Raw genomic sequence first — 143,508 nt, 5'->3', positions numbered from 1 at the left:
CTGATTTCCTTAAGAATGGATAGGTTTGATCTTCTTGCAGTCCATGGGACTCTCAAGAGTCTCCTCCAGCACCAGAATTCAAAAGCATCCATTCTTCGGCGATCAGCCTTCTTTATTGTCCAGCTCTCACTTCCATACATCACTACTGGGAAAACCATGCCTCTTTCACATAGGCCCAGAACCCTTGGAAATGGTTGCACTGGTGCCACTGGTCCTGTTGACCTGAATTACCAGGACAGACCAGTCAAGACAGTGTGTGCCCCAACCTCCTTCCCCTTTACAACCCACCCATGCCCTCACCTGTCCCCCAAATCTTGCCCCACCCTGTCCCCCCACAGCCCACCCCTCCTCTCCCAGCCCAAGACCTTCTCCTTTTTAAAGCCGGAGGCACCTCCCTCCACCCCCGTTAAACCTCACTGCAGGTGCATTTCACAGAGGGTGCACGTGTTCCCTGCAGCAGTTTGCTAAATCTTTGCAGCATCTCCCCTCCCTCCATTAACAGCTCTGCGGTTGCAGAGGGTGACAACAGCTTACATTTCTATGTATATAGGAAGATAGAGACACATGCATTCTTCTTCCACAGATGTAATGCTGGGAATGAATTTTAGCCACAGTGAGGAACCTCTGGCCCGCAGACCTCTTTAGCCCCACCAGACATCCCTATTTAGCTCACAAGGTCATTTTGGCCATGGTATGTCCTGCACCTGATCGCTTCTGGCCCGAAATGGGTCACTCACGAATGTTGTGAATGGAGAATAAGCAGTGGCGGAGAGAACCTTTTTGAAAACTGAAGGTTCATCTCTGTTCCTGCAAGTTCTCAGGGACATTTGTAACGTCTAAGGCAGGAGCTGAACATGGCTCCCCCTGAAGAGTATTTCCTGAAGGGAGATGGCAAGCTTCTGATTCCATTACTCCTGCCTGCCAACACAAGACCTTCTCAGTCACCTTGCAGTGTAATCAAGCACAAAATCCAACAGGCAGGCTCACCATACAATTTTTCTGTATCTGTCACCTCCTGCAAATAGACAGAAGGATTAAACAGGATTAAGGAAGGAGAAGGAGTTTCTTGTATTTAGATAGATATCTTTGCTTGGAGGCTGATTAAAAGTTTTTGTTTTCCTCCCGTGATTAATTCTGGAGATTGACCTTGGTTGAGATAATGCTGTAAATAACACGAGTCTGCCCAAGCTTAGAGGAAGCTGGCTTCGGGTTTTGCATATTTGTCTGTCTTCCGCAGCATCTCTTCTAGCTTAAGAACAAAAAGAAGAGGGAGGGGAATATGCAATTAAATGTTGGTGATATCTTGGGGCTCTGTTATGCCAGGAGAAGGTGCAGTCTCTCATTTATGGGAACCAGATGGGCAGTGACCAAGGGTGTCTCTGCACCACCCACTAAAACCAGTTATCCTGGGAATTGTAATTCTCTGAAAGGAAGAGAATGAAAAGAGGAGACAATGGAAGAGTGTGCCTTTGAGGGTGAAGTCAAACTCTTGGAAGATTTCGATGTCTGCTGTGGCCATAGAAACCAATAGGGGAGAGATGTGTTTTGTTGCAACAGGGCAGATGAAGTCATCTGGTTGTGCTGATGCAGATTCACCAGGGCTTTTCTTCTCTCTGTGCTTCTCCCAGTGGTCTTTCCTCCTCTGGTCACTGTTGTGGATGCACAACCTGACTGTCTGTCCCCAGGTACTGTTCTAGATTCAGGTTCTAGATTTCCCAAGCTCTGGGAGGAAGACTTTTCATTGCCTACAGATAGCCACCCAATCTTAAACAACTCCTCACCCACAATAATACAGCAAGCAGACTTAACACGGACACCAGAGCCTGTAATAAACCCAGATGCCAACTTTGCTGCCACATGCACCCAGACAACACCATCACTGGACCTAACAACATCAAACATACCATCTCAGGACTATTTAATGGCTCATCTTCTAACATTGTGTATGCTATCAAATGCCAACAGTGCCCTTCAGCTCTCTATATTGGACAAACAGGCCAAACCCTACGCCAAAGGATAAATGGACATAAATCTGACATCAGGAATCACAAGACAGAGAAACCAGTAGGAGAACACTTCAGTCTCCCAGGACATTCTATACAAGATCTCAAAGTAGCTGTCATGTTACAAAAGAATTTCAGAAATAGACTGGAAAGAGAAGTTGCTGAATTACAAATTATTACCAAACTTAAAACCATGGAGAGACCTGGTCTGAATAGAGACACTGGATTCTTATCTCATTATACATGATAAAGCTATTTTTGGCCATCTCATCCCTTGCTTTTTCCTGTAAGACCAATTGCAGCTGTTAACAGTTGCCAACAGGTTTACCACACTTATCAGCCAATCACCCATTCCCACCACTCTTCTGAGTAATACTCCTCCTCACCCTCTCCCTATATATAAGGGTCTGGTGACTTCTGTTTCAGTGTATCTGAAGAAGTGTGCATGCACACGAAAGCTTATACCCAGAACAAACTTAGTTGGTCTATAAGGTGCTACTGGACAATTTTTTTTTTATTTACATTTCCCAGGCACTGTGATTGTCTTCAGGGGATTCCCACAAAGCAGGGCTGATGTTGCCATTCCTTCATGTCACGTTGGCAGACATTTTTGTAACACAGAGTTGGCCTGAATTTATTCCTGCATTCTGGGACAGGAGAGGACAGGTATGTTCAGTCTTGGTTGGGTGCCAGAGCCCACAGGGCAAGGCAGGTCAGAAATTTCAGAACCACGGATAGCTCCAGGTGAGCAGCTTTCTCCAGTAAAGGTCAATATTTAATGGTTAAGAAAGGCCAAGGAAAGGCCCTATTACTGCCACCTGCCTGCAAGAGTGTGATCACACTTCGTTGGTCTCTAAGGTGCTAGGGACACAGGTCTAAACCACAGAGCCTAGGGCTTGCCGATCGTTCAAATCCCCGCGACGGGGTGAGCTCCCATTCCTCGGTCCCAGCTCCTGCCAACCTAGCCAAAAGCATGCCAAAAAGTGCAAGTAGATAAAGAAGTACCGCTCCAGTGGGAAGGTAAACAGCATTTCCATGCTCTGCTCTGGTTTTGCCAGAAGCGGCTTAGTCATGCTGGCCACATGACCCGGAAAAACTGTCTGCGGACAAATGTCGGGTCCCTCGGCCAGTAAAAGCAAGATGAGCGCCGCAACCCCAGAGTCGTTCGCGACTGGACCTGTCAGAGGTCCCTTTACCTTTTTTTTTTAAGGTGCTACTGGACAATTTTTAATTTTTTTTATTTATGGTCATACCTCATGTTATGTTTGCTTCAGGTTGCATGTTTTCAGGTTGCGTCCCACGGCAACCTGGAAGTACCGGAAAAGGGTTACTTCTGGGTTTCGCCGCTCGCGCATGCGCAGGCATGCAAAATGACATAACGTGCATGCGCAGAAGCGGCGAATCGCGACCCACAGACGCGAGTTGCGTTCTGCTCATGTTGTGAACGGGGCTCCGGAACGGATCCCGTTCGCAACCACTGTATTTTGACTGCGTCAGACCAACACGGCTACCTACCTGAACTTAGAATCATAGAATTGTAGAGATGGAAATGACCCTGAGGATCATCTAGTCCAACCCCCTGCAATGCAAGGATATGCAGCTGTCCCTCGTATCATTCACAAACACATATGAAACCCCCAGCATTGAGCCCCAGAGACTCTTGTCCTGAAGGGCAGGCCCCACAGACAAATTTGCATGACCCAAATCACTTAATCCAGTGAACAAAGGGAAACAAAGCCTTTTTAAGCCTCTGCTCCCTGGACACAGACACCCTCTCCTAGGCTCCACCCGCTTAAAGGACCAACTCTGTGGCTAGAACATAAGAATGCAGGCCGGATCAGGGCCCATCTAGTCCAGCATCTTGTTCTCACTGTGGGGGAACAGTTGCTTGTGGGAAACCAAGGAGCAGAACTGAGCGAGTGGAGGAGGCTGCTTTGCTGAAATGCCACAGCAACTGAACTCTTTTTGCTCCCAAATGAGGCATAGCCTTTTTTTTTCTTTTCTGGCTTACAGGTAACACCTTTTTAATTCAACAAACAAACAAGCCCTGATTGAGAATCTGGCGCAGCTCAAGTCAATGATCAGATATTGCCTCCTGGTCTGCAAGAAAAAAATCTATGTTTCCGTGGCAAGCTCTTATACATTTTACATGACACACTGCCTCTCTGTGCTTGTAGGTCGTGCCTCAGTTCAAGCAAAGTGCAACAGGGTCATGTTTAAGGTGCTGGTTTTGATCTTTAAAGCCCTATGTGGCCTAGGACCCTCGTACCTACGGGACCGCCTCTCCTGGTATGCCCCGCGGAGGACCTTAAGGTCCACAAATGACAACACCTTGGTGGTCCCAAGTCGCAAGGTGGTTAGACTGGTCTCAACTAGGACCAGGGCCTTTTCAGTACTGGCCCCAACTTGGTGGAACGCTCTGTCACAAGAGACCAGGGCCCTGCGGGACTTGACATCTTTCTGCAGGGCCTGCAAGACAGAGCTGTTCTGCCTGGCCTTTGATTTGGACTCAGTCTGACCCTTATGTTTCCCTCCCCTTATGGTTTTGATCTATGGGCTACTTTTAAAACGAGGCTGCATTTTAAATTTCATTTTAACCTGTATTTTAAATTGGATTCCCCCCCCCCTATTATGTTTCTATTGTAATTTTACTGGTGTTAGCTGCCCTCAGCCCAGCTCTGGCTGGGGAGGGCGGGGTATAAATAAAAATTATTATTATTATTATTATTATTATTATTATTATTATTATTATTATTAGTGGACTTCACGTTGCCTTTGATGGCGCCAACAGAAAGAAGAATTCCCAGGGGACAATTCTGCTTGCAGGCTTATAGGAGGAACAGAGGCCGCAGCAAATTGGCCGATCACCTGCTTTGCATGCCCAGAGCTGCAGTATTTCCAGATCAAAAGGATTTTGGGTTGAAAGGCTAGGAAAGACCTCTCCCTTAGCCCTAGAAGAACTCCAAGCCAGGCAGAGGAGATAGTGCATTAGCTCAGAATAAAGCACGTGTTTGGATTCTTCTTTGCTAAATGAATATGCTTCTTTGATTTTAGAAGTGGCTTTTGCCTGGGTCAGAACAGTTTCCACTTTATAGAGGCTTCGTGCAGCATTGATCAGAAAGCGGGCAGGAGGAATTTGCTTTGAAGAAAAGCAGGATGTGCAAAGGGCAGAGAAGAACAAGAACCATTTCTCATGTGGGAGATTTAGGCAAGGACCACACTTCGTCGAAGCTGCACGCAAGGGGCTAAACAGATGGCATGGATCCGAGACACCCTTGAACCAAACAAGGGTGTGATACGTGATTAAAAGGTAAAGGGACCCCTGACCATTAGGTCCAGTCATAACCGACTCTGGGGTTGCGGCGCTCATCTCGCTTTACTGGCCGAGGGAGCCGGCGTACAGCTTCCGGGTCATGTGGCCAGCAGGACTAAGCCGCTTCTGGCGAACCAGAGCAGCGCACAGAAACGCCATTTACCTTCCCGCTGGAGTGGTACCTATTTATCTACTTGCACTTTGACGTGCTTTCGAACTGCTAGGTTGGCAGGAGCAGGGACCGAGCAACGGGAGCTCACCCCGTCGCAGGGATTCGAACCACTGACCTTCTGATCGGCAAGTCCTAGGCTCTGTGGTTTAACCCACAGCGCCACCCGCCTCCATTTTAAAAAGAAATTAGTGGGCATCCGGTTGGGAGCAGGGAATTGGATTGCAGTACAAAACTGAGGACGGGTGGACTATGTTGTCTTACCTTTTTTTGTAAACCGCTTTGAGGGCATTGGGTTTTTTTTACAGGCAAGCGGTATGTAAATGTTAAGAACTAAATAAGGATGAGAGGGGCAGTTAGGACTGTCCTGGGCAGCAACTGCTGAGTCACTGCCTCCTGAAATTATGTTGGTGGTGGTAGTGGGAGCTTAGCTGTGTTTTTTTCCACTGGTACTGGGTGACTCAGGGCTCTTCTTCATTCTTGCCAAGCTGAGATCCAAACCACAGCAAACAAGCTGACCTCAGTTTTGGCAAAGCAGGCTTAACTGGATTCAAAAAAAGCACCGGGTAGGACACAGTGAGGGATGGGCGAGACACAGTGATTTGTTGTTGTTTAGTCGTTTAGCTGTGTCTGACTCTTCGTGACCCCATGGACCAGAGCATGCAAGGCACTCCTGTCTTCCACTGCCTCCTGCAGTTTGGTCAAACTCATGCTGGTAGCTTCGCGAACACTGTCCAACCATCTCGTCCTCTGTCGTCCCCTTCTCCTTCTGCCCTCCATCTTTCCCAACATCAGGGTCTTTTCCAGGGAGTCTTCTCTTCTCATGAGGTGGCCAAAGTCTTGGAGCCTCAGCTTCAGGATCTGTCCTTCCAGTGAGCACTCAGGGCTGATTTCTGTCAGAATGGGTAGGTTTGATCTTCTTGCCGTCCATGGGACTCTCAAGAGTCTCCTCCAGCACCGTAATTCAAAAGCATCAATTCTTCGGCGATCAGCCTTCATGATGGTCCAGCTCTCACTTCCATACATCATTACTGGGAAAACCATAACTTTAACTATACAGACCTTTGTTGGCAAGGTGATGTCTCTGCACAGTCATTACAGTTGGGTATACTGAGGTGGGGGGACAACGACAAATTTGCTCGCCAATCTGTGAGGAACTATTTGTGGCCGACCTAAGGACGTCAGTGAAACCCTGCTGGAATAAGTGGCTATGAGGGACACGGCCTCAGAAGCTTTCGTGGTTTTCAATTCAAGATCCAGGCATGCTTCAACAGTCATGAACTACAGTGGTGCCTCGCAAGATGAAATTAATCCGTTCCGCGAGTCTCTTCGTCTTGCGGTTTTTTCGTCTTGCGAAGCACGGCTATTAGCGGCTTAGCGGCTATTAACGGCTTAGCAGCTTAGCGGCTTTAAGAAAAAGGAAACAAACTTGCAAGAACTCGCAAGACGTTTCGTCTTGCGAAGCAAGCCCATAGGGAAATTCGTCTTGCGGAACGACTCAAAAAACGGAGAACCCTTTCGTCTAGCGAGTTTTTCGTCTTGCGAGGCATTCGTCTTGCGGGGCACCACTGTATTGTTTGCTTCATTTTAGCAAATCACCTGGGTGCTCTCAGCACCTAACTCACAGCCCATTCCTCTGCTGTCTCCTCCACTATTAGCATTCAGATTGTAAATGCCTTGAGTGCAGTGTGTGTGTTTGTGTGTGTGCGCGCACACACACACACAAAGTGCCACTCACTTTGTGTCCGGTTTCAGGGAATCCGATCCCTCCCACGGTGGGCAGCCAAGGAACAAGAAGCGTTCTTACCAAGTCCTTTATTCAATATTCACAGAGGGAGGCTTTGAAAAGTGCCTCTACAATGCAGCGATGGCGTTGCTCCAAATAATCTCCTCCCTGCCTTTTACTCTCAGTCGTCAGCAGCTTATAAGGTGGCTGCGTAAGGCCCTTTGTCTGTTCCCTCTCTGCTCTCCCATTTTCACAGCCCTCCTGGTTCTAGGATAGGGTTACCAGACGTCCCCGTTTCCCGGGGACAGTCCCCGGATTTGCGAATAAGTCCCCGGACAAATTCCATCCCCGGAATGTCCCCGGATTTCATCTGATGTCCCCGGGAAACGCAGCAGCGGCAGTCTCAGCAGCCCGGAGCAGTTGGCTCTGGCTGGCTTCAGGAGCTGCTTGGAAGTCCCCACATGATGGTGGCGCAGGGGCTCTCAGACGCAGCTTCCGGGCTGCCTCCACCTTCCCTGACCCCAGCAGCTAAGCTGCGAAGGGAGGCTTCATGCTGCCTATCGGAGCAGCCTCACAACTCCTATTCGCGAGCAAGCAGGAAGGGGCAGGGATCTCTTGGTTAGGCAACGGGAAGCCTCCCTGCCCAGCTGAGGGTTCCCCACCCCCTCCTGCTTGCACGCAAGTAGGAATGGGATTGGGGCTGCTCCAATGGGAAAGGAGGCATCGCGCTGCCCGAGCCTCACTGCCGCTGCCACTCTCGGCCCTCCTTCTCCGCCTTCCATGCCTGACCCACCGCGCATCGCTTCCCCACCACCACCGAAGAACCCACAACTCAGGGGCTGCCAAGGCTCATGGAGAAAGGAGATAGAAGCCTCGGAGTAAGGGGAAACGTGGCGGTTGAGGTCAAGGCGGTGGCCACTCCTCTGCCACCGCCATCGCTGCAGCATCAACATCCCGAACGCGATTTATTTATTTATTTAAATTGTCTCCAGATTCATTGGAAAAAATCTGGTAACCTTATTCTAGGAGAAGTGGGTTTGGGAATGCTTTCTAATGATAACGTGTCAGGCAGCTGTTCTGGCTCTGCTGCTTCCCCTTCCGTTACCTCCCAGCTCTGTCTTTCTTCTGTCTCAGAGTCATGACCTTCTGCAAACCACCGTTGTGAATCTATACTGTCCTCCTCTTCTCAGGAAGGTCCAGGAGGAGGGAGGGTGGTCTCCAAGCACAATTCAGTAGTGTTGGTGCTGACCTTTAAAGCTCTAAACGGCCTTGGTCCAGTATATCTGAAGGAGCGTCTCCACCCCCATCGTTCTGCCCGGACACTGAGGTCCAGCTCCGAGGGCCTTCTGGCAGTTCCCTCGCTGCGAGAAGCAAAGCTACAGGGAACCAGACGGAGGGCCTTCTTAGTAGTGGCACCCACCCTGTGGAACTCCCTCCCACCAGATGTCAAAGAGAAGAACAACGACCAGACTATTAGAAGACATCTGAAGGCAGCTCTGTTTAGGGAAGCTTTTAATGTTTGATGCATTACGGTATTTTAATATTTTGTTGGAAGCTGCCCAGAGTGGCTGGGGAAGCCCAGCCAGATGGGCGGGGTATAAATAATAAATTGTTGTTGCTGTTCTTATTCCCAGTCCAGTCTCTGGCACTTTGAGACGTTCTGTATCCTAATTCTCCCTCTCCCATCCTTTCCACCAGCTGCATCTCCTCTCCAAAGAGTCTCACCATCAGAGACGGATTTAAGGGAGTGCAATCAGGTCAGCCGCACTGGGCGCGAAGCCTCAGAGGTGCCACAACGATGATCACAGAATCACAGCCTTGTAGAGTCGGAAGGGACCCCTGAGGGTCCTCTAGTCTGACCCCTGTGATGCAGGAATCTTTTGCCCGACAGGGGGCTCAAAATCACGACCCTGATATTCAGAGTCTCATGCTGTACCAGCTGAGCTGATGCAGAGTGAAACATGAGTGGCAGGGAGACCACCAGGTGCCGCTGCAGTTTGAGACCCCCCCAGGTCCACCGCTGCCGCCATCCAATCGATTAAGCTCAAAAAGCCTTTTGGAGCAATGAACTTGCCCTTTCACGACTTTGCAAAAATCCTAGGCATATCTCACTAAATAAATAAATAAATGGCCATAGCCTGATGGGTGCACAGAAACAGCTCAGCCCAGGTAACTGCCAGAAAACCAGAGATATCTGTTCTCTTGGGACCTGAAAGCCAATGCTGGAGACATTTTTTGGTACTAGGAGTGAGGAATAAGTCTGAAAACCCCCTTCCTTCAGAACAGTTGAGGGAGGGGTGTGGTGCTGCTTTGTGCTTGTGGGTGTGTATGTTTTGCAGGTATACCGGCAGGAGAGTGGGTGGTTACACCCAACATTGGCATTCGGCCCCCGGAAGGTTGGCCAAGGTTGAATGTGGCCCTCAGGCCCAGAAAAGCCACCCCTGCTGTAGGTTGCCAGAGATAAAAAAGAAAAGAAAAAGTAGGAGAATGGATCTTTGGGGTTTTTAGTATGATTTTAAAATGACTTGGGAATGAGCACATGTGAAAATTGCATTCAAAATACATGATGAAAGTAAGTGCTGATGCCTTGGCTGTTTGTGCAGAAGACCAGGAAATGTTCTGGTTCAGATCTCGCCCCTCCTATGAACTTGTCTGGTGACCTTAGCTCTCATCCTCCCTCTCTTAAATAACATGGGGCTAATACTCACCTCATCTTGCAGGGTAATTACAAAGATTGCAAGGCAACGTCAAGGAGGTGCTTTGAATGCTTTCTATAAATGCTTAGTGTCATCTATGACCAGAAAAACTGAACCAGAGTTTTTCTGGTCGTAGATGACACTAAGCATTTATAGAAAACATTACAGAGTAATGGTTAAAAGGTGTGGAAACTATGAGAAGAGAGTTGATTTAAAGCAGGGGTAAGCAGCCTAAGGCCCAGGGGCCGAATCCGGCCCAATCGCCTTCTAAATCCAACCCGCGGACGGTCTGGGAATCAGCGTGTTTTTACATGAGTAGAATGTGTGCTTTTATTTAAATTGCATCTCTGGGTTATTTGTGGGGCAAAGGAATTCGTACATTATTATTTTTCAAAATCTAGTCCGGCTGCCCACAAGGTCTGAGGCCCCCTGCTGAAAAAGTTTGCTGACCCATTCTCTTGGGGGTCTGGATCTAGCCACTTGAGGCATTTCTGCCCTAACAAATGAAGCCAGAGGTTGACTTGCAAAGAACAACTCGCTTGAGTACATCCTCCCTCTGTGATTTCATGTGGCAATTTACGAAGGTTAAATGTACTTGGAGTTCCATGGCTCTCGTTCTTGCATGTTTCTTTTGCTGTAATGTTCCTTTTAAGTGTTTTCTTCTCTTGCCCCTTTGTTATTGATTAATTCCTCCTCCCACATAGCCCCCTCCCCGAAAACCTTGTATCAGCATGATCTGAGTCCCAGCCCACCCACCCCCAAAATAAAAGCAGGCGATTCTTCATCTTGGCTTGGAACTGCCACATTTTTCAGTCGTCCTTGAAAACTGGTTGGGGAAGCAGAGCGGAAGCTTTTTTATATATACATCTGCCGGTACTGAATTATTAAAATCTTTATGAATACCAGCCGTGCATTTATCCGTCCACTTGCCCCGGGGCGTTTTCTGTTCCTCTTGCGTTCTGCAAGCAATTAATCGGCATGATTTCTCTTCCAAGAGATGGCTTTGCACAAGTCGAAAGGCAGGATGGGTTGAGAAGGACAACAAAAGCCCCAGCCGTGTGTGATGAGGCCAGCCAGTCTATCCCAGCTCCTGCAAGAACATCCTCAAAAAGTCGTTGAAAGGAGCCCTGTCCAGTCCATGTTGCAAAGTTCAAGGAAAAGCTTCCGTTCTGCAACTCCGCAGGAGCCCAACTAACAGCAGGAAAGTCATTGACACGCACCATCCCAATCTCCAAGCAATGAAATAACCCAGGGCACTTATTCAGGGTTCGTTTTCCTTGGAATGAAGGTCAGCGGAGACTGTGGTGTGTTGAGGATATAGGCTTTTAGTTACACATATCTACGACCCGAGCATAAGCTGGAGGGGTTCACAGCCTTAACACCCCAAGAGATCTTGCTTCTCTATTAGTCACAGGTCCGTATAGTCAAAGCTATGGTTTTCCCAGTACAGTGGTACCTTGGGTTACATATGCTTCAGGTTACATATGCTTCAGGTTACAGACTCTGCTGACCCAGAAACAGTACCTCGGGTTAAGAACTTTGCTTCAGGATGAGAACAGAAATCGTGCTCTGGTGGCGCGGCGGCAGCAGGAGGGCCCATTAGCTAAAGTGGTGCTTCAGGTTAAGAACAGTTTCAGGTTAAGAACGGACCTCCGGAACGAATTAAGTACTTAACCCGAGGTACGACTGTAGTGATGTATGGAAGTGAGAGCTGGACCATAAAGAAGGCTGATCTCTGAAGAACTGATTGATGCTTTTGAATTATGGTGCTGGAGGAGACTCTTGAGAGTCCCATGGACTGCCACAAGATCGAACCTACCCATTCTTAAGGAAATCAGCCCTGAGTGCTCACTGGAAGGACAGATCCTGAAGCTAAGGCTTCAATACTTTGGCCACCTCATGAGAAAAGAAGACTCTCTGGAAAAGACCCTGATGTTGGGAAAGATGGAGGGCACAAGGAGAAGGGGACGACAGAGGACGAGATGATTGGACAGTGTTCTCGAAGCTACCAGCATGAGTTTGACCAAACTGAGGGAGGCAGTGGAAGACAGGAGTGCCTGGCGTGCTCTGGTCCATGGGGTGACAGAGAGTCGGACACTACTAAACGACTAAACAACAACATTAGTCACAGCTTTGAATCCAGCCAGGGCCGTCTTTACCCAGGATTGCAAGGGTTGCGGGGCACCCGGGCACCGAATTCTGGGGGGCACCTGTGCCATGCATAATTTTATAAATTTATATCATGTCGCCCTTTCCTCTAAACTAAAATCCCCAAATACCAGAATCTTTCATCATGGCGAAATCACGGCATCCTCTTGATTGTTTTGGTTGCCAAAAGACATGCTTTGTTTTTGTCCAAGGTGTCCAAAGAGCTATAAGGCCGGGGAAGGCTGGTCTAGGCAACCAAATATCTACTGTTTCTGGAGTGGCCACTAGACCCATTGGGCAGGGAGAGCCATCAAGGGCTTCCTATTTGAGGCTGGTACATTCCAAGCCCTGGTACATTCCTAGTGCTCTTTGGTCCTGATACCCGATGCAAACATTTCTTTATAATATCTCTTCCCTGCCTCTCTCCACAAATCACCCTCGGTAATAAATACACAGCGATAAATTCTATTCCAAACAATAAAATTACAGTAAATCAGCAGACACAGTATGATAACGTACAACAAAGACCTCTGAGGTTATTAAGAGCCTGAGATAACATGGTGGACTTTGCCTGGTACCTAAAAGATAACAGAGCTGGCACCGCCCAGGTGAGCATTCTTGGAAACAGTACATGTTCTTAAGAAGGCACAGGAGATCTGTTTTCTGTTACCCCATGTCACTTTGTTTCTGGAAACACTAGTTGTGGAACAACCCTGCACACACTTCCAATCCAACGCACACGTGTAGACATGGAGGTAATAAACAGATGTTCTAGTTACAGGTGGGTAGCCGTGTTGGTCTGCCGTAGTCGAAACAAAATAAAAAAATTCCTTCCAGTAGCACCTTAAAAGTAAAGGTAAAGGGACCCCTGACCAGTCCAGTCGTGGCCGACTCTGGGGTTGCGGCGCTCATCTCGCTTTATTGGCCGAGGGAGCCAGCGTACAGCTTCCAGGTCATGTGGCCAGCATGACTAAGCCGCTTCTGGCGAACCAGAGCAGCGCACAGAAACGCCGTTTACCTTCCCGCTGGAGCGGTACCTATTTATCTACTTGCACTTTGACGTGCTTTCGAACTGCTAGGTTGGCAGGAGCAGGGACCGAACAATGGGAGCTCACCCTGTCGTGGGGATTCGAACCGCCAACCTTCTGATCGGCAAGTCCTAGGCTCTGTGGTTTAACCCACAGTGCCACCCGTGTCCCTAAGTAGCACCTTAGAGAGCAAATAAGTTTGTTATTGGTATGAGTTATTGGTATCTGAAGAAGTGTGCATGCACACAAAAGCTCATACCAATAACAAACTTAGTTGGTCTCTAAGGTGCTACTGGAAGGATTTTATTTTATTTTAATTTTTTTGTAATAAACAGACAAGCTATACGTAGGCTTAGACTAATGAGAAGATCTCACCAGTGCTTGGAGATCAGTGAACTCAGGGTCCCTTCCCCACTCTCCACCCACTGGAACTGGGCATTGTGTTGTAGGCAGTTGAATGCTCCAAGCTTAGACCACATGGGTTCAGCAAGCCATCTTTGTGTTTCTATACAAGTAATTTAGAAACATTTACCATTTTGGAACCCAAGTTATACTGCCTTTCTCTTCTTGCTGCTGTAAAAAGGACATGAATCTGACCGAAGAGATTGCAAGTAAACCAATTTTAACTTACAAAACACGTGGCCTCTTTCTACGCTAAGAGAAGTGGGGAATTCTGGAAGCAATTTAGAAGGGGACGTTTTAAAAGGACTAACAGCCCATATTTCCATGCTCTGCTTTGCTGCATGTTTTGTGATTTTAAATCTCTGCTGGGGCTCTATCAACAAAGAGTACTTATCCCAAACCTGGATCTAGACTTCCAGGGAATTCTCATTTTATTATGCTATAGCTTTTATTCTTTTCCTTTTACCAAACCGACCAACAGGGGATACACAAGTCTGATATACCTGAAGGAGTGTCTCTACCCCCATTGTTCTGCCCAGATGCTGAGGTCCAGTGCTGAGGGCCTTCTGGTGGTTCCCTCACTGCGGGAAGCAAAGCTACAGGGAACCTGGCAGAGGGCCTTCTCGGTAGTGGCACCCACCCTGTGGAACGCCTTCCTGCCAGATGTCAAAGAGAACAACAACTACCTGACATTTAGAAGACATCTGAAGGCAGCCCTCTTTAGGGAAGCTTTTAATGTTTGATGCATTACTGTATTTTAATATTTTGTTGGAAGCCCAGCCAGATTGGTGGGGTATAAATAAATTATTATTATTATTATTATTATTATTATTATTATTACAGTGCTGCATCCCAATTCTTAGCCCCACCCACACTGGAAGGGGCTGCATTCATGAAAGTGGGCCAGGCCTCTCCAGTAATCTCCTATTGCGATGCAGCCTCTGGCATCACTGGGCTTCCAGAAATGGAGTCCTCCAAGTCCAAGAACAGCCACATACTTGGGTCAGAAGGGAACCCACAGGCACATCTGGTGGAAGAGCTTGCACCAGATCCTCAGTTACATCCCTTGAAGAAGCAGGATCGGAAGGTGACAGACTCTCCTTCCTTGGAGGTTTTCAAGCAGAGGTTGGATGGCCACCTGTCATGGATGCTTGAGCTGTGTTCCTGAATTGCAGAAGGTTAGACCAGATGACCTTGGGGTCCCTTCCAACTCTAGGATTCTATAATTCTACACTCCTACCCTATAACTCATAATTTGGTTCATACTATGTTATAAGACATATAACATATAGGGACGCAGGTGGCGCTGTGGGTTAAACCACAGAGCCTAATACTTGCCGATCAGAAGGTTTGCGGTTCGAATCCCCGTGACAAGATGAGCTCCCGTTGCTCGGTCCCTGCTCCTGCCAACCTAGCAGTTCGAAAGCACATCAAAGTGCAAGTAGATAAATAGGTACTGCTCTGGCGGGAAGGTAAACAGTGTTTCCGTGCGCTGCTCTGGTTTCGCCAGTAGCGGCTTAGTCATGCTGGCCACATGATCCGGAAGCTGTACGCTGGCTCCCTTGGCCAGTAAAGCGAGATGAGCGCCGCAACCCCAGAGTCTGTCACGACTGAACCTACTAGTCAGGGGTCCCTTTACCTTTATGTTATAAGAAAAAATGCTCCCTTTCCCTTATGGGGTATTCCGGAGCCTGTATAGAGTCCTTAAGTGGGTTCCCTATCGGTAGGAGAAAATAACAGAGGCCAACCAGGGTATATTGAGAAGCAAAGTGGCTAGTAAGCCTGATCTTTATTAAAGGAAATAAACTGTTGCAACAGGATCCCCACTCCCCACACGCAGGAGGGAGGAGAGGAACCCTGAACAATGGTGTGCAAGCCCTTATATAGACTTTTGAAATTGCCCACCCTATAGCCCAAGACCACCCCCCAAAACACCATAGATACATCACAGAAGGAGGTGGTCTACAGCAGAAATCCTGACTACCAGGATACCTGATAATGGTCACTGATTGCTCTACCTGGGCGGCCATTCTTTTGTGATGGTTTATATTTTAGTTCCTGAATCCAGGTCACAGGCTCACCCTATTCATACACAAATACGCCCGTAAGACAGGACTTGCAAGCGAAAAGACAATGGGAAGGCTTAAGCAGAGGTTGGACGGCCATCTGTCAGGGATTCTTCAGCTGAGGTTCCTGAATGGCAGGGGGTTGGATGAGATAACCCTCGGGTATTCCCTTCCAACTTCCAGTTCTATGATTGTGTGACTCTATATGGCTCCTGTCCCCTGACGCCGAGGTAGTGAAATATATTGCAGTTCAGAATCCACCCGGACCACAAAAACTGCAGCTGCATTGGAATTTCCACCGCTGCCAACTGTGTTTCAGTCACACAGGTGACTTGCCTTCCAGCTTTAATTAGAAAGCGCTCCAATAAGTCAAAGACAGATTGCCTAATTAAAAATACCAGCGAGGTCAACAGGACCAGGGTAGCACTCCATCACTCAAAAGCCTTGGGGGGATTTTCCAGGAGAGAAGCTTTTTCGGAACCTCAGCAAAGGACCAGCCGAGGCGGCTCGGATGCCTCTGATGGGAGCCCAAGAAAAGCAGGACGTGTAACAAAGGGGCATACAATGAAATTAAACATGGCTCACCCATCAGATCGGGGGGGGGGAATCTGTGACTCCTCCAGAGGTTGATGGACTCCCAGCAGTCCCGGTCAGCAGGGGCAATGGCCAGCTACAGACCAACTGATGAGAGTTGGCATCAGTCTGAATTTAACTGAATTTAATTATGCACTGTGTGAAGTAGATAGATAGATAGAACTTTATTCGCATTAGCCAATGGCCATAGCAACAGTAAAACATTACAGTATATGCAGAAAAGGAAGTTTGATATAAGAGCACAATTTAAAGTCCTGAATCAGCCGTCGGTTAGTGGCCCTTATTCTGATTGCCCCTGCTATGAACCTAGCCACCTTTGCTGTTATCTGCTCATTTTGATCTGATAGAAGAAAGGACATTGTGGCAGTGGTTGAGCGCCCTGGGATGGTTAGTACGCGTGGGGTGATGATCTCGTTCCTCAGGTCTTTGTAGAGAGTGCAAGACAGGAGGACGTGTGCCGCTGTTTCAGTGCTACCATCTCCACAGGGGCAAAGACATTTCTCAGGCGGGATCTTTTGAATCAACCCTCAAGTACGGCAGCACGTCTGTATTTTGGGATAATAAGTTTGTGCAGATATGGGGCCAGAGAATCAAAATGGAGAGGCGGAAAATGAACATACCAAGGGCAGAATTTCCTTATAGTGGCCAGGTTGTTCCCTATACGACTCACAATACCCTATGAGCGAGCGAAAGGACATTTTGTCTACAGAAGAAAATGCTCTAATAAGCCGATTTTGGTCATTGCCATCCCCAGCCCAAGCTGAAATCCCGGCATCAGTCTGGTTTGAGAGTCGTAGGGTGGGCCTCTGGGGATGAAGTCAAAGCTCTGCATTAGCAGCACCGAAGTGACCTCCTTGGGGCGTGTCAGGATGCTGTCAGCGGCTCCCAGCTGGTTGCCCAGGAAAGCATAAGGGCAAGGAAAAGAAGAAGAGTTTGGATTTGATATCCCGCTTTATCACTGCCCGAAGGAGTCTCAAAGCGGCTAACATTCTCCTTTCCCTTCCTCCCCCACAACAAACACTCTGTGAGGGCCGACTCTGGGGTTGCAGTGCTCATCTCGCTTTATTGGCCAAGGGAGCCGGCATACAGCTTCCAGGACATGTGGCCAGCATGACAAAGCCGCTTCTGGCGAAGCAGAGCAGCGCATGGAAACGCCATTTACCTTCCCGCCAGAGCGGTACCTATTTGTCTACTTGCACTTTTACGTGCTTTTGAACTGCTAGGTTGGCAGGAACAGGGACCGAGCAACGGGAGCTCACCCCGTTGTGGGGATTTGAACCACCGACCTTCTGATCGGCAAGTCCTAGGCTCTGCGGTTTAACCCACAGTGCCACCCGGACGGACCTACTATTTCTCTCTTCCACTCAATTTGCCAGAGCCTGTCTTTGCATGCAGTGAAAGTCCCTAACTCACCAAAGGTTTGAGACCCATCGGCTAGCCTCACCTGCTTTAGCCAGGCAGTCGAAGTCATTTCCAGGGTGTGGCTACGGTCACATGCTAGCAACTTCTAGAAGCCACAGGTCCTTAATGAAGTGACAACACACACCTGGGTTTTAACTTAGCTTTTCATTAATATCAACAGGGACTTTCAAAAAATATCTGCCTTTCCAATTAAGACTGTCCATTAGATATCGAAGAAGAAAGAAATATGCCTATCGTAGTTCAGGTTTTATTTTTTTCTCCCAGTGGGTGGGTGTGGGAGTTGAAATTGTCCGCTGAATTTTTCTTTCTCTTTCTCCTTAATGGTTAATTGGATAATAGTATCTGTATATTTGAAATAATTTTTTTCCTATGATATATCTCTCAACTCATATGTTTTTAATAAATAAAAAAAAACTGGTTTTCCTGGCAAAAAAAAAACTCTGCAAGATACTCTTCAGAGCCTGTTGTATTCAGGAGGTACAAGCAGGACGGCCAGTCAGGTGCTAATCAATTTACAAGAGCATTTCCTGGAGGTAGTTACTAACTTCCAAGCTATTCTGGAAATTTAATTTTATTTAAAAGTATCAATGATATGCCATCTTTTTTTCAGAGGGGAACCAGGAGAGCAGGTGTCCCCCCCCTACACATATAATTTGCTTTCCTGACATGTTGGTGAAGATGATCATAGGATCATAGAACTGCAGATGGGACACCAGGGATCATCTACTACAACCCCCTGCAATGCAGAAAGCACAACAAAAGTTAAAGAACACCGAAACTTTTCGTTAGCTCATGTTAGTGAAGCCTTTCCTATCACCACACCTGCAGGCCAAGGAATCATCTGCTTCTCGTGAACCTTTGAAAGAACAGTTCTGGATTATAGCTGTCAACGTTTCCCTTTTTTAAAGGGAAATTCCCTTATTCCGAATAGGATTCCTCGCAAGAAAAGGGAAAAGTTGACAGCTATGTTCTGGATGTTTGTATAAATGCACATCCACCATCCCCTCAGCCAAACACAGAGAGAGAAGATTATGTTCTCAGCTGCAGCAGATAAGTTTTTTTTTAATTAATTAAAAAATGCCAGTCGTAGAAATGGAAATTTGACTCTCATTATTTTGAATTCGGGGAGGACAGAGCATCCATAGTGCACAGCAAGGAAACAGCGCGTGAGACAGAGGCTGGCAAGCACTGCCCTTCATTTCTTTTACTCTTCTTTCAACAAGGCGGCTTGGCAAAGATGCCGTCGGAGGCCAGAAGTATTCAAACAAGCCGTTCCTTTTTGTGGGAAATGAGAAGCTGGGAGGTTGCACGTTTCAAGACAGACGATGACTGGGCACTCTTGCATTCTGCTAGACCAGCACCTCCTTTCTGAGCAGTGGCTCCCTGGGTCAATAACGCTGGCTGGCGATGACTGACAACCCTTTTAAAACCTCGCTTCCCCCCCCCCATTACAACCCGATACCTGTGACGGTTTCAGCACCTGTCTGTTCCTGGGGAGAAGAAGGACGGCACTTTGTCTCTGCTGCTGTTTATTGACCTCCGTCTCTCCAACGCCGCGCAGGAGCCCATTGATTCCTCTAAATCCTTTTGTAAAAGAGTCTAAAAATCTAACAAGCCATGATTCAACTCGGCACCACTTTAGCCTTGATATGTATTGGTTGTGCTGACGCAGAGAGTCGGAAGAAATTGCTGGAAAAAAGCTTGCAGCCCCTGCTTACTTGGAAGTACATTCCCCTGGGTTCAAGTGGGCTTCCTTACAAGTAAATGAGCATAGGATTGCAGCCTTAATTTGTATCGCCCTAGCCAATAATTTTGTTTTGGTAGTATTCAGTTTAAAACCAGCAACTTCACCAAAATTCTGAATCAAGTCCAATATTCTCATTAAGCTTTCTTTGGGGTTCTCGGTCATTATTAACAGGTCATCAGCAAAGGCCTTAAGTTTATAAGATTTATTTCCCAGTGTTATCCCTTTGACCAACTGGTCCTCTCGCATCCAGATATTTAGGACTTCCATTATCAGAATAAATATCAGGGGAGACAGTGGGCAGCCCTGCTGGGTCCCCTTACTTATTTTGCATTCATCTGTGATTTTACCATTGATGATTAATTTAGCTGATTGTTCTGAATATATGCCATTTATTCCTTTACAGAGATTTTCGCCGATTCCAATTTATTGGATTAATTTTTTTCATAAACTTCCAGGAAACCTGGTCAAATGCTTTTTCAGCACCACCAGGGAAGGACTTAATGGCAGCTGTGCAATTTTTATTATTACATTTTTGCTCTTATTTAGCCTAGCTCAGTTAGTAGCGCATGAGAATCTGAATCCCAGGGTTGAGGGTTTGGAGCCCCGCGTTGGGCAAAGTATTCCTGCATTGCACAGGGTTGGACTAGATGATTCTCCTGGTCCCTTCCAAAGCTACAATTCGATGGTCCTATGATTTATTATTGTATTATTGATTCTCGCAGGGCCTCCGGACAGACAGGTCTTGTTCCCACAGCAATGACCAGAGAACGACTGACTGCTGTGAGGAGTGCAGGGAAAAGAAATGTCACGGTGAAATGTCACAGTTGTGCAGCAGCACAACTGGACGCCTTCATCTGCCCCAGCTGCAACAAAACATGTTTCTCCTATATCGGCCTCTACAGCCACAGTAGGCGCTGCCTGCAACCTTTCAACAGTTTGACTTCACCCGCAAAGGCACCCTCCTCCGTTATCTCTCGAGACAGAACAACAATTTTTGCTCTGGTTCTAAAATAGCTTTCAGGTACCTTTTTGTAGCGGGAAGCAATATAGAAACTAAATACCGGTAGACCTAAGCAGATCTAATTTTCACCTCTAATTCCAGGTACTGGTAAATTCTCCTAGGCCTCCTCCAGGCAACCTGTTTATTGAGCATTCAACCTCCTTTGTTTGCACAGAGCTCATGGGCAGAATAGATATTTTTTTACCAGTTCCCCTTTATTACGTCCAGCTTCACAACACATACTCCAGGACTCAATAAAAGGAAGTGGTAATTTCAAATAAGTAATATTTTAACGTCTGATTCCAGGCAATTGTTGTTCAATCAAATAGCATTAACAATAACCCCACAAGAAGCTCATCAATAATGTTACACTTTGTCCAGGCCAAGTTCCTCTAGAGTTGAGATTCCCAACTCATTCAATGTTGGTCTAAGTTCCTGGATAACATATGGATATATTTCTTTGTGAGGCCCTGCTTTGTCCTGCTAGAACCGCCAAACAAGCTCAAGGGCAGGATAGATTATATCCCCTCTTTCCTGAACATTTGTTCTGATTTGTTTATGCAGCGGTTAAACAGCAGTAAGTGTTTGTCCTGGAACCATCATCATTTCCTTGCGTGGGGCTTATATATCTCCCTGGCAATCCTTCCACACCTTCCAGGGCATTTCTCTCTCGCTTTCCAAACCACAAAAAGTTTAATTCTATCTAAAAGCAGATTTGTTAAATCATTCGAAGACAGAGGTCCTTTGGCTGGGTTGGGACGATATGGGATTGTGGGGGGGCAACTCCCTTCTCTTGCGGGGGCGCAATTAGTGCCAGCACCGTCCGTTAAGAGTTTGGGTGTAATCTTCGACACCTCCCTTTCCATGGAGGTGCAGATTGCAGCTATAACAAAGGCAGCATTTTTTCATCTCCGCCAAGCTAAGCAGTTGGCTCCTTGCCTCTCTCGCCCTGACCTCGCCACTGTGATCCACGCGACTGTCACCTCCAGACTTGATTGTTGTAACTCACTCTACGTGGGGCTGTGTGATGGCCTGGGAATCAGATTCAGAGGCTGAACCTGAGGAATCCCAGCCTGCACAGGAGTCCCCGCCTCCAGGGCCGGCTGAGCCGGGGCTGGGGCTTGAACTTGAAGGGCCCTCACCTGTGCTGGATCCTCAGGAGCAGACACCAGTTGAATTTGCTCTGGCTCCGGAGGTGATGGAGGACCCATTGCCTGCAGGTGCTCCACTCTCAGCCCCGTCAGGGGAAGCTGAGGTTGTCTCTGGGTCCAGTAACCCTTCAGTCTCTCCTGAGCTGCAGAGGCTCAGGGCAGAAAGGTGGAGGGAACTAAGTTCTTGCAGGAGGAGTGCTCGCCTCCAGGCCAGGAAAGGCGAGTCACCTGTGGACCGGGACCACCTTATGCCTCGGGGCAGATAAAAGCCAGCCCGCCCAGTCCCAGGTTGCAGGAGCAACATTGGTGGTAACCTATTCCTGCCTGCACCCTGTCCTGCTCTTCTGCCAGATTTCCTGACCTCACCTGACTCCTTGCCTTGGACCCCGCTTCAGCCTTGACGGACAACCTCCATACCACACTCTTGACCTTGGACTGGACTTGGACCATGCCGCACGGTAACCCCCCGGGGCCAGCACAGGCTGCCTTTGAGACTGACCCAGAAACTCCAGCGGGTGCAGAATGCCGCGGCGAGACTCCTTACGGGGTCCTTGCCACGGGATCACATTCACCCGGTGCTATACCAGCCGCACTGGCTCCCGGTGGGGTACAGGATCAGGTTTAAGGTGCTGGTTTTAACCTTTAAAGCCCTATACGGCCCAGGACCCTCATACCTATGGAACCGCCTCTCCTGGTATGTCCCACAGAGGACCTGAGGGTCTTCAAACAAAAACATCTTGGAGGTCCCAGGCCACAGGGAGGTTAGGCTGGCCTCGACCAGAGCCAGGGCTTTTTCGGCTGTGGCCCCGATCTGGTGGAACGCTCTGTCCCAAGAGACTAGGGCCCTGCGGGACTTGAATCTCCACATTTCCACCATGCATTTCGTCCTCCACACTTCATCAGCATCTCATTGCAAATTTCTCATAATATACACATATTTGTGTGCAGTTTAGACCCATGTACACATTTTTGTAAGCAACCCCTCCCAACTTAGAACATTTTGTATGTCATTTTTCACTTTCTCCTAAAACATTAACTTTTCAGGGCCTTCTTGGTAGTGGCGCCCTTCCTGTGGAACACCCTCCTTTCAGATGTGAAGGAGATAAAGAACTGCATAACTTTTAGAAGAAATCTGAAGGCAGCCCTGTTTAGGGAAGTTTTTAATGTCTGATGTTTTGCTGTGTTTTTATACATGTAGTAAAACGGCCAGAGTGAATGGGGAGGCCGAGCCGGATGGGTGGGGTATAAATAATGAAATTATTTATGAAAGAATTATAATTATTTGTACACAACGGGCTTGAGAACTGCATTGCAAAATTTGGAGATGGGCAAATTTTGAAAGATAGCTGTGTTTTGGTTGGTGCATTAGCTCAAACAGGGCAAATTAAGTAGTTTCTCATTAAACCCTATTTTTAATAATAATAATAATAATAATAATAATAATAATAATAATTAATAATAAATAATAATAATTTATTTTTTGTATCCTGCCCTCCCCAGCAGAGGCCGGGCTCAGAGTGGCTAACATCATAAAAAACAACAATATGCATAAAAACAGTCATCAGTTAATTAATTAAAATACATCTTAAACTTAATTCAGAATAATTTTTTTATTATTATTTTTACTCTCTCCTGCTACTTGTGGAAAGGGAGAAGGAGGCACACAAGACATCACTCTCGCTCCCCCCCTCCACTCCTGCTTGACCACTAAGATGACTCTCTTCCCATCCCCTCCCTGTCCAGCTCCGGACTTCTAAGAGTTCTCCAAGAATTGCTCACATTTTGGCACATTTTTCTCCTTGGCCAAAAAAGCACGGAGCCAGAAAAAGCAGCTGGCTGGCCTTCCCTTCACCTCCCGCCTGGACCCGAAAGAGGCTTCTCAGACAGGGCAGACAGTTTCTGCTTTTTTGGCCGGGACGTTCTCAGCAGTGGGGAAAAGTTGTGTGCTGTTGTCATCTCCCGCAGCTCTGCCTTGTTCTTGGGCATTTGCTGCCTCCTTGTGCCGGCAGAGTAATTGGCATCTGATCAAGCTCAGCTTCTGCACTCAGTAGAGGCGCCTCCTGCACAATTGATTATTCATTATGATTAGGCTTTGTTTTAAAATTTTAATAATAATAATAATAATGCAATGTTTATAAACCCCTGGGCACCTAAAATCTCAGTGCAGTCTACAAAAGGTTAGGAAGCGCATGGGTGCCAACAATCACACTTCGTAGCAGCCAGCAAGATATACAGTGGTACCTCGGTTCTTAAACCGAAACCGTTCTTAAACTGAGGCGCGCTTTCCCTTCCACCATTCAGCTTCTGTTCTTAGACCGAGGTAAAGTTTGCAAACTGGGACACTACTTCCGGTTTTGAGGAGTTCATATACCGAATACAGTGGACGCTCGGGTTGCGAACGTGATCCGTGCAGGATGCACGTTCACAACCCGCAGCGTCGCGCCTGCGCACACGCGGGTTGTGATTCGGCGCTTCTAGGCATGCGCAAAGCACAATTTAGTGCTTCTGCGCATGCGTGAGCGCTGAAACCCGAAAGTAACTTGTTCAGGTACTTCCGGGTTCAGCGCGGTGCGCAACCCAAAAACTCATGATCCGAAGCATACCACTGTAGTCAAATGGACAACCAACATACTCCAGGAAGGCTTAGAGGGCAAAGAAAAGGATTTTGCATGAGGCAGAAACACGAGGTCACCAGCGCAAAGCTAGTTTCCTTCCAAGGAGCTCAAGGTAGCATGTATTGTTCATCCCCCTGCCTCATTCAATCCCCACAACAGCCCTGTGAGGTAGTTTAGGCTGGGAGGCAGGGATTGGCCCAAGATAGGTAAAGGAAAATGACCCCTGGACTGTTAAGTCCAGTCAAAGGCAACTATGGGGTTGCAGCGCTCATCTCGCTTTCAGGCCAAGGGAGCCGGCGTTTGTCCACAGACAGCTTTCTGGGTCATATGGCCAGCAGGACTAAACTGCTTCTGGCGCATTGGAACACCGTGATGTAAACCAGAGTGCACGAAAACGCCGTTTACCTTCCCGCTGCAGTGGTACCTATTTATCTACTTGCGCTGGAGTGCTTTTGAACTGCTAGGTTGGCAGGAGCTGGGACAGAGCAACGGGAGCTCACCCCATTGCAGGGATTTGAACCGCCGACCTCCTGATTGGCCAACCCAAGAAGCTCAGTGGTTTAGACCACAGCGCCACCCGTGCCGGGCCCAAGGACGCCCATTGAGCTTCAAGGGGATTTGAACCATGGACTCCCTTTCTAACAACTGCATACTGTCTCCTATCGCCACAGAGCTTTGGGGCTGCAAAATTCAGAGGAATACAAGTGTTTTTGCCCATAGCTCTGCCCGAATCACACCGGTTATCAGAATTCACAAATAACTAAGCATTTGCAACCCCCTTTCTTTTGCATCTGATCCTTCCATGTTTCCAAGATCTATGTATCATTTTCCATATTTCCTGCCTTGTCCAGCTGGTCTGAAAAGGCCTGTTTATAATTCTCCTCTGTCCTAGACCTTTCCCATGAATTCCCCCAGCAGATCCCCTGCGAGTGACAAATGATATATTATTTCTCCCCTTAGGCACAATATTTCTTATTTCTGCTGAACAACACAGCTATATTTAATACGTTATCTTTGCTCATTTCCCGGCTAAACCTCTGCTGGAAGGAAAGATATCCTTTTGTCTACTGTTCTATTTCTAACTGCTCTGCTTTGCACAGGAAAACAGATTTCTGGGCCCATTTATTAAAAAAATAAATAAATTCAAGTGTTGTCTCTTGCAAAACAATGCATGCTGAATGCGTTATTTAAATAACAAGGACCATCCTCCACCTTGGAACAAATAGCATTCATCCCATCTGGGACTCTCCGAGGAAAGATTGTCTCCAGATGTCTGATGGTAGCCTGATTAAAAAAAGGAAGCGACTGTTATCTGGGATTCGCTGAATAGCCCAGCTGAAGGAATTATCTTGTCATTGATAACAAAGACAAAATTAGCTGCTTAAAAATGGAGACGGGATAAAGGGCTGGTATTTAAATATAACTTGTGTTGTATTTGTGTGAGAGTGAGCGCTGAAACAAACAGTTCCTTAAATTGGGAGTCTGGGAGATTTCATTCTCTCTCTCAAATGAGCTAAAACTCCATACAAAGCTCATTGCAAAAGAGATCACCGTGGATCTTATTTTTTTATATTTTCAAGATGTGCATTTCCCACAGGTGCATTTTATTGGCCATGGCTGCCAAGGCAATCGACGGATCAGAGGGATTTGCAGTTAGGTGGATCGCTAGGTGTGGTCCTGGACAGCTGTTAACGGAAAAATCCGAGGGCTCCCTTGGACAAAAACAAAGACACCAACCAGGATAACTTGGAGCAAAACAGCAGCCTGTAGGCTTGGCCTTTATTGAATATTGTCACGACAGGACTCCCACCCGCAACAAGATGAAGCAAAATGGAAGTCCAGAACAAAAGAAGACCCCAACTTTTATTAGTTACTAATCCCCCAAACTACACCCCTAAGACTACATCACAACTACATCACAAAAAGGAGGGGTTGAGGGAGGGGTTGTGGAGGTAAACCTGAGTATCTTGTCACCTGACTGGTCCCTCCTTTCCCCCTCCCCATGAGTCATTTCCAGAGGACAAAAGGGAGTTGACAGTTTCCTGCCCCCAGAGGGAAGATCAGATCATTGTCCTTTGTTCCAGTCCATGTTGAATCCACTCCCATATGCAAGTCTGTTGTGACCTGGATGGTCTTCTGTCTGGGACCATCAAGGTTGGCATGCCACCTGGGTAGGGCTCCTGTGTATGTGCTGGTATGGTTAAGGGATTATGACCGTCCTGTATCAAACCTTCCCCCTTTGATACTCCTTCCTTCATGGAGTAAAATAAAAGTGGACCGGTGTAAATCCGAAGTATGGTTAATTTGCTATGAATTTATAACAGAAACGTTGTGTATGCTGTGTGTGTGTGTGTGTGTGTGTGTGTGTGTGTGTGTCGTGTTTGTACAAACTGAATTATTGGGGGGGGGGGCGTTCCTGACTGTTACGGAAAGGGGGGGCATGTCTTCTTCACCTTCTTCTTCGCTACAATATATCCATTTATTCCCAATTGTCAATGTCAAAAGGGACTAAAATCTATAAAATCCATAGAAAATCAACGTGCCAATTTGCTCAATTTCTCTAGGACTCTATGACACCTCCCCTGTCCTCCATAATCCCTCAAGTAAGGTGCTCTGCCAAGCCTTTCCTCCGGGCAATGCCAGGTGGCAGACTATGCATACATGGACCATTGTCTTCCCATCACCGGCACTCAGGAAGCGCTTATCTGCGCATATCTCCAGCTCTGCATATTCCCCCCTCCCTCCTCCATATGTTAATCCGGTGTAACCCAACCTCTCCTTAATGTATTCATGATGTAACTGGGATGTATTTTGCACTGTATTCTGGGACATGGGGGGAGTTTCAAAAGTTCATGTCACCCCTTTCTCGCTGTTCAATCTCGCCTTGAACCTGTTGCGCAATAAACCTTGGATCTCCGCATCTTGCTCCTGTCTCCGGCTGAGCTCATTTTCTTCCGCAGGGACCCACGGACTTAGTCCGATGAGCTGGGTGGCAGAGTAGCCCCGAACCCAGATTTTAGCCGTAACATGCAACACAGCATTTTCCAAAATCCTCCTGCATGGAGAAATGTTGCCATGCTTGAAGCAAGCCTTATATTTCCCCAAAACAATGGGGCTTAATCCCCGGCGTGTGTCAGAACGATGTCAAATAATGAGGCAAGTTTCTGTGCAAGATCGATCGGCCCCTAGTGACTTGGTGAGCTGTGGCGGGATTTGAACCCTGCTCTCCCAGCTCCTGGCGCAGCGCTCTAACCACTACGCCACACTGGCTTTTCCTCCTCTCCCTTCCAGATGGCAACAGCCGCAGACCCACTCCCCTCCCGCCCAGTTCAGGACTTCCAGCAATCCCTGCAAAAGCTGTTTGCAGAAAACATTCAGATGGCTAAAGCAGCTGCTGCCTGGAGCTCTGAGAGTGTCGAGCTCTCGCCCCAATCTCAGGAATAAACAAAGCGATCAGTTCTCGGGTGAGACTTGGCAAGACAAGAACATTTCTTTCTTTGCTTTCTTTCTTCCCCACTGAGGTTGTGTCATTTTTCTCCCCAGGATTTTTTTATTTTTATTTTTTGGGACTAATGATGAAAATTGGCTGCAATTGCTTCCTCTTTGATATATGTCCACACACATACGGACAAGAGCTGTGTGTGTTTGTTAGTCCAACCACGTAGATTACAGTTGTAATAAACGAAAATCTGCCCTTATTCCCTTATGGGGGACACAAGAGCCCTTATAGAGTCCTTTGCAGGTTCTCCATCGGTCGGAGAAAATAGCAGAGGCCAACCAGAGAATATTGAGAAGCAAAGCAGCTCGTAAGCCTGATCTTTACTGAACTGCTGCAACAGGGTGCCCCCTTCACACGCAGTAAAGGAGGAGGACCCAGAACAAAGGTGTGCCTGCCCTTATATAGACATTTTAAATTGCCCGCCCTGGAATCCAACACCACCCCCAGAAACATCATACATACATCACAGAAAGGGAGGTCTACAACAGAAATCTGAGTGCGTTGTTTATCTTCTGTTCGGCAGACCTGCTAACGGTCATTTGATTGGCTACCCTGGGGAGCCTGGCCAGTCTTTTATAATGACGAATACTTATTTCCGGAGCCAGGTCACAGGCTCACCCTATTCATTCATTGACATACCCTTAAGACAGGATTTGTGAATGAAAAGACAATGGGGAGGCTTTTCCATTTCCTTTGACCTTGCAGAGAAATATTTGAGGTCAATTTGGGAGGGACAAAACGGTTTCAGGACTTTTTCTGAACATTTATTATATATATAAGACCTTAATTTTTTTTATTTCACAGTGCTCTGTATATACAAAGGACAGCCCTAGTGTTCTGACCTCTGCTCATAGCTAACATGTTATTGGTCTACCTACATACAAACTACAGGTTAAGGTCTTTGACGGAGGGTAAGCTTGTTATTATAGGATTGGGAGAAGAGATTTGTAGGTTTGGATGCCCTCGCTGGGTCCCCTCCAAGCCCATCATTTTACAATTTTCTGAAGTTGCCTGGCATATCTCCTGAAAGTCTCCTCTGTCCTGTCTATCTTCCCACCCACCTGCCTACCTAACAGTTGAATTAAACAATAAAAGTAAAACAATATAATGACAAATAAAAACGTAACAGTGCATCAACAGCAGAATAAAACAAAACAAAACTGGAGAGTAAAAGCAGCTGCTAATCCCAATTTCATTTCATTCGAAGAGCTAAAACGTTTACTTCTCAAAGGTTTTCAGGGGCAAGTTTGGGGGCAATTTTAATCAGGAAGGGGGAATCAGACTGTTATGTACTGAAGTTCTCACCCTGGGCCAGCAGGGGGATACTGTAGATAGTTTTCACTCAGGTCCGCATATGCAAATAAGGAATTGAAAGTGACGTTCAGTGATTGGATAGTTACAGAAAGTTGTTACTGTTGCCTTGTAGTTGAGCTCTATATAAGCAGGTTGGCTGAACCCTTCAGCTCAGTTCTGTTCTGGCCTGTGAATAAACGAGCTGTCTGAAGAATCGCGGATGTCAGAGGCTCAGGAGCAGAAGCGCAGGGGAGAGAGCAAATAGAGAGCGGAGGAGAGGAATCAGAAGGGAGCGTAGGGGAATATGACAGTGGCCCGAGAGATTCCATGAGCTTCTCCAGCAAATCAGAAGATTCCCAGAAGGGGGCGCCTTTGGTAAGGGCAAGGGGGGTCCCAGGGGGGACGCTCCAGAAACAAGGGACCAGCGGGGACTCCCAAGGGAGCAGCGGAGGATCAGGACCAGTTCCCCCACCAGAGCACAGTGGGGGGGAAGGGTCACGAGTCAGGACCAGCCTCTCCTCCAGCGGGGAGAGAAGATGAGTCAGGGGTAACCACGCCCCCATCGGGAAGTGGGGGAACGGAGGGAAGGCCAGGTCCAGCTAGCCTCCCCGAAAGAGGGAGCAGTGACACAAGTGTAACGGTCAGAAGGAAAGTGGGAGGCTGCGCGCGCGCGCCAAGTTCAAATGTGCAGGAGCGCGGGACAGCAGAAAACCCGGATTGGGAGCCAGGTCCAAAGGCCCGAAGGAGGGAGGGAGAAGAGTCAGGGGACTCAGCGTCAGAGGAGTCTAGGAGGGCTGAGACTCCGACTAGCAGGCGGACCCAGAGAAGGAAGGAACAGAGGAAGAGGTGGAGTAAGGCTAGAATCTTAAACTGGTGTCAGGGGGGAGGAGATTCAGATGGAGCTTCGACGGTCTAAGGTATAGACGTAGCGTTGTGCGCTGCGCGTCTGGAAGTGAAACTGAACTTCAATAAAGACTTTTATACTAGAGAAAGAAGCAGCGTTGGTCTTGTGTAAGCTGGGACCTTGGGCAGCGCTGACAGCTGTGTCGTCTGATATGTTCACCCACAACTTAACACAGACCCCTTCTCCTGAGTCTTATTGTTCCAGTGTTGACTAAGGGATCGGTGGATGAGAGGACAGCTCCAATTTCTTGGGGGGGGGGAATCTCAGCATCTGCTCCTAGACTCATACACATTAAGCGGCTGCTTAAAAACACAAGAGCAGTCCAGGCTGAAATTTTTGCGGTGAGTTGGCAACCTTATAAAGGTAAAGGTAAAGGTACCCCTGCCCGTACGGGCCAGTCTTGACAGACTCTAGGGTTGTGCGCTCATCTCACTCTATAGGCCGGGAGCCAGCGCTGTCCGAAGACACTTCCGGGTCACATGGCCAGCGTGACGAAGCTGCATCTGGCGAGCCAGCGCAGCACACGGAACGCCGTTTACCTTCCCGCTGGTAAGCGGTCCCTATTTATCTACTTGCACCCAAGGGTGCTTTCGAACTGCTAGGTTGGCAGGCGCTGGGACCGAACGACGGGAGCGCACCCCGCCGCGGGGATTCGAACCGCCGACCATGCGATCGGCAAGTCCTAGGCGCTGAGGTTTTACCCACAGCGCCACCCGCGTCCACGGCAACCTTATATGTTGGGTTTAAAAAAAAAAAGCAGTCCTAATTAAGCAGCAGTTCGGAGTGCCAGTGTTTTTACTGGCCCTATGGCTTACGCGATAAAATATTTCAGGGCTGTAAGCATACACACCTAAAAGATACCATCTGCTGGGAAGGCTCCAAATAAGGTTGGCGTAGATGAATTTAGATTACAAGACACTGCGTCAACAACAGCCATGTTTGTCCCCGCCGTTTTATTTGCAGGCGCAACTGAGATTTTTACTAAACAAAGAATCAATTTCCTTTTTGTTTTGTTTTTCCAATGGGGGAAAACCAAATTGCTCAGCTCCCGAGTGCTCAAGGTCCTTTGCAGCCTTCGCTGCTTGAGGTCAGGCATTCCCCAAGGATGTGTACTTAACCTAGATTCTGCGGCTGCATGTCGGAGGAGAACTAGGTCAGGAAGCAGCGGGAAGAACCGGTAATCAGCATCTAGCTCCTTTCTTGTCTTGCTCCCCTTCTCTTTGGGGGGAAAAAGCAGCTCTTAATGGAACACCTGCTCAAGATTCTGCGATTCTAGGGTCGTCCCCCCCGATATTTTTACTGGTGTAATAAATGGAAATCTGGCCTTATTCCCTTATGGGGGACACAAGAGCCCTTATAGAGTCCTTTGCAGGTTCTCCATGGGTTGGAGAAAATAACAGAGGCCAACCAGAAAATATTGAGGAGCAAAGCAGCTCGTAAGCCTGATCTTTATTGAACTGTTGCAACAGGGTGCCCCCTTCACACGCAGGAAAGGAGGAGGACCCAGAACAAAGGTGTGCCTGCCCTTATATAGACATTTTAAATTGCCCGACCTGGAGTCCAAGACACACCCCCAGAAACATCATACATACATCACAGAAAGGGCGGTCTACAACAGAAATATGAGTGCGTTGTTTACCTCCTGTCTGGCAGGTTACCTGTTAATGCTTACTTCATTGGATACCCTGGGGAGCCTGGCCAGTCTTTTGTAATGATAAATACTTACTTCCTGAGCCAGGCCACAGGCTCACCCTATTCATACACAGACATACCCTTAAGACAGGATTTGTGAATGAAAAGACAATGGGGAGGCTTTTCCATTTTCCTTGACCATACAGAGAAATCATTTGGTCAGTTTGGGAGTCAAAATGGTTTCCGGGCTGTTTTCCTGTGCTGCTTCAGACATGTGGTTTATATATTTATGTATGTGTTTGCCTGGTACTGCCTCTTCTCCTCCTCATCCACTGTCCGGCAACCACTTTGAGCTGCCCAGAGGCAGAGGTTTGCAGCTGCAGCCATGGAGAAGCCACGGAGAGGCAATGGGACGCTCTCTCGCTGGTATTTCTGTAACTGTCTTTGCTTGAGACAAATATTGGCTCATCCTCCTCCCCAAGTTCAGTGGCGGCAGCAGCAAGGAAAATAGGGGCATTCCGGGATCAAATCAGAAGCTGGGATAGCTTTCATAATTACAGGACTGCCCCTGGAAAATTGGACACCTGGAGGATATGGTTAATATCAGCTGGACACACCAAAACTAACCAGAAGCCTTTTTCCTGTTATGGGGTACTGCCAGACCCTCCAAGTGACTCTACTTTCTAGGGACAGTCCCAGATTTACAGAAGCCATTCCAGTTTCTGAATCAATCCTAGATCTTTTATTTCCCTTCTCTTCCCTCCCCCTCACCTTTTGTGAAGATCACCTGCTCTGAGACCCCACAGCTAATTCTCCCCTGACCTCCTCGCTGGCCCAAGTAGGACCAATTCAGCCAGCTAGCCCTGGGGATTATCTAATTGATTTTTGAATTTTTGAATTTTATTGTTATTCATGTTTTTATACTGTATTTTATGCTGCTTTTATAATTAAGTGTTTTAAATTTGTTGTTAGCCACCCTGAGCCGAGTATTTGAACCGGGAAGGGCGGGGTATAAATAAAAATTTATTATTTATTATTACTATTATTATAGAATGTCCCACTTTTCTTTAGGAAGTCCCTATTTTCATCAGAGAAATGTTGGAGGGTATGGAGTTATATAACCCCCAAACCAAGGAGATAAGTAACTACACAACGTTCAGAAGACATCTAGAAACAGCCCTGTATAGGGAAGGTGTTTTTTTTTAATGTTTAATGTTTTGTTATGTTTTTATATGTGTTGGAAGCTGCCCAGAGTGGCTGGGGCAACCATGTCAGATGGGTGCGGTATAAATCATGAAGTGATGATGATGATGGAATAGGACATCCCTATTTTCACTGGAGAAATGTTGGAGGGTATGCCCTGCTTATAAGCCAGTGTTCTTCTGTAGTGTCTGGACCAGCTATAAGGGATGCCTCACTTAGGACACATTACAGTGGTCTAAAAGTAAGGTTACCCATAGATAACTCACAGTAGCCAAGCTATCCTCATCCAGGAAAGGATGTGCTGTAGTTGATGCACCAATGAAAGCTGTTGAGATCGCCACTTACCTAGGAGTAAGCCCCCTTGAATTCATTAGGACGCTGCTGAGTAGATTTGGGCAGGATTGCAGCCTGAAGACATTTACTGGGTGACACAGAGGCCTCTTTGTGAACCGAACATTCGCTCTGCAAATGCTAGGGTGATGCCAGGGCAAAACGCCTTTGTCCCTCGGCTGGTATAATGACAAGATCTGCAAGCTCACAGATTCAGCTCCGTTGAATAATTGGACAGAAAAGGAAGCACGGGTCTTTCAGCGGTTAGTAGGTCAGAGGCTGGGCCTGAGGTTACGAAGCGGGGTCTTTGGTAAAGGTAATGGCTCAGCCGACCTCGGCAGCTTAGTCAGCATCAAGGGAGATGGACGTGTCATGGTATGGCAAATCTTGCACATTGCAGCAGCATTTATTCTTCCCTGACTTGATGGAATGGCCTCTCCAAGGTAAATTTCTTTTGGAACAGGGAGCATAAATAAACCGTGTGTGTGTGTGTGTGTGTGTGTGTGTGTAGAACTGCCTTCTTAATAAAACATAACACTCTCCTGTGCAGGTCAGCCAACACACACTGCTTATTGCTAGAATAACACTTGCATAAACTGAAAGGAACTGTAAAGAAAAGTCTAACCTGGTGGTGATGGTGTTTAGATCCAGCCCATGATAACAGGACGTTCTAAATTTAACTCTGCAGTGGTTCAGATTAGGATGATCTTAATAACCGCCTGTGGATCTGATGCATGCTTACAGGAGCTTATGCCTCCAATAATTTAATTTCTTAGGAATTACATCTTATACACAGAGCTCTCTATTGCCAGGTTATTTAATGCATTGGCGACAGGTTAGCTAGCAGCAATATTGTATTAGCAAAGTCATAGCTAAGAGGGATGTTATCATGCTTTCACACTCTGTGTTATCAATTTAGCAGAAATTATTAAAAATAGAAAACCCGAAACTCTAAAGGTGGCCTATTTCAGACTGTCATCCTCTGGACGTATAATGGGTGATGCTTTTTTTCCTGAGTTAAAACCACAAAGAGTCCCATGGTGCTCTGCAAACTAACACAAACTTATTGTGGATTAAGCCTCTCTCTCTCTCTGTATATATACACAGTAAGATAATGATGGTAGGGATGTAATAAAAATATGACATATTCAAGGGAGTGCCATGAGGGGTGTACACTTTTATATGAGTACATAGTGACACAGTCCTCAGTACAACTACTCAGAAGTAAGTCAGAACCCCAGCACATTAAGGACTGCCTCTCCCAATATGAACTACCCTAGACCCCATGATCACGATCTGAGGCCCTTCTTCGTGTGCCCCCTCCACAAAAGTACCGGGGGGTCAAGGGCAGACTTTCATAATCTTTTGTAATATGGCATCCCGTGCGAGGCTAACATTTGGCGTCTCCAATTGGATCTTCTCAGTTATGGGTCTTCTCAGTTTTGTGCCCTTTGGGCTTGGTGCCCTGTGCGGGGGAACTGTCTCGACTGCATTAAATCCAGTGCTAGGAGAGCAGCAACAAGAAAACAGGGCCTTTTCAGTGGTGGCTCCGTTTGCGGAACAATCATATTTTTACAACGTATCTTCAGGTGCCTTGCCTTCAAAGCTGGCAGAATGTTTTAATGTATTCCGCCAAACACACACCCCGCCAGGTTTTAATGTACGTGTGCACATTTTTGTTTCTTTGTTAAGCCTTTTTGGAGAAAAGACAAAAAAGTGAATAATAAAATCAATGGATGAAGCGTGTAAGTGGTTGATGGGGCTTCCTCCTCATCTGGGGCTCGCCCTGCAGGTATAGGTATACAAATTTAATAGCTAATAATAATAATAATAATAATAACAACAGCAATAAGGAAAGCGAGGCAGGGCTGGGCGCCCCCTTTCCGCTGAGGGAGGCCTAGCGCCAGCCTCGCAACCCCCGTTGCTAAGGCGACGTCCTGACGACGAGGGCCGTTGCTAAGGGGAGGCCCAACTTCCGCGTCCGCGTTAAGGAGAGTGCGCGTTGCCAGGGGGCGGGGCTAGGCGGCGCGTTGCCCGGCAACGATTGCCGCGGGGCGGGGCCGTTCCGCGCCTCCTTCCTCCTCCCTTGGAACAGCTGGCCCTGTCGGGACGTACCATTGCGAGCGAGCGAGGGGGGGGCGCAGCGAGAAGAGCCGGCGGGCGGGGGGCGTCGTGGGCGGGGCGGAAGGGCAACGGCTCGCCTCTTTCTCCCTCCAGCTGAGGCGCAGTTGGTGCGTTCCTCGCTCCTTCCCCCCCCCCCCCCGCCGCTCGGTGCTGCAGGGAAGGCGAAGCGGAGGCGGCGGCGGGTGCTGGGCTGACAGGACAATGGCGCTGCTCCCCTCGGCACGGAACCCCCTGCTGCTTCCCCCGGCCCGAAGGGGGCGCCCCAAGGCCCGAGGAGGGGCCCAGCCCAGCGTCAGGTGAGGAGGGGTGGGGGCGAGGGAGGGGGGAGGTGACAGGGGGGCTGCCCTGGGTGGGGTCTGGAGGGGGGAATGAGAGGGGTGGGGGACAGGGGGGTAAGGGGGGAGGGGTGGGAGTGAGGGGTCGGTGGAGGGAGACGAGGAGGGGGACGCGGGGGGGAGGGGAGGCGAGCAGGGGGTGGGGTGGGGCTGCCCTATAGAGGGAGAGGAGGAGACGGTTGTGCAAAGGTGGGGGGGGTGAGCATGCATCATTTTATACGTGTGTGTGTGTGTGTATATATATATTTACACACACACACACATATATATACGTGTGTATATATATATTTTCTTCTCCACCGTAAGGTCCCAGGGCAGGTTGCCACCGCACAAAACCAAAAATCCCATGAAACAAAGCCAGAACATGTGGCCTTAAGCAACAAAGGAGGTGGCCTTGCAAAAAAATCGCATCTGCCTGAACAACTGTCAAAGGATCAGGGTCCTGTGGGGTGTAAGGGGTGGGGAATGCCATGATGCAGATATTCGGGGGGGGGGTTGCTTTGGTGCAGGTGTGGGGTGCCTGGGGAAGGGGTGCTTTGGTACAGAAGCGGGATGCATTCTGGTGCAGAATATCTAGGGGTGTCAATAAGGGCAGGGATTGCTGGGAGGTTGGGAATAGGGGAGTTGTTGTGCAGGCAAGAGCTGAGGTTGGGAAGGTTTAGGGGGCGCTGGCAGTAGGTGCTGCTTGAGGGAGGCAGGGCAGGGAGTGGGGAAGGGCTACCGGAAGATGGTGGGGGGATGGACATGAGCTTTGGGTTGAGCTGAGGTGGGTTCTGTTGGAGGGTCTGCCTTGCTGCAGAAATATGCAGAGGGTCAATGAAGGAGAGGGGCTGTTGGGTCTAGGTGGAGGTTGGTATGGCCAACATGGGGTCACCTTAGCGCAGAATATGCGGGGGGGGGGGGGGAGAACAGTTGTAAGGAGCCTGGATTGGGTGGTGGGTCCAGGAAGCATAAGGCTTTGTTGTAGATGTTTACAGAATACAGGAAATTGGTGTGGGGTAGGAACCATAGAGGGACACGGGTGGCGCTGTGGTTTAAACCACAGAGCCTAGGACTTGCTGATTAGAAGGTCGGCGGTTCAAATCCCCGCGACAGGGTGAGCTCCTGTTGCTCGGTCCCTGCTCCTACCAACCTAGCAGTTCAAAAGCCTGTCAAAGTGCGAGTAGATAAATAGGTACCGCTCTGGCGGGAAGGTAAATGGCATTTCTGTGCGCTGCTCTGATTCGCCAGAAGCAGCTTAGTCATGCTGGCCACATGACCCGGAAGCTGTACGCCGGCTCCCTCGGCCAATAAAGCGAGATGAGCACCACAACCCCAGAGTCGGCCACAACTGGACCTAATGGTCAGGGGTCCCTTTACCTTTAGGAAGCATAGGGGGCACCCAGAGGCAGGAAGGGTGTGGATGCAAGACTGGGGAGCTGGCTTACCAGTTTGCATTTGGCCCTCTCCGTAAGGACTCACATTGGTTTCATGGCACCCTTTTTCAGGAACCAAATAATTCAAAAAAATTCACCTGAGCATACCCTTGGGAGCAGATCCTGTTGATTTGGGTTCCAGGCAAGTTTAGGGTAGTAGATCAAATTCCTAGTTATTCTTCCACCCCCCCCCCCGCCAAAGTGTATTCAGAGGGCTAAGAGTTTGCCCAGGGCCCAACCCCTATGTGGATGAGTAGTTAAGTTGATAACAGAGGTTGGAGATAAATGTGCATTGAGATAACAGTTACTGAGATACCAGTTACTGAAGGCAGCTAAGAGGATGAGTTGTGCGAGTGTTGCAGTGTCTGGGCCAGTAAGCAGTGCCCTGTGGATGCATTTAAGCTCTTCTGGCACCTTTTCGGGTTGTAGGCTATCTAGCAGGCAAGAATCATAGAATCATGGGTTGAGGAGAGAAGAGTCTTGGCTGGATGCCTTGAGTCCAGTACAGTTTGAAGACGGAAGGTCTTCAAGGGAGTCAAAGAGTGTGATGGAAAATGGCTGATGTTGGTGTGGGACTGAAAATAAGACTTGGGAACACGTAGTCTCTTGGATTATTTCCCCATTCTTCATGCACGATAGGCTGATGGAGGAAGGTGGAGAAAGCTGTGGTGGTGGGTTCACAATGTTTGGGGTATGTCAGATCGGTGGAGGCTCTATTAAGGAGGTGGCTTGTGGTGGTTATGGGACTGTAGGATGGGGCAGTTTGGGAGGGTGCATGTTTGAAGTGGTTACTTTGGGGGAAAGGATATAGAGAGGATATGCTTTAGGGGAGAGATTGTAAGGACAGCATGCAATGAAAGCAGGTGTCCTTCGGAACTGCTGCTTCTCCTCTGTCATTTGGATGAACGTTGAGTATGTTGGGCAACAATATTATGAACTGGAATATTGAACACAATGACATTTAAATATGCTTGCAGAGAGCTGGATGAAGTCCTGTACCACTGCAAAGGCAGGGCAATGCATCCTTTAAAGCAGGCTAAAATAAAAGCCAAGGCGTTTTGGTGAGATACCCCTTTGCGAAAATATTCCCCAGCATCTTTTCTTTTGTTCCCAGCCTCCCCTCTCCTTTCATAGCAAATCCACAAAGCGAGGATGAGATCAAATTCTTAAAAGTGTGTGTGCGCATGCCTCTTAAGCCCTCCCAGGCAGGCACAAAGAATAGCAGCCTTTCTCTTTGCAATATGTTTACATGGCTGCCTGTGTGAAGGTTAAATTCCTCTTTCTTGTGGGGTGGCAAATTAAATTAGTCACAAGTATGTGCGTAGGGGGTGGGGGGAGATGCCTAGGAGGGGGGAATCTTCTGCAGGCCTGTGTTTTACAGTTGTTTGTGTGAGAAAAGCCCCGTCTCCAAATAATTCCTGTTCAGTAATGGGAAAGAATGCAAGACTTGGCTTCTGATTTTCTTCTTCTGAGCTCTGATTATTTAAGCTTTTTTTTTTTTTAAGCAAGCAAGCAAATGGCTTCTAATAAAGCTCTATTAGCTTAGCAGAGCGAATGACCTTGGGAAAGGAGCTGCTGTTTCAGAGCTACCTTGGGGATTTGTTCTTGAGAAACAGATGTAAGTAATGAGCAGCGTACAATATTTGCCCGCCCCTTAGAATGTCATCTGTTCACATTCTCCTCCCAGATCGCAATGGCATTCCATTCCAATTCCACCCCCGATTCCTTGTTTAACTTAACGGTACTTTGCAAATCAAATGGTGCTAAGAGAGAAGCAGTTGCCTCACTGCAGAAAATGTACTTCCTGGGTTGCTAAATGAGCAAATATAACAGTGTTTGCACAAAGACTGGCTGTGTTTCTCTGTGCCTGTCTTCCTATGCTACAACTGGAGAAATGTCACAAGATGATATTTCTTGTGTCTCTTTCAAGCACTTCAAAATGAGCGGGCTGGAGCTAGAGTTTGGCACGCAAACAACCAAAAGCCCTGGCTGCCTGTCAAAAGGGAAAGGGAAACATTTTCCATGTTCCTTAAATAAAATTCCGTTAAACCGCTGAATGCGCAGCTCCCATAAAGCATGAGAGCTTATTTAAATTTATAAATTCCCTCTTCAAATGACACTAACCGTGAAGACATTTGGAGCCCAGGAGAATGTTACAGTGCCGTGTCTCTTTCCTTCCTGCATATGGGGGTCTCTCTAGCAAGCCCACCCTGGTCTACATGGCTGGCGTCCTTTCCTTAATGAGATCTTCCAGGCCTCAGTAAACCAGTCCTGCTCAGTTATAATAAATAGCCTCCCATTCTTTGCATGCTCCCTTTGCTGCTGGGAGTGGTGGATATAGCATTGAGTTTGGGCCTGGAGGTGGGAGAAGCATGTTCAGATCTCTTCTCTGCTGAAGTTCAAATGTCAAATCTTTTCCCAGACCACCTCTCTACCCAGTGACTTTATGGGAGCTATAGCAAGATAAGGGTCCGTGCTCAGTCCATGGTCAACTCATACCTCTTTCACTCAACCCATATGTTGGTTCGCTCCAATGCTGAGCTGAATCGACTCTGTGAGCATCTTGGATGTTCATTCTCTTTGTCAAACATATCCCTTTTCATCTCTCTTCGGTTTCCCTTTTTTGCTGGTCTCCTTGGCTGCAACCCCACCATTGACCTAGGCAGTTCCACCACCATACTTCTCCCTGTTCTTTTCTAGGATTGCTTTTCCTCCAGCTTGGCATCTGATCTTAGGGATAGAAGCTGCTATGTGGAAGCCCCTTGCTATAGGAGTCTTTCACTGCTATATCTGCTGCAGTAGGGGAAGGTAGACTTTTGACTTGCAGTGTCTACTAGACACTCTGAGATCTACTAACTGGATTTGGGAGCAAAAACTTTAAAAAAATAAAATCATTTCCTGATTACCCCGGGGAATGGCTCAGTGCCTGAGGATCTTCTTTGTATGCAGAAGGTTCCAGGTTCAATCCCTGATCTAGATCCAGTAGTAGATCTTGCCCTATCTTCTGCCCTCCCCTTTGCTACAGAATGGATTTTTAGAGGGAAGAAGCACCCCGGTTTCTTTTGCACCCCTAGTAGGCATACCTAAAGCACCCTTGCAAATAAGTCCACAACTGTTACTAGCTCACTTGACCTCATATACCCATAGGTGTGGTGTTATTTTTCCCAGGCAGTCTAGATAGCGCTGTGGCCATCCGTATCAAATGTAGCACAGCCTGTTGGCTGACTTTATCCGCACAAAGACTTGAGATGAAAGTGAGACACACTGCTTGCCGGCTGGCTCTGTTGATATCTCCAAAAACATCTCTCTCCACCCTTTCGTTAGATATCTCTGCCAAGTGAAAACAACATTGAATGCATCTGATGAAATGGACTCGATTCCACAGAAGCTTCAGCCACAATAAATTTGTTAGGGCAGTATTTGGTGTTAGTCATACTCAGAGTGGGACGTGGGTGGCGCTGTGGGTTAAACCACAGAGCCTAGGACTTGCCGATCAGAAGGTCGGCTGTTCGAATCCCCGTGACGGGGTGAGCTCCCGTTGCTCGGTCCCTGCTCCTGCCAACCTAGCAGTTCGAAAGCACGTCAAAGTGCAAGTAGATAAATAGGTACCACTCCAGCGGGAAGGTAAACAGCGTTTCCGTGCACTGCTCTGGTTCACCAGAAGTGGCTTAGTCATGCTGGCCACATGACCTGGAAGCTGTACGCCGGCTCCCTCGGCCAATAAAGCGAGATGAGCGCTGCAACCCCAGAGTCGGTCATGACTGGACCTAATGGTCAGGGGTTCCTTTACCTTGACCCTTATACTCAGAGTAGACGTACTGAAAGTAGCTTAAGTCAGGGGTCAGTAAACTTTTTCAGCAGGGGGCTGGTCCACTACCCCTCAGACCTTGTGGGGGGCCGGACTATATTTTGAAAAATATAAATACCCTGCAAGCCAGTCCCGTAGCTGCCTCCGGACCTGGAGGAGGAATGCACTCTGCACACGCTCAGGAGCACTTCTCCAGCGTTGTTGATGAGCAGCAGCCACTCCATTGTCCCATCCCTGCAGAGCTCCCAGGCAGCGTGCACCATGCACTGTGGCCCGTCGTCCAAGGCCAGGTCGGCAGGCCGCGCACATGGACCGCCGGGCAGGCAGTGCGCAGCTCGCCTTCCAGCTGCTCTAGCACAGCTGCCGAGCACGCCACCAGCAGCAGTGCTGAACCGGGCGCCAGGGTGGGGCCAGCAGGTGCACCAAGCTCCGGCTGAAGCCCTGCAACACGCCCGTCATGATGCCCATAGCGCAGCCCAGACCCGCTTCCTGCCCGCCGGCCTGTCCGTCCATGGCTGCGCTGGGTTTGCCTCAGTACGCGGGTGGCGAGGCTTCGGATTGGCTGCAGGACAATCCGAAGCCGCGCCGGGGTCGTCACCCGCTCAGAGGCGTCCGCGGCTTCGGTTCCTGCAGCCAATCCAAAGCCGTGCCAGCGTTGCGGAAGTCAGTCCCCATTCAGCGAGGCGTCTGTGGCTTCTTTCCAAGGAAACACCGTGCCACGCCGGTTTAGCTCAGCGCAGGGACTGACCAAGCGGGCGGCAGGGTCTGCGGGCCAAATTTACGAGCCTGGTGGGCTGCATCCGGCCCCCAGGGCATAGTTTGCCGACCCCTGGCTTAAGTCCATTGGTTTCTGCTCTGACTGTGACTAACTTCAGTTATCGCCCTTAGTCTTTAAGCTGGCACAAGCTTCCTTGTTTGCTACCACAGACAAGCATAGCTATTATATTATTAAATTTGCATACCACCCTATGCCTGCAGCTACTCCTCTGAAAGGTTGTGTGAGGATTTGTCCAGCTTAGGCATTAAAGTTTACTTGGAAATATAACTGAAGAACATTACAGATTGGATGCTTAATTTTGCTACAGACGTGCAACTGCAAAATTACTAGTGTGTAAATGTGACCATTGAGAATAAATTCAGTCACTGGCCCCAGTGACTTTGCAGCTTCCTCTGTGGCAGGTGAATGGGTTTCTGGAATGGCTTTCTGGCTTCCATGTGCGTGCAGCTTCCAGCTACAATATAGAACTAGGAAATGATGGTGAAATGTTTTTCCCCCACTAACCTCCAGTGCTAAGAGATCTGTGCAATACTTTCCTCATTTACTTAAAGCATGGAACAAGTGAGCATAAGAGACATGCTGGATCAGACCAAAGGCCTTCCTAGTCCAGCATCCTGTTGTCACAATAGCTGACCAGACAACCCCCAAGGGGAGGCCTCAAGCAGAACATGAAGGCAATAGCCCTCTCCCATTGAAACTCAGCAACTGATATTCTCAGCCATGCAGCATCTGATTTTGCAGGTAGTGTGAAGCCATCGATCATAACTAATAGCATGCCTTATCCTCCATGACTTGGTCCCCGATATAGCTTTAAAAGGGGAGTAAAACACCACCACAGTTTGTGGTGGCGAATTCTAACTTTGCTATGTGAAGTACCGTATTTTTCGCTCTATAAGACACACCAGACCATAAGACACACCTAGAAAAAAAATATTCTGAATCCCAGAAGCCAGGACAGCCAGCGGGATTGCAGCGCTGCGATCCCGCTGGCTGCCCTGGCTTATGGGATAGCTGCGCGCAGCCTCTCCCGGGCAAGGGGAGCCTTCATCCCCTGCCCAGGAGAGGCTGCACGCGGCTGAGGCTCCCCCAAGAGCCGCGCTCCCTTTAAAGAGCACGCAGAGTGTGTGTGCGGCTCTTGGGGGCTTTTCCCTGAGGAGGGAGAAGGGAGCCACACACACGCTCCACGCGGCTCTTTAAAGGAAGCGCTGAGCAGAGCCTCCCGCCTGCACTCGCTCCATAAGACGCACACACATTTCCCCTTACTTTTTAGGAGGGGAAAAGTGCATCTTATAGAGCGATAAATACGGTACTTCTGTTTGTCCTGAGTCTTCCAGCATTTAGCTTCATGGGATGATCCCAGCTTCCAGCACTAAATGGGAGGGAGAAAAGCTTCTTTCTATTTATTTCCCCCACACCATCCATAATCTTACACACCTGCTTATTGTTTCTCTCCACCCCATTTTTTAAAAAGTAATTATGTGCAGTCTATCTTCTCCTGCACCATCAGACATTGAGCATGCACCTCTGTCCCATGATCTAGTGCAGGCCTAGGCAAACTCGGCCCTCCAGATGTTTTGAGACTACAATTCCCATCATCCCTGACCACTGGTCCTGTTAGCTAGGGATGATGGGAGCTGTAGTCCCAAAACATCTGGAGGGCTGAGTTTGCCTAGGCCTAATCTCCTTGCTGCAACTCTGCTGTTTGGCTTGTCAACTTTGCAAGCAAATTCTTTTGCGCGCAGGATGCTGTTTCTGCATAAACAGGAAGAAGCATGTCAGTGACTCCTTAACCAGGCCAGCAGCTCATCCAGCTGACTGACTGTGAACTGTTCATTTAGGGAAGTTCACAGGAAAACCCCTTCCTCTAAGCCTGTATATAATGCTGTTTGCTCAGAATTACAGCATTATTTTCCCCCTAGGTGTTATTTTGATAACCGTTTCACCTGTTTCAGGTGAAATAAATGAACGGGAAGTACTTGTTTCTGATCCAATACACTCTTCCTTGGGGTCTGCTTGGCTCATGGACTGCATGTGCTCCCCAACATACTTGCTGAGATCTTTAAAACAATAGATGTCGGCCATGGTTATATCCATACGTTTAATGAGACAGCATGGACCCTCAAGAGAAGATAACTCATTTTGGAAATTACTATACTCGTAATTGCTCAAAGGGTAGACTGGGCAAATTTATATCATAGTCGTGAATTCATATAATCTAAAGGGAGCATTTATAAAGGAATGGGCAAAGTAACCTGGGGTGAAAGGAGATGGATTTGGCTGAAAGTTCCAACAAGAATCATGCCCACAGATCTAAAAGAAATTTTGTATAAGATCCAGGTTCAAAGTGAATAGTCATTTGGCTCCATTGTGCTCCCGCCTTGTAGATAATGGAATAACAGCAAATTGTATACATGCTGATCAAACGATCAGGTTTTGCAAATGTTAGATAACGGTTGTCATCCGGGGACCTCACAGCTAACTTTGGTTGTCTGTAGAGATGATTGCAATTCAGCAATATATAAATGGCTGAAGTAATAATTACTTTTGACACTTTCCCATAACTCTGGTCTCCCACATCACAAACTGTCTTTCAAAAACCAATAATGGGCCCCCTCTCTGCAAGGGGCAAAGTCCAGTTGGATGTGCCCATGCAGTTCTGAACTGTGTCCGATGAATGTGAGGGGTGGATGATAGCCATAACTCTCTGTTGCTAGTTTTATGGGCTGTTCTTGCATTATGTTTGTTAGCTCTTTCCATTCAGAACGAAGGTCAACTTTTTGCATGTCAAGGCTTGCCTGTTTGGCAAAGCATGCACTGGTCTGTTGACAGGGTTACTTGATGTTTATGATCAAAAGGAATGTGTTGCAATTCAGATTAGCAATGAAACTCCTTCTAGGAGTACTCAAAGAGAAAGCCAATCCTCCGGACCTCACAGGCCAGCACAAGGCACATCCTGGCTTGCAGTGGACTCTCAGCATGAGTTTCAGTGCACAAATGTGTCGGTGACCTCCTGGTGGCAAAATGGTGTTTTGGTGGCAGCCGTGCTGCCCACGTGATATCTATCGCCTACTCTGCCAAGTGCCCTGAATTGAGTGAAAAATACTTTTGTTTTCAGCAGGCACAAAAGGTGGAAGATAAGTTCATCCAACTGGTAGAAATGCTTTAAAGTGATGATGCAGAAATCACAGAGGAAAAGTGAGTGGGCTGATAGCTGGAGACAGAGAGAGCATTTTGCAAAATGATGTGGAAAGAGCAAAGGCCTGCTTCTACTAAGTGTATATGAATACTGACAGTTTCAGAACTCCTGGTACAGTTCTGGTTTGCCAGATGACAGATCTCTTTCAGCAAGCCTTGGCTCCCAACAGATTGAAGTCCTTTTTAAGCATCGCCTCTAACCATCTCCCGTTTTTCTTTGCAGTTGTAGCCGCCTTCGACAAATTCAGAACATCCTGACGCAGAGCAGCAAATCCCAGCCAGATGGAATACTGTGCATTTTGGGTAAGTTCTCCCTACTTATTAAAGTGCACCAACAGCATTATTGAAATGTGCAAGCTAAAGCCAGAAGTTGTGTTTCAGGATCCTAGAAATATTCAAAGAGGGCTCAAGCATTTGAGGAATGTTGCTTGCCCTTAGCAGCTGAAATGTGTTGATGAGTTGAACGCGGAGCCCCTTAGAAATGAATGGAACGAAGAGGTCACACAGTTTTAAATCTCTGGCTCATGCCAAAGACCCATGTGCTTTTTAGGATTTAGTGGTCTCCTAAGAAACACATGTGAGACAAGGCAAACATTGAGGATGAGCTGTAGCTCCGTGATGGAGAACATGCTGGCCGTTGGAAGGCTCTGGGTTCAATCCGTGTCCTCTCTAATTGAAAAGGTAAGGTAGATACATGCCTGGCCTTTTGTCTTTGGGCTTGAAACTGGCCCTTCCCATTTGCAGTTGCCCCAAAAGACCAGTGTGCGGAAATGGAAAGAAGTGTGTTTGCTGCTTCAAGGAGAGCAGAGCCCCAGATAAAATAAATCAGGTGTCAGGGACTGGCTAGATGGTGGAGAATGGTGGACGGCTTCTGCCAGAGAACCTCCTGCAGGCATGGCCAAATTTGACCCTCCAGGGATGATGGGAATTGTAGTCCCAAAAAACATCTGAAGGGCCAAGTTTGGCCATGCCTGCTAGGGAAACCTCAGAAGAGGAAGGCTCAGAGCCAGGGAAGTGGTGTTGGGACATGGAAGACAGGTCAGAGGATGAAGTGTGGGGGCAGAATGCTTGAATGCTGAACAAGCCACAGACTTGAGTGAGACAAGCCTTACAGTCTGCATACCTGGAGCAGCCTTCGTTGTTGAAAGACATATACAGTGGATGCTCGGGTTGCGAACGTGATCCATGCAGGATGCACGTTTGCAACCCGCAGCGTTCGCAACCCACGTCTATGCACGCACAGGTTGCAGTTTGACGCTTCTGCGCATGCACGACTGCCAAAACCCTGTTCTGGTACTTCTGGGTTTCGGTAGTCCATAACCTGAAAAAACGCAACCTGAAGCGGCTGTAACCCGAGGTATGACTGTACTACAAAAAAGAGTGAATCTCTCTTGAGTACTGGAGGCTGAATAATGTGACTGGCCTGAGAGATTTGTCTCTAAACGTGGAGGCAGTCCTGGAAAACTTTCAAGCAATCTTGTCATGCTTCCTGGACGGTCGTGAGTAAGGCTGATGGTGGAGTGAGTTGGGATGTGAGACACTTTCCTGCTTCCTTTCTCCCTCCCCGTCCTCATTCCAAAACGTATCATTAGAAGAAGGCTTGTTTTTCGCTGTCGTCTTCTGTGTTTCAAGTTTGTGAAATTTATGTGCGAACTTGGGTTGCGTTTCATTGTGAACATGCACCAAGGACTGGCTAGCAGATGGGTTGGAAAGAGGAGGATTAAATGAGTTGCAGCTTGGAAGAAAAAAAGAGGCATGGTTTTGTCTGAGTAGTTAAACATTCTGGGCACTGTATATTATGAGTCAGGGAGAAATCTCTGTGGTAAGGGAAACGGCTAAACACAATTAAGCAGACTAAGGTTCAATTTAGGAATGCCTTGGAGGAAAACTTAGCAGTTGGCATGATGTGCCACTTCTAGCTGGCCCTGGATTTCTTGGTTACATCTAAGCCATGCAGAAGGGCGCTTGCCTGGACCCTAACCAGAAAGTTGTGGTTAGATGGCTTAACCCAAACTTTGATAACTCTCTGAAGTTAAAGCCATTTGCAGGACACTAGGAATGTGACAAGAGGCTTTGTGGAGACTGAACTATAATTACTCTAGTAAAAAATAACTGAATGCTGAAGAAAACTGACAACCCAGGAGGGCTGCTGTTCCTCCTGGCCTTTGGCTTGGAGTCAATTTGATTCCTTCCCCCTCTTCTTTTTTCCTTTCTCCTCCTGTGATGAGGCTGCATTTTAATGTTTTAATGTTGTATTTAACCTAGTTTTTAAAGTTGTATTCCAATCAACTTGTTTTTATTACTGGTTGTTAACCGCCCTGAGCCCGGCCTTGGCTGGGGAGGGCGGGGTATAAATAAAATTATTATTATTATTATTATTATTATTATTATTATTATTATTATTATTATTATTTTGCAAAGTGCTAATGGGCAGCACAGGAGAAGAAGGCAAGCAGGGCCACTCCACCATCTGCAGTGAGAAGCCAGCTGCCAATCAGGTTGCTGCCTGTATCAATTGCCACCTGGCGGGAGCCATTCCATCAGGCTAAAGAGGAAGGGAAGTGGGGCCACTCTGTCAGCTCAACTGCAAAACCAGCAGCTTTTGATTCCTCCTCTTCTTTGAACTGTTTCATGCCAGCTGGTCATTGTAAGCGCTTTGCAGCTAAGCCTTAAAATGTGCTATTTTTCTTGACTTGTACCTTAGCACCTCTGGAAGTCTTTTTTCGTCTGAAGAGTAGGGTAAAAATGCTCTTAAGTCAGGTTTTCCCAAACCTGGGTCTCCAGCTGTTTTTGGACTACAACTCCCATCATCCCTAGCTTGCAGGACTAGTGGTGAGGGATGATGGGAATTGTAGTCCAAAAGCAGCTGGAGACCCAGGTTTGGGAAACCCTGCTCTAAACAACTAAATAAGAAGGTGTGCCTGTATTCACATTTTTCTTCCACCCTCCAAACCCCTTTTGCGTTTGTGTCATGTCTTTTGGAGTATACATGTCAAGTCAGGGGCTGACTTACTAATCTTTGTCAGCTGCCCTGGGGGCCTTTTCAGCGGAAGAGCAGCATAAAACTGCTGTAAATAATAAAATCCATTCTTCCCCAGCAATGACCTCGTGTGCCCCTTCCCTTCCTGGTATGAGTTATCTCTAGAATTGCCCCCTGGCACCACAGGGTAGCTTTTAGGTACTTCCATGATGAAAGGAGGTTGCACAGCCGACCAGAATTAATTTGCAAGGCTTGCCTCCGCAGATCTGTATATTATGAACGGTGCAAATGTTGCTTAGATCAGGAGTTAATAGAGGTGTATCAGGACTTGGGAGCCTTAGCTAGGAATCACTCAGCTGTATCTCTGGGGGCAAAATAAGTGGAGCTGCTGCAGTATCAAGATGGGGAGAACCTCCTGAACGTACGGCATGAATTGCAACGATAAAATTAACACAGAGCTGGGCTGGCAACATTGCAGAAAAAGAGTGCTTGGCGTATATATACGTGGGAATGTTATAATTATTGCTGCATTACAGTCATACCTCGTGTTGCTTTCTGCTCTTGTTACGGACTTTCAGCTTACAAACGCGGCAAACCTGGAAGTGTTTACTTCCAGGTTCGCCGCCCGCGCATGCGCAGAAGTGATCTGCGTGCTATGCACAGAAGCGGTCGATCGCACCGTGCACATGCGCAGAAGCGCTCTAGTTGCAGACTTTTCAGGGTGCGAACAGCACCCCAAAACAGATTAAGTCCGCAACTAGAGGTACCACTGTATTGTGATAGGTCTTAATATTTTTTTACGGCTCGTGGATTTCAGAGGCTAAATTAAAAATGGGCGGGAGGTAGGGAAACCAGTCAGGTGTCAAGCCCACGCCTGGGGCACGATGAATGAGCAGAATATAAAACCTCCTAACTTTTATATAAAGATTCTAACTTCCGTGCCCTGTGCAACTCTGAGAGGCACCTGAGTGCCCTAGATTTCTTGCCATGGTCTCCCTGGGCTTTTGTCTGGCCCCTGCTTATAAGTCTGGATTTACTGGCAGCCTTTGAGTTGTATCCCAGCGTAACCCCGTGTGAAAGCCGAGACAGAACAGTGACACAGGAAGCCAGGCTGTTGTGACAGCTGCAGCTGGTTCCAGCCACGAAAGAGGCCGCCAGATATTAACTGTGATCAGATCCTGGACAGCATTCATCCTTTCTCGGGTAGCACAGGCTAGATGGGCTAATTAAATGCTTACGGCACGACATATCAAATTTTTCTGTGCTTGGTCCCATCTGAAACCCCTTTGTGAGCCATTCCCCCAAATGCACCCCTGTTGCATTTCCAGCTAGCGTCTCCTGAAAGAGGGGGAATGTCAACCCAAGCCTGGGAATTTCTGCCCCCTTCTGTTCCTCTCCTCTTAAGCTGGGTTTCATTTTTCTATTCTTTTCTTTTGTTTCATTGGGGAGGATCTGCTGCAGTCCTCAGCCTTAGGGAAATGTTTCAACTCGAAGCTGGAAAATGCATTTTAAATGCATTGCGGTCAGTATCAGAATTGTAGCAGAGGCGGATTTAAGGGAGTGCGACAGGTTTAGTCGCACCGGGCGCAGAGCCTTGGGAGTGCTGCAGCTATGATGTAGAATGGAAAGTGAGAGGTGGGGGGGCACCAATTTTTGGGGTCACACAGGGCGCCATGGAAATTTGAGACCCCCACAGTTCTGCCGCTGATTTTAGGCTCCTGGGTAACCACATGTTCTGGAGGTATTTCCCCTAGTCATAATCAAAATAATTTGCTCTAGCTGACCGGGCATATAAGCCTTACACTAACTGGTGTCTCTCTCTCTCTCTCTCTCTTTTGGGGGAGACGCAGATTTGCTTACTTAGATATGTGTACAGATTTGCTAACTGAGATATATGTATGAAATAAATAAAAAAATTAAAAAAACTTCCCAGTAGCACCTTGGAGACCAACTAAGTTTGTTCTGGGGTATAAGCTTTCGTGTGCATCTTAAAAAGCAGGGATATCACCTTGCCGACAAAGGTCCGTATAGTGAAAGCTATGGTTTTCCCTGTAGTGATGTATGGAAGTGAGAGCTGGACCATAAAGCAGGCTGATCGCCAAAGAATGGATGCTTTTGAATTATGGTGCTGGAGGAGACTCTTGAGAGTCCCATGGACTGCAAGAAGATCAAACCGATTCATTCTGAAAGAAATCAGCCCTGAGTGCTCACTGGAAGGACAGATCGTGAAGCTGAGGCTCCAGTACTTTGGCCACATCATGTGAAGAGAAGACTCCCTGGAAAAGACCCTGATGTTGGGAAAGATGGAGGGCACAAAGAGAAGGGGACGGCAGAGGACGAGATGGTTGGACAGTGTTCTCGAAGCTACTAGCATGAGTTTGACCAAACTGCGGGAGGCAGTGGAAGACAGGAGTGCCTGGCCTGCTCTGGTCCAGGGGGTCACAAAGAGTCGGACATGACTAAACGACTAAACAACAACAAGTGCGTGCACACTTCTTCAGATACCAACATGTGTAGATATGTGTAGGTAGGTTGGCTAGTAGACCTATTGGCAAGGCCACCATATTTGATGCTGATGCGTGGTGTGTGCCCCCTCCCTTCAGTATCTGCGTGTCCATGCAGGAGGGCATTGTGTGGTTTGACGGGCTTGTTTGAACGATTTAGACCTGATTTATAAAGTATTCTTTGCCTCGGTGTTACTAACATCTGGGCAAAAGCTGCGGTGAAATTCCTGTAAATATATTCTGTAAGCATGGATGGCTTTCTAATCAGTTGGGTCACTTCCTTGGCCACCATCCTAAAGCTGTTGGTAGCTGGAATCCATTATTTCCTCCCCATACGTTGTTCAGTGCATTTCTGCAAGTGAAGATACCTCCCTCCCAAAAAACAAAGAATGAAGCTCTAACTAACCGTGGAGTGAAATGCCCCCCCCTTTTCTCCAGGCCCCCCCTCCTTCTCCTGGTACCCCTTTGCTTTTGATTTCCCCCAGAAATATGGGGGTTGTCATTAACCCAATGTCCTGGTTTTGTGATGCCACAATTGGAAATTTCTTCCATTCATGGGGGTTTGTTGTTGTTTTTTGGTTCTTTTTTGCATAAAATCAAAGCAGTTTTGGAACTGCATGTTTGAAAGGATAGGGGGAAGCTTTCCACCACACCAGAGCTACCATTAAACCCCCCCCCCAATTTGCTTACTAAATTCTGTAAAAGGTTGGTCCCTTTTTTCATATAAGATCCAGATTCTGCATGTTATGACCACTCAGGGCTGTTATGGGCCAAAATGTGGGAAAGTTGCATGCAAACCAACAGGGCAAGGATATCATCAGGAAAAAATGGAAACAACTGAACTTGATTAAATTGTGAGTGGCGTTGAGGAATGGGGTTAATTATCTAGAAGAAACAAATAATGGAGTCTATTAAAAGCTTGTGTGAAAAGAGGTATTTTAGGTGGTGGTGTAGACTGCTTTGTGTTATAAAAACATGCGTTCAAGAAAGGATATCTATGAATGAAAGATGCAAAGAACAAAATAAGAAAGATGCTTTTCTTCTTTTTTGTTTTGTGTGTGTGTATTTGTGTGTGTGTGTAATATTTGTTGTATGCTCTATTATATTGTGTTTGTGTGTGTGTGTGTGTGTGTGTGTGTAGTATATATATATAAATGAAGTTTGATTATTTAAAAGAAAAATCAGAAATTAACCTGAAGTGGCATGTTGCGAGTGGGACTATCTCCTGAGCCTTTGACTCTCACCTTGCACCCTCAGCACGGCCAGCCCCTTGCGATGATTACTCTTAACATTTGCCTTCTGCAAAGCTGGAGGTTATTTCTTGGAGAGCTGTCAGCTCTCTCCTGCCGTGACTCAGGGATTTATTCCATAATTCTCATGGGCTCATGTTTTAATCATAAATCCTGCGTTGGAAGAATTAGGTCACCAGATTAGCTTAATAGGAAGCTTCAATCAGCAGCATATCAATTAAGGAGAAATGGTATTTTCAGAAGCAGATGTGGAACGATTAGGGAAGCGCCCCCAGTGTCCTGCTGTTCAGCTCCGTGGTTTGGACAGTCTGTAGCATCCTGCTCTTCTCCCCACTGTCTGGGGAATTCACTGTCTGGCGAACCAGAGCAGCGCACGGAAACGCCGTTTACTTTCCCGCCGGAGCGGTACCTCTTTATCTACTTGCACTTCGACGTGCTTTTGAACTGCTAGGTTGGCAGGAGCTGGGACCGAACAACGGGAGCTCACCCCATCGCAGGGATTCGAACTACTGACCACCTGATCAGTAAGCCCTAGGCTCTGTTTAAAGCATATATTTAAAGCATGAGGATTATGCAGATAACACTAGCAATGGGAAACGGGAGGATGTGCCCGGATGCATATTGCATCCTGTGTACCGCAGTAGCATTTGATCCGAGAGACGACTTAATGGACACAGCTGTGTGGAGTGTGATATACATAGAATCATAGAATTGTAGAGTTGGAACAGACCCTAAGGATCATTCAGTCCAACCCCCTGCAGTGCAGGAATATGTAGCTGTCCTATATGGGGATTGAACCTACAACCTTGGCGTTATCAGCATCACGCTAATGAACTATCCGTGAGATGTATGTTGGGAAACAGAGTGGAAGCATATCAGACATCAGCCCCTGCAATTGATGGGCACTATGAGGATCCCATATTGGCCAAACCTTGGTATAAAGACTGGACTGAGCCTGGCCTTCTGACCTTCTCTGGCTTCCAGTGTATTATCTTCTGTTTCTCGTGGGTCAGGCATTTCCAAAAACTAGTCTTTGGAGTCCTGGTTTGGAAAGCAGGAAGCTCAGATCTGGATTTGTGTATGGCAAATCCAGGTGGGGCATGACCTTGGCAGCACCGTTCAACATGACCCAGATAGGTAATGGTTTTGTGTCGCCTTAATCCACGTGAGAGTGGAAGCCCAGGGCAGGCTGCCCACAGATCTCCAGTTACTGATACCTGTCGGTTGCCAGCCAAACGTTGCGAGGAACTTCAGAAACAGAGCACAATGGAAGCAGCCATCCTTTGTTCTCAGTGGCTCGTATCTAGCAATTAAGGGCTGGGGAGCAGGAGAAAGGAGAGGAAGAGAGACTGGGAAAATGGACGTCGCTCTCCTGGGTATCTTGGCCAGTAGCCACTGATGGACCTGGGGTGAAAAAGCAGGCAGCCCCACTTGAAGTAGATCCACCGTCAAAGAAGGCAGAGAGATCCAAACACTCAGGGGAACCAGTTCTGTGCCTCAAACGGCAATAGCAAAGGCTGAAGTATTTTGGATTTGGGGACAGATTATTCGCACACAAGGAAAGGTGGGGCATGACCTTGGCAGCACCGTTCAAAAATGCTTTTATCCTCCTCTTCATTTGTTCCTGACACCATCTGTTGCTCAGAAGCTCTTTTCCCTTCCAAACTGTCCTCCAGTGCTCTCTGGTTGACCTTGCTGTCCCAATTCCCAGCTCTGCACTTGCCGTTCTTCAGCTTAGTGTATCATAAAGGGATTTTGGGGGGAAAATGATCCTCAATTGTTCCAAACTGGGTAGTGGCCTGAGGTCAACCGGCGTTGCCAATCCCTTTCTGAAAGGGGCAGCTCTGGGCTGGATTTGCGGCTTAGTGTGGGGGAAATAAATATGAAGTGCCGTCCGCCTCCTTAAATTGCTTCTGTAGCATTGTGCCACAAGGCTTTTCTGCTCATTGTTTTTCAAGCCGCTTGCACCTGACTGCATCTCTGTTCCCTTCCAACTGCTCTTCGTTCTCTTTTTTGGCCCACTGTCATCTGTTACGAGCATTTTGTGGCCGGTGCAAGCATTATAGATATTTTGGAGGCCTGATGCCACCACAAGAGCTGTCTAGGCTTTCTGGGAACCTTGGTTATACTCAGTGGTTTCCTAGATTCTTGTAGGTCCTTGGCTTGCCCTCTTGATTTCAGGGATTGCTTACTGTTGGCTTACCTCGCCTTATGCAATCAGCTGATTGGCTCTGGGAGCGTGCCTTCAAAGTCCATATGGAACAAGCAGTTTAGATCAGGCTTCCTCAACCTCAGCCCTCCATATGTTTTTGGCCTACAGCTCCCATGATCCCTAGCTAGCAGGACCAGTGGTCAGGGATGATGGGAATTGTAGTCTCAAAACAGCTGGAGGGCTGAGGTTGAGGAAGGCTGGTTTAGATTCTGCTGAGGGGCGGGGCGAGCCACTCCATTCATTGGAAGCACATTGAATCCAAATTGATGGTTTGTTTGGAGCAAACGGTTTGGGAGAAGAGTCCCTCATAGGGAACACTCCCGGACAGCCTCTCCACGTGGGACTTCCCCGTCAGTGGCTGTTAGCTGACAAGGAGCCCTGATTTTGCTAAGCAACCATTAGGAGCTCAGTTGAGGCTCCCAATGGTTCCTTGGTTGCTTCATCCATTCATGTCCCACTCCTGATGTCACAAATTGGGACCTGCGTCAGACCTATACAGTCATACCTTGAGCTGAGCATTTCCGGGTTGCGCTCCGTGGCAACCCGGAAGTAACGGAACATGTTACTTCCGGGTTTCATCGCTTGCGCATGCGCAGACGCTCAAAATGACGTCATGCGCATGCACAGAAGCAGCGAATCGCGACCCGCACACACGCAGATGAGGGTTGCGTTTGCTTCAGGATGCGAACGGGGCTCCGGAACGGATCCCGTTCGCATCCAGAGGTACCACTGTATAGGCCCATGGGCTAGAGATTCCTCCTGCTGCTCTTCAGGACTTATTTCATTATTTTTTAAAAAATAATTTTTATTAACAGGCCAATCACATCACATTATCATATCACATTAGTTCCAAATTATACAGCCAAATTTTAAATTTTGTTGGGGGTGCCCATACATCAAGCTCGGCTCGAGTCTAAAACAGCATCACTTATCTTACTGCTTTCATTAGACAGTTCTGTCCAGTTTGATCCGGATAGTCCTTTATCTTCTTGTTGTTATCATAAATTCCTTTCTTTGCGATCTCTGATGATTTTCACAAGCAGGTTGAAAGCTGGCATTCTATGTGGATTTTTGTACTCTTCCAAAAATCATATCGATCAGGGACAGCCTCTGTACAACGCTTCCATACACAAGATTAGTCTCCGATCTGTCCTTTATTTTTCAAATAAATCAAATTAGTCTGGGGGCTCCGTCAGGTCAAACTTGCATTCCAACATTCCTTCTCATTCGAACAGTCCTGATTCTCCTCCCCCAGTCCTTCTTCCTCCAACAAGCCTGTCTTAGCGAGACGCCATATTTTAACTGTGTCATAAGAATTTTCCACTTTTCCCACCATTCTCCAGTCTTCTTTCCTGTTTTAATCCATCCCACATAGTTCTTAAAATCCTGCCTGTGATTCATAAAAACGCAACGATCTTGTTTCTATCTGGGGTGAAGGGTTATTTATGTCACATCATGCAGAAAAAAAGAGAGTTTTTTCCTCCACCCCCCCCTTTGTTCCAAACATACAGTCTCCTTGTGGCAATTCATCAGAAGATTTACTTATCCGTCCGTCACTCCTGGTCGCAGAGATGCATTAATCAGCAGTCTTATCTTCGAGCTTTACTTGATGTATGTGCTTTCAGCTTCATTTCCAATCGTATGTTTCCAATTATAATTCCAAGCTGAAGCAACCAGCACGCACTGATTGGAATCGGCGTCAGGAAGATCTGACTTCACCGAGGGCCTTTTGCCAAGTGTTCGGCACCCCCATCACTCGTATCAGGGGGTGCATTGTGAACACCGCTGGCAGGGCAGAGCCCCCCTGCATCCTGGGAGGGGGCTTAGGAAGGCTGCATACTTCCCATAGCAGCCCCTTAGTTGTTGTTTTTTTATAGAATATTTATTAAGTTTTCCAATTTTTAGACAAAACAAACAAACAAAACAAACAGAAACATTAAACAAAAACATTAGATTCATAAACCATACTTTTAAATAACAAATTTCTCAGACCTCCTCATACTTCTCCTTCTTGTATCCCAATTAAAATTATTTGTTCAGCAAATCCTTCATTTCAAGCATTACAGCTTGTAACATTACCTTATTTTACAAACCCTTTCCCCCCCCCCCGTCTATGTTCTTATATATCATTGCAGCTAGAAACCTCTCAATTTCAATCCAACACCATCTAACTTTCTTAAATTTTACAATATTTCTGTAAATAGTCCTTAAATTTTTTCCAATCTTCTTCAGCCGACTCTTCTCCCTGGTCACGGATTCTGCTCGTCAATTCTGCCACCATAGCAGCCCCTTAGTACCTCGTATGGGTCAGAGAGATGTTATTGTCAGCCATCTTCCAACGCGCCACCTGGTGGCCCCCCTTCAGGACTTATTTCAATTTCAAAAATTTATTCCCACCACCCCCACCCTCGTGTGTACCTTTGTTTTAGTGGTCAGGGTATGTTGGAAGCTGCAGCCTGCTTCCAAAGCATAGGAGATTTAGGAAGAAGGCAGGGACTCCAAACATTTCCCTAGTATTAGTTGGATATTCTGTGATTTGGAATCAGAGCTGTTGGTTCTTTCCTCCCTCTCACGACCTTACTGTTCATTCCTTATGCTTCCTTCTGCAGGGATTGACAGCCGATACAACGAGGGCTGCCGGGAACTGGCAAACTACCTTCTCTTTGGCTTGTACAACCAGAGCAACAATGAATTTGAAAGATCGGGGTTTCCTGAAGAGGTCCTTGACGGTAAGGGAAAGTGGTGCTGTGTGCTATTTTAAGATGAACACTCAAGGGGCCAAATAAGGCTGGTCTTCTTTCACTTTTTCCCTAAAGCGTCTTTGTGGACGTTGATACAACCCTCCCTCTTCCACTTGGCTCCCACAGGTATTCCATTTTATTTAGTTAATGGTTTTTATTTGTAGCATTTCTGTGTTTAAGGCCCTTAACCAAAGTTCTCTGGACAACATACATTAAAAATGGTTAAAATGTAATGGAGACAATTGAACGCAGGCAGGCCTTAAAATAGAAAAAATATTATCAAGACACCAGAATCCATTCAAAAGCTCAAAGATCACCCCAAAAAGCCTGGGAGCACTAACTTCCAGGCAGACTTGGGGCCACCAGTGCAAAAAACGAAATGCGGCTGCTCCGCCATGAATTTTTTGGGTGGCCTTGAGCAAAGAGCTCCCTTGGGTTGCTTCCTCCATGCCTGCCTCCTCCACCTCCTTTGTAGGTGATTGTGCCAGCCTGGATACTACATGTGATTTTTACACATGCCAGCACATACCCTTTGAACATCATAAAAGGAAAATATTGAGTGCAAAGTGGTCTTCTAACTCCCCTGCCTGTTCCATATTTTGTCATTTAGAAGGGAGGGATCACAAGGACTTAAAACCCAAAGTCCCTGAGATTGTTTTCCTTTACCCTCCCCATCTCTTTTTCCTTCTGTGTCATGTATTTCTAGTTACCATATGGAGGGGAGACACTATATTGTTTGTTAAAGATCTTTCGTAAATTGCTCTGGGAGCCCCATTAGCTGAAGAGCGAGTAAAAATGTATTAAATAAGTAAGGACTTGTCTGAGTGTTGCATCAGGAGGACAAACAGGTTAGTGACTTGAAAATAACATTAGGTTGATTTCTTGTTCCTTTTAGATGTGATCCTACTAATAAAGCCAGACAGCGTCCATCTCTATTGCAACCCTGTCAACTACAACTACCTTTTGCCATATGTAGCATTCTGGAGAAACTTGCATTTCCACTGCCTGACTGAAAACGAGGTGAGTGGCCGAGTAGCAAACATAGAATGAACAGCATTTGTCTGAGGCCATCCTGAGCTGCAGCAATTCTGGCTTCCCACGGAGGCCTTTGGCGTTGCAGAAGGTCTCCTTATTCTGTGGAATTGATATGATCCAATGAGACGCTGTTGCAGTGGTCAGACTCCCAACTCCCTTCTCTTTCATGGAATTTAAATTAGAAATGGCTAAAAAATAAAAACGGAAGATTTGCCTGACTTGCAGCTTGATATTGTGCAAGTTCACGTGGAGGTGCCACTGGGTTCAGAGGGGCTTACTCTCGAGTAAGCGTGCACAGGATAGCAGCCGTGATCTCTGCTTCATATCACCATTACATCAAGATGGTGACTTTGGAAAGGCATAGCGAACCCCTTTCTTGTTAGTTCTGGGTATAAGCTTCTTCAGATACGAAAGAACTAACTTGGTGCTTTTGGACAATTTTTTAATTTTTATCTATTTATTTCATCTGCGTCAGACCAACACGGCTACCTACCTGAACCCTTTCTTGTTGCTATTCCACAGTTCTTGCCATTTGGATCATTTTGTGAGAATACAGAAAGGGAAGAAAGAGACCAAATAATTGAGTCTGAGCCTTGATCTCATCTGGTGGTTATGCTTCAATTCTCAAGCTGGTCAACAGCTGGGGCACAGGACCAATACATGTCAGCAGAACAATCCTTTCTTGCCTTGGTAGCTGCATCAAAACTCCATGGAGGGGGCTTAAAACATCCCTTTCCTGTCAAAATAACCCCAGTGCTGCAGTTAAGTGAGCACTCTCAACCTGGGGCTTAAATACTTGCCTTTTGGCCAACACACCAGTAAGCCTTTGAGCTGCCAGACACACCCAGCTTCTAGGGCTCCGTGTGATCTGAAGTCCAACCCGCTCATTCGTCATTTGGGATTTGTAAAGAACCTTTCCGGAATAAAACAACCCCAAAATGCCTTGGGTGTACGCACAGGGCTCCCCATTCTGCATGGCCCACAGGAGAGAATAAGGAGGCTTCTGCACACCTAGGAACTGGTGGGTTGCGACACCAGTTGATCTCCTCCTTGGAAAGGACCTGGAGGCTTGCTGCAATTAGATTAAGTGAAGCACCTTTCACATAGTTCACAATGCTTTTGCCTTTGAAGCCTGGTGGTTCTGGACCGAAAACCATTACTTGGAGCCAGGCTCATTATGTTCTAGCACCTGATGAAACCAAACAGCTCTCCAGGTCTGTTGGGATTTAAACGCCCACAGCCTTCAGGAGAGGCAGGATGGGCTCCCTCCTTTATCTGCATATATACTCTCTCGCTGTCTAGATTATCCAGCGCCTCCCTTAAAACTCAACAGTGCTGTTTGTTCTTTTGTCCTGTGATCTGGCTCTGCCGCTCAGAGAGTGAGAACAGAACATGATCTGCATAAGCGTGTTGTACGTTCTGCTCGTCTGAGCCAAGCGCACCCTGTGGTGTCTGTTCCCAGTACATTTCTGAGCACAATTCAAAGCGTTGGTGTTGAGCCCTGAATGGCCTCAGCCCTGTATACCTGAATACCTGTATACCCCCGTCGTCCAGCCTCAACATTGAGGTCCAACTCCAATGTTCCCTTGCTGCGAGAAGTGAGGTTACAGGGAAGCAGGCAGAGGGCCTTCTCAGTGGTGGCACCCGCCCTGTGGAATGCCCTCCCATCAGATACCAAGCAGATGAATAACTATATAACAGTTTAGAAGACATCTGAAGACATCCCTGCATAGGGAAGGTTTTAATGTTGGATGATTTATTATGTTTTTTAAATATTTTGTTGGAAGCCACCCAGAGTGGCTGTTACAGTAACAAATGGTAAACAAAATCCTTTTTAAAAATCACAAACCTGAAAAACAATTTAAGCAACACACTTTAAAACTCAGCTGCCATCTCAGTGTTTCTTCCTTCTACCAACCATACATTTTAATGTTCTGTAAAATAATTGGGTGGCATTCAGTGAAATTTTACTAACAGTGGACTCAGTGACTTGGTCATGTTTGTTAATTGCAGTGAGCGTACTCTGAGTAAAACTCATCTGAATGCTACCCATTATTTATTGTAATGTAATAGTTGTAGTAGTAATGTAATGCAAGAGTTTTCTGTAGAGGGCTGTATTCTGTTGGTGGTTCTGTCTCCTGTTCCAGGAGAGAGATGCCGAGAGTCGATCTGTGAGCTCCTCTTTCCCACTGAAGTCTCATACGTTAATGATTTAGGTCACTTCCGTACCATGTATCCAACACACTCTCTTATCACACTTGAACCATCATGGCTTCTCCCATGGAATTCTGGGAACCATAGTTTTTTAAGGGTGCTACTTTGCTTTAGGCTTTCCAAATTTGACAACGCCTTGAGAGTGAGCAGGACCCCGATATGGTTGCTGGGCTTTGTTTTGCAAGCACTTTAGAAATTCCTGGTGCAATTACTGTTTTTTGCTTCTTGTAATTGGGTTTTCTCGTATGCCTCAAAATAGGCACCCATGTTGGGTTGAACCAGTCGGCTTTTTGCAATACGAATGTTTCTGCTGTGCCTCTTCTCCCCCACTCTGCCCAGTGCTGCACCACATGGTTTTTTAAGTGGGCCGACTGGATAATGATGTACTAACTACAATGAAAACGAGTTCTTTCATGGAGCTTTGGCACCCGCAGAATAGAGACCCAGCATATGATAGGCATATGATTTAACCAAAGAGACTACCAGTGTTCCCCTAGAAATAGCAAACAAGTTCCTTTTGCCTTTATCCTTTAAAACAACACCATTAACAGCCTCAGTAAAATAATTCATTTTATATGGCAGTAGGCAATGTTCACAAGGCAGTTTCTGAGCTTTCGAGTTGGGGTTGGAGGGAAGAAAACAGAAAAACATGGTTGTGCTTGAGAGAAGGTTCTTGAGCCGTGCCTACAGCTTGGTCTGTTTTCCAGTCTTGAGAAGGTGATAACAGAAGAAGCTTCTTTCAGATTTAACTGCAACAGAATTAGTGCTCTGGACGGAGCTCATAACTGACGTGCATTTTGCGTATGGCTGCCATGGCTTTGAGTTGGTCTCCGCTGACTTCAGGGAGAGCCAGTGCAGCACAGTGGTTAAAGTGTAGGACTAGGACCTGGGAGATCAGGGTTCAAATCCTCCCTTGGCCTTGAAGATCACTGGGTGATCTTGGGCCTGTCGCTGCCTCTCAGCCTAACCTACCTCACAGGGTTGTTGTGGAGATTAAATGAGGAAAGGAAGAACAATATACGCCACCCTGAGCTCCTTGGAGAACAAGGTGGGATTTAAATGCAATGAATAATAATAATATTTGCCGTGAGCTTGCAGGCACCGTGTTCACAATGGAACGTGGGTCAGCTTTTCCTTGCACAGCGATTGCTCTTGCTTCACTTTATACAGAGCCGTCCCCTGCTGGCTTCTGTGCTTGTTATCAGTGTGAACATGGTCTTTTCAGTCCAAAATGGCCGTGCTTAAAATATAGTGTGGATCGACTAAAGATGGCAACTGCTGTGAGCTGAGAGCGTTACAGGCAGAATAAGAAAGGCATTGCAACATGGGCATTATTTTCCAAATCTTTGGGCAGTGGTTTGAGCATTGATTTGCTAGATTTTCTTTCTCCCTGTCTGTTTCTTTTAGTATGAAGACGAAGAGGCTGCGGAGGAATTCAAAATTTCCAGCTTTGTAGACATGGTTCGTGACTGCAGTCGAATCGGGATTCCCTTCAGCTCACAAGGTAGGTTTGAAAAAGCCATGCGCACCTTGAACAGCAGTACACAACGTGCCAACTCCACAGTTCTGTGCTCCTATAATACTTTTAAGTCAGGGACAGGGAAAAATTAGTAACTGGGGTCCATTATTTATATTAAACATGGTATGTGCGGTTCAACAAACAAAGCTCTCTGTGTGTGCCACATGAGGAGTTCTTCCATGTAACTCCTCCTTTATGTGGGGAAACAATAGGCACCCTTTTTAGAACAGGAAACAAACCTTCCTGTTAATTATGTGAAGCTGGGATATGAAGCCACAGCACAGTCTTGATTTTGTTTTGCTGGAAATAACCAGCAAACACGCTGATGCAAGAAAGCTGCAACAAGCGTCTTGCTTGTAGTTCCATTAAAGAAAGAAAGAACTATGAACAGAGAGGAGTATATTTATAGTTGCATCAACTGTGGGTTTCCCCAGCAACGGGCTTCCCCTGGTGACCATCCTAGCTATGGGGCTGAGCCACTGAGCCTGCTCCAATTCCTCACTCCTGTTTTTCAAAGCTAGGCATTCCGCTGGTCTCAGCGAAAGGCTTTTTGGCACCCTTGAGGGAAGACAGCTGCTTTTTGTAATGGTGCAGGGAGCATTTGAGCAAATGCCTGGAATACAGTGGTTGTGCTGGATGTTGTTCGTTTTTCTTTTCAGTAGCGATTTTTTGTACAGTGATTTTCTCTCTCGATGACTCGTATGCCATACCAGTTGTCTCCTCTTTGTCCTGCATTGGACTTTGAGAAATACCTGTGAAGTTCACGGGAAATGTGCAGTTAAAAAAAAAAAGTTACAGAAAAAAAGTATTAGGAATCATCAGCTTCAGAATTAAGCATCTTCTAGTTGAGTTGGCCTTAGACCGCAGACTTAAATTACTGAAGTTCCATTGGCACTCAGTGGTCTTTCAGACGGTGATGAAACCCAAGAGGCAAATGATGCCTGCTTTTCCAGGTTAAATAGAAGGGGAATGGAAACTTGGCTGCTGGACTCCTGACTGGAACTGAGCTGGTCTCAACTGGCAAAGGCATCTCAGTCCAGAACATGCACAAACTTAGCAATGCCTCCTTGCTGAGGACCTGGCAACGCGATGCAGCTGCGTTCTGTGCAGATGTGTCACAATGTAGGAGAGGGTCTGTGTTTTAAATGGGGAGACTTCCAAGTAATTTTTAATATGGCAGCCATAAGGAAGAACTATGGCGTCATGCCTCAACAGCAAAGAAACTACAAAGGTAGTCCACAATAAACAATTGCTGCAGTATTCTAGATTTAAAAGCGTTCTTTATTGGAAATGAAATATGCGCGTAAGCAAAAATGAATAAAAAAGCCCAAATCTTGTTTTCTGCCACATTTTTCTAATCTCGTAGGAAGCTGCTTTCTACTGAGTCACAGTATAGTTGTCAATATAGCAATATACCAGGGGTGGGGTGCTTGGCCAAGCTTTTGGGAGCCATATCTGAGTGGTGAGCAGGCCAGAGCACTGCAGCAATGGATGTGACTCTTCCTCTTCTACAATTGGCACCATTTTGACCACACACATCAGTGGGTTCCATACACAAACGTCACCCTCTCTTTATCCTCCACCCAAGCAAGTTACCGTATTTTTCGCCCTATAGGACGCACTTGTTTCCCCTCCAAAAATGAAGGGGAAATGTGTGTGCGTCCTATGGGGCGAATGCAGGCTTTCGCTGAAGCCTGGAGAGCGAGAGGGGTTGGTGTGCACCAACCCCTCTCGCTCTCCAGGCTTCAGAAAGCTATCCGCAAGCCTTGCAAGCCCGGCGGAAGGTCCCGCCGGGCTCGCAAGGCTTGCGGGCAGCAGCCGGCAGCCCACAAGCTCGGGGGACAGCGGGGAGGCACAGCGCCGCCACCCCGCTATTCCCAGACCTGGTCTGGAGGCTGGCGGGGGGGGAGCAAGCTTGCTTCTCCCCATCGCCAGCCCCACAAGCTCGGAGGACAGCGGGGCAAGCTGCTGCCCCACGGAGGCTAGAGAGGCTGTCCCTGAAGGCAGAAGAGGGAGACGGAGCGCTCCATCTCCCTCTTCTAGCTTGGGGATGGCTGCGCAAACCTGGGGGGGAAATAAAAATTTTTTCCTTGATTTCCCCCCCAAAAAACTAGGTGCGTCCTATGGGCCGGTGCGTCCTATAGGGCGAAAAATACGGTAGATGCACGATCACAGTTGAAGGCTGCATTCCAGACGGGCATTTGAGGAGGGTGTGGGAGAGAAGGATGTTGACCAAGGGCTGGGCAGAAAGGTCTTGGGATGTGCGATTGCTTTTGTCCCCCTCGTCCTGAGGTTCCCAGCCTCTGGTTTTCACTGACCAGCAGCAGCTCTTCATAGTCTTGGCTGAGGGTCCTTTGCAAACTTTCATAGAGATACCAGGGATTGGAATTGAGATCTTCTGCATGCAGAGCAGCTGCTCTGCCAGAGATCTAGGGCTCTTCTCCAAGGGAGAACATTGCCTAGTGCATTATTGCATTTACCGTATTTTTCGCACCATAGGACGCACCGGACAATAGGACACACCTTGTTTTAGAGGGGGGAGAACAAGGGAAAAAAATTCTTCCGCTCTCTGCCCAGCGCCCCTTCAGCGAAGTGGCAGGAGGCGCTGCGCAGAGAGGGGGAGAATTTTCCCCCTCTTGTTTTCCCGCTCTAAAACATGGTGCCGTTTAAGGTGCGTTCAGACGGCTACCTTGGAAGCCTGGAGAGCGAGAGGGGTCAGTGCACACCGACCCCTCTCGCTCTCCAGGCTTCAGGTTCCTTTCGACCTGCTCTTTGGGGCTGGCGGGGGGAAGCCCACCACCAGCCCCAAAGAGCAGGTCAGGGAGCAGCGGAAAGGCGCAGCAGAGAGGCTCCTGCCATAGCCGCGCGTCGCCTCTCCAGCCGGGAGAGGGTCGCGGGAGGCTGCCTTAGCCCTGCGCGCGCTCTCCCGGCTGGAGAGGCGACGCGCGGCTATGGAGGCTCCTGCCATAGCCGCGCGTCGCCTCTCCAGCCGGGAGAGGGTCGCGGGGGGCTGCCTTAGCCCCGCGCGCGCTCTCCCGGCTGGAGAGGCGACGCGCGGCTATGGAGGCTCCTGCCATAGCCGCACGTCACCTCTCCAGCCGGGAGACGGTCGCGGGGCTATGGCGTCTTCGCTCCATAGGACGCACACACATTTCCCCTTCATTTTTGAAGGGGAAAAAGTGCGTCCTATAGAGCGAAAAATACGGTACTTCCACATCCTCTTTGTCGCCAAGAGGCATCCTGTGTGTCAGCTTCATGCTTCCACACACACTCACATCCTAATCCCATGATCTTCTGAATATATTGATTCAGCAAAATGGAAAACGTTAGGGTTTTCCCCATGTACAAATGCTTCACCCTGTTGAAAGGTTGCATTTATTTATTTTCATCTTTAAAGTGCTTAACATGGTTGCATGGGGACCCTGTGGTGCAGTGGGTCAGTGTGTCTGGCTGTTAACGGGGGCAGCTCTGTGATTCTAGGAGTACATCTTCATTTACATTAGAGCATATGGCAGCCTAAAATCTTTATATAATAACCAACAGAACCGCATCAGCAAGGGAACCCTCTCTAGATAAGCAGAACCATTGCATTAATATACATGGACAGTGCTACAGTTGCATAACAAAAGCTGAGGAATTGCACACCCACCCAAATAAAATTGCTTTGTTTCTTCAGGACATCTGCAGATATTTGACATGTTCATTGTTGAAAAGTGGCCGATCGTGCAGGCCTTTGCCCTAGAAGGAATCGGCGGCGATGGCTTCTTCACAATGAAATATGAGGTAAGAGGCTGGAGGGAGGTTTCCTAGCCTATCACGAGTCCCCCTAAGCCAGGACTTTTCTCCCTGCTGTGGTTCATTGGAGGCGCTGAAAAGACTGTGACCGGGGAAGAGTTATTTCATCGTCGTTGTATTCCAGAGCACCCCAGACCTCTTCATTTTATTATGGAGTCCCTAGTTTCTGGCTCCACACTTCCACAGCATCTTCCTCTTCCTGTTTTAATGTATATATTATTTTGCTTTGTGTAAGCCAAAAGCACGGGATAGGAATCTTGCGTTGCTATGTCTTGAGTATGCCACCGTTCTCAGGAGTGTCCGCTGAACAATTTTTGCAACATCTGTCTTGGAAACCCCTGTGTTATGCTTTCCTTTTCCCAAGCCGAGCAACTGAGAAAAACCCTAGTAAAAGAAATTAGCTTTTATTGTTACTCTTCCAGATTGCACAGTTAAACTTTCATCTCTGTTGCGAGCTGCCGGGGCTGTTGTCTGCCATGGTCCCAAAGGGAACCTATCCATGTAGTAGTTATTTTACAGAAACTGTCGGGTGCTGAGTGGCACAACGGCGCTTCACGTTCATGGCACTATTCACCAGCCATAATGGCATATTGTGAACGTTCCCAGCTGAATGGAGTCTCTGTGAAGGGGGATTGTGTCATACAGGGAAAGGAAACTAAGTGCCTTCTCCTTAAGCATTTTGGTGACTGCTCTGTGTTCTTACTGCCCCTTTCAATCAGCCTAGCATTGTTGCCTGCTTGGCCTTGGGAAGAACTGTAACGCTTGAACTCCCTTCCCCAACCCGGCGCCCTCCAGATGTTTGGAACTATAATTCCCTGTTCCCAACCCAGCTGTTGAGGAAGGCAGTGTTTGAGAATAGAAGGCCTCGGTCCTGTATACCTGAAGGAGCGTCTCCACCCCCATCATTCAGCCCGGACACTGAGATCCAGCGCCGAGGGCCTTCTGGCGGTTCCCTCATCGCGAGAAGTGAGGTTACAGGGAACCAGACAGAGGGCCTTCTTGGTGGTGGCACCCGCCCTGTGGAACACCCTCCCTTCAGATGTGAAGGAAATAAGCAGCTATCTTATCTTTAAAAGACATCTGAAGGCAGCCCTGTTTAGGGAAGTTTTTAATATTTAATGCTGTACTGTTTTTAACATTTGATTGGGAGCCGTCCAGAGTGGCTGGGGAAACTCAGCCAGATGGGCGGGGTATAAATAATAAATTATTATTATTATTAAAAGCACGGAACGTGCAAGCCCCTTTCAGAACTCTCTCTCTTTGCAGCTGATGGATGTCAGCGTGGACCTGTGGAAAACTTACAGCAAAATTGATCCTGTTTCTCTGGAGAGTTTACTTTACGAGGTAATGTGCCAGACTTTTCTTCCCCTTCACTGCCACCCCCAAGGCAAATTTGACAGAGAATAAGCCCATGGTTTAGTTATTTAGATGGATGATTGCATGGGTGCTGGTATTCTGATGGTTCATCATGCTGTGGTTTCCCTTTTAACATGTTTAGAACTAAAATGACTTTCTACAGGAAATGGCTTTCGTGTGGACCCTCAGAGAAGCCTGGGGTGCCCTGGGACATGCTGTGGGAACTGACCCCACCCTACAGAGTTCCACAAAGTGCTAGCAAGGCCTGTTGGGTATCAGTGTGAACTCAAGACTACACACTGCATCATACCTGACGCTCACCTGCTACACACATGGCTGGGGAAGATCGGCGGTAGTAGGCAATCTGTCTCTTGAGAAACTGTGTCCCCGCTTGCGGATGATCTTGGCAAGATGCGAAACGTCCATGGTTCTGAGAAATGCTCAGTCATTTCTGCATCCCATAAAATGATGTTGGGTCGGTTCAGATGTCATGAAAAACCATAGTTCTTTCTCCCCCCCCCCCCCATGATTGCAATGAGTTTAGAGCTTTGTGCTTCTCCCGTTCTGTTTCTTCACATCTGTTTTTATTAGCCTCGGTTTAGGGTTATTTCTGAACCAGTGTTCAAAACTCCCATTGTTCTAGGCCAGGGGTCAGCAACATTTTTCAGCAGGGGGCCGGTCCACTGTCCCTCAGACCTTGTGGGGGGCCGGACTATATTTTGGAAAGAAAAAAAAAAGAATGAATTCCTATGCCCCACAAATAACCCAGAGATACATTTTAGATAAAACACACATTCTACTCATGTAAAAACACCAGAAAGGCCCCACAAATAACCCAGAGATGCATTTTAAATAAAAGGACACATTCTACTCATGTAAAAACACGCTGATTCCAGGACTGTCTGCGGGCCGGATTTAGAAGGCGATTGGGCCGCATCCGGCCCCCAGGCCTTAGTTTGCCTACCCGTGTTCTAGGCGCATTTTGCAACATGGAATTTCATTTTTTTTAAAATTATGTTTATTAAAGTTTTCAAAAAAATATAAAAGAAAAACAGAAAAGAAAAAAAAAGAAAGAAGAAAGAAAAGAAAAAGAAAAAACAACAGTTGAAAAAGTTTACATTACTTACATTCCGTGCCCAATTTCCTTGACTTCCCCACACCTGCCCTTCTTGTATTCCAATTCCAATTTTTAGCTCAGCAATTTTTGTCCCCCCACTTTACCTTGTTTCCTCTAATTCAATTTACTTAATCAATTTTAACTTCTAAACCTCAATCTTTATATTTCAAAACTTATTCTTAAAATACTTTTCCTAAATTCCCCCCATCAATTTAATTAACCTGTTTTAACTTAAAAACCTCAGTCTTTATACACCAACACTTATTCTTAACAATCTTTTGCTAAGGTCGGCCCCAAATCCCTCCCCAAAATCCCCATTTTTATGTTAGTGGCAAAACCAACTTAATTAAAACAGAATATATTTGTACACCCTTTGGATTCCCAAAACCCTACCACCCCCTTTCCCGGTTTCGATCCCCAACCAAAGTCCATCAGTCCATCCGAAATCAGCCTGGCGATCTCACATCCGAGGCACTTAACCCTCTCTCAATTTCTCTCTGCCGGTTTTTTTGATAGTCCTTTATTTTAAATTCCGAATCTCGAAGAAGCTCTGTTCCAATAAGGTCCATATTTCTTCCAGCCAGACCTCCATATTTAACAATGGAGCCAAAATCTTGTTTCTTACTTCTCATAAGTCCAAATGTCCCAAAGGCTCCAAATTCTACATTAGCCATATTTGTATTCCATATGTCTTCAGATCCCCATAAGAGGAGATCTCTCCAATTTCCATTCTTCACTTCCAACCAAATTTTCATCGTCATGTTCTTATTTTCCTTTATGTCCAACTTAACAGGCCTCTGGCTCTCTTTAGTCGTCTGCAGCATCACAGCGCCTCCTTCTTTCTCATGTTCCTCTTTAAACGCCTCCTCAAATGACTCAGATTCCTTCTCCTGTTTGGCTGTAAGGATTTTGGATCAACAACAACACTTCCCTGTTCGTCTGCAGGAGCTTGAATCATATCCTTTCCAGGCTCAGCAACTTTATTTACTGTTCCCTTCATTGTTATTACATTCACAGTCAAAACATTTGTCTGCTCCTGTAGTTTTCCCAGGAGAAAGAAGGTCTTTTCCAATTCAGCCAGTATTTTTCCACTTACAGCCATTTTTGTAATGTCCTGAACCCCCTCTAGAGGGATTCTAGTTACTTAATGTCTTCCAATTGCCACCCAAAAGACACGTTAACCTTTTCTTCTTTATTTTTAACAATTTGTTACCAAATTGTATCAAATGTAGCCAGCAAAGACAGCAGAAACAAAGTTCTCCTTTTCCCCCCCAACTTTGACAGCTAATTTGACAGCTGTCAAAATCTATAAACCTCTTCCGCAGGCTCTCTCACCGATCGCTCCCGGGTTTTGGGGGAGGGGTGAATTCAGTTCTCAATGTTAGCTCTTATCCTCCAGCACAGTCACTTAAATTGGCCCAATATAAAGTTAATTGCTTTTTTCCACAAAAAGAAAGGTATTCTCACAACCTTAGTAATAAAATCACTGCTTTACGATGTTTACAAGACGGGTAGGCAGACTTCCTTTTAAACACCTTGCCCGATCGTGCCGAATTCCCAGAAATAAATTTCCCTTTTAAGTCCAATTACCGTGTTACTCATGGGTCGTTACTTTTGATCCAAATGTTCAAAGGAAGAAGTTAGCGCTCTCCGTCCATGGCATGCGGCTTCACTCAGCAGGGGAAGCAGTCGAACTCTCAGCACCACGCCGCTCTCCGTCCCCCGTTCCAGAGCCTTTAAAAAGGCTCCTTTGCGGGTCGGGGGGGCGCAAATGGTGCCCGCCGAGTCACCAGGTCCACAGGCTTCAGCGCCTGTGGTTTCTAAGGGTCCCCGCGTCGCCGCCGCAGCAGAACCCGACCCCTGTTGAGCAGATTCCCTCCGGAGCTCGGAGGGAATCCGCCATTAGACGATGGCGCCAACCCGGAAGTCGCAACATGGAATTTCATTAGCGCGAGCAGTTTCTGAGCTCTGGGCACAGGACCGCATCCAAGATTTCAGATTAAAACTGCAGAGTGGAAGGAAACGAGAACCTTTTTCTGCCTCCCCACGTCCAGCTACTCTCTGAAGACTGGAGAAGAGACCCTCTTAAGAATATCAGGGGGGTGGGCAGGGGAAGGACTAGACCATGTGGAAAAACGTACATAATATTTTAGCTGCGGTTCATTCATTTTCAGCTTTGTATTCTCATTATTCAAAAAGTGCGCCTGTACATTCTGTTGTTGCGCCCATAACCTCGGTTTAAGGTGCCATTTAGCTCCTCGCTTTCATATCTCAGTTTCTTACACTGTTCGGAACCCCACACTGTGGTTTGTTGAAAGAAGCCATTTTAGTAATACATGGTTTTAAATTGGCTTGTTTCAGACGAGTTTGTCATGTTCAGATACAGAGGGGGAAAGGTGCTCATCTCCTCATGACTGGGGAAGACTCGGGAGAGGAGGAGCAATTGAGCCTAAGGCCTCCCGTTATCTCATTCCCGTTAGGGTCAATCGCGTTTTATTGCGATATCAGAATTGGCTCATTGTGTATGTACCCTGTGGCTTTGGCCTCATTATTCCCAGACAGCATGGGCAGAAGCCACTAGGAATGCCTTGTGTGGAGAACGTTTTGGAATGAATGAGATCCTGTGCAAAATCACAGAAGGAGACGTCACCAGTGATCTGTCTTCTTGCTTTCAAAGGCTGATTGTGTGACTAAGCCTTTATCCCTCTCTCCCACTTGCCACAATGACCTTTGCATAAGCTCAGAGCATTCAGGGTGTGTATTGGAGCTGCATTGCTGTTTTTTCTCCTTCAGTTCCACACATGCAGTGATCCTTACACTTTTCTTAAAATGACTTCTGCGAACCCAGAGGCCTTCTCATTCTGGTGTCTTAACAGTCTGGGCAGTTTTACTTGTGAAAGAGTGGCTGTTCTTAAAGAGGGTTAAAAATCTTCTTCTTCTTCTTTGGCAATCACTCGTAGCCGAGTAAGATTGTCTTCCATAAACACAGTTTTAACAATGAGTCTGTAAGTGACTGTGGAGGCCAATTCTGGATCCACACGTCCTTCCACAGTGGGGACATTGGTTTCCACATGGGAGTTGATCCCTGTGAGGGTTTGCCAAGCGTGCCTTCCTCCTAGCACGTTTCTCCCTTGCGTCCTGAGTTCGAGTGTCTTCAAAGCCCATGACACCTTTGGTAAAGGCTGTTCTCCAACTGGAGCACTCGCAGGCCAGTGTTTCCCAGTTGTCGGTGTTTATACTACATTTTTTTAGATTTGCCTTGAGACAGTCTTTAAACCTCTTTTGATGACCACCAGCATTACGCTTTCCATTTTTAAGTTCGGAATAGAGTAGTTGCTTTGGAAGACGATCATCAGGCATCCGCACAACATGACCAGTCCAACAAAGCTGATGTTGAAGAACCATTGCTTCAACACTGGGTTAAAAATGGACCTTGGCTGACACACAGTGGCTGTTGGTTGAGTTGCCTCCTCCTTTTTAAAGAACAAAAGCACTCTTTGCACAGAGCTGTGTGGGCATCTTTATAGGCGCACACATACATTGCCATTCAAAATGTCACTGTGCAAAAGCCACAGGTGTGTTACTTATAAGATACAGAATTCTCATGCTGAAGCCCATAACGATTTTGCACAAATTCAAATGTACCGTATTTTTCGCTCTATAACACGCACCCGGCCATAACACGCACGTAGTTTTTAGAGGAGGAAAACAAGGAAAAAAAATATTCTAAATGAAACAGTGGATGTATGATTTTTGTGGTTCATGCTGTGGCCACAGACATGTGATCTGACAGTGAGTTTGGAGTAGCCCAATACAAAAATCCTGAGGATCCTTTGTAACCACGTTTTAAGTGGGGAGGAAAGGAAAAGCACTCAAGGGACAAGGAGCATGCGTGGGGTGGGTGGAGAAGGATGCTGCTAATAATGAAGAAGAGGGGTATAAGGGGAGAAGGCTCCTCTCCTCTCCCACTTTGCTCCTTTAAAGCAAGCAGGCTCTGCTTTTCTCCCTCCTCCCTGCTCATCCCTGGCTTAGCGAGCTGAAAAACTTTGCTGCTATTTAGCTAGCTGAGTGGGGAGGAGAGAGGGACAGAGAGCCTGCTTGCTTTAAAGGAACCAACCGGACAGGACAGGAGCCGCTTACACTTGTGTAAGCAGCTCCTCTCCTCTTCCGCTTTGCTCCTTTAAAGAAGCAGGCTCTCTGTCCCTCTCTCCTCCCCACTCAGCGGCTCTTCTCCCGCTTTGCTGTTTCAAAGCGAGCCACGGAGGAGGGAAGGAAGGGGAACCATGGATCCTCTGCTCACGACTGCAGCAGACACCCCCCCGCCATCCGTAGGCATTCGCTCCATAACACGCACAGACATTTCCCCTTACTTTCTAGGAGGAAAAAAGTGAGTGTTATGGTGCAAAAAATACAGTACTTAAATTCTTTAAAAAAAACAAAAGCTACAATTATTGGCCTTCCCAACCCTGTAGCCTGCCCTGCCTTTTCATTTTTCCAAAACCTTCATGTTCTTGCTGAACAGTGCTCTTCCTCTGAGCTTCCATCTGTTCATATATTTTATTTTATTTTAAATAGGAGGGCGAGAGCCCCTTTCAGGAGGTCCTTTAGACCTAATCTGACTTGCTATCTTTTTTGTTTTGTTTTGTTTTGTTTCCCTATGTGGTGGTTTAGGGGAATCATAGAGTTGTAAGGGACCCTGAGGGTCATCTAGTCCAGCCCCCTGCAATGCAGGAATCTTAGCTAGATCATACATGACATAATAGAATCCTAGAACTGTATAGTTTGAAGGTGAGGAATGTTGGTTTTCTCTTAAAGGGAAAATACTAGGTATAATATAAGGATGCCTAAGATCCAGGTTTGGGGCAAGTACTCTTTGCTAAGAGAACCCTACACGAGATTTAAAATTACAAAACATGCAGTGTGGAAATATAGGCTGTTAGACCTTTAAAATATCCCCATTTCAGTTCCTTCCAAAGTCCCCCTCTTCCCTTACTGTAGAAAGTAGCTATATGTTTGGTAAGTTATAAAAGGTTTACTTACAAATTCTTCAAAGGTCATATTCATGTGCTTTTCCATACAGCAGTTAGAAGACATAGGCAGTAAAACTTATGTTCCAAATTGGTGAATGTTTCTAAATTATTTGTATAGAAACACTACCCCCTGTTCTGTTTAATTGGATTTTTGTATGCCACAGACTCGATCACAGAGGCAAAGTAAGCTCCTTTAACGAACTGACGGGGGATGTGTTTCTCTCCTCAGGATTTGATGACTTTTGAACATCAGTGGACCAATTTCTTTGCCAATTTTGACACTGAAATCCCTTCCATCCTGGAGCTGTCAGAGTCACAGGCAGGAGAGGTATGTATCTCGTTACACGAAAGGGGAAACTCTCTTTTTTGGAAACCCATTTTTGGGGAGGAGGAGAGGTGCCTTTTTGCCATTGCCACTCTTCAACAATTGAGACAAAGAAATCCTTGCTGATCTATAGCAAGTCACCCAGAGATCTACCAGTGGACTGTAGGTCTAACCTTCTGCCCACCCCCGAATTATAGCGCACATATAGTATTTAACAAGTCTTGGTAGGGAAGGGATTTAGATATCGTGCATCACTGGGAAGGGAATCATTTAAGGGAGTTACTATGTTGGCCTGCCTCTAAATCTTACAAGTTCCATTGATTGCAGCTAAAGTTTTTGATCTCTAATTTGAAAAAAAAAAAACATACACTAAAATGCAAACTATGTGGGGAAAATTTGGGGAGGGGGTTGTTAAGAAGAAGAAGAAGAAGAGTTTGGATTTGATATCCCGCCTTCAGGAGTCTCAAAGCGGCTAACATTCTCCTTTCCCTTCCTCCCCCACAACAAACACTCTGTGAGGTGAGTGGGGCTGAGAGACTTCAAAGAAGTGTGACTGGCCCAAGGTCACCCAGCAGCTGCATGTGGAGGAGCGGAGACGCGAACCCGGTTACCCAGATTACGTGACTACTGCTCTTAACCACTACACCACACTGGCTCTCTTAAAAAAATCACATTTGTTAAAATAACATGGGCAAGAACAATATGACTCTCTTATGCAAGGGTTAGCAAACTTTTTCAGCAGGGGGCCAGTTCACTGTCCCTCAGACCTTGTGGGGGGCCAGACTATTTTTTGGGGGGGGGGACAACGAATTCCTATGTCCCACAAATAACCCAGAGATGCATTTTAGAGAAAAACACACATTCTACTCATGTGAAAACATGCTGATTCCTGGACCGTCGGCAGGCTGGATTTAGAAGGCGATTGGGCCACATCCGGCCCCCGGGCCTTAAGTTGCCTACCCATGCTCTTATGCATCCAAGGCGTCACTGGTGCCTTGTGAACACGTTGATGCTTGTCTTGGGGGGTTGGAATTAACCAGCAGGTGTACATAAGGTCATGGCTAAAGTAGCACAGCAGTTGATTGAGAGGCTAGAAATTGATTCTCACAATGAGCAAACTTTCATCCAGGTTCCAAAAGAAAGTACATTTTTAGGTATAGAGAGGTGTAAAACCCTTGTACATTAATCAGTTGGCTGACGAGTTATGAACCAGGCAGTAAATTACCCAAGTGTTACTCCAGCAATTGCCATAATGTTTCTGCCACTAATTATGTGCATGAGATTGTCATTATATTTTGGGTGGTGTAAATGCCATGAGCGTTCATTGAATAAGAAAGGGGAGAAATAAATTTCAAGAAATTATATGCCCTATGCACAGTCTGAAATAGTTTGTAATGCACCACTAGACATTTCTGTTGTTGCTTGGATGTGTCAGTTATTTCTAATAGTCAATATATTTTCTTTCATAGCCATTCCGAAGTTACTTCAGCCATGGGATGATTTCCAGCCATATCACGGACAACAGGTACTCTTACTGACAGGTTCTTGAGCAAATGCAGTACAGCATAATGCATTTCATAAAAGCACAGCATGTAAAAGAGTGTTTGCATCTCTAAAACCAAAAGCACTCTGCTATAACTGTGATTATGTATTTTCCCCATTAAGCTGTTGACAGTCATCTTAGTTTCGACAATAGCCAAAGCCAGAGTAACCATTAGCTTGTTGGGGAGTCTTTATTTATGTGGCTTATCTTTCTAGCTGGCAAACATTTCTAGCTGGCAAACAAAATATAACGCTGATACAACCAACATACCTAGTCAATTGCTTCTGCAAATAAGCCTCTACTATAGGAACTTAGGTATGCTTACTTCCAGCAGCTCTCTAAGTTCTTAAGGAACACAAGAAGCTGCCTTTTCCCCAGTCATAAGAATCATAGAATTGTAGAGTTGGGATCCCAGGGGTCATCTAGTCCAACCCCTGTAGTGCAGGAAAAGTCAAATCATTGGTCCATCCAGCTCAGGATCATCTGCTTTAACTGTTAGCCATTCCCCCGGAATTTCAGACAAGGGGTCTCTCCCAACCCTGCCCGGAGAAACCCAGTGCAAGGCAGATATCCTATGGCCCTTCCCCAAATAGCAGGTGATATGTAAAAGCTGGGGTTTTCCATATCGTTTGCTACCTGAATCTTTTAACTAGAGATTCCCGTGTTTGAATCTGGCATCTTCTTTCATGCAAATGAAATGCTCTACCACAAGCTACACGCTGTCCCTTGTTTGAGCTGTGTGTACTTTGCACTTAATAAAAATAAAAGCTGTAAACTCTGCACCGGGAAAAGCTGATTCCTGAAACTGGAATAAATAGTCCAAGTGTGAGTTGGTGGTGATGGCTGTTTTTGTGTGTGTGTGATTAGTCCCAGCAGGCAGCCATTTGTACTGTTTGGCACCCATTCCTCAAAAGAGAACCTGAACTCGGGCAACTTCAATTTCCCATCTGAGGGGCACCTGCTTCGCAACACGGGCCTTGGCGGAAGCACTGCCAAGCACATGGTAAGCATCACCTGGTGAGGTTTTGATAGGCACCTGTTAAAATAGCCCTGCAATAATGCTATCTGACAACAGTTCTCTAACCCAAGAGCTACGGGGTCTTCCAGACTGTTGGTTTCTTTCTTTACATGCAGATATATTCTGCAATGTACCATTGGCACAAGGGATGCGGGTGGCGCTGTGGGTTAAACCACAGAGCCTAGGACTTGCCGATCAGAAGGTCGGTGGTTCGAATCCCCGTGACAGGGTGAGATCCTGTTGCTCGGTCCCTGCTCCTGCCCACCTAGCAGTTCGAAAGCACAAAAAGTGCAAGTAGATAAATAGGTACCGCTCCGGCGGGAAGGTAAACGGCGTTTCCGTGCGCTGCTCTGGTTCACCAGAAGGGGCTTGGTCATGCTGGCCACATGACTCAGAAGCTGTACGCCAGCTCCCTCGGCCAATAGAGCGAGATGAGCGCCACAACCCCAGAGTCGTCCGCGACTGGATCTAATGGTCAGCGGTCCCTTAACCTTTACTTTACCTTTGGTACAACAGTGAATCAGCGGAGGGTTTGTACAGGGCTGTCCACACATCCTCCTGCATCATTCATTGTTCTGTGATGCTTCCCCAGTTTCACTGCCAGTGGGAGGGCAGCTCTGGCACTGGAGCATGACAAAAGTGGAACATTTGGGGTATGATAAGTTAACAGAATTGCAGCAGGAAGTTTTGGGGTATGCGGTGATGAAGCAATACAACCACCCTGAGACCTTTGCAGGCACAAACAGTATCGCAAGAGGAGTTGGTGTGTCCTTGAGATGCTTTTGAAGTGGCAACAGGCCCTAAATGGCAGACACGGGCCTTGCATAACACCGGTCTTGAAAGACCTACATTGGCTCCCAGTATGTTTCCGAGCACAATTCAAAGTGTTGGTGCTGACCTTGAAAGCCCTAAATGGCCGAAGGTCCAGTATACCTGAAGGAGCGTCTCCACCCCCATAGTTCTGCCCAGACACTGAGGTCCAGCTCCGAGGGCCTTCTGGTGGTTCCCTTCCTGCGAGAAGCAAAGTTACAGGGAACCAGGCAAAGGGCCTTCTCAGTAGTGGAACGCCCTCCCATCAGATGTCAAAGAGATAAACAACTACCTGACATTTAGAAAACATGTGAAGGCAGCCCTGTTCAGGGAAGTTTTTAATGTGTGACATTTTGATGTATTTTTTATCTTTGTTGGAAGCTGCCCGGAGTGGCTGGGGAAACCCAGACAGATGGGTGGGGTATAAATAATAAAATTATTATTATTATTATTATTATTATTATTATTATTATTATTATTATTATTATATTTATTATATTTATTTATTTATTGCAGTGGAGCTTGGATTCTCACCCTTTAGGGAGCAGTTACGTACAGTTCAATCACTGTTCATAGCAATTCTTGGGGCACAGAGTATATAACCCCCTTTCCTTTCCTGATGCCCTGCAGAACTTGTTGGACTCCAACTCTGATCGTTCATGCTGGCTGGGGGTGGTGGGAGTTATGCTTCAGATGCTGAACTTCGTCAGGTTAGGGAAGGCTAGAGTATGCAGTACCCTTCTTTCTTGTCACCCACCTGTGCGTTTTGTGTTTGCTGGCGACCAGGTTGTGCAGTGTGTCTCGCCCAAGGGACCTCTGGCTTGCTCCAGGACCTACTTCTTTGGAGCCACTCACACGCCTTACCTTGGTAAGTTCATTTTCAGCTGCTCTTTCTGTGCGTGCCTCAGTGTGTTTGTCCTTGTCTGTACACACACACATCCTGCTAGCCTTTGTAATTCCTGGGACTTGGGGTGGGTTGCAGTCCATACAAATGCACGCACGCATTTCCAAATTAAAATAAGAATAAATGGGTTGAAACACGAATGGAAGAGAACAGATAAAATTCAAGGACGTAGATATTCCAAGAGTCATCCTCCTTCTATTTGGTGTGCTCTGGATGTGTTAAGTATTCTACGTGATTTATGTTGCGTTTGTGATGTCCTGTTGTGTTATCATTATTTATTGTTTGCAATTCATGTGAATGAAAAGCAGCACATCTAACAAATCAAAAATAACGCATCCCTTTGGCTCATAACAGGCAATGACAATGAGATGGAAAAGAAAGCCGAACAAGTGTAAGTTGGTTTTTTAGGTTTTTTTCCATTTATGCTGCTCTCTTGCCTGTTTCAAATGTTCTTGGCTCATCAGTTTAATACAGTTAGAATGTGCACCAATTTCTGTTGCTCATCGTGCATCAACGAAGCCTTTTCGGCTTTTTTCACTTTCCTAGCCAGTGGGTTTGTTCCACAACTAACATTCTAGTGCCTCTAGCTTTCAGTGTGACTCCATTCAGCTACTTCATGATTCTAAACTCTTATCACTGCTGTAAACAGTTATTTTAATCCTTCGTGAAACTTACGTATGTGTCCCTGTTGTATTTAAAGTATTCAGCTTTGCGTTAGGTTAGGAGCCTGCGTCTCAGTTGAAATACCCATTGAGTGTCGTAATTTGCACTGCATTTCCTTTTTTATTTTTATTTTCTAGCAAGCTGCTCTCTCAAATCTATGCTGCAGCCGTAGACGCTGTCCTGGCTGGTATAGACTCCTATTCAAGAACATCCAATACCAGCAAGGTACTGATGCTTCTTCCTATACCGGAAATCGACCCTTCCCCCTTTCCTCTAACTTCCTCCAGAGGTTTTTAGAGAGGTTGTTGGGCGTGCCGGAGGCAGCGCCTCAACCACCTTGGAATAAGTTTTGCAGAAAGGATTCTTGCTTTCACACCACCTGGTAAGAAGTGGTGGGAGAATGAGACCCTTTTTCTTTCTGGTGAGTGAAAGAAAAAATTCACTCATGACCCCAGTCACCGTAGAGTGGATGAGGGGAAATCAAAAGTAGTATGGCAGGGCCTGCTTCTCAAGTCCCCCTAAACCCCAGCAGCATCATTGGGGCTAGTTTTCCTTTGTTTTCCTTGCTCTCAAATAGCTGCATCGTGTGACTTTTTCATATCCCCCCTTATTACAGTGGTACCCCGCTAGAACAATGCCCCGCTAAACGAAAAACACGCAAGACGAAAGGGCTTTCCGACATTTTTTCTGCTTCGCAAGACGTTTTTTTCTATGGGGCTTACTCGCAAAACGAATTTTTTTCCGTGGTCTCCCTTTTTTTTTTGCCCTTTCTGAAAGGCGCTAAGCTCCTTATCTCTAAATTGCCGCTTATCCGCTATTCCGCTAAGCACTAAAAGCCGCTAAGCCGCTTATCAGCTGTTTTACCGCTTATCAGCTGATCTGCTGATAGCGGAGCTCCGCAAGACGAAAATCTCTGCAAGACGAAGGCTCCCACAGAACGGATTATTTTCGTCTTGCGGGGCACCACTGTATCTATATTATTTGTGGTGATTAGCTGTTAATGCAAGTACTGCTTTATACCAAAACAGGCACCTTAATTATTTATTTTTTTAAGGTGTAAGGTGGGAGTGTGGACCTGTTTGAAAGGCCTCTGGGCCTTGGATCCCAAGGAACGCTTCTCTTTCCCGCTGCTTCTCACAACTTCTTGGTCAGAGATGGTTTGACTTCACTTTCTTTGCCTCCCCTCGGTGTCTTTTGCAGGCAAAGGAATTAGCCGAGCAAACGTTCTTCAGTATCCTCGATGCCTTTGAACTGGCTTACTTTAAAACTCCATTGCGGTAAGCTGAATTTTCTTTAGATTGATTAATTAAATTTTTTTGAAAAAGCAAAAGGCGTTTCTCATTCTCTGGGGGCACCAGGGCAGGTGCTGCCCCTAAGCCTGGTTGTTGAAAGGCATGGAGAGGCTGCAGACTGCGCGACTGAGAGGGTGTCTTGTCTGAGGCAACGGCTGGCGCTGCCTGCTCCACCTCCAAGCTATACCCCCAGGTATAAGGCGGTATATGTGAAAAGGATCTAGGAGTCTTGGCTACATGTGAAAAGGATCTAGGAGTCTTGGTTGACCACAAACTTGACATGAGCCAACAGTGTGACGCGGCAGCTAAAAAAGCCAATGCAATTCTGGGCTGCATCAATAGGAGTATAGCATCTGGATCAAGGGAAGTAATAGTGCCACTGTATTCTGCTCTGGTCAGACCTCACCTGGAGTACTGTGTCCAGTTCTGGGCACCACAGTTCAAGAGGGACACTGACAAACTGGAACGTGTCCAGAGGAGGGCAACCAAAATGGTCAAAGGCCTGGAAACGATGCCTTATGAGGAACGGCTAAGGGAGCTGGGCATGTTTAGCCTGGAGAAGAGGAGGCTAAGGGGTGATATGATAGCCATGTTCAAATATATAAAAGGATGTCACATAGAGGAGGGAGAAAGGTTGTTTTCTGCTGCTCCAGAGAAGCGGACACGGAGCAATGGATCCAAACTACAAGAAAGAAGATTCCACCTAAACATTAGGAAGAACTTCCTGACAGTAAGAGCTGTTCGACTGTGGAATTTGCTGCCAAGGAGTGTGGTGGAGTCTCCTTCTTTGGAGGTCTTTAAGCAGAGGCTTGACAACCATATGTCAGGAGTGCTCTGATGGTGTTTCCTGCTTGGCAGGGGGTTGGACTCGATGGTCCTTGTGGTCTCTTCCAACTCTATGATTCTATGATTCTATATAATAATAACAACAACAGCAACAACAACTTCAGAGCTGGCTTCGGTGATTCTGCTCTTTGCTGGCCTTGGGTGAGCGAAGAGTTGGGGGGCGTGTAGCAAACTGCCATGTGATTTTCAGATGAAGGGTGGTAAATAAACTTATTAAATAGCAACAATAAATAAGTTTTGGGAAATCTTTGCATTCACAAAAATCAGCATTGTTTATTTATTTCATAAGGTTGGCACACTTGATTTGTACACACTTGCAAACTACCTTGAGGGTTTTTTTTTATAAACAGAATGAAACGATAAAATTTTCAGTAAAAACAGTCAAGAACAGCCATTGGAAGCACTCTGAAGCAGGTTAGCAATGAACTAGAAATAGATTAAAGAACATATCAACACTCTGAGCCTCGGGTAGGCTTGTCTTAACGAATCTGTTTTTACAGCAGGCATGGGAAAGTGTGCAGAGAAGGTAACCCGCCTGATATCAATAGGCGGGGAGTTCCAAAGTGTAGGCGATGCCATAGTATCTCTCATAGTTCTCAGAGTAACTTTTAAATCTGGGTATACATAAGATATGGATGTATTCATATTCTTCTTCTTTGGCGATCACTCGTAGCCGAGTAAGATTGTCTTCCATAAACACAGTTTTAACAGTGAGTCCATAAGTGACTGTGGAGGCCAATTCTAGACCCACAAGTCCTTCCACAGTGGGGACATAGGTTTCCGCGTGGGAGTTGATCACGGTGTGGATTTGCCAAGCGTGCCTTCCTTCTAGCACGTTTCTCCCTTGCATTCTGAGGTCGAGTGCCTTCAAAGCCCATGACACCTTTGGTAAAGGCTGTTCTCCAATAGGAGCGCTCGCAGGAAAGTGTTTCCCAATTGTTGGTGTTTATACTGCATTTTTAAAGATTTGCCTTGAGAGAGTCTTTAAACCTCTTTTGTTGACCCACCAGCATTACTCTTTCCATTCTTAAGTTTAGAATAGAGTAGTTGCTTTGGAAGACGATCATCAGGCATCCAGTCTAGCAAAGTTGATGTTGAAGAATCATTGCTTTGACGCTGACAATCTTTGCTTCTTCCAGTACACTGGTATTAGTTTGCCTGTCTTCCCAAGTGATGTGTAAAATTTTTCGGAGACACCGTTGATGGAGTCTTTCGAAGAGTTTTATAAGATGAGAAGTAGCCTTTTAAAAATATTTAAACTTCTTTGAGTTTATATGGTGCTGTATTCAACAGACGCCTGTGTTTACAAGAAGAGTATGCCACACAATCCTATTATAAGTGTCCTTTTTGCAGGAGTAAATATGTAGCTGGAACTTTTGGGGAAGGGTTTTGGTGGAATCTGGAGCAGAGAAGTGCCCTTAGGAGGGCAGTTTCACAAGCCTGGCAGTGTGTAAAATGCGGTTTGCCCTTCAAGCTGCACCAATGTCACTTGTTTGAGTATAAGCCTTTGTAAAAAAAAAAAAAGATATTCTCTTGATTTCCCCGCTTTTCTCCTTTACAGCACCAGAATAAATTTTCAGATTCAAGCTGTGAACAACCATGGAAGGTCAGTTCCTTTATGCTTCACTTTCAGAAGGCTGCGTGTCTTTTTGAACCGACAGCTTAATAGAGAACAGAGTTTGCCTTTAGTCTAACCAAGCGAAGCAGAACAAATAAAGCGCTTGGTGTCGTGATACCTGTGGTTGCCAGATGAATAGCATGGGTATTCTTCAAACCACTTAGTCATCTAGGGTTGCAGTCTTAAAATAATAGAAATAAAACAATAGAAAAATGGAAGCTTGCATAGAAATATCCTTGCTTCGTGGCTTCAGTCTTGACTGAATGTTCACACCTTTAGATCATAGCCATATTATAGTGGTTTAAATGTGCCGTCTACAATTTCTGGAGGACTTGGGCTGGGTCACAGTGTAACATGAATGGCTGCATTCATTCAATCATATCTTGGTTGAGTCTCTTGCACACGTCTGCACACGTCTGCAGCTCCTCCCACCATAAGCTGCAGTTAATTCAGGAAGTTCCTAATGAACCATGGTTTCCTATTTCACCTGCTTTGAAGCAAGCCAGCATGCTAAACCAAAAATCAAACGGGTTCAATATCCTGTTTTGTTCTGTAGATGATAACCATTGCTTCCCAGTTCTGGTGAAGCAGGAAACAGGTTAATTGGAGGCTTTCTTAACTGATTTGCAGCATGTCCGAAGGGAGAAGCAAAGTGTCTCTGCGCTCGAACAAAATGTCCCTACATTCCTTGGCTTAATCATGGTCTGAACTGGGCAAATATGTATTTACCTGCAGCATTTCATCTTCAGCATTAAAACGTTTGTAAAAATATATGGGGGGAAACGGCCAAAAACAACTTCTTTTATTTATTTTTATTTGATAAAATAGATATACTGCTTGATTGTAAAAGCAAACAAACCTCAAAACAATTTACATTACGTTTGTTAATATGGAGTTGAGCAGCAGAATATTAAATTGTCTCAAAGGGCTCCATAAACAGCAAAAAGGTGAGCAGTGATTGAGCCAGGTGGGCCTTCCTTGGGTCATGATAAGATTTTGAACTCTGTGCTTGATGATTTACTGCTGGAGCCTCTAGCCCAGCCTTTCTCAACCTGTGGGTCCCCGGATGTTGTTGAACTACAACTCCCATCACCCCTAGCTAGCAAGGCCAGAGCTCAGGGATGATGGGAGTTGTAGTCCAACAATATCTGGGGACCCACAGGTTGACAACCGCTGCTCTAGGGCCAGTTCTGACTGCATATGATGCTACTCAGATGTCTCTGGGAACACACTCGGCAGATACAATTCCTTCTGCTGCTGCTTCTTAGTAATGTCCAGAGAGGTCTACAAACGGTGGCTCTTTTTTAAGCTCCTGCCATCATGAAATCGCTCCCAAGGGGCAGCAGTACTTAGACATGGACAGAGGCTGGCTCAGGTGATCCTATGACTCCATTCTCTGAATGCATTTTTAAAAATGTTCCTCATTTGCCGGCAACTCCTCCAGCCAACTGGTGCCAAACGTGTTGCTCTGCTTTCCTTTGGACCACATCAGTGAGGCCAAGAGAGAGGGGTCTTGTTGTCTGAGCCACTCAGGACCTCCATCCACACTGCCCAGGCTCATGCTCCAGATTGGTCACTTTGGTGCTGCTAATGCAGTGGTTTCGCTTCCCCTCGGAAGGCACACTCCATTGCCTCTCAAGACAGACGGACGCCAGCAACAAAAAATTGCCTTGTTGGTTTTCTCAATTTTTGCTGGTAGGGCAGTTTCAAGCTGCAACAGAAGTTTTCTAACAGTGTGTTTATCCTTCCAGAATTATTCCGCTGGATAATGAGGACAGCCTCTACTTAGTGAAAACAGTGAGTCGAATTTAAAGTTTGCTGCTTCCTGGATGTTCATGTCCTTTTACTAAAATGCCTTGAGAGGTATTGGCAAGTTCAGGAAGGCTCAGGAGATCCTCCGGCCTCCTGCCTGAGCCACATTGTGCACAGGGGCTTATACCTGGCAGAGGTGCAGAGGAGGTGCTATGTACCCCAAGGAGCCTCAAGGCTGGGAGCCAAAGGCAGCCCCCCCAGGCTTCTCTCTCGGTCCCTCGGGACCCCCCCCCCCAAGCCACATCCTTCACTGGCCTTGCTTCCACCCTAGTTCTTGCCTAGTGGGAATGTGTCTCTTAATACTTGCCTGCATGGAGGACATAGAGATAGTTGAGTCTGCAGAAACCACATAGTCACACAAGAAGAGGCGGCAGGATCAGGCCAGTGTTTCATCTGGTCCCATGTCCTGTTCTCACGGTGGCCAATGGGAAGCCCAAGGCCTGAGTGCAAGAGCAGTCTCGCCTCCTGGGCTTTCCAGCAACTGTTACTGCTTCTGACAATGCAGGTAAAGGTAAAGGGACCCCTGACCATTAAGTCCCGTCGTGACCGATTCTGGGGTTGCAGCGCTCATCTCACTTTATTGGCCGAGGGAGCCGGTGTACAGCTTCCGGGTCATGTGGCCAGCATGACTAAGCCGCTTCTGGCGGACCAGAGCAGCGCACGGAAACGCCGTTTACCTTCCCACTGGAGTGGTACCTATTTATCTACTTGCACTTTGATGTGCTTGAACTGCTAGGTTGGCAGGAGCAGGGACTGAGCAACGGGAGCTCACCCGGTCGTGGGGATTCGAACCGCCGACCTTCTGACTGGCAAGTCCTAAGCTCTGTGGTTTAACCCACAGCGCCACCCACGTTCCTCTAGTGGAGGTAGAATATAGCTATAGAATATAGACAGTGCAGGTAGAATATAGCTATTCTGGCTAGTAGCCGCTTAACCTCCATGAATTTGTCTAATTTTTTGGAGCTATCCAAGTTGGTGGCCTTCACTGCCTCCAGACTAGCCTACGGTACCAAGATAAAATTAACATTCATTGCTTTTCCCACTTATGCCTTTGGCCTCACCACTGACACGTGGCCCTCAGAAGGTTGTGTTTGGAAGGGAATCTGGCCCCCGGGCTGAAAATGTTCCCCACCCAGCTGTTCTGTAGAATTCCTTTAGTCACAAAAATGTGAGCTCTATTTTAGCTGGGGACTGTGATGGATAAAAGTGGGAGTATTGACCCAAGCTCTTTTTTGCTGCTCCTTCTCTCCCTGCCTGCTCCCTTGGTTTGCCACAGGTGTCCATGACAGTATATGACATTCCTGACTTGCTTGGCGGAAGGGGCTGCCTTGGGTCGGTGATCTTCTCAGAATCGTTCCTGGCGTCACAAATTCTTGTGAAAGAAAAAGGTATTTTTGTCGCCCAAGAAAACCTGCAGTGGGAAAAGCTCTTTCAAATGCAATGTCGAATTACGTTGCATGTGGAATGGCTTGGTTCACTCATAACACCAAGCCAGCTTGGACACTGTGTGATCAAACTTTGGGCTTGCATACTCCTCCTACCCCCTATTTTTCCCCTCTTGCGTACTTGGATTGCCTCTCTTTCACAATAAACTATGGCTTGCTTTTACACCTATAGTTTGACCGTCCTGGTATAGACGGCTAGCACAAACTACAGGTTGCCTGTTTGGGTGTAACAGCAACCTATAGTTTGCCAGAAGAGAGTGGACATGGGAGGGCAGATTAAGCAGAATGGGCATCACATGACCCCCAAGGCTCTTCCATTCATTGGCTGATGGCTTAGCATTTCATACAAACCAACCCAATGAGCAAATGCTAAATTCTTATCAAGCACACACTAGCAAATGGCTCAGCTTCACTGTGAAGTCTGCATATTCTTTATCTGGGGAGGCATGATTCCTGGCCCCATTTGCCTTCACAAGCCTGTCCACACCAAGCTAGTTTCTCGAACTTATCATGGCATGAAGCTAGAGCACGTGATAAATTATTTCACCTTTAGGAACCTTCCACTTACGGGTACATGGGCCACGAGGGAAGAGTCATAGTGGTAGGACATCTGCCTTGCATGCAAAAAGCCCCAGTTCAGTTCCCAGCATCTCCAGCTATGACTGGGGGAGACTCCTTGTTTGAAATCGTTCTGCAGTCATTGCACACCAGCCTTTTCCAGCCTGGCTCTCTCCAGATGTTTTGGACCACGAATCGTCCCCAGCCAGCATCACAAAACATCTGGAGAATGTCAGGTTAGTGAAGGTTGGTGCATACAGTACTGAGCTGAACGGATTGTTGATCTGATCGCTTCCTATTCTCCCAGTGGACCTAAGATCTCCGCCTTGGCAACCTCTCTGCTTTGCAGAGTTCGCTGGAGGCAACATCTACAAACTGTCCCCTTCCTGTTACAGTCAAACCGCGGTTGTCAAATGCAATCCATTCTGGAAGACCGTTCGACTTCCAAAACATTTGACAACCGAGGCGCGGCTTCCGATTGGTTGTAAGAGCTTCCTGCACTCAAGCGGAAACTGCGTCAGATGTTCAGGTTCCGAAAAACATTCGTAAACCGGAGCATTTACTTTGGGAGCAAAACATTTGAAAGTGGAGGCGTTTGAGAACTGGGGTTTGACTGTACATAGCTCAGGAGATGAATCCTTCCAATTAAACAGCTCCACTGAGCCACAGGCATGCAGGATTTTACCTCTCCAGGAGCTCAGGAGCTACACTACTTATGCTTCTCTTTGCTTTCCTGCAGATGGCAGCATTAGCACAGAAACCAGCTACGTCATTCTCACTGCAGCTATCCCAAGATCTGTTTCTTGGCTGGTAGGTATAACTTCATTCCCTTAAAATCCCCCCCCCTTTTTTTCTTTTAGTGATATCATTGCGGAACTTCTTCTTACAAATGTGCCGAAAGCAAGGAAAACTACTCTGCTGAGCTTGTTCCAAGTGCAACTGTGAAATTGTGCTTGAAATGGATTCTGTACTTGGTGATCTTACTGGGAGGTGGAAAGCTGATTAAATAGGACCGAGGACCGAATCGTGTTAACTTTTCCTGCATGCACATGCAGCCAAAGTGTTTTTGTCCAGTAGCAAATGAAAAGTAGAGGGGATTCCAAGATAGGAAGAGACTTTGGCACAAAGTGTGAGAATCACACAAATGAAGAGATGCTCTGTGGTGTGGCACATAGAGAGATGGACTAGGACAGGCATAGGCAAACTCAGCCCGCCAGATGTTTTTGGGACTACAATTCCCATCATCCCTGACCACTGGTCCTGTTAGCTAGGGATCATGGGAGTTGTAGTCCCAAAACAACTAGAGGGCTGAGTTTGCCTCTGCCTCGACTATGACCCAGGAGAGACTCAGCCTTGAGAATCACAAGGTAACAACACTTTGGAGATCCCGTGCCTCAAGGAGGTTAGATTGGTTTCAACTAGGGCTAGGGCCTTTTCAGCTCTGGCCCCGACGTGGTGGAACACTCTATCACAAGAGACTAGGGCATTGCGGGACTTGACATCTTTCCGCAGGGCCTGCAAGACAGAGCTGTTCCGCCTGGCCTTTGGTTTGGACTCAGTCTGACCAAAACTCTTAAGTTTCCCTCCCCTTATGGTTTTGATCTATGGGCTTCTTTTAAAATGAGGCTGCATTTTAAATTGCATTTTAACCTGTATTTTAAATTAGTTCCCTCCCCCTTTTCCCCCTATTATGTTTTTACTGTGATTTTATTGGTGTTGGCCGCCCTGAGCTCTGGCTGGGGAGGGCGGGGTATAAATAAAATTTATTATTAAGGTTACCTTCGCCCAGTCACTGTCTTTCAGCTTAAGCCCGACACCCGAGTAAAACTGTCATATGGCACTGCGGCTGAAGACCATTTTATGCTTGCTCCATAAAACTGGGGACACGGATGATTGCCATGTGAGCCCATGAGGTCCAAAGGGATAGCTCAGTCGATGGAGCATGCGGCTGTTGATCTCAGGGTCATGGACTCAAGCCCCACGTTGGGTGAAAGATTCCAGCACGGCAGGCGGTTGGACTAGATGACTCTCGTCGTCCCTTCCAGCTGTACAGTTCTGTCGTTCTAAGTTGCTCACCTCGAAACAGTTCAGGCGGCACAAGCTGCAAGAGATCCACTGCAGTTATATTACAGGCTTTCCAGTTGACGAAGGAAATGCGCTAAGCTGAAGCAATTGTTGGCTTTGTTTATAGGTTGAAGATAACGAAGTTAAACTGTCGGAGAAGGCCCAGCAAATCCTGAAGGTTTGTAACGCAACTTGGCCAGCTGATTAAGCTTGAGGTTGTCTCAGTGTGTGAGTGTGTCTGGGTCTAACACTATGCTGGCGGAGGTTCCCAAGGATATTAAGCTTTGTGTTATATTGTCTGTTTCTGTCTAGTGCTTGTCCTCTTCCTCCCCAGCACTTGTTTTGCAGATTTAGCTATTTAGATGTGGTTTGCATGCACAATGGGAAGGCTAAAAGCAACTTTTCTGAGCCCGTCCTCGAAAGAAATGAGGCTAAGGGGCCATTGAGTGTGCAGTCCTCTGCCCTGCATCCAGTTTAGATGAGGGGACATTCAGTCCACTATTATGTACAAGCAGTCCTGCTTGATGGAGACAGAAGACAGCCCTGGCTTCAGGATGTCACCTCTGTCTAAAACTCGACACTCCTCCCTCCAGGTGACCCACATCTCCTAAGGGGAGGCCTTGGAATCATTCTGAGAACGACTGGGGCAGGGATAGGGAATCTGTGGTCTTGCAGATCTTGCCCATCCCACGTGGCTGAGGGTAATGGAAGACCAAGAGAAGACCAAGGGCCACTGGTCGCCCATTCCTCCTGTCGGGTACAGTCAGAAAAGACAAGAGGTTTTGCCATTGGTTCAATGATGGCTCATAGATCAGTGGTGGAGCATGTGCTTTCCGTAGCGATTTGAAAGATCACATAGCAACTGAGAAAACAACTCCTTTGTGCCCGAGACTCTGGAGAACCTCATCCAGTCAGACAATGATGAACTGGAAGGACAAATTGTCCGAGTTGGTACCAGGTGCCTTCCAATGTTCCTAAGGGGTGTTGTGGATCAACGTTCAGCTGATAGGGAGAGAGTATCTTTCAAATATAATTGGTCCGGTTCAGAGACTCCGTTGCTATTGTTTGATCGTTAAAAACTCTCCACCTTTACAGGAAGAAGAAACTTTCCTGGGAACCTTCCTGACGGGAGGCGACGGAGCCTATATTGCTTCCAGCAATTCCCTGTGTAGACCAGAGGAAGGTAAGTGACCTGCCCAGATGGGACGTTCAAATGAACAGGCAGCGAAAGGAGAGGCCCATGCGCACACACACGCTCGCTCGCCTTGGGTTTCTCAACTTCCCTGCTTTTTTATTCTCCCCGTTTCGGAAAGTCTGCCATTTTGTTGATGCCTGCGGATTTGAATCTGAAGTAGCGGTCAAGACTCAAAGGACCTCATGTCTAGCCCTGTGCCTGGACATGTGTGCCGGTTTCAGGAGCAGCCCCTTCCTTGTTGAACAGCAAGCCTCTTTTAAAAAACAGAGAGCTTCAGGCACAGCTTTTGACGTGGCAGGAGGTAATAAAATGCCATCAGTTATTGACACATCTGAAATAATTCTTAGGTCCTAGTCCTCATCCTCAGCTAGTGCTTTGTCTTTATTCTTTCCTGTTAGAACAATTGTTTTATTGTGAAATGGAATCCTCTCAAATAAACCCCCTTGTTGTGCTGCTAGTTGTATCTTGTCATCTCCCCGTTTCAGTATGAAACTGCTCTGAGGTTCAAGCTCCACATCCAGCGTTGCCGCTTGTGGCGACATTTCCTTGGGGGTGCAAATCAGCCCCATGGATCAGCAGAGCCGCTCTGTCCCTTAGCCGTAAAGACCTCCCTGAGTCCCCTTTCATCTTGAGTCAGTCCCAGATGCCTATCTATTTACGCCATTCTGGTGCTCTAACTTGGATTTACACACACACACACACACACACACACACAAATACACACATAGTGTACCACCTGAGCTGCTCTGACAAGGCCTTTGCGCTAAGATGTTCACTTTAGGAAATCTCCTTTAGACCTCTTTATCCATGAGGCTTTTCAGATAACCCAGCACTGCGTGGGCTGCAAGGTTTTAACTTGCCATGTTTGGTTTAAGCGACAAAGTGAAACTGCAAATGTGCTTTTGCCTCCAAAGGGTAGCATTTGCTCCTAAAATATTACTTCCTTAAAAGTAAATACTGACTCTGGTAAGTTCCAGGATCTGGTGGATTTAATCATTGGAGTGAATTTTTATGCGTCGTTCACATTTTTAAAGAAAAGAAGTGGGAAGAGAGTGACTGTGACTCTACTTTCTAATGGGAGAATGAGAAGTGCAGAAGAAGGAGGGTGCATTTTGCATAGTTGCATTTCCCAATCTCTGTCTCGGATTCAGCTTCTGTGGCGTCACTTTATAGGAATGAGTTTCTCTAAGAGGAATTTCGCCACACTTCACTGCCCTTAAAAGACAGCGTACAGACTATGAATGATGCATCTGGAACACAAATGTAGTTTGCTTATTTTAAACGAGTCTAGTGTGGATGTGTCCAAAGGCAGCAGAATTGCCTCTTTCCCTCATGTTCAGTTCAGCCTAAAGGTGGGCAGTACCATGCATGAGCCTCGAGTTCATCATCATCAATCATCAATCATCATCATCATAATTTATTATTTATACCCCGCCCATCTGGTTGGGTTTCCCCAGCTACTCTGGGCGGCTTCCAACATAGATTAAAAATACATCAAAATGTCAAACTTCCCTGAAGAGGACTGCCTTCAGATGTCTTCTAAAAGTCTGGTAGTTGTTTATGTCTTTGACATCTGATGGGAGGGCGTTCCGCAGGGAGGGCGCCACCACCGAGAAGGCCCTCTGCCTAGTTCCCTGTAACTTGGCTTCTCGCAGTGAGGGAACCGCCAGAAGGCCTCAGCGCTGGACCTCAGTGTCCGGGCAGAATGATGGAGGTGGAGACGCTCTTTCAGGTATACTGGGCCGAGGCTGTTTAGGGCTTTAAAGATCAGCACCAACACTTTGGATTGTCACGCAAAGGTGGTGATCGCTCAAAGATTAAGGGATATTGCCAGGCAGGAGGACATAGCCCGTGTGAAACCTGGGTTGTTTCTGGGGGAGCAGTTGTATCGGGCTGCTCCAGCTCGTTACCTGGCGGATATCCACTACGTGGAATACCGCAGACTATTTACTGCGGCTAGGCTGAATGTTCTTGACTCGGCGGTTCTGAAGGGAAGATATGGAGGAGTCCCATATGACCAGAGATTATGTCACTGTGCATTGGGTGAGGTAGAATCCACAGAGCACATTTTACTGAGCTGTCCCATTTACAACAATTTAAGACAGTACCTTATAACTCCACACTTACCTCAGCTCAGCTCCCGACAAAGAGGAAAGCAGACAGCATATCTGCTAAATAAGTCTTCTGGGAAAACAACTTTGTCAGTGGCTAAATTCCTTTTCCTGGCACTCAAGTGTCGGAAACGTATAACTGATTGCTTTGATGTGGGTTATCTGTGAGAGGTCTAGTACTGTGGCCCTACCTTATTTATGTACCCCTATGATGTTATAATTTATAATTATTGTGTAATGTTTTATTTCTGACTATCGGTCGAATAAAGGAAATTGATTGATTGATTTTGAATTGTGCTCGGAAATGTACTGGGAGCCAGTGTAGGTCTTTCAAGACCGGTGTTATGTGGTCTTGGCAAAAAGATCCGCCTGGCTCCTTATACAGAGGGATTTTAAGCCGATGCATGAAGCATCTCATGTATTCTTCTCCTCCCCACCTCCACCCCTGCTTCCCTTTGCAGGTAAGCTCTATTTCTTCTCAGAGGGCCTTCTGTTCTGCCACCCGCACTACGGAAGCATCACCATATCCAAGGCTCAAATGACATCCCTCAGGTTCTACGATGGGGTGAGTGCTGGTCCAGTCCAAGCTCTGTTCTTGCCGCAGACAGAAAAACTTTCCCCAGACTCGTGCAACGCAGGAGTCCAGAATTCTACAGGGCAGAAATGCGTGCCCCTCCCCCCAGGCTCGGGAATAATAAGGACCAGAAGTTGGCCAGGCTCTCCTCTGTCTCAGTTCACTGAGGGCAGGTGTAAGAAGAAAAACAGCCTTGAAAATGGGGGAGATGTGGGGATGAATTGCAATAAAATGGAGAGGGAGGTAGTGGTGTGTGTTGCTGCTCCACAACATCAGGTGGCGCCAGGGGGGCTGCCTGCTGTAGTAATAATAATAATAAAAATAATAATAATAATAATAATAATAATTTATTTATTTATTTATACCCCGCCAGAGCCGGGCTCAGGGTAGCTAACATCAGTAAAATTAGAGTACAGTGGTACCTTGGGTTACATACGCTTCAGGTTACATACGCTTCAGGTTACAGACTCTGCTAACCCAGAAATAGTGCTTCAGGTTAAGAACTTTGCTTCAGGATGAGAACAGAAATCGTGCTCCGGCAGCAGCAGGAGGCCCCATTGGCTAAAGTGGTGCTTCAGGTTAAGAACAGTTTCAGTTTAAGAACGGACCTCCAGAACGAATTAAGTACTTAACCCGAGGTACCACTGTAAAAACATAAGAGGAAAAAACCCCAATTTAAAATACAGGTTAAAATGCAGTTTAAAATGCAGCCTCATGTAGAAAGAGGACTGGCATGGCAGTGGAATTAGCAGGGATCGTGTGCTCTTTTGCCCTGCACCCAACAGCTCAAGCAGGGAACTTTTAGACGTGCTCAAAGTCTGTGTGTGTGTTTTCTTCTGCCTCAAGTCATTGATTACATCACCACTCCACAATCTGCAAAAGCATTTGGTGGAAGCGTGGCTTATTATACGTGAAGAACAATGCATAATGGAGGGGTTAAACTTGAAAAGCTCCAGATTCAAAGGCTATGAACGCACATGCCCCTTTGAATCCTTTCTCCCCCCGCCTGCCTGCCCCTTTGTGGCGTTGCAAGCTGTGTGGGCCCTGACCTTCCTTCTATTGTTTGGCTTCAAGACACCCAACTCCTATAAACCTCTGGCTATTTATGGGGCCTGGGCTATCGCTTCTGAACGGCTGCCAGGTATTCTGCGCGGAGCAAAAACTCCGAAAGGGAATTTGCATTGTTTCACTGACCTGGCAAGGCATGAGGCTGGAGAGCTAAAAATAACACAAATGAGATGAGAGGTGGCGATAGTTGGGAACATCTGTAGCCTAGCAATAATGCAGATATACAGGAAGAGATAAGCATTTTAATCTCTAAATGAATCAGCGCCCTGGCGGCATATTCTATAAGCTGCCTCCCTTTACGCTGACCATTTCTCTTGATAGCCGTCCGGGAAAAGGGGGGTGTTTCAGAATCGGCAGTGCCATATTTGAAGTGTTGCACATTGCTGCTGTGTTCCAAAAACCGACTTCCAGAGGGAACCTCTAGAATGCTAAAAACAGTTTCAGAGAACTTGCTTGCAAAAGCAGTCATAAGCTCCCAGTCAGTTTCACTTTGGTTCAGTGTATGTTGGTTTTTCTTCTTGACCAGGTTCAGACGTAGGTAAAGGTAAAATGGGCTGGTGGCAACTAAATGGAGGGCTTACCTTCCCATGCCTCTCCCCCAGCAGGGAGCTAATCCAGGATCAGGCCATTCAATCTTGCATGGAATCAAATGCTGTACTGTGACGTCCCTTTTAAACAGAGGTAGATAGTAGTGTTGCATTCTTGTACAAACGGCTCTTTCTAACCAACTGTTTTCAAACCTTGGAAGTATGTGCAAAAGGATGTCCATGATGTCAGGTTTTTATGCATGGCGGACGTCCTTCGTGGTGGGCAGGGGCTCTTGGACAGCCAGTTTCCCACCCACCTCCTTTCAGAAGTGGTTTTCTCCCTGTCCTGTTCCCTAGGACTCCACGAGTGTTGTTGCCGCTCTCCTTATCGACTACAAGAGCTCCCTGCTTGCTCACCTGCCGGTCCAGCTCCACACTCCAGGCAACTCTCTGATGATCGCGCTTTTCCCAAAGTCAAAGCTTTATAAAGCTTTCTACTCACAGGTGACATGAACAAGAGATCGGTCTAGAAGTTAAAAAATGCCCTTGCGGTTGCTTTCCCCAGGTCAGGAAGGCTCAGGGGGGAGGGATGAAGCCATCGGAACCTCTGCCCCTTCCTGCCTCTCAGCCGGGCCCTGATCCGAGCAGGTGTTTCCATGTACATCCCCTTTCTCCCAAGTAACCTCACAGAGAGCTATCCATGGATTTTGGCAGCTGCGGCTCTGAAGTTCTTTCCTGGCTTTCCACCTGCTCTGCTCCTGTGGCCCTGTGGGTGATGGGAGTGGTCCGAGAGGCAGCCAGGAATATGGGCAGTTGGCATGGGGACTTCCAATTTTGGGGTTGGCATATCCAGATCCAATGGCTTGAGGGTAACCAACGTGGTGCTCTCTCTCAAGATGTTGCTGGATTCCATCTTCCATCAGTGAGCAGCCAAAGGTGATGGAAGTTGTTGTGTCTGACACCATCTGAAAGGCTACCACTGCAATTCCTCTTCAGGGTCACAGTGAAAATGCATCTTCTCCACTGTGCAGACCTCACGTTTGAGGTCTGGGCAGGGCTGAACCCTGGGACTTGGCTTGGTCGAAATTTGGTCTGGTTTACTCTGACACAAGTGAGCGGTGAACCTTCTTTGCCACTGCTGTTTGCCTTCTCTGTTGTTGACTGTCTTTTGAAGTCACACAAGATACTGTGTTCACTGATGGATGAACGTGTAAGTAATAATTTGCACAAGTGAAAGGGTCAAACATCACTGACAGCGTATTCACATTGTCTTCAGAGCGATGGCTTTTCAGTGGAGGCAAAAATCATAAAATTGTTGAGCGGTAAACTGTGTGGTGAGAGAGTAGTGTTTGTGTGTTTTTTTGTGTATGTGTGTGTTGTGTGTGTGAGAGAGAGAATCTGCCTTTGGCTCTATGGAGAAGAGGCAATGTTTTGTATTAATAGAGTTTTGTTAAACAAAACGCATGACAAATACAGAATAAAAACGGGTAATGAGTCAATTGAAGTAAAATCAGCTTTTAAAATATCTTGGGAGTTACTAATCCACCAAAGCCTGAACTCCAAAGGGAAGTTGGTTAATATAGTACAGATTGTGCCATTTGTTTGTTGAGGGACGGTAACTCCGCCCAAAAAAGCATATCTTGATGAGCATGAGCCATGCTGACACATTAACCTTCTTCTCCAGAGTAATGATTTAACTGCTGTTGATTACTGGTAGAGGAAAAGCAAAGCATAATCTCATTAATGCCGACATGAAAAATAGCTCATTTTCCTCCTTATTAAATAAACCATTTAAAGCTCTGCAGCTCTGTTCAGTTTCCATCTCTTAGTGTTAGCATTTATTACCATGGATGACAGCAGGCTCCAGTTGTTCTGGGAAGCCCAGTTCGGTTTTTAAACGCCTTCCGCAGAGAGGATTCCTAATTACAGATGTTAATAACTAGTAGTACCCCAGGAATCCTCCTGGGTTAGCCGTCGGTGGCGCTTCACCGTCCAAAACAAATACCACCTCATAACTCCTCTGCAACTATTAAATGCAGCATTAAACTGTGTAATTTGAATGTTTTGTATTCTTCCTTGTAGGTTTGCTCTGCCTGGCAACAGCGGGGGAATTCGGGAGTAACCTTGAAGATGACCCAGGATGGCTGCCTGCCTGTAGAACAGGAGAAATTGTGAGCAGATGGCTCTTCCCCCCTCTATAGAATGGCATGGAACAGGGGGGAGCCGCAAGAAAACAGGGCAGGGTGGAGTGCTCCTGTCCCAGGAGGCTTGCCTGCCAGCCATGCCCTTTTCGAGGAAGTTCCATTCCATCCCATCTCCCCGCTCAGCTTTTCCATTTTTCACCAGTCAGCCAGCATTCAGTGAGCACATTTAGCCCCTGTTGAGCTCAGCCACCACTCGTCCCTGCCCCCAAGGATTTTACATTCATCTGCAAACCTTAGGGTTTCCTCCTGTCCCTGCTCATTCCTCCCCCTTGTGTGCAAATGGTGCTGTTTTGGCAAGATAAGGATCCATACTAGAGAGCACATTCACTCATAATGTATCTGTAGAAGGTTCTGTGTGCTGTGGAGGCCAACCATGTGTGTTTCACGCTGACGCAAACTAAATATCGAGCCATTTTCTGGATTGCTTGGTGTGTGCAGTTGCTTATTCCTCTCCTGTCCCCTGATCCATTGCATTTATTCTCTTGTGGAGTTAGCATTACCAGCTTATATTAGTAGAGGTCCCTCTGGCCTCCTTTGAGGCCACTGGCCTCAAAGCTGGTGGGTCAGGACCCGCAAGAAAGTCTCCCTGCAGCCTAAGGTGAGTCGCAAGAGTGCCAAAGCCATTTTCCTTTTTGCGTGGGTTTCTTTTTAAACAGGAGCACAGATGCAGAGAGAGAGAGAAAGACAGGTAACAGTGGAGGAGAGTCACTCAATAGTTTAATAGGAGCCCATTTATAGGTTCATCTTCTCTAAGCTGCCCCTGCCCCAATTCCCTCTTCTGTTAAAAGCTCTTAAAATTTCAGAGCTCTGCTGCCCTTTGCCATTCAGTCACCCTAAAAAGAAGGGGGGGACGAGTGTGTGCACAGCAGATTTATACTGTACCGTCCACATAGGAGATACAGTGGAGAATCATAGAATCATAGAGTTGGAAGAGACCACAAGGGCCATCGAGTCCAACCCCCTGCCAAGCAGGAAACACCATCAGAGCACTCCTGACATATGGTTGTCAAGCCTCTGCTTAAAGACCTCCAAAGAAGGAGACTCCACCACACTCCTTGGCAGCAAATTCCACTGTCGAACAGCTCTTACTGTCAGGAAGTTCTTCCTAATGTTTAGGTGGAATCTTCTTTCTTGTAGTTTGGATCCATTGCTCCGTGTCCGCTTCTCTGGAGCAGCAGAAAACAACCTTTCTCCCTCCTCTCTGTGACATCCTTTTATATATTTGAACATGGCTATCATATCACCCCTTAACCTCCTCTTCTCCAGGCTAAACATGCCCAGCTCCCTTAGCCGTTCCTCATAAGGCATCATTTCCAGGCCTTTGACCATTTTGGTTGCCCTCCTCTGGACACGTTCCAGTTCCAGAAAATTACAGGCTTCCAGTAGGAAGCTCCTAGGCTTGCACTGATTGGAAACACAGCAGGATTTCCACTCCTGAAATTCTGCATGGACAAGCAGTGTTGAGGGGGAGTTGCATCTTTCCACCCAGTGCCATCACGAGCACAAATCATCTTGCGTGTAGAATGCAGAGGGTACCTGGAGGTGTTCTTGGTCACAGCCTGGCCTGAGTGGTCGCTCCAGCAGAGCCACAGCTGTCTTTTGGCAAGAGGGAGGGAAGACGTGAAAAGGAGAACACTATAGGAGGGAGAGAGGCTGAAGAGAGAGCGATTATATTACCTGGACACAATGCAGAAGCAAAGGTCTCTTGTACAAAGCTGCATTGAATGAGTGGCGTATTTCACTCCCCTGCCAGACATTCCTTGGCCTCATGTTGAAAGGTGAGTTTGAGGTGTGGTGGTTTAGCTTTGCAGCAATGCGTGTTGACTAGAAGGAAACGGAGACAGCATTTTCCTACGGCCAGATCCTTCCTTCTAAATGTTTGTCCTTGTTCCAGGCATACCAGCATGCAGAAGCTTTTCACCGTCTTGTCCTGTCCCCCTGGAGAAAGATGGAGCCAGCTGAGAATATCGGTCAGCCTCCCAGATCTGGACAGGTGAGATTTCTCAAAAGTAGCCTTTGCGTGGCGAGTTCCCGCCTCCCCCCGGTGGAAATAAAGACACATGACACAAATATTTAGGTTAATGGGCAAAAAATGGCCACAACTTTATTGGTTACAGGAATGAGCGGTATTGGCTTAGGCATTGGTCCTATCGACTAGCCGGCTTCAGCCCGATTGCTTGAAGACCGGGAAGGGTTAACCACCAGTAGGGGGAGTCCTGCTGATGCACATCAACTAGGAACTCCCCCGGGGTCACCGCTCGGAGGCGTGCCTTAGGCCCTCACCTCCATAGGCTTCGGACAGGGCCACGCCCCCCAGAATTCTTTATCAATATTCGGGGGAGCTGAGGCAGCAAAAGAGGGAGATCCCCGGCCACGTCAGTGTGATATCGCACAATTGGCTGGCCAGGGGATGACGCAGCCGGGGATCCCCTCAATTGCATGGAGGCTGAGAGCCAGCCCCCACGCACGTGGAGAGGGCGTGAAGCCCGCAACCCCACCTCCTCTTGAGTTCAGAAGTGGTTTTGTGCTGACCAAAGGACAAGTTATCCCATGGAATCCCAGTTGTTTGTCAGCTGGGCACATGTCTCTCCAACTCTGGGTGGGAATCGGGTCTTGTAATTCTTAAGCCACAAATTGGCTGGTTTCAAAATTAATGGGGGAATGTGCTTCGAGAAACCCAAGATAACAGGCGGGGTGTGTGGAGAAAGGGAGGCTGGTACGCATAAGCGCACGGCTTATACTTGGTCCAAAAAACTAAGGTTTATTGGACTGAGATGATTCCATATAAATTGGGCCTTTGCTGGATTCTCGGCATCTCTGTGGGCTCAATGGCATCTGTGCAGGCCTCCGGGGATTCCTCTTGAAAAGTAAGCTGTCTTCTTCCTTCAAAGATTTCTACAGCACTTTACGGTCAGCAGCGTAAGCCGTGAGCCAGTGATGAGAGCCCATTTGCCAACGTTGCTGCAGCAGTCCAAAGCACTTCCTGACAACGAGGCGGAGAATGATAAGGTAAGACAGCTAATCTGAGACTTGCGACATTTCTTAAAGGTACTCTGTTTGCATTACAGTGTTTTTATTTCATTTTCCTCTAGTGTAACCCATCTTGGCAACCTGATTGCAAGGGGTTTTACGTACTTGTCTGCCATTTTTTTTAAAAAAACTTCTTTTCAAATTTGGCTTTCCTGCCCTTAAAATAGCCTCTTGTCTTGCAATCATAACATACGCACATGATTACTTCGTCCTGCCCACAGAACCCTTTTAAGCCCCTTCAAAAACTAGCAGTGCAGTAACAATGGCAATGATTTAACTAGTTCTTCTTCTTTGAGGTGGTGATCACCATCTTAACCGGCCTCCCGGGATGTCGTTCGAGTGATCTCTCTTCTTTCCTGGTCACTTTTAACAAAGAATATGGAAGGTTAGTTGCGATTTATTTAGTTGCTGTTTTCCTCCTCCTCTTTTTTAAAAATAGTGGTGGTTGATGGGAAAGGATGTCCTGCTGAAGCTGTTCATAGGAGAGCAATTAGTGGTCAGAACCTTTTCCAAGTATGACCCTCCTTCTCCTTTGAGGCCTCTGCCTTGGAGCCTGGTTCTACTGAGGTGCTCGAATGGTCTTTACGACTAGCTCCCATCAGCCCCACGGTTCCAGCAGGGGTCTTTCCCTGCCCTCCCAGGAGATGCTTGGGATGGATCCTGTGGTAACTGAGCTGTGGCCTTTTACCAAGGGCGACTCCCAGGGTGGTTCCCCCCCCCCCGTCCTGAATCAGACAGAGCAGAGGTGGGTGGGAAGTATTATTACTTATCACCACGTATTCTCTAAAGGCATTTTTTTACCACCTCCTATGTTAAGTCTTGGGACGCAGGTCTTGCCGATCAGAAGGTCGGCGGTTCGAATCCCCGTGACGGGGTGAGCTCCTGTTGCTTGGTCCCAGCTCCTGCCAACCTAGCAGTTCCTTATTTTTTTGAATCCAGTTAAGCCTGCTTTGCCAAAACTGAGGTCAGCTTGTTTGCTGTGGTTTGGATCTCAGCTTGGCAAGAATGAAGAAGAGCCCTGAGTCACCCAGGACCAGTGGAAAAAAACACAGCTAAGCTCCCACTACCACCACCAACATAATTTCAGGAGGCAGTGACTCAGCAGTTGCTGCCCAGGGCATTCCTAACTGCCCCTCTCATCCTTATTTAGTTCTTAACGTTTACATACCGCTTGCCTGTAAAAAAAACCCAATGCCCTCAAAGCGGTTTACAAAAAAAGGTAAGACAACATAGTCCACCCGTCCTCAGTTTTGTACTGCAATCCAATTCCCTGCTCCCAACCGGATGCCCACTAATTTCTTTTTAAAATGGAGGCGGGTGGCGCTTTGGGTTAAACCACAGAGTCTAGGGCTTGCCGATCAGAAGGTCGGTGGTTCGAATCCCCCCGACGGGGTGAGCTCCCGTTGCTCAGTCCCTGCTCCTGCCAACCTAGCAGTTCGAAAGCACGTCAAAGTGCAAGTAGATAAATAGGTACCACTCCGGCAGGAAGGCAAACGGCGTTTCCGTGCGCTGCTCTGGTTCATCAGAAGCGACTTAGTCCTGCTGGCCACATGACCCGGAAGCTGTACGCCAGCTCCCTCGGCCAGTAAAGCGAGATGAGTGCCGCAACCCCAGAGTCGGTCACGACTGGACCTAATGGTCAGGGGTCCCTTTACCTTATGTTAAGTCTCAAGGCGGTGTACAACATTATTAAATTGCAGGAAGAAAGGGCAGGTGAAAAAAACTATGGCAAAATAAGGTAATGATGATAACGTACAGTGGTACCTTGGGTTACAAACTTAATTCGATCTGGAGGTCCGTTCTTAACCCAAAACCGTTCTTAACCTGAGGCGTGCTTTTGGTAACGGGGCCTTCCGCCAGCGCACGATTTCCGTTCTCATCCTGGGGCAAGGTTCGCAACCCGAGGTACTGCTTCCGGGTTAGCGGAGTTTGTAGTCCGAAATGTTTGTAACCCGAAGCTTTTGTAACCTGAGATACCACTGTACTAATGATAATGTGGTGCTGCGGACGGTGTTGAGAATGAAGCAGGCAGCATTGTTCTGACTTCGTTATGTTCTTTTAGGTGGCTTGTTTATCGCCAGACCATGGACAGCCCTGAATGTTTCAGCGCAGCTCATTTCCAACGGTTCCTGGCAAGCGTCCTTGAACCCCAGCACAGCCGAAGTGCCCGTCTCTCGGCTTACAGTAGGAAGAAAGTGAGGCTGCTGGTGGTTCTGCAAGGGTAAGAGACTGCTTCTAGATTTGCGTGAGCTTTTAGCAGTCTGCCATCTTCATGTTGCCGCTTTGAGATGCATTTGACCTCAGATCTGTAAAGTGGGAGGTGGGTTTAGGTAGAATGGGATCTTCTGGTAGATCTCTGGATGATGTGCTGATAACAGTTTCTGGCTCCCACTTGTCTTACAGTGGCAGCAACTGAAAGTCACCTCTCCCACCCCACACAAAACCAGGATTGCTGAAAAATGATTGCTTGGAGCGGGGAACCAGGAGTGGATTTTTTCTGTGAAAGATCCTGATCACAGATACCTTCACTCTGAGGCATTCCTCTTGTTTAATTCTTAGTGTATGTCCACCCAGCTGAGATACTCTTTCGGCTGGTGGATCTTAGGATTCTAGTTTTGTTTTTTTAATTTTAAAAAAGTGAAGTAATTCCCACAAGCCTGAAGCCTGCTTACCCCTGCAGAGAATGGTAGCAATACTCGAACAAACTATTCAAAAGTATAGCCAACATCTTGTAGGCAAAGGACACCTACACCCCCCCCCACACACACAAAAAGAGAGGCACTTGATGGACTTTTCTCCTTGATATAAAGGGATGCTTTTAGAGTGTTCAGAAGCCTTTTGCTTTGGTACATGGCTACATGTTCCAGAAAAATCCAAAATAACACACATGAATGCAGGTGAACGCGCACACTTTATCCAAGCATAAGTTTGGAGCGAGAGAGACTGTTTTTGTAACTTTTAAATAGCCCCAAGATAGCAAGTAGAAAGGCCTTCGTTGTCTTCCTTCCTGCCTAAAAGCTCCCACGCAGCACATTTTATCGGACTGGGTGGCAGGAGCAGCCTTGGCAAGCATTGTTTTGGTCTTGATTCTCAAAGCATCATGAAATCGCTCTCCAAGGGAAGTGCTGCTGAGCTGAGGGGAGTTATGGACCCAACACAGAAGCCCTTTACAATAATGCACCAAGGCATTTCTATTAAGAAATGTCGGAAGTGAGGTCAAGTATACTTTGCCCGCCAAGGCAGAACAAGGGATGGCAAGAAGCCTTTGAAAAAGCTGTTTGCAGCAGATCAGATCGTCACCCTTGGCATTTTGAGAAAGAGATGAACACAATGGAAACCAGGGTTGGGGGGGGGGGACACAAACCAATTGGTGCACGACCTCTTGTCCTTTTCATTGCTGTCTCTCTTTGCCTGCATCTCCTCTCTTTGCCTGCATCTCGAGAATGATGCTCTTAAGACCCCTGTTGGCTGGAGTCAAGGGTCTCTCTAAGCCAGAATCCTGCTCTCTGCCAGCTGCCTAAGGCGGTGGCAGATGTCCCTGCTGTGTGTTCCCTGCTGCGCACCTGATGTTCAGATGTGTATGGCAGTCACCCCCCAGCAGAACCAGGTACCCTCTAAATGCTCCACACTACAACTCCCATCACCTCTTAACCTGCGCAGCTGGAGGTTCCTCTTCGATACGCTGCAGGGGGTGTCTTTTTGTGAATGACTGTGGGAAGGGAGAGATGCCCTTGCGCAAATCACAAGAGATTAATTAATTTTATAATGAATGATTTTAGAGTGTTGTTTGTGTTGTACCTTTGTATTGTTTTATTGTTGTTAGCCGCCCTGAGCCCAGCTTCGGCTGGGGAGGGCGGGATATAAATAAAATTTATTATTATTATTACTATTATTAAGAGCCATTTTACCTCCCTGCCCCGGGACTTGGATAAGAAGTGCTTTCTCAGAATTGAAGCTCATTGCGCCATTCACGTATACCCACGGTCTCTTTCCACCTAGGCTGGCAGCAGCCATAGTCCTTGTGCTTCCCCGTCGCGTCACAACCCTTTGCTTTCGCTCCATCTGCAGATACACAGACGTGATTGACGTTGTGCAGGCCCTCCAGACTCACCCAGACGCTGACGTGAAGGCTGCTTTCGTCATTGGAGCCATCAGTACTTGCGTCGAGCCGCTGAGTTGCTACATGGAACACAGGTATCCCTTTGCAAGCCCCTGTATCATAGCTGTCAACGTTTCCCCCTTTTTAAGGGAAATTCCCTTATTCCAAATAGGATTCCTCACAAGAAAAGGGAAAAGTTGACAGCTATGCCCTGCATGTATGGCAAGGACATCTCTTCCACCATGTACCTGCACGTTGTCATGCCAGCCACCTTAGAAGCCACAGATTTCTGTAGCCAGGGAAGCCGCACCTTGCGAGCTTTCCTAGATGAGACCAGAAAGGTCGCAGCATGTCTTATCCGGAGAAATGTCTTGGCTGAAAGGATCTTCTCTGGGAAGTTATCTTGCCTGAGCGCTGTGATCAGTTGAGGTAGATAACCTTATGCTTGAGGAACCAGTGATCTTCCTGAGGGTGTGGTAGCTTCAGGGGGCTTGGAAGACTAGCAGATGACATCTGCCTGTCTCCCTAATGCTAAGACGTGTGTGCATTTGTATTTTACAGGCTTCTTTTCCCCAAGTTCCTGGACCAGTGCTCACAAGGTAAATGCTCTGTATGCAAAAGTAAGATGCACATTTCCTTTCAGGAATGAAGCCGTAAGCCTTTAAGGCGTCCTGTGGAGACTGCTGCTGTACGGGATGGTGTTGGCCAGCCATATATCTGGCTAGCGGACGGCAAGAATTAGGATGCAGCAGGAGACCAGGCGCTGAAAACTTAGTAGCAAACTGCAACGTAGAGAACCACTTGCAGAAGTGTCTGGTAGCTCAAGAAAAGCTTTAAAAAGTGGGTCCTGATGGACGAGAGGGTGACAGCCTGACAAGCAGACTCTTCTGACAAGCAAGCAGGAGAGCTGGATTGCTGTGTGACAGCAGTTTCAGGGAGGAGCATTGAGCTGACCTTTAAATACCCACAACAGAGTCTTGTCCTTTTACTGAATGCCTTGGCTTGCCACCTTTGTGCTCTGATCTCCCAAGAGCACCCAGTGGCTGGTGAAGACATTCCCTAAGACAGCTGACCCTGTTTGCTTTCTTTCCCCCCCAGGTTTGGTGAGCAACGTGGTCTTCACAAGCCATACAGCCGAGCAGAGACACCCACTCCTTGTTCAGCTCCAGAACCTCATCCGAGCCGCGAACCCCACCGTTTCGTTCATCCTGGCAGAAAACGGGGTCGTGACCAGGTAAGCCTGGATGTTTCCACCTGCCCTCTGCGGCACGTGGGCCACAGAAGTGGAGAGAAATGCCAGTCCTTTTTGGGCGCTTTGCACAGGAATGAAGCAGATGTGAGAACTCTCAGTTGCCTGGGCTGCCATTTTGCAGCCGAGACGCCTCCGCTGCTGGCGGCAAGCTGGCATTTTCCATATCCTCCTCCGTTGCTGCTCTCCAACCAGATGTTCCCAGACTATGACTCACTGAGAGTTTTAAATCCTTGTTTACATTACATTAACAGGGCCGCAAGCTACACTCAAGCTCCCTTTCGGAGGGTTGTGGGAAAACGGGTTTGAAATGCTTTGGATCTTGAAAAAGAAAATGGTTCTTAGGGGTTTGAAGACAATTTTTTGCATCAGGAAGACTAGAAGCCAAAAAGCACCTGCCGTTACATTAAAATGGCAAGCCAGAAAAGCCGCCCCCCCCGGTTGATCTGACTCACCTGGTGGGTAGGATGCAGGTTTAAATCCTGACGGTTGCCTCTGCTTCTGGGCAAGTGCTCTGTAAAGGTGATTCCCCCCCTCTGTAAACGAAACCTCACTCTCTCTCCTGCTAGGAATGAAGACATCGAACTAATCCTATCTGAAAACAGTTTCTCAGCTCCACAGATGCTGACGACTCGCTACTTAACATACCCTGGCTGGCAAGTATCTCCTTTTGGTAAAAAACGTTTCAAGTGCAATATCCTTTAATAAACATGAGCATTATAAAGCACTACTAGATTTATTTTCCCCTCCGTTTAATCTGCCCAGATAAATCACTTCGGTAATGAAATGCTGCAATTAGTTTCTTAGAGAAATCCATTCAGTTGTCTTGTTGCTCTCCTGCTCCATTTTCTAATTAAAAGATGGCTGTCCGAACTGGAGAGCACTGGAGAGATTTCACCAGACAGGGATGGAACCTCTGAAAGGTCTCCTAGTCCATCTCTTTTCAGTGTTGCCAGTGCGGTTTTTGCTGTTTGGGCAACAAAAGGGAGTTGAACACTTGGAAACCAGTTTGCAGTTGGGAGGCAGTCATGAGCTAAGAGGGAAATAAAAGGGTTTTTTGTGGGGCGTTCCTTACAGATGCATTGCAAGAAGCCAAATATCTTGGACATCATATCGCTTATTTCCCCCTCTTGATCTCCTGTTTGAATGCAGCGCCTTGTATTTAAATACCTCCAATACTCAAATTCACCTAGAATCAAGAGTCAGAAGGGACCCTGAGGGTCATCAAATCCTTTGCAGTTGTTGTTGTTGTTGTTTAGTCGTTTAGTCGTGTCCGACTCTTTGTGACCCCATGGACCAGAGCACGCCAGGCACCTCTGTCCTCCACTACCTCCCGCAGTTTGGTCAAACTCATGCTGGTAACCTCGAAAACACTATCCAACCATCTTGTCCTCTGTCGCCCCCTTCTCTTTGTGCCCTCCATCTTTCCCAGCATCAGTGTCTTCTCCAGGGAGTCTTCTCTTCTCATGAGGTGGCCAAAGTACTGGAGCCTCAGCTTCAGGATCTGTCCTTCCTGTGAGCACTCAGGGCTGATTTCCTTAAGAATGGATGCGTTTGATCTTCTTGCAGTCCATGGGACTCTCAAGAGTCTTCTCCAGCACCATAATTCAAAAGCATCAATTCTTCGGGGATCAGCCTTCTTTATGGTCCAGCTCTCACTTCCATACATCACTACTGGGAAAACCATGGCTTTAACTATACGGACCTTTGTTGGCAAGGTGACGTCTCTACTTCTGAGGGTCATTGCAGTAATCTCAGCTAAAGCGTCCATGGCAGATGGCCATCCAACCTCTGCCTAGAAACCTCCAACGAAGGAGAGTCCAGAACCTCCCGAGGGAGTCCACATACAGGCATCACTTGTATGTTGCAATGAGAGGAATGATGCACATATTTATGCTCTTCACATTTGAACTCTTTGCCATTCCAGTGTTAGGTTTTTAACCCACTCCGTGAACATACGTGAACATTAGGGCTGGTGGTTCCCCACCCTTGCTTTAACTGAAAATGCCAAAGATCTAATCCAGGACTTTCCATGCGCAGGTCATGTGCTCTTCTATGAAACTTTGACCCTCCCTCCAGCACATGCAGTGGAACCTCTACTTACGGACATAATCCGTTCCAGAGGTCCGGCCGCTGGTCAAAACGGGATGCTAGAAGAGGCGTCTTGTGCGCATGCACATTTGGTGGTGGCACACTTCTGTGCTTGCGCAGATGGCGGCAGCTGCTTCTGCGCATGCGCAGACGGCAGAAGCCACTTCCGCACATGCACGAATCGTGGCAAACCTGATGTTTATTTCCCGGTTTGCCGCAGACGCAACTTGGAACATCCGCAAGACGAGGCGTATGTAAGTCGAGGTTCCACTGTACATTCATGCTTTTGCTGGAGAAAGCAAGCAATCTAAGAAGCATGCATTGCTGTGTCATCCCGGACTAGCTGTGGCACTTTGAATCATAGATTCATAGCGTTGGAAAGGATCACGAGGATCTCCAACCCCCTCCAATGCAGGGGTCTTTTGCCCAACATGTGGCTCGAACCCACAACCCGGAGATTCGGAGTCTCATGCTCTGCTGACTGAGCCCTAACCACAGTCTGGTTGGCCACCTTCTTTTGTCTTGAATACAATATTTTTTTCAGTGCCACTAAAAATGTTTGTGACTCTCAAACTTCAAGGAAGCCAAAATCCTGAATGATTTTACTATTTTGAATCCTGCTCCTCATTCAAGTTCTGGAGAGGGATGTGTGTGTGTGTGTGTGTGTGTGTGTGTTTTTTCCCCTTCCCTATAAACCTTCCTGCAACACCCCAGGCTCCTTCCTCCCATTTACCTGCTCTCTTGCTGTTTTCTGTCTTTGCAACCTTTGCCATCACTATTGCTGCATAGTAAAAGGAGTCTGTGGGTGCCTGTTAAGAAGAGGTCTGCTTCATGACCTGATCCTCATCCGACAGCGGGTTGCAAGAGCTTTGGGACCGGACCAAAGTTGGAAAATTGACTCACTGACATGATTCCTTTCTTCTTCTCCTCCTCCTCCTCCTCTTCAGGTACGAGGGCAAATTCTGTGCAGGTTCCACCTTTCCCCCGATGGTTCAGATCTGTGTGTGGTTTAACCGTCCTTTGGAGAAAACACGATTTGTGGCCAAGTGTAAAGGTAAAAAGCAATTGAATGCAGAGATTAATTTTAGTGTGGCGTTTTCTCCCTGAAATTGCTAGCAAATGACATTTGTGGCCAGAATCCCCCCCCCAACTTTACAGTTGATTTTAGGTGTCATGAAATTTAATGGCTATTTTTTATTACCTTATTTTTAATGACCCGGGTGTTGTCTTGAGTGCAAAAATATATTGACCCAGCTGAGGGTCCTGTGCACCTTGATTTGGGGAAAGGGTCCTCTTTGCTTCCTCACCACCTGCTGCCAGGTGTCCTGGGCTGCCCTTGCCCCATGCCACCCCACCAGCGCCCAGCATAGCCAGCAAAAACTTCACATCCTTGCACCTGTTCATCGTTTCCACAAGCAGAAGCCTGAAAATCTGCAACTGCAAACCTTCCTGCTGTGTCATGTGCTCAAAGCCAATTATGTATGTCAAGGAAAGGGATGCCTTGGTGTTTGGTTTTTCTTTTGCCCAAATTCAGTTTAGCACGCACATTTCTGCGATTAGGTACAAACATTTCCTGAGCATTTAAAAAAAATTGCTCCCTTAACCATGAGGGCTAGAAACCCTTTTAAGCCAAAAATGAGATTTGAGGGAGCTTCAGTTGCCACACCACCAGGTCCCAGATTTTGGCATGAAATCTCAAGCCCAGTAGTTTGTATGTATTACAACACACATCCTTGTATCATTTTATATATCAGAATCTCTGCCTAGCAATTACATGTATTAAATCTCTGCTTTGCTCATGTTACCTTGCTCACGTAGAAGACGCTTGCTTTAAAAGGGGATTGTTTTTAAAAAGCGAAACCTTCTTGTTTCCTGAATGTTTAATGCAGGCTTTGCCAATGTTGCCCTTGGCCTGATAGTAATTGCACTCCAAAACGTCTAGAGAGCAGTATATGGTCAAGGACTGCCTTAATGTTTGCGGCATGCTGGGTGCTCAATAAAGGGTTACGCTAAAGCTATGCAGGTGTCTTATTTCTCCCATACATATTTTCTAGCCTCCATGGAATTAATTCTAGGGTGAAATAGGCCCTGCAAATGCTTTTCATTTCCCATTGCACCCCCTCTTTAGTCAAGAAAGATTAAGTAACTTGGCAGCGTTTTCTCTGTGTCTTTCTGTTTTCAAACAGCCCTGAAGTCCTCCAAAAAGTCAAGTCCTTTCTCCGGAAACGTGTACCACATTTTGGGGAAAGTTAAGTTTTCAGGTAACAGGCGAGTGATCGGTCGCCATTTATCTCCTTAGGGAATGCTATGGGTGGGATCCTTTGCTGCCAACCTCCCCCCAAACTCCGCTCACGGATGCTCCTGCTGCAGGATGGGTGGGGTGGGGGGCTGAGGGGGTTTCTGCCAATTCCCTTTTCCTCCTGCAGCCTCTTATGCCTCCCCCTTGCCCAAAGAAACAGGCTCCAAAGTGGGGTGCTTCCAAACAGCAGAGGACGTGATGATGGGAACTGCAAGGGGGGGAACTGAAGGTCACCCCCCCTCCAGTTTCCGTATCACTGGGAGCCTCCTTTGGATTGGGATCCTTTCCTTTTACAGGAGGAGTCCTTTCATTCACTTCCAAGCTTTTATATCGGCTTTTACAGCATTGTTTTGAAGTTCCTTGGACTGAAACTCCCCTGGAAGGCGGGGGAGATCTGTCTTCCTCTCTCTCTCTCTTTACTTATTTATTTTATTGTGCTGTGGAAGAAGTTTGTTTCATTAGATTGTTGACGGAATTAATACCCTGCCCCCCGTTTTTTTGCTTTTTTTTCTTAGTAGAAAAAAGTAGTGTTTTGCATTTTGTGTAAAGTATATTGGGACGCGGGTGGTGCTGTGGTCTAAACCACTGAGCCTAGGGCTTGCCGATCAGAAGGTCGGCGGTTCGAATCCCCACAACGGGGTGAGCTCCCGTTGCTCGGTCCCTGCTCCTGCCCACCTAGCAGTTCGAAAGCACATCAAAGTGCAAGTAGATGAATAGGTACCGCTCCGGTGGGAAGGTAAACGGCGTTTCCATGCGCTGCCCTGGTTCACCAGAAGCGGCTTAGTCATACTGGCCACATGACCCGGAAGCTGTACACTGGCTCCCTCGGCCAGGAAAGCGAGATGAGCGCGCAACCCCAGAGTCGTCCGCGACCAGACCTAACGGTCAGGGGTCCCTTTACCTTTACCTTTTATGAAGTCATAATGCCTGCTAGCATTATTTATATACATAAATATTAAAGTGAGGCAGGGAGTTCAGTAAATCGAAATTGTGCCGACTGAGACGTGGAACTCGCTAGGGAGCAATTCGCCCACCGTTCCTCTCTAAATGAAATGGGGGTGCTTAAGGAATAACACGCCCTCCTGCTCTTCTGCACCAGATTCAGATCGGACAATAGAGGTCTGCCACAACACCTCGTCCAACTCCTTAAGCCTGGTGCCTGTTCAGGAGGGGCCAACCCCTTTCCCTCCTCCTGATTCAAGAAACGATAGCCGGGATCACAGCGGGCCACAGGAGTGCTTCCTGGTCTTCGTCGGCTGCTCCCTCAAGGAGGACGACATCAAGGACTGGCTGAGGCAAACTGCAAAGCAGGTGGGTGGCCTTCTCCTTTTGGGAGAAAATTCCCTTTTGGGGGTCCAGCAACAGAGGCTCACATCTAACTTCCAATTAGTCAGACTTCATTAAGTAATGCATTACCAGACAAAGTCTCAAAGAGTCTCTGAGGACGTTTCCATCAGCACACAGCCTTTATAACAGCGTTTCTCAAGCTTGGGTCCCCAGGTGCAGCTGGACTACAGCTCCCCTCACCCCTAGCTAGTAAGACCAGTGGTCAGGGATGATCACCTGGCCCTGCACATGAAGAGGCATGTGTGAAGCGTGGCCTGCTCCCTGGGGCACCTGGCTAGGATGTGGCAGGGTGAAGAAGAGAGGGATGGAACAGGAGAACGGGGCAGGGATGCAGAGAGACTCTGAACTCTCTGAAGGGATGGAATATTTTCTTATTGGACAAAGAAATAAACAACTACAGTGGTACCTTGGGTTACATATGCTTCAGGTTACATACACTTCAGTTTACAGACTCTGCTAACTCAGAATATGACATTTAGAAGACATCTGAAGGCAGCCCTGTTTTGGGAAGTTTTTAATGACTGATGTTTTAATATAGAGTGGTACCTCTGGTTACGAACTTAATTTGTTCCAGAGGTCCGTTCTTAACCTGAAACTGTTCTTAACCTGAAGCACCACTTTAGCTAATGGGGCCTCCCGCTGCTGCCACACGATCTTTGTTCTCATCTTGAAGCAAAGTTCTTAACCCGAGGTACTACTTCCGGGTTAGCAGTGTTTGTAACCTGAGGTGTTTGTAACCCGAGGTACCACTGTATTTTTAATCTTTTGTTGGGAGCCGCCCAGAGTGGCTGGGGAAGCCCAGCCAGATGGGCAGGGTAGAAATAATAAATTGTTGTTGCTGTTGTTATTTCTGGAGTTGTAGTCCAACAAAAACTGGGAAACCAAGGTTGAGAAACACTGCTATGTAGGAAATATTTGTCACATTGGCTGCTTGTTCTCCAGCCAGCTACCTTCTGCCATCCCAGCACCTTGACATCTCTCACCCAGTCATAGTCCTTGGGAACTTTTACTCAACCCAGGTTTCTTGCCATTTGGCTCTTGCCAGTTTTGTTGTCGGGCTTCCATGGCACTCGCCTCTCTGATTATGGGCTTGGCAGGATTTTTACCCAGGCCTGAGATGCTGCGGTGACCCTGCTCACCAGTGAAGGACTGTCAGCAGCAGAGTCACGACAGCTGAAATAGAACCTGCATGCTCAGAGGCAGTGTGCAGACGAGTGCCAGTTGCTGGCTAACAAGCAGCTTGGGAGAGCCTGTTGCCTTTGTGCTCTGCTTGTGAAGAGACCGTGTGATCCGCCAGTGGTCATGTGGACTTTTGCTCGGTCTGGCAGGGCTTAAGTGCAACAGTCTGCAATCCATCTGCTTTTCTTTGCATTTGAACTTAATACAGTGTACGCACTGAATTGGAAGCACTTCTCTGTTATCATTATTTAATACATTTATATACCACCTTTATTTCCCAAAGATCTCAAGGCGGTGTACATGGTTCTCCTCCTCCTCCTCAACAACCCTGTGAGGGAGGTTAGGCTAAGAGATGGTGACTGATTCCAACGTCACCCAGTGAGCTTCAGGGCTGAGTCAGGATTCAAACCCTGATCTCCCAAGTCCTAGTCTGACACTCTAACCCAGGGGTCAGCAAACTTTTTCAGCAGGGGGCCTCTCCACTGTCCCTCAGACCTTGTGGTGGGCCAGACTATATCTTTTTTTGGGGGGAAGAACGAATTCCTATGCCCCACAAATAACCCAGAGATGCATTTTAAATAAAAGGACACATCCTACTCTTGTAAAAAGATGCTGATTCCCATGGGCCGGATTTAGAAGGCGATTGGGCCGGATCCGGCCCCCAGGCCTTAGTTTGCCTACCCATGCTCTAACCATTACGCCACACTGTCTCAGAGATGTTCGTGTTAGATTTCCAGCCTTGGAGCATTGAAATACTGGAAGATTTGTTTGTGTAGCACCGTCTGATTGCCAGGTTCTGGTAACCATAGATTCCTCTCCAATTCCACTTGCCGTTCTGATACACAAACAGAGGAGTGGGTGGGATCAAAGCGCAAGGGCTTCAAAGCACAATGCCTTCCTCCTGTTTTGTGGATTAGTTCCACAGCTGGGTTTCTTCCCCCTTCCCCCCACCCTTACACACACACACACACACACACAGTTATGTATCTACCCAATTTGCATATAAAAGATAAAACACCCTTAGAAGCTTGACATTTTAAAAATTCATAAACAGCATTTGTAACAAGATCGCAATCCAGCAGCTGTGATTCAGATAATTAATGTTTGTCAATTCTGCATATCGCATGGAAATGAATATCTGCAACCTTAATCAAGTTAAAAGCGGGATTGCTCTGCCCTCGATGTATGTCAGGTCTTTATTTTTTAAAAATAAAATCTTTTGAGAGTTTGCTGCATTAGGACACACTGTGTACAGTACAGCGGTACCTCGGGTTACATACGCTTCAGGTTACATACGCTTCAGGTTACAGACTCCGCTAACCCAGAAGTAGTACCTTGGGTTAAGAACTTTGCTTCAGGATGAGAACAGAAATCGTGCTCTGGCGGCGCGGCGGCAGCAGGAGGCCCCATTAGCTAAAGTGGTGCTTCAGGTTAAGAACAGTTTCAGGTTAAGAACGGACCTCCGGAATGAATTAATTACTTAACCCGAGGTACCACTGTAATTTTCTTAAGCTAGTTCATAGATTGCATTTGAGCTATTCTAAGGGATTCTGGTCACATCTGCAGCATACATTTAAAGCACTCTTACGGCACTTCGACAATCATGCCTCTCCGCCCCCAAAAGAATCCTGGGAACTGTAGTTCTTTAAGGATGCCGACTTCCCAGCGCCTCTAGCGAAGTGCAGCTCCCAGGATTCTGCACGGCTGCCCAAGAGTGCTTTAAATAAGTGTTGTGTTTGTGACCTCGGTTTGTGACCTCGGTTCAGTCGGCCCAAATGGTTTACGGTTCTAGGGTGTCCTTGGGTTTTTATAACTGCTCAGTCCTGAAGCGCTGGGTGCTGCACCCGGCCTTGTTTTCTCCATCCGCAAAACGTGAACGAGGACACTGTGGTGGCTGTTATTTGTACGTAAAGGCTGCAAACCTACACAGAAGAGCCTTTGGGCTGAGCAGGGCTCCAGTGTGCCCAGCATCGCAGTGTCGGAGAGCTATATAAATATTCACAGCGATGAGGAACTGTGTGGCTTCTTTGAAATGATGGTCTTGTGAGAAGCAAGATGAAAGAGTAGGCTCTCCAGACAACATGTGAAGGGGGTGTTCCTGATAATCCTGTGGACAACAAGTATACCTGACTGGAAAGCCTTCTCACATAGCCCAGGGAGCATCACCCAGCTTGCTCTGGTCTACCTGATCTCTCCCAGTTGTCATTCCAAGTCTTTTCCTGTCAGCTCTTTGCCCTGTGTGTTTGCAGCCTTAGCAGTTTCCCTTTGGCCGTGTTCGAAGCACACTTCCCTTGCCTTCCTCTAAGGCAGGGTTCCCCGAACTAGGGTCTCTAGCTTGTTTTTGTTGGACCACAACTCCCATCATCCCTAGCTAGCAGGACCCCAGTGGTCAGGGATAATGGGAACTGTAGTCCAACAAACATCTGGGAAACCCTGCTCTGATAATGTCACACTGTCACGTTCAGAAGCAGTGAACTGGACTTTTGTGGTGTCTTTATCCAAACACAGAAACCGCAGAGGAAGGCTCTGAAAACCCGGGGCATGCTGACCTCGCAGGAGATCAAGAACATCCATGTAAGTCAAAGCCAAATATGCCTTTCCTATTCATTTTTTAATTAGTTTTTTAACTTATCATTTTCAAATAATTAAACATGCTTTTACATCTTAATCAATTTTTTGGACTTCCATCAATCACATCTGAAAATTTTCCAATCTAATCACTTAATATACATTTCTGACTTTCATTATTACCTTTAAATCTTATAACTAATCTCTCTTCTTTCTCTATTTTGCAATATTTCATATATTTTACCTTACAAAACTTCTTGTAGTCCTACTAGCGTAATTTGTTGATTACAATCGCTCTTCAAATAGTTCGTATATTTTTTTCCAATCTTCCGCAAATCTCTGGTCCCGCAGGTTTCGAATCCTTCCTGTCATTTTATCTAATTCTGCGTAGTCCATTAATTTTGTCTGCTATTCTTCTTTCATCGGGATTTATTCTTGCTTCCATTTCTGGGCTATGCTATCAATACTCTTGCCGCTGTTGTTGCATATAAGAACAATTTAACATCTTGTCTATTAATATCCTCGCCTATAATACCAAGTAAAAATGCTTCTGGTTTTTTTAAGAATGTATATTTCAACATCTTTTTCATCTCATTGTATATCATTTCCCAGAATTTTTTTTACTACGCCTTTCCTATTCAAGGGCAGGGGGCAACCTTAGCTCAGTGGGCAGGACTTTAGCGGAGACTCCTGCATTTCAGGGGGTTGGACTAGATGGCCTTTGGGTTCCCTCCCAACTCTACAATTCTATGATTCTATGACTAATGAGGGGACAAGAGAAGGCTGCCTTTTACCACCAGTCGACCCAAGGCAGCCTTATAGTCCCTCCACTGAAGCAGCGATTCCTGTAACTGCCTATTAATATTATTATTACATTGATATCCCAACCTACCTCCAAGGAGATCTGTGGCCTGCACAGATCTTTCCCCTCCCCAGCTTCATCTTCAACAGCCCTGTGAGGTAGGCTAGGCCGAGAAGCAGCGACTGGCCCGAGAATACCTAGTGAGCCTCCTGGCCGAGTGGGGATTCGAACCCTGGTCTCCCAAGCCCGAAGCCTACGCTCTAACCACTGTGCCACATTGCCTGCTCTTTAAACACAGAGGGTGGTGTTCAGGTTTACGCTAAAACCAATGGACCTCCTTTAGTCACATTCCTTAATTTCAGCGGGCCTACTCAGGGCAGGATACCACCCGGAAGAAACAGAGAGCCCCGTGTATAGAAAGCGAAGCTATTTTTAGCCTCTGCGAAAGATTTCCTTCCTTGAGCATAGCTGCTTAGCTGTGCACATTTTTCCTCTCGCCGGGGACTCGCCCCGTCAGCAGTTCTGACAAACAACTCCTGAAATATGACTGTGCGTTCTTGCGAGCTCAGAGAGCGGCTCTTGAGTGATTGCTTTGCCTTCCAACACAGGTGAAACGCCACTTGGATCCTCTTCCAGCTGGCTACTTCTACAACGGGACGCAGTTTGTGAATTTCTTTGGCGACAAGTTGGATTACCATCCATGTATCCTTTTTTAAAAAAAGCAAAAGAAAAGCATGCGTCTGTGCACTCTGCAGCCTGCTCAGCTCTTCAGACCCTTTGGAGCCATATTGTACCAGTAAACCTTTGGACTGTGTCTAAAAGCAACTGGGCAACAGCAGGCAGCTTCCTAGGTAAAGGGACCCCTGACCATTAGGTCCAGTCGTGGCCAACTCTGGGGTTGCAGCGCTCATCTTGCTTTACTGGCTGAGGGAGCCGGCGTACAGCTTCCGGGTCATGTGGCCAGCATGTCTAAGCCGCTTCTGGCGAACCAGAGCAGCGCACGGAAACGCTGTTTACCTTCCTGCCGAAGTGGTACCTATTTATCTACTTGCACTTTGACATGCTTTCGAACTGCTAGGTTGGCAGGAGCAAGGACTTAGCAACCGGAGCTCACACCATCGCGGGGATTCGAACTGCCGACCTTCTGATCGGCAAGTCCTAGGCTCTGTGGTTTAACCCACAGCGCCACCTGCATCCCAGGCAGCTTCCTAGGGTGGCACAAAGTGGAGGCAGGTGTGCAGAAGACCCCAAATACTTGCATTCGATCTCCTCTGTGGTGCTGAGCTCTGGGTCCTTGCTTTCAGCAGACTGTTTCATTACAGAAAAGAAAGCCTAGTTTGCTTGTGACAAACTCAAACGTGGGCTGTAAGCCGAGGTGAGGGATTTCTCTCCAGGCTGAGGGCCGCTTTGCCGTGTGTGCAATCATCTGAGGGCCACGTCCCGGTGGGAGGGAGGGCTAGAAGCAAAATTAGGCAGGGCAATAACGAACGCACAGTTTTGCTTTCTACGCTAACTTGCACACGGGAAACACACCCCTCTCCATCCCCCATCCAGGCCAAGCACGAGGCATCATCAGAGTCCAAGAACACCTCCCAGCCTGGCAGAAACAGCTTAAGGAGTGAAGCAAGGCTTCTGGGGGGGGGTGGCAGCCTGGGGAAGAGTTCTGAGGGCCGGGCGGATAGGCCTGGAGGGCCACATTCTGCTGCCAGCCCAGAGCCCCACTGTGGACCTTCCAGCAAGACTTTACAACTTCTGACTTGATAGCTTGGTTGGTTAGAGCATTGTGCTGATAATGCCAAGGTTGCAGGTTCGATCCCCGGATGGGACAGCTGCCTATTCCAGAATTGCAGGGGGTTGGACTAGATGATCCGCAGGGTCCCTTCCAACTCTGCAGTTCTGTGATTCGGTGACTTCAGATCAGATTTTAGCAGGCCTTTTCGATCAGATAAGAGTATCACTATATGGCACAGTATATGGGAAGCTGCCTTATACACACTATTTGCTTCCTCTGCCTGGGATTGCCTCCTCCTGAGGAAGCCTGTGCGGTTCCATCCATATGCTCTTGAACTGCCTGCATGGCCAATAATAATAATAGATGCTGGGGAGTCTTAGTTGGACAACCAACATGTTGGTTTCCCCCCAGTCTACTCTTATCTGGCAGCATATTTCCTCCAGGGTCTCAGGCAGATTGAGAGAGAAAGAAGAGAGAGTGTGTCCTTTCCCCTCCCTTCTGCAAACTGGTGTTTTTAAGTGGATACAAACCAGCAGCCTTCCACAGTGGATCCAGCAAGTGAGCCGCGCCACTGAGCAGAAGGTGGCGAAAGCAGATCCAAGTGCCCTCCAGCGCTTGTGGGCCACTTTGCAACTCTAGATCTTCTTAGCAAGGACTGTAGGAAAAAATTCCAGTGGATTGGGTCCCATGCTAAAACAGGGGGTGGGTGGTTGGGCGGGCGGTGTCACACTTCTGACCATCCTTCAGGAGCTGCTGTGTATTTTTAAAGCCCCCACCTTAAATGGCTTCTGGCAGGATTTCTTTTCCTTAATAGCCGATTCACCCCAGTGATGGATCAGTTCATGAACGACTACCTGGAGGAGGCGAACCGTGAGATTGAAGAATACAACCGAGAGCTGGAGGAACTGGAGTACCACGACCTCTTTGAGCAGAAGACCTAAGCGAGACCCGCCTGTGCCAAGGCACAAAACCCTTGATGAGATTGGGGCAAAACGTCAGTGGCCAAGAAACGCTTTTTGTCCTTGCTGGCTAACAGGAAAATGAAATCACCCGTTTTTCAACTATTCTTCTAATATTTAGCTTCCATTCATGTAAAGTTGGCCTTTTTTCTTTTCTTTTTTAAGAAATGCTGATGCGTTTCCACGTTAATGTTGAGCTCTTGGTCCTTGAATTCTCTTTGGCTTACAGTGGAAAGGAGATGTGTGGCTTGCTTCTTGTTTTAAATTACAAAGCTGCATTTCCTAGTTTATGAAGCTGGTCCTGACCGTAGTTTTCTGACGTCCCACAATTGCCCCTGTCCAAATTGCCCCTGTGGTGTTCCTAAAGCGAGAAATGGGGGAACACGTGAGTTCTTGAGGGCTTCTCTTAACCAGCATAGTGGTTTTTGGGGTGTTCCTAGAGCGAGAAATGGGGGAACACGTGAGTTCTTGAGGGCTTCTCTTAACCAACATGGTGGTTTTTGGGGTGTTCCTAAAGCGAGAAATGGGGGAACACATAAGCTCTTGAGGGCTTCTCTTAACCAACATGGTGGTTTTTGGGGTGTTCCTAAAGCGAGAAATGGGGGAACACGTGAGCTCTTGAAGACTTCTCTTAACCAACATGGTGGTTTTTGGGGTGTTCCTAAAGCGAGAAATGGGGGAACATGTAAGATCTTGAGAGCTTCTCTGAACCAGCATGGTGGTTTTTGGGGTGTTCCTAAAGCGAGAAATGGGGGAACACGTGAGTTCTTGAGAGCTTCTCTTAACCAACATGGTGGTTTTTGGGGTGTTCCTAAAGCGAGAAATGGGGGAACACATAAGCTCTTGAGGGCTTCTCTTAACCAGCATGGTGGTTTTTGGGGTGTTCCTAAAGCGAGAAATGGGGGAACACGTGAGCTCTTGAGGGCTTCTCTTAACCAGCATGGTGGTTTTTGGGGTGTTCCTAAAGCGAGAAATGGGGGAACACAAATGCTAAAGTGAAAGTTGGTGTCACACTTGCAGTTTCTGTGACTGTACCCTTGCTGTAAAACAGAACGTCTGTGCTTCCGTTTGGTACATTAACAGCAACGTGTCAGTTTGTTCCAGGCTGAAGTAAGAGCCACAGTTACTTCTTGAGTGTTAAAGAGTTCTACTTGAGTATTAAGAGCATGCCTTTAAGAGTGTTTCCAGTAAGTGCCCAAAGATGCACATCTTTGCAGCGTTGGGAAAGTTGCAGAGCATTCAGGGCCAGCTTGGATAAATTGCATACCGCTTTTGGGCAGGTTGGGACTGTTACCGGTTAGATGCATTGGCTGTCGTGTTGGCACGGCTTCTGTGTGTGCGCTGGAGTCAGACCCCATGTCTTGAGTCTTCTGTGGGCTCATTACTGTGTGGTTCTGGCCTGTCCAAATTACTCCTGTGTAGACCCAGCGCATGCACGAAAGACGGGCCTGGAGGTACAAACCCCACAATCTGGCCACCCAGTGACGGTTTGCATGGGTGTCCTCTGCGGAGTCCAAACCACACGAAAGCAGTTGCTTGGTGGTTTTCGCGGCTGCCGTGGCCTCCTGAGAATTGAAGGCTGAAGGGCAGGACGCAATATGTGCATCTTGGTAGCTGGAGCGATTCAAAGACCCGCCTCCTGAGAGGCGCTTCTAAAACTCAAGTAGAAAAGCAAGCGTGTCAAATCAACCTGCTTTATCCATCGGAAATAATAGGAAAACGGCTGGACTCCAAAAGCTGAGCCGGCCTGCGGCTTCCTGTAAAAACTTGATGCAAATTCTTAATCTCCAGTAGATGATAAAGAGAGGGAGCCTCGTTGGGTAGCGTATTCCCAGTTGAGCATCTTTCACTCCTGGTGGATTCACCCTTAGAAAACGAGCCCCAGCTTAGCATTCTACGTGACGCAGCTTAGATTTTGAATGTTTGCATATGTTTTCATTATGCCTGTTGAAGTTTTTTCCCCCTTCCCTAGCCTAATTTACTGTTGCACTCCATGGGCCCTTGAACAGGCATGAAGCGGTTTCCGTAAAACTGAAGGCCGACTTTTTTTCCTTGCTGACTAAATATTATTTTAAGCTTTCTGTGGGGTCGTAAATGCCCGTACTACAGGTAATAGGGCATCCTCCTAAGGATTGTGGATTTATCTATGCATGACCGTTACCTTAGTTAACTCTTGGAAAAATATACTGATAGTGCCTGGTAGTATAAATGGTAGCTAGCAAATTAATTTTGGAGGGGCAGTTGGTGCATTTGAGCTAAGCCAGCTTGGCTTTAACATGTGAAAAGGTAAGGTGTTCTCTTCAGGTGGCTCCCACAGCGAGCAGGGGGGAACTCACACCTGACCTTACTCCATATGCTTTGAAACAGAAATCTATTTCTGAATCATCCCTCCAGAAAAAAAGAGAGCAATGCTGAGAAGCAACTTCTCAGGGGCTAGTGCACAGGTTGGCATGGGTGTATTGAGTGACCATGGACCTGCATTACCCTGTTCCTCAGATTAAGAGCCAGGAGGGCTCCGAGTTTGTGGGTCTGTGCCCAGTCTCAGGCAGAGTCCAGGTCCTGAATATGGTCCTGTCAAGAGCAAGATTTATTAGCAAAGAGAGATTCCGGCAAAAGGAGGCCAAGTATCGGTTGCCGGAGGTGGCACACAATTTGCCCCTCTTGCGGCTGTTGGCAAATTTAAAGTCTTTCTCTGGTGATAAGAGTTCAGGCAGCAAAGCCTGGCTTTCCGGGGAGAGGACTGAGTTCTGCTGTTGCCTATGGCTTGCTTCTCCTCTCTTAAACTCCAGATTTCTAACATGCGCTCATTTGTGTATCGGGCCCAAACTGTTGCCGAGTGTGGCAAGTATTTATAAGCATGCCATAGGCAAAGCACCTTCAAATCAGCCACAGCTCAATCGCATCAGCCAATCAAGAATTGGGGTATCTGGAGTTTTCTGGAGGGATAAAAGGTCAAAATGTTCTGGGCCATGATCCACTGGGAACCTTCCCTCTTGCAAGGCTCCAAATTGATGCCAGTGAAGGTTCCTGGTGGATTGTGCCAAAGCCGATGGGTGGAGAGGGGGTTAAGCAACTCCCCCCCATCAACATAGTTTAGCACAAACCCCAATTGCTCCTCTCTAGCTTAGATTGTCTAATGATCTGCAAAAGCCATATATAGAGATAACCGCGTTTGCTACGCAGCTTCTCGAAGGTGAGGCAAATGGATGCGTTTGCCTCACCTTCTTCGTGGATTATGATCATAGGTTTTTAAGTGCAATTGTTATTAAAATAGGTGAAGAGATTGTAGCTTACTTAGCTCTGCTGAACTCTGAAATTTACGAAACAGAAGCCTGGGCAGATCCCAAAGAGCAGATCCTCCGGCGACTGGTTCCAACCATTGCCTTTTTCAGCCATGAGAACTGCTTTTGCAAGAGACTCACCCAGCTGCCCCGAGAATTTGCTTCAGGGCAATCCCATGCCTCACAGGTGTAGACTTGGCAACAGCATTTTATGGCACAGTGTGGCAAGCAGCATCTAGCACACACAACTTCCTCTGTGCCACCGCGTGCCATCCAGGCCTTTTGGCTGGGGCTGGCGGAAGTTGGGATCCCATAGCACATGGAGGCCTCAAACCAGGAAGAGCTACTGGAGATCTTCCTCTTTGGCTGCCTCTAGCGGTGTGCAGGAAATAGGCTGAGCCTCTGCATTCGAACAGCTTCCTGGTTTGGCGATATCCGCCATGTTGAATGATTTATATAGCGGCCACAGAAGATGCACTGGCCTTAAATGGGCAGATCCCTTTTGAGCTGGCATCAACGAGGCACCAGGAACGCTCTTGAGAGCAATCCTCTAAGGTCAGGCACCTCATTTCAGTGCAGTTCAGTCCCTCTGCGCAGGCAGGGAGGCTGCCTCAGCCGGCAAGCAGGACCGCAGGACAGACTGTGAGGAGAAGGAGGCTGCTGGGTTTGTTTCGCCCCTCCGTTTTTTCCCTGGGGCACCAAATCGGCTGTTTGGGGCGTTGGCACAGGGCCATGCCCTAGGCTCCATCCCATGACTTGCCAACGGCTGTTGGGCAAGCTTCCGAAGGGGCCCTTTCTGCGGTTGGACCCCTAAGCTGTGGGGACCAAGCAGGAATGGGGCGGGTGTGTGTGTGTAGAATCTCCCACCCACCCCAGTGGGGCTGCACAGACAAGTCAGAGTTTTAGCAGAACAGAGGCATGGTAGAGAGAGACATATATATATATCTATATGTATACGCTGTACTGCATGCTAAGTAAGAACAATACCCCTGTAATAACTACAAAGGCCTTTCACCATTCTGGTACTGCGATGACTTCTATTTTGGTATTGACAAAATTTTCTTGATTACCTCAATTTCCTTAACGTTCAACTGTGATTTTTTTTAAAAAAAAAAGAAATTAAAAGGGGGTGGGGAGTGTTGGGGAGGGGGATAAAATAGCCAAAATATCGAAACTGTGACAATGGGATCCTGTTCAAGACATATCAGTGCCTTGCTTTACGGCACCGCCGCCGATGCGGCACAAATTTTTCAAGCGGGCGGACGCTGTTGGTTCCTGCTGCTCGCTCCCTCTTTTGAAGGGAAGAAGAAAAAACCATTTTGGTGAAAGGACTCTCCACCTAGCGGAGAATATTTAGCACACATGGTTAAGTTGTTCGGGTTTGTTGTGTCTTCTTTTTTAAAAAAGAAAACTCTTTGAGGACTGAAAACGATTGAAATACTTGATCCTGCCGACATTTTTAAGGCAATTCTATTTAAGGAATTGCTTCAATGATCCGGCAGCATTTTTATAAAGGGTTGGGCGGGGAGCTAACTCGTTTGTTTGTTTGTTTTTTTACAAAGGGGGGCAGGACTTGCATCGCCGAATAAAATAATCTAGTTTTGAAATGTTTCAAGCTACTGTAAAACGCAGAGCACCGTTCTAGTTGCAACTATTCAAAGTCAGAAGTGCCATTAACACTGTTCTTGCACTGCGGCCGTTTGCGGTGAAAAAAAAGAAAAGGAAAAAACGGCGGCAGTGCCAGGAGTCGGAGCTTTCCTTGTGTACGTGTGTTTTTCTTGTGGTAATGCACAAATCGAGTCCTCAAGGGGTTTCTCTCTGCTTTTGCTGACCTTCCCATTAGCAGCCTGTGTGGTTTCATATCACCTGAGAATGAGTGCGGTCAGAAATCGCTGAAGTTATATTGTGGGTGGGGAGGGAGGGGAGGGGTTGCAACAAACTTTGGGAAAGCGAGGGGGTACATTTGCAATCCAGACTCTGTGCTGCTAGGGGCGGGTGTTGCGGTGAGACAAGGGGCTGCCGCTGAAAATGGCAGCCGCCTTCCTGCAGCGACACAGGGACAAGAGATCTAGATTAAGTCCGCACCAGTTTCGGTGGGATCCCTGCGTGTGATTGGGGTTTTTGCATATGCAGAATCTACTACTCCCGTCAGCTAGGGATCCTGGGCGCAGTGCTCCTGTACAAGTCTGCCTTTCATCCCAGTGGGACTTTTGCGATTCTGTCCTTCTGGATCCTCTGCAGTGGTCGAAACGCGACAGTGTTGGCCTGGGACGCCCGAGTCAGCAGCACAGAGTCAGTTTGTGCGCTGAAAGTGTTCCCCGTGTTCTTTTTTCTCTTTTGAGATCATTTTTTTTCTCTCACTCCTGAATTTTGCACAGCTAATAAGCTCCGGAATACCGTTTCGGGTATCCTCAAAAGGGAAAATTGTAACTAGCATAGCGAGGGAAGGTAAAAACGTAAACTGTGAGTTGTTAGAACTGCGTTGCTAAATCTAATTTTAGATGTACCTCAGAAAACTAGTAAGAAACTGCTTTGTCCTTTTACCTAGTTGTGAAAGACTCGCATAACAAATTCTTTTTTTTTTTTACCAGGTGCCAAAATTAATTTTTCATACTAGTTTTCAACCCGTTAATATTTGCAACGTTCAGTAAAATGTTATTTTTACAAACTCTACTGTAACTTCAGTTAAACTGAAATGAGTGAATGAAGCTTTTTTGCTTATTTGTATTTATTACACTACTTGATTCAGTAAATATATAAAAGTACCTTTCCCTTTATTTTTGTATTGTTTTACACGTTTATACCTGCTGTTTGTGATTATTATTTTTTACACTTGTAACTTGGATGCGATTCTAAAAAAAGCCCAATAAATTATATCCATCACTTCTATCGGTTTATTTATGTGTGTCTGTGTGAATGCTGATTGGCTCACTTGCTTGAGTCGTATTGTGCAAGTTTTATCTGCGTGCACCTCCTTGTAGGTTGCGACTGCTTGGTTGCAGCTGGTGGCCTATGGCAGTGTTATGTACTGAGTTGAATAGAATCCAAAATGCAACAGTTTGGTCCTAGAACAATAGGATTCAGAATGCAGCAGTCTGATTGGTCCTAGAACAATAGGATTCAGAATGCAGCAGTTGGATTGGTCCTAGAACAATAGGATCCAAAATGCAGTAGTCTGATTGGTCCTAGAACAATAGAATTCAGAATGCAGCAGTCTGATTGGTCCTAGAACAATAGGACCCAGAATACAGCAGTCTGATTGGTCCACAGGAGCCACCCAATCCAGCTCCAGCTGGAAGTGAATCAGCAACCTGATTGGCCTACAGGAGAATCCTGCAATTAGCCAATCACGTGAGGCCGATTGTGTAAATAATGTATATAAAACAGACATTCTGGGGGAACTTCCATTCCTCCTCACCACTATGAGCTGAATAAAGAGCATGAAATCCACTCTCGACTCCGAATATATTTCAGGCGATGTGGATTCACTTTTGATTCTGCCTCTTTGAACTCTTTGAAAGTGGCTGAACACTTTTGATTCTGCCTCTTTGAACTCTTGCCCACATTTAATAATAATAATAATTTTATTAGATTTTCAAGGTTTTAGCAAATTTGCTGCATATGCATTATATAATATATCATTCACTTACACTTTGCTTTTTGACTTCCCACCCCTCCCTCCCTGATGTTTTTATTCTTATTCTTAGTTATTGCATTATACTGTTTGGTAAACCTATTATTATTATTAGTCCTTCACCTGAAGGTCCCAAATCAGGCTGCAGCATTAAAACACAAAATTAAAAACAATGCAAAATAACTTTCAACCGTAAAAATAAGGTAGGTCCTAAAAACGTTAAAAACGGGGAAAGGGCCCCTGGACGGTTAAGTCCAGTCAAAGGCCAACTATGGGGTTGTAGCGCTCGTCTCGCTTTCAGGCCAAGGGAGCCGGTGTTTGTGCACAGAAAGCTTTCTGGGTCGTGTGGCCAGCAGAACTAAACTGCTTCTGGCACAATGGGACACTGTGACGGAAACCAGAGCGCACAGAAACGCCGTTTACCTTCCCACTGGAGCGGTACCTATTTATCTACTTGTGCTGGTGTGCTTTCGAACTGCTAGGTTGGCAGGAGCGGGGACAGACCAACAGGAGCTCAACCCATTGCGGGGATTCAAACTTCTGACCTTCCGATTGGCAAGCCCAAGAGGCTCAGTGGTTTAGACCACAGCGCCACCCGCTCCTCAAGGGGCCAAAAGCCAGGGTCAATGGTTCTCTCCCAGCTTGCACAGCTGGACTAAGATCCCTTCATCCAACACGGGGCCAAAAGGGCTGCAGAGGAAGCCTTCCCAGCTGTGAAAACAGTTGCCCAAGTTTGTATTCCCACCCAAAAAATGGATGCAACAAACAGCTTTCTGTGCAGTCCAGGACGGAGAACGGCAGCGGGTGGTGGTGCTTATTGCCAATTTGGGCACTCAGCAAGATCACCAGGCGCCGGGGTCAAGACAAGCCTCTCTTGGCGACCGTCCACCCCAGCCCCTCAGGTAGGCCCCTGCCTGTCCCCATTGCTTGGGTTGGAGGAGGAGAGACACCTTCAGCCATGTGTCCTTAGCAAGGGAACTGGGCTGCTTGCCACAGTGGCTGGCAAAAGCTGTCTTGTCCAGAACTCCCTTTATCTCCTGCCTGGGAGTGATGAACTGCCAAAGCCGACTTTGCAACCCCGCTACTGCAATTGCTGCTAAGTTGCGGAGGGAGATAGCGAGGTGCTAATAAAGCAGCTGGGGTGAGAGCAGGGGGTTGTTTTGTGGGGGGAGGAGAGATTTTTACCTCTCTCCTCCATTACACACTCAGTTTGCCCCTCTTTCTTTAGCAGAAACAGAATTGTAGAGTTGCAAGAGACCCACTTCTAGTCCAACCCCCTGCAATGCAACTCATTAGCTGCCGGTTCTTAATTGCGGTGTCCAATTCTGGACGCCACAGTTTAAGAAGGATATTGACAAGCTGGAATCTGCACAGAGGAGGGCGACTGAGATGATCAACAGTCTGGAAACCAAGCCTGATGAGGAGTGGTTGAAGGAGCTGGGCATGTTTAGCCTGGGAAAGAGGAGACTGAGAGGAGATATGAGAGCCATATTCAAATGTCCCAAAGGCTGTCACATGGGAGAGGGAGCAAGCTTGTTTTCTCCTGCTCTGGAGGGCAGGACTCGAACCCATGGCTTCAAGTTGCAAGAAAGGAGATTCCAACTAAACATCAGGAAGAACTTTATGACAGTAGATGCTGTTTGACAGTGGAACGGTCTCTCCTTAGAGGTTTCTAAGCAGAGGTTGGATGGCCATCTGTCATGGATGCTTTAGCTGAGATTGGGTTGGACTAGATGACCCCCGGGTCCCTTCCAACTCTACAATTCCATATTTCTATATGATAAGCCCTCAGTGGCCAGATATGGGTGCTGACACTTTTCCCAAATGATGTTTCCTTTGCTAGGGTGTCTTTGAACCTAGTTTTGGTGGGTGTTTTCTCTCCCAGTGCCTGATTTTGAAGAGGGATGGGTTGGGGTGAGGAAAAACTAAGGCCTGGAGGCCGGATGCGGCCCAATCACCTTCTCAATCCAGATGGTCCAGGAATCAGCGTGTTTTTACATGAGTAGAATGTGCCCTTTTATTTAAAATGCATCTCTGGGTTATTTGTGGGGCATAGGAATTCGTTCATTATTATTTTCCAAAATATAGTCTGGCCCCCCACAAGGTCTGAGGGACAGTGGACCGGCCCCCTGCTGAAAAAGTTTGCTGACCCCTGGGCCCAGAGGCTTTTGATGCAGACCCCACGCTCAGGGTCTACGTTTGCAGACCCTTGCCAAGACTATACCACACCTGCCCCCTAAGCTTTGAGGGTCAACAGGTACAATCCTGACCTCCCACAGCATCAGTCCGTGCTTTGCAATGAACTGCAGAGCAGACCCAGTTTCTCCAAACAGGTAAGTCAAAAATTTTGAGAGGATGCAGCTTTTGAGAGGATGGGGAGGAATAAGTTTGAGGCTTGGCAAAGAAGGGCTTGCCCTTCTTGAAAAGGTGTACTAAAAAAACTGATGGGGAGAATTCAAAGCCCCATATATGGCTTGATTTTGTTCCTTAGATGGCTGTGGGGGGGTGGGGACTGGTCCATAGGACAATACCTACCGGGGATGAACTGCTGCACTCATGAAACCTAACACTTTTCCTGGGGTGTTTGTGTGTGTATATAATTTTATTTATCATTCTTCACATTTCGTTGATTTTAACCATACATTCAATCACTGACTTATTCCCTTCCCTCCCTTCTGTGGTTCTATTTATTTATCCGTTAAGGCTGCATATTCTAATTCCACCATATATTCATATTTCTCCCTTCCCCCTATATCTTTAATACTTTATTTACACTGCTGAATTTACACTAACCCTGCTAACGTTTTAACCTGATTAACATAGTTCTTCAGATATTCTGCAAACATTTTATACTCTTCCTTAAATACTCAGTCTTCCTGATCTCTTATTCTCTTAGTTAAATTTGCTAATTCTACATCATCATCATCATCATCATTAATTGAGTTTATATACTGCCCTATATCTGGAGGTCTCAGGGCGGTTCACAGAAAAGATCACAACATATATAATCAGAATAACAACATCAACCCAATAACACTCCCCCCCCCAAAGAGCCACATTTTAAAAGGGTATAGGATGCCAAACAGATCAACCGAAGGCCTGGTTACAAAGGAACGTTTTTGCCTGGCGCCTAAAGGTGTATAATGAAGGCATCAGGCAAACTTCCCTGGGGAGAGCATTCCACAGACGGGGAGCCACTGCAGAGAAGACCCTGTTCTCGTGTTGCCACCCTCCGGACCTCTTGAGGAGGAGGCACACGAAGAAGGGTCTCAGAGGATAATCTCAGGGTCTGAGTAGGTTCATATGGAAAGGGGCGGTCCTTGAGATATTGTGGTCCTGAGCTGTTTAAGGCTTTATAGGTCAAAACCAGCACTTTTAATTGGGCCCAGAAACTAACTGGCAGCCAGTGCAGTCGGACCAGGATCGGTGCAAGATGCTCAAACTGTCTTACTCCGGTGAGCAACCTGGCTGCTGAATTCCGCACTAGCTGAAGTTTCTGAACCGTCTTCAGAGACAGCTCTATGTATAATGCATTGCAGTAATCTTGAGGTTACTAGAGCATAGACAACAGTAGTTAGGCTATCCCTGTCCAGATAGGGGCGTAGCTGGGCCACCAGCCGAAGCTGATGGAAGGCACTCTGGGCCACTGAGGCCACCTGAGCCTCGAGCAACAGCACAGGATCCCAGAGTACCCCCAAGCCACAAACCTGCTCCTTCAGAGGAAGCGTAACCCCATCAATAGCAGGTGATCTCTAGGGAACCACACGCGAACAGAGCCTCAGTCTTATCTGGATTGAGTTTCAGATTGTGGGCTCTCATCCTGTCCATTACCAAGGAAAGACAATCGATTTCATCCATGAGATATTAGAAGATGGCTCTCATATCTCCTCCCAGTCTCCTCTTTCCCAGGCTAAACATTTTTTTTTAAATGATATTTATTGAGAATTTAAAATTACAGAAAAAGAAAAGGAGAAAGAAAAAAGAGAAAAAATTAATTAAACAGTACAAGTCAATAAAAAGAAAGAAAAAATACAAAACACACAAAACATCAACACCAAAAACAAAAACAAGAAATTTTTTAAAAAACAAATCCACTATTCCCACGTCTTTATCTTTCATTAACTTGTTTCATCGACCTCCTCACACCTCCCTTTTTTGTATTCTAATTATTAATTATCTCAGCAAATCCTTTCCATCTTTCACTATATTCTGTCATTTAATTATCTTAACTTATTTTAACCTTATCTTACCATAAAAAGCCCTAAAACTTAAAACTTATTTATACTTATCTCCTTATAGCATTTCTATTTCCCAGGCTAAACATGTCCCAACTCCTTCAACTGTTCCTCATAAGGCTTGGTTTCCAGACCTTTGATCACCTTGGTTGCCATTGTGCACATGGCTTGGCTGGAACCTGGCCCAGGACTTCCGTCCAATCCAGCTGGAGACTTGGGGTGGGGCAGAGAGTTAAGTTTCCCGAGAGTTCAAAGACCCCCCCGACCATTTCACCCTGAAGCGTCGCTTAGAGTCGATGAACTGCCTTCGATGTCGAACGAGAGGATGACATCCATGCTTGGGGAGTCCCGGGAGAATTTGACGGCCACCTTCAGCATCGTCGCAGCGAGGCCAGTGTAGACCTCTCCCTCCCACACTCTGTTCTGGCCCAGCCGCAGCTCCCATCGTGAAGGACCGACGACGTGAGCGCTGCAGGCCTCGGGCATCTTGATCCGAAACCTCACCCAGCTTTTCTCTTGCAGGACTCCTGACCTGGGTTCTAGGAGGACACACCCCTTCCTCCACAAGCTGTAGACCCGGGGAAAGGGGAGCCACTGGGGGTTGGTGAAGCAGCGGATGATATAATCACATACGTGGACAAATTCTTTGTTTTCGGCGTCCCTCCCGTACAAGCTGAGCCTGTAGACTCCTGATTCAGGGAGCAAGACGGAGATGCTCACCTTGTTCTCCAGGTGGGTAACCAAGACGAACCGTTCCATCGGGTACATTTTGCTGGTGATTTTGTCCTTGCCCAAAGTGGCGGTGACTTCAAAGCCCGGCTGAGTACGAAAAGTGACAGTGCACCGTCCCTTTTTGGTATTGATGATGGGGGCAATGTGGCTGGGGTTCGAGAGACCTCTCCACTGGGAGCTGATCCCAGCTCCGCAATGTGCGCTGAGACCCGACGGGAAGAGCTCGTTGTGGTTGACGGGGCTGGAGCAGCGTATGAGGAAGTTTGCGGCGTTCTTGAACCTGTCTTCGTCGAGCTCCTTGACAAACACCGAGAGCCTGTAGTGGCCCATGAAAGGACAGAGGATGTGGCAGCTGAGTTTCTGCTCTTCTACTTGGGACACCAAACACTTCCTGCTCAGAGAGGTGTCCATCTCTGGATGAACCAACTCATAGGTGGCCAAGAGAGGCCTCTGGGTCTGCAAAACCAGCCTCAGGGCCCCTGTAGTGGAAACAATCAGGTCTTCTTCCCAGTTGCACTCTTCAATCCCAAACTCTCTTGCTTTGGGGTGGAGCCCCCAGAAAGCAAAAGGATTATCCGGCAGCCCCTCTTGGCGGTGGGGCTCCAGGCATTCGATCTGGTGGGAACACACCCAAGTGCATGGCTCCGGGGAATCGGAAGGGCGGGCAAAGATTTGCAGTTCGAAGAGCCCCTCAGTTGGGGGGAAGACTTTGAGGACCATCTTTTTGTCAGACATGGTTAACATCCCGTGAGTCTTGCCCATATCCTCTTTGCTGTCGTCGTCCTGGCAAAGCTTCAACAGCTGGTAAGTGAACTCTGTTGAACGGGCACTTGCTAACGAAATGGTTGCTTCCCCTTGGTCTGTGAAAAGGAAGGGGGAGAGGGATTGTTCTTGCCTGTTTTTAACTGCAGAGCACCACACTAGAGCAGTTAACCTTGGGGGGTTTTTTGACTGCTGTCCCACAATTGCCTAACTCTTCCCTTGGGTATGTATTTGCCCTAAACACCCCCAAAGCAGCACCCCCACAACCTGCTGCCCTCCAGATGTTTTGGCCTGGCTCAGGTGATGGGAGTCATAGTCCAAAACATCTGGAGGGCAACAACTTGAGGAAGGTTGCCTGGAATTTTAGAGAGCTTTTGTTAGGGGCGCAAAATTTCAACATCTGTTGCTGCCTCAATATAGGTCTGTATTTCTGTCCCTGGGCTCCAATGAAAACAATTTCTCCATGCAAACCAGGAAGTGACCTCTCCAGCAACGGAATGACTCTTCTTTTCTTAATTTATGCGGCTGTGATCCCCTGGGTGACACAGACGCCGTTAGGCAATTGAATGCACATGCTTACTCCTTCTCTTTCCCTCCCATCCAACCTGCACGGCCCCGGTGGTACATGACCCCAGTCAAGCTTGCAAAAATCTATCATTTGCCCAATAATAAATGCTGGAAATGCAATGAAACGGAAGGTACTTTCTACCACCTTTGGTGGACGTGCCCAAGGATTAAGGTCTTCTGGGAAACGATATATAATGAAATTAAGAAGGTTCTTAAGTGTACCTTTCATAAGAAACCAGAGGCTTTTCTCCTGGGCATGGTGGGCCAATTGGTGTCAAGGAAAGATAGGACGTTCTTTATGTATGCTACAACAGCAGCAAGAGTTCTTTTAGCAAAGTATTGGAAGACACAAGAACTGGAAGAGTGGCAGACGAAGGTGATTGACTATATGGGACTGGCGGAGATGACGGGCAGAATCCGTGACCAAGGAAAAGAGACGGTGGAAGAAGATTGGAAGAAATACAAAGTTTATCTTAAGAACTGTTGTAAAATTAATGAGTGCTAAAATGTCATGGGTAATGTAAAACAGAATTGCAGTGCTAAATGATTGGGTAAGAGAAGAAGGATTAAAGAAAGTGAATTATAAGTTAATTGAAATCAGGGGTTGCTGGAAAATTTTAAAACAGGGATGCAGAAAAGGGAGGCATGGGGAAGTCGGTGAAATAAGGCTTAAGAAAAAGAGGTTATGAAATTATACGTGTTTATATGTTTGTTTGTCTATGTATTGTGAGTTGTAATGTGTTTAATTCATGTTGGAAAACCAATAAAAAATTTATAAAAAAAACAACAACCACCTGCACGGCCCCGGGCACTGGAAACCCATGCTACGCCACTGACGCCATGCCACTTCCTTTCAGCGGGATTAAATTTCTGAGTGTGCCAAAGCATCCTGCTGTGAACATACCTGTTTTAAGCCTGGAGGTGTCTGGAGAGAGGAGGGCAAGCTGAAGTTTGAAAAACTCTGGCGTCTTGAAAACTCTCCCTTCGAAAACCTGCAGTGGGATGGGAGGCTGAGTGAGCTGCCATTTTGGCTCATCAGGCCAGTGGCTTTCGACGAAATCTTCAGGGTCGGTTAAGAAGAAAAAATCCTCGTGCCTGGGGGAGTGGGGGAAATGGGGGGCGTCTTAGACATCACATGAAACAAAGCACATTCCAGAATGGCAAACAAGGAAGGGGGCAGGAGGCTAATGGCTTGTCTGTTGTTAAAAGATGAAAAGTGGGTGGATTGATGGGTAAGGAGTACTGTAATAAAAAAATTAAGGTCTTATATATGTAATAAATGTTCATAAATGTACCAACCAAGCACGTACATAGATATGTGGACCACATGTCTGGAGCAGTACAGGAAGACCGCCCTGAAACCGTTTTGACTCCCAAGCTGACCAAATGTTTTCTCTGCAAGGAGGGAGGGGGTGAGGGAACCTTCCCATTGTCTCAGGAATTGGGTAATCACCATCTCAAAGGAATGGGCAGACTACCAGGAAAGGCAATCAGATAAGGTATCAGATAACCTGGCCAACAGGAAAAACAACATTCAAATTTCTGTTGTAGACCGCCTTTTCTGTGGTGTATGTATGATGTATGGAGGGGTGGTCTTGAGCTCCAGGACAGGGAATTTAAAATGTAAATATAAGGGTGGGCACACCTTTGTTCGGGGTCCTCCTCCTTTCCTGCGTGTGAGGGGAGCACCCCGTTGCAACAGTTCAATAAAGATCAGGCTTACGAGCTGCTCTGCTTCTCAATATTCTCTGGTTGGCCTCTGTTATTTTCTCCGATTGATGGAGAACCTGCAAAGGACTCTATAAAGGCTCTTGGATATACCCCATAAGGGAAGAAGGGCAGATTTTGTTTACAACAGTACCCTGCTGGATCCGGCCAAGAACCCATTTGGTTCCAGCATCCCTGCTCTCATAGTGACTGACTAGATGCCCCAAAGGAAATTCCACAAACAGGACACAAGCGCAACAACTCCTCTCCCCAGCAGCTCTGTATGAACAAGGTGTGCAGCCTAGAAGAAGTCCCAGGATCCTTTGCGGTACATGATGCTCAGTCAGCCTGCTACTATTTATTTCTTTTTATTTCTATTTATTGAATTTATATACCACCCAATACCTGGAGGTCTCAGTGCAGTTCACAGAAAAGATCACAATATATAAAATCAAGATAAAAACAACAACCCGAATAACACCCCCCCCAAAAAAAGAGCCACATTTTAAAAGGGCATAGGATGGTGATCAGGTCAACCAAAGGCCTGGTTAAAAAGGACTGTTTTTGCCTGGCGCCTAAAGGTGTAGCATGAAGGCGCCAGGTGAACTTCCCTGGGGAGAACATTCCACAGACGGGGAGCCACTGCAGAGAAGGCCCCGTTCTCGTGTTGCCTCCCTCTGGACCTCTCGAGGCAGCAATCTCCTAATGTAAAATATTGAGGAAATGCATGTTTAAAGGGAAGTGTGGGCTCAGCTTCAGAGTAAATGTGAAAATCTGGGTCCCCAGAAGGTATCTTCAGAGTCGCATTTTAACTCTCCCCGTTTCAAGGCCTTGCTCCTCTCCCCTTGCAGATTCAAAACAACAAATCGATCTTTCTTCCCCATGCATGCTTGCACACACACACACTCACACCGCAGAGCAAATTTGTTCCACGTAACATGATTAGATGTTGCAAATGCCACACGGGCTCTTATTATTTTGCATTGGCTGGAAAGCGACAAGTGCATAATGCATCTAGCGGAAAATAATTTAACACGATTAATAATTTTTGAGGCAAGTCATTATTTACTCTCGGTCTGAAACGTGTGGAGGAGGCTCGAGTAATTACATCTCAGGCCACCTAATAAACCTGCTGGGGAGCGGGAGATTAATCATTTGATCAAAGGGTGGCTCTGGTGTCTAATTAAAGCAGTGAAGGGGAAGAAGCAGAGCATCCGATCCAAAGTTATTTGCAACTATAAGAGGCCGGCTAGTGGCTGGATTGGCTGCTCCCTGCAGATTTGTCCATTCCCAATCACATGCTCTGAAAACTCTGGTTTCTCTCTTAAAAGGGGAATAAGTTAAGGGCTGCCTGCATTTCCTGGACATACGTATCCAGGATTCGTCCGCCAAAAATAGTGTCTGGGTGGAGTTTTCAGAAATCGGTTAAAATGTCCGGGAAAATCCAGGCATATGGCCATATCGGAAGTACAGTCATAAGTTGGATCTCAAACGCCTTGGCTCCCAAACAACTTGGCTCCCGAACGATTGAAACTCAGAAGTGAGTGTTCCGGTTTGTGAACGTCTGGCGGGGCTTCCGATTGGCTGCAGGAGCTTCCTGCAGCCAATCATCAACTGTGCTTTGGTTTCTGAACATTTTGGAAGTTGAACGGACTTCCGGAACCAATTCCGTTCAACTTCCGAGTTATTATTATTATTGATATTTTGGGGGAGAAAGCTCACAACTTTTGTGTCCTGATTTTGAATATGGCAACCCTAGTGTTAAAATATTAGCAACCTGCAAAGACAAAGCTTAAGGCAGCCTTGGCCCTCCAGATGTTTTTGGCCTACAACTCCCATGATCCCTAGCTAGCAGGACCAGTGGTCAGGGATGATGGGACTTGTAGTCTCAAAACATCTGGAGGGCCAGAGAAGCAGGACTAAGATGTGGAGATATAATAATAATAATAATAATAATAATAATAATAATAATAATAATAATAATAATTTATTATTTGTACCCCACCCATCTGGCTGGGTTTCCCCAGCCACTCTGGGCGGCTTCCACAAAGACCAAAAACACACTAAGATGTCACACATTAAAAACTTCCCTGAACAAGGCTGCCTTAAGATGTCTTCTGAATGTCAGGTAGCTGTTTATCTCTTTGACGTCTGATGGGAGGGCGTTCCACAGGGCGGGTGCCACTACCGAGAAGGCCCTCTGCCTGGTTCCCTGTAGCTTTGCTTCACACAATGAGGGAACCGCCAGAAGGCCCTCGGAGCTGGACCTCAGGGTCCGGGCAGAACGATGGGGGTGGAGACGCTCCTTCAGGTATACTGGACCGAGGCCGTTTAGGGCTTTCAAGGTCAACACCAGCACTTTGAATTGTGCTCGGAAATGTACTGGGAGCCAATGTAGGTCTTTCAAGACCGGTGTTGTTATGTACTGAAGTTCTCACCCTGGGCCAGCAGGGGGATACTGTAGATAGTTTTCACTCAGGTCCACGTCAATTATTTTAGGCGAGAAACCCTGGGTTGTTGTTGCTACAATGTTGACAGCTGGCTGCCTATAAAAGCAGGCCGGCTGAGCTGTTTGCTGTTCAGTTCTGTTCCAGCTTACAAAATAAAGAGCTGCTTTGGAGAAATCACTATGTCGTCTGCCGTGTCTACCCACTATTCAACAGGTGTTATGTGGTTTCGGCAGCCGCCCCCAGTCACCAGTCTAGCTGCTGCATTCTGGATTAGTTGTAGTTTCCAGGTCACCTTCAAAGGTAGCCCCACGTAGAGCGCATTGCAGTAGTCCAAGCGGGAGATAACTAGAGCATGCACCACTCTGGCGAGACAGTCCGCGGGCAGGTAGGGTCTCAGCCTGCGTACCAGGTGGAGCTGGTAGACAGCTGCCCTGGATACAGAATTAACCTGCGCCTCTATGGACAGCTGTGAGTCCAGAATGACTCCCAGGCTGCGCATCTGGTCCTTCAGGGGCACAGTTACCCCATTCAGGACCAGGGAGTCCTCCACACCAGCCCACCCCCTCTCCCCCCAAAACAGTACTTCTGTCTTGTCAGGATTCAACCTCAATCTGTTAGCCGCCATCCATCCTCCATCCGCCTCCAGGCACTCACACAGGACCTTCACCACCTTCACTGGTTCTGATTTAAAGGAGAGGTAGAGCTGGGTATCATCCGCATACTGATGAACACCCAGCCCAAACCCCCTGATGATCTCTCCCAACGGCTTCATATAGATATTAAAAAGCATGGGGGAGACGATGGAACCTGAGGCACCCCTCAAGTGGTAGCCCAGGGGTCTGAACACTCATCCCCCACCACCACTTTCTGAACACGGCCCAGGAGAAAGGAGCGGAACCACGGTATAACAGTGCCCCCAGCTCCCAGCCCCTCTAGACAGTACAGAAGGATGTTATGGTCGATTGTATCAAAGGCCGCTGAGAGATCCAACAGAACTAGGAAACAACTCTCACCTTTGTCCCTAGCTCGTTGGAGATCATCAACCAGCGCAACCAAGCCAGTTTCAGTCCCATGATGAGTCCCGATTGGAAGGGATCCAAATGGTCCGCATCCTCCAGGCGTGCCTGGAATTGTTCAGCAACCACTCGCTCAGTCACCTTGCCCAAGAATGGAAGATTTGAGACTGGGCGATAGTTGGCCATGCTGCCCGGGTCTAAAGATATGCTTCAGAGATCCAGACCGTGGGGAGCTCTGAGAAATTAATAAATACAATTTGGACTATAATTTGATCTTTTTTATTTTAGTTTTTTTTATTTTAATTGAAGTATTATGATTGGATATTTAATTGGATGCTTTTTATTGGAAAATCAATAAAAATGATTTTTTTAAAAAAAAACACCTGGAGGGTCAAGGTTGAGGAAGCCTGCTTTAGGAAATTTTGAACCACAGGCTACTGGTCTGATCAGACAGGGCTGCTCTTCCCTTCCACACACCAGGGCTTAGAACTTATAAACGCCGAGAAATCTCACCGAGGGATGAACAGCCTCTTCTCGACATCCACGAGGCCTGCTCCCCAGCAGACGTCCAGAAGGAACCACTGGGCTCCCAACTGCACGGCGTTCCACATGTGGTCGGATTTCTTCTGCAAGCAGCTCTGGCCTCGGCTGTACCCGGCCCCTCGGCCGTATCCCGAAACGTTAGTGCAGGTCAAGCCTGCTTCCCTGTAAGGATTCACAAGAGAGCATGGAGGGTGGGCAAACTCAACGTACGGGGGGTGGGCAGCTGGATACAAGAGTTATGGTGCCGCCAAGTTGCTCCTTGCTCTTGGACTCCAGGTGCAGATCATAGCATGGCTCAGTGGCATGGCATCCCCAGAAGTATTTCCAGGTACAGGGCTAGGAGAGACCCCCACCTGCATCCCTGGACAGCCATTGCCAGTCTGCAGCCAGAAGCCAGATGGTTTAACTCAGTATAAGGCCATTTCATGTGTTCTTAGCTGGCTGGCTCGCTTTCATATCTGGCCCTGCTCAATAATAACTGACACTTATATTATGACGTCTGCCATTATCCCCACACTTTCCTGTGCATTTTCTTATTACTGCCAAAAGATAAAATAAAATAAATAATCATTGGGGGGTTATTTTGGAAGAGGATTGCGCAAGTGCTCAAGAGCACTGAATTCATTTTAATTGCACAACCAGAATTTGTTTGTATACAATGAAATCATGCCTGCACAATAGTGGAAGTGGCCTGGAAGCAGGCTATGAATGGCTGAGGATAGATATTGGACTATTTCCCCCGTATGTGCCATCTGTTCCATTTAAATGGTTAGATTGAAGAGATGCTCTAAGCTTTAAGGAGGTGGATCATAGAATCATGGAACCTTAGAGTTGGAAGGGACCCTGCAATGCAGGAGTCTCGGCTAAAGCATCCATGACAGAGGGTCATCCAACCTCTGCTTAAAAGCCACTGAGGAAGGAGAGTCTGTTAGAATTCCTGCTCCATGATTGCAGTCATGGCATTGTTGTCTTTCACATGACGGTATATGTTTTGACTCCACAGAGTGGGAAGTGATGGAGACAGGATGTTTGTGTTCCTGTGTTCCGTGAAGTGGGACTATTGTCCTTTGTTCTTTTTTCTCTTTGCTGTCTGATGCTAGAGAGGGAGGGAGCCATGTTGCAGTGCTCCGTGTGTGTTTATATGTAAATAAAGTAGATTAGCCAAAATGCTGAGTTGCTGAGGTCTGTTACGCAAGCTGCGCAAACTCTGCAGATCCCTAAGTGTTCCGGTGTCTGTTGGCATTGGTCACTGTGATGTTCAGGCTGAAGAAAGCTTTTGAAGCTCCTGAACGAGCGACCAGGAGGGAGAGAACATGCCAGAAGGGCATGTGTTTCTGCCAGAGTCCTACTTGAGTGTAGGCTCAACTCCTGACAGAGTCCACCACCTCCCAAGGGAGTCCGTTCCACTGTTGAACACCAGTTCTTCCTGGTGGTTAGTCAGAATCTCCTTTCTTGTAACTTGAAGCCTTGGGTTCGAGTCCTACCCTCCAGAGCAGGAGAAAAGAAGCCTGTTCCCCCTTCCATGTGACAGCCCTTGAGATGGGACATATGAAAAGCCACGACAGCACATACCTGCACATGTCACGGTATAGATGGGCATACCCAGAGCACACGCCTCTCCCGGTGTGAAGGACCTGCTCAGGGGTGTGGATCTTCTCTGAGAACCCCAAGAAGCCATTGACATCGTACTCTATTGCGGAACAAAATCAAAACACCGCTTTACCAAGAGGTTGTTACTATAGGAAGCACCCCACCTGTCTTGCTTGTGTTGGAAGAAAGGTGGGTTAGGTTTATGAAATCCATACGTCACTGCCCCCCTAAAAATACCCCCAAGGAGGTTTGCATGAAAACACACTTACCGATATTGTGGCACAGCCAGATCCATATGGCTCGCGCCTTCTCCAGCTGGCTATTGGCTCCTTTGGTAATCAGTGGAACAATGGTCTGGACGGACCAGGATTCCTGGTTGGTTTTCAGCTAGGGAAGATAGGTTGGGATTTGGACAATCAGCAGCAATCTGTTTCATAGGATAAGCAGCCATTCATTTGTCTAGCCCAGCCATTGCCAACCATGGTGTTTTGGATGAGGACATCCGTCAGCCCCAGCCAGCCCATGCTGGTTGTAGTCAAAATCTCTGGAGGCCGCTAGGTTGGTGAAGGCTACTTTGTCCCATCCCAGTTGGAATTCTGCTCAGCATTTGTAGAGAATGCCTGGAGAAGGAACTGGGCAGCCTGTGGCCCCTCCAGATGTCGCTGGACTACAAATCCCATCATCCTCCCATCCACCTTCCATGTTGGCTGGGGCTGATGGACGTCAGAGTCCGACAGCGCCTGGGGGGACCACACATTGATCATCCATGACCCATCTGGGTAGCAGGACCAACTCAAAGGTCCATCTAGCCTCACATCCTTTCTCCCACTATGGCCAGCCAAATGCCCCCCAAGCAGGCCTTGAAGGGGGCAGCTCCCTGCCCCACTGTCAGCTTGCGTTTGGGAGTCAGTGGAAGACTGCCTCTGGGTGTGAGCTCTTCAACCTTAGCCCTGCTGATTTCGATCTGAGCTTAAAAGCTTTAGTCAGTGACCGTGTAAGTCCGCTCCACTTCCCCATGGGGAGGAGTTGCGGTGGACCGCGTGGCCACCCACTTTCCTCTGGGGGTGGGGGACTTAGTCTCCCATTGCCTGGGGGATCTTGGCCACGTCAGAGACCAGCCAATCCGCTAGCCGGGGGGCGTGGCCAGGACCATTTAAGCAGAGGCGTGAGCTGGAGGGCTTCCTCTTTGGCTCGCTTCCTCAATCACCCGCCCTCCCTCCCTATTTTGCAGGTTAGTTATTGGCCTTGCTATGGACCTTGGTTGGTCGCTGTTGAGGGGCCTGGTAGGAATTTTTCCACTTGACAAATTGGCACAGGCCATTTGGTTTTCACCTACCTTGTAGCAATCGTCACAACTTTGTTAGGGTTGCGGTTAGGCATTGTTTGACCTTGTGATGGGGGAGGGGAGCTGTGGCCATCACCTGCCCCTCCAAGCTTAAGGGTATTCTGTTAAAGGAATCCAGGGGTGTGGATCTTGTCCGAAGCCCGGGGCAGGGCTAGGGCCATGCCACGACCCCGACAGGAACACCGGGGAAACTTGAGTTGGTATGCATCGACGGGCTACCCCTTCCGGTGGTTTACCCTTACTGGACTTCCTGCGCAACGGGCAGGAGTCAGATATAGTCTGGTCCATTCAATGCCTAAGCCAATACTGCTCACATTCTGCAATCAATAAAGTTATGGCCAAAATTTGCCCAATAACAGTAACCTAATATCTGTGTCCTTGTCTGTGCTATTTCTCAACGAGGGGGTGGCTTCGGTGTCTCGGCACACAAATGGAAGACCACCTGCAGCTCCAGCGAAAAGGAGAAATGGTAGAACTTTGGGACGTTCTTTTCTCCACTCACCTGCTCACTCACACGAAGAACATGGTCATCCAGCTGTCTGAAAACCTCTGAATCTGGGAAAAGATCTCTCCGCCTCTTCCGCTGGGTTGTTTCAGGGTTGGTGGGAGGAGACCAGCATCTTCCCTTTGAGTCTTCTGCGTCTTGTTCCTCACATCGGTCCATCATCTCTTGCACCTGGTGTGCCTTTTTGGAGCCTGATCTCCATGGGGCCATCTCGTTGCCATTGCCATTGCCATTGCCAGCTTTCTTTGTCCAGAACAGAAATACGTCCTTTCTGGGGAAACCTTGCTGGGTAATTCTGGTGGGCGGGATTTCTTTGCACCGCTGGCCAAAGTGTCGAAGCTGCTTGTTCCCTCCATTGCTTCCTGGAAGCTTCTGGCAGGAGGCCGCCAAAGACCAACTGCAGAGAGCTTCAGAGGGTCCTTCTCCCTTGGGAAAGTTGCCGTTGCAAATGTCCGTCATTTGACTCTCTCTAGCAGTGGACGAGATGGCATCTTCCTTGGTCTGTGCCATTTTCCCTCTGCAATTTGAGATATTTGATTTGTTTATAGCAGGACAGCCCCAGTTGGCATTGCGGTCTGTTGATGATGGGCTGATAAAGGGCACCATTAAGTCCTCTGTGTTTTGGGTAAGTCTTTGGTGCCCATCTCGCTTCATCCTTGCCAACTGAGACTGGTGTGGAGTGGAGATGGCTTGTTAGTTCGCCCTCCCTTTTCCACAGGAGACTTTTCTTGCCTGAGAAGAGCTCCCTCAGATCTTGTCTAGAGTTGTGCTGTAATAAACACAGGTAAGAGTTTTACAGAATGGGCTTCAGGCCAGAATAAGACTTGGTTCCTACAGCCAACAGAAAAAAACAATGCAAACTGTAAAGGCTATACGACTTTCAGGGAAGGACTGTTCACATCGGCTGCCACAGATTCATCCTCATTGCCTCAGTCCTCTTAATCTGCTCCAAGCAGATCAGGGGCCAAACCCTAGGGGTATAGCATCTGATTTGCATGGTCCAAGGTTTCAGTCCCTCACAGCATCTCCCGGTAGGGCTTGCAATGCCCCCTGTCTTCCCTGTGAGAATGTTCAGGGATGCAGGAGAGGATATATTGTTTGATTATATCCTATCCAACTTGTGTTAACAAGTTCTACAATTTAGCAGAGTAACATTCCCCTTTTTAAACTTGCACAGTGGATGCGTTTGCTCAGGCTCGCTAAAGCCTCTAAAATGTGTTTTCCTTTTTGGTAATTCCCCATTTAGTCCCTCATAAAAAGATAGACACGATACAGTCTTCTATAAAAGTATAAAAAGAGTTTACTCACACATTCTGTTCACAACTGGATCCCAGAAGGAAGACTTTAAGTTACAAAAGTAATATGCATGTGGAAACTATCTCATAAGGAGACAGCTCCTCTCTCCTCTCTTGGCTGGAAGCATCTTAGGCTAAGCAGATGTTGCTTCTTCAACGAATGTGGTCAGAGAGAGAGAGATGGCTGACCGACCAGTCCTGCTCTTTTGTTACCTGGGCAGGTGAGGTCACGCCCACCTCTCGTCACATGCAGAGGAAGTCTGTCCCAGCCTGGGAGAAACAGGAAGTTCTGACTGGCTGGTCCAGACATCCCCTTTTATGTCCACTCTAAGGATGTTGTACTTGACTGCTCTTGTGTTTCACATCCCACAAAAACACCTACACAAATCGGCAGTGGAGTCCCTAAGACTGTTGGATGGTGTTTTGTATGTCTCCTTCCAGCAGCTCCTGCAGCCAAGCTGGTGCCAAACGTATCGCTCTGCTTTCCTTTGGACCCCATCAAGAAGGTCAAGAGGGGGGCTTATCACCTGGGCAGCTCTGGACCTCCAGACATGCTGCCCAGGTTTGTGCCCTGGGAAAGTCACTTTGGTGCTGCAAACACCCCCGGAGGCACGCTCCATTGTCTCTCGAGATAGACAGATGCCAACAACATTTATTTACAGAGAGCTTTTCAGCTTTCTCTTGAAGCTGTAAAAAGAACATAGCAGAATCTCTGCAGATTCTTCTGATCTGAATGAAGTGTGGGGTGTGTCTGTGTTTAAACTTTCCTCCTCTGGGGGCTTGTTAGAGACTGGTCTGCAAAAGCCAGTGAGTGGGCAGCTGTGGAGGAGCCAGCAAATGCCTATGGTTTCTGCAAATGCCCCTCGCAGGAGAAAGGCAGGATATCGTTACGAGAAATAAAGAAAGGAATAATACTTAGCAGTTATCTTAGCGCACAATTTCTATCCTGCCTTCTCGCCAGATGGCCTGGAGCCAGATTATAATGTAAAGTGCTAAAAGAGAGCCAGCAGCGAATAGAAACAGCCATTGAGAGAGAGAGAGAGAGAGAGACATTAAAAATTGCAACTAAAAAAGAGCAGCAAAGGCAATTACAAGGATCTCAGATGCCACTGAAAGCACATGGCACTTCCGATTGTTCAGAGCACGATTTCATGGCAGTCCTTACAGCGAGAGCACTGCAAGGCAGGCCAGAATGAATGTCCCCCTTTTCCGAGGGAGGAAGCTGCATCTGGGAAGAGTGGAGCTTGCAGAACTGGAGTCCTTCTCTTGCCCACCAAGGTGAAAACTTCCCCATGGAGGGCACCTCTTACTAAGGACCGCATTGGCCTGAATATAAGCTGTACCCGAATATAAGCCGCTCCCTTAAAATTCCGCAGGCACTCACACCCATTCCGTTTCTCCCGGCGTGTTCAGCTGTAAGCAGACCAATAGCTCTAACTGGCTCAGCATTGCCCACACGGACTGGCAGCATCATTCCAGGGTTTCAGGCAGGGGAACAAATGCCAGTTCTACCTGGAGATGTCTGGGGCTGAACCTGGGACCTTCGGTATGCAAAGCAGACCCTCTCCCACTCAGCTACCTCCCCAAAACCAGAGGAAATTGCCATTCTTGAGAGTCAGAACATTGGCCCACCTGCCTCCATACTGCCCACAGTGGCTGGCAGCAGCTCTCCAGGGTTTCCCACGGGACGATTCCCGCCCATACCTGGAGTTGAAGTTGGGACCTTCTACATGCCAAGCATATGCACTTATCACTGAGCTACAGCTACAGGAATATAGGAAGTGGCCTTATACTACCCGTCTAGGGAATTTAGGGGAGCGCGGCCTGTTTGCCCGCACTGGGCATCAAACCAAGAGGGCGGTGCAGCAAGGCGAGAGGCGCCAAATTTTGGCATCACTGCTGAAATTTGAAAGCCCCAAGACCTCCACTGATCTCAGTATTGTCTACTCTGATTGGCAGTGGCTGTTCAGAGTTCTCATTCTCAGACTGAGCCAGAGACCTTCTGCCTGCTCTCTCTCTGGGCAAAAGCCCTTTGCCGCACGCTTTTACCTCCCGGTTTCATCCTTGGATGTCTCAGGGAACCGCCTGCTTGGTCCCTGGATGCCAGTCTGGTCTGATTCTTCTTGCCGTTGCGATCTCCAGGCACCGTGCTTCAGCCAGGGTAGCGAAAGGTCCTTGCGGGAACCTCTATATGTACCAAGCCTCCTTCCTTCCCTCCCTGCTGGGGCCTCGGCTGTCCTGAGCTTCACCTCCCCGGTGCCAACGGGTCTAAAAATATTACAAAGCCCCGAAGGACTCAGCACAGACTTTCCACCGAGCGACCACTCCACGGGGCCTGATAGCGGGCGAAATCGGAGATTATTTCCGAATATTATCAGAAGCTGGCATTCAGAGGTGCAACGGCTCCCTGTGATCATTCAGCGGACGCGGCAAGATTCAGAACAGGAGCTGAACTTTTAACATTTGGGGGGGGGAGTGGGAGGTGGTGTGTTGAGGAGAGGCAGCGCGGCACAGTGGTTAGAGTGCCGGGTGAGAGCCTGGGAGACCGGGGTCCAAATACCCAATTGGTCATGAGGTTGAGGCTCAGCCAGGTGAAGATGATAGAATATATAGAATTAGCCAAATGAAGGGAAGATTAAGAAACAACTCAAAAGAGAGATTAAATAAAGAATGGAATGTCTTTAGAGCATGAGTAGGCAAACTAAGGCCCAGGGGCCGGATCCGGCCCAATTGCCTTCTGAATCCAGCCCATGAACGGTCTGGGAATCAGCGTGTTTTTACATGAGTAGAATGTTTTCTTTTATTTAAAATGCATCTCTGGGTTATTTGTGGGGACTGCCTGGTGTTTTTACATGAGTAGAATGTGTGCTTTTATTTAAGAGTGGCTGGGGAAACTCAGCCAGATGGGCGGGGTATAAATAATATATTATTATTATTATTATTATTATTATTATTATTATTATTATTATTATTAAAATGCATCTCTGGGTTATTTGTGGGGCATAGGAATTCGTTCATCACCCCCCCCAAAAAAAATTATAGTCCAGCCCACCACATGGTCTGAGGGACAGTGGACCGGCCCTCTGCTGAAAAATTTGCTGACCCCTGCTTTAGAGAGTACCGTATTTTTCGCACGATAGGACGCACCGGACAATAGGACGCACCTTGTTTTAGAGGGGGGAGAACAAGGAAAAAAATTCTCCCCTTCTCTGCCCAGCGCCCCTTTAGCGAAGCGGCAGGAGGCGCTGCGCAGAGAGAGGGGGGGATTTTCTCCCTCTTGTTTTCCCCCTCTAAAACAAGGCGGCTACCTCGGAAGCCTGGAGAGCGAGAGGGGTCGGTGCGCACCAACCCCTCTCGCTCTCCAGGCTTCAGGTTCCTTTCGACCTGCTCTTTGAGGCTGGCGGGGGGAAGCCCACCACCAGCCCTGTTGAATAGTGGGTAGACATGGCAGACGACACAGCGATTTCTCCAGAGCAGCTCTTTACTTGTAAGCTGGACAGAACTGAACAGCAAACAGCTCAGTCAGCCTGCTTTTATAGGCAGCCAGCTGTCAACATTGTAGCAA

The 143,508-nt window shown here is 47.3% G+C and overlaps 1 protein-coding gene across 1 annotated transcript; it reads left to right on the top strand.

Annotated features, from left to right (window-relative positions):
* The first annotated feature begins 35,194 nt into the window (after positions 1-35,194).
* Positions 35,195-116,571, top strand: DNAAF9 (dynein axonemal assembly factor 9). Its single transcript, XM_053402100.1, has 37 exons — positions 35,195-35,361; positions 44,820-44,899; positions 56,152-56,271; positions 57,179-57,303; positions 60,940-61,036; positions 64,728-64,834; positions 66,113-66,190; positions 72,579-72,677; positions 74,144-74,199; positions 75,085-75,220; positions 76,832-76,913; positions 77,304-77,340; positions 77,750-77,837; positions 78,813-78,889; positions 81,312-81,356; positions 83,120-83,165; positions 84,457-84,568; positions 85,923-85,993; positions 87,375-87,425; positions 88,343-88,430; positions 91,015-91,118; positions 93,080-93,226; positions 94,805-94,893; positions 96,821-96,919; positions 97,818-97,935; positions 98,253-98,341; positions 100,019-100,177; positions 102,025-102,150; positions 102,617-102,654; positions 103,154-103,289; positions 103,874-103,960; positions 106,343-106,449; positions 107,582-107,656; positions 108,794-109,005; positions 112,729-112,794; positions 114,199-114,292; positions 116,151-116,571. The coding sequence occupies exons 1-37, from the start codon at positions 35,267-35,269 to the stop codon at positions 116,261-116,263; spliced, it is 3,549 nt and encodes a 1,182-aa protein (XP_053258075.1). The 5' UTR covers positions 35,195-35,266; the 3' UTR covers positions 116,264-116,571.
* Positions 116,572-143,508: the final 26,937 nt, after the last annotated feature.

The sequence above is a fragment of the Podarcis raffonei genome, chromosome 9 (assembly GCF_027172205.1).
Source record: "Podarcis raffonei isolate rPodRaf1 chromosome 9, rPodRaf1.pri, whole genome shotgun sequence".
Lineage (NCBI taxonomy): Eukaryota > Metazoa > Chordata > Lepidosauria > Squamata > Lacertidae > Podarcis > Podarcis raffonei.
Note: the sequence above shows the minus strand (reverse complement) of the source record. Positions and strands in the feature narration are given on the sequence as shown.

Excerpts from the sequence above, each read along its gene's own strand:
- DNAAF9 (XM_053402100.1), top strand. The coding sequence starts at position 35,267 with ATGGCGCTGCTCCCCTCGGCACGGAACCCCCTGCTGCTTCCCCCGGCC. Across the intron at positions 78,890-81,311 it reads TACTTTAAAACTCCATTGCG|CACCAGAATAAATTTTCAGA; the intron begins GTAAGCTGAATT and ends TCTCCTTTACAG. Across the intron at positions 102,151-102,616 it reads AGTTGCTACATGGAACACAG|GCTTCTTTTCCCCAAGTTCC; the intron begins GTATCCCTTTGC and ends TGTATTTTACAG.